This window comes from Moschus berezovskii, chromosome 6 (assembly GCF_049115385.1).
Source record: "Moschus berezovskii isolate FMDL1 chromosome 6, NW_MosBer_1.0, whole genome shotgun sequence".
Classification (NCBI taxonomy): Eukaryota; Metazoa; Chordata; class Mammalia; order Artiodactyla; family Moschidae; genus Moschus; species Moschus berezovskii.
In genome coordinates, this window is record NC_142465.1 from 85,367,404 (window position 1) to 85,511,582 (window position 144,179).

A 144,179-nucleotide genomic window follows, 5' to 3' on the forward strand; every position below is an offset into this window, starting at 1 on the left:
CATTGTCAAATATTCTCTTTTGTTGGTTCTTATTTCCCTTTTTGATAATTTGTTTTCTCATTTTAGTGAAGTATGTCCATGGAAGTCTCTTAAGAAAAAACAAGGTAAGTAATTTTTAAACTTGTCTGTCTGAAAATGATTTTTTTGTATTTATATATTGGATTTATAGCTGAAGAATTAATTATTTGAAATTGAAACTTATGATAAGGTTGTAACACAATTTCTAATGCATTGTCTCACTGTCTTCCATTTATATTTTGCTAGACTGGAAGCCATGCTTATTCGGTCTCTTTTCGTCACAACATAATTATTTCTCTGGAACTTTTAGGATCTTCTCTTATTCCAAATGCTCTGTAACTCATATTGTTATTGTACCTGGGTGTTGGTCTTTTTTATTCATTTAGCTGGACACTCACATCCTTTTGTTCTGGTAAATTTTCTAATATTACTTCACTGATAATTTGTGCCCCTCTATTTCCTCTGTTTTCTTTAAGGAGTCCTCCTCATAGTTGTTTGGCTGCTAGAAATGATCCTCTAATTTTCTTACATTTTTATCTCTAATTTTCCATCTCTACCTTTTTGCCCTACTTTCTTGATGATTTCTTCAAATTTATTTCTGCAAGTCTTCTATCAAGTTTTTGTTTATGCTATCATATTGTTTTTAATTTTTAAAAACTTTTTACTCCTTTTCATAGTATCTATTATTTGTGAAAACAGTATCATCTTTTATTTATCTCAGTGTGTTTATCAAAGTTTCATTTTAAAGTTATCTGATGTTCCTTGCATTATTACATTGGGATCCAACTGTTCCCAGCCACAGTTGGACTGGGAGGTCCGGAGGTCAGGCCCAAGATCTGACTCTTCCTTTAGGCTGGCACATAACTGGCTCCTAAAAATGCTGAATGAAATTTTCCTTTGTATAAAATGAACCTGGTCTAAGTTGATATTAATCAAGGTCTAGCTCAAGCTTGACAACAAGATAGGAGAATCTTGGAAGAGTCAGACTGATCAAACCAATGTTTGATTGCTCTGGGCAGGGCTCATCACACTTTTATTTTAAGATCTCATGAGAGGGGAGATTACATATCAAATGATGGGATAAGAGGGCCAGAGGTGGCTGTGTCCCAAACTCTCATATCCCACTTTGCAAAAAGCTTTACATTGAAGAGCTTTGCAGTTAATAAGAGCCCTCTGTAAATTATTTCTAACACCCTCAGTTGCATAAACACAATTGTTACAAGTGGAACAATACTGTTGGTGGTGGAGTTCTTATAGTTTATCTCGCATGACTCATATATTTTTGCCTAAAAGGAGTTCATGCATGCTAAGTCACTTCAGTCATGTCCAATTCTTTGTGACTCTATGGACTGTAGCCCGCCAGGCTCCTCTGTCCATGGAATTCTCCAGGCAAGAATACCAGAGTGTGTTTTCATGCCTGACTCCAAGGGAATCTTCCCGACTCAGGGATCAAACCTGAGTCTCTTATGTTTCCTGCATTAGCAGGCAGATTCTTATCCATTGCATCTCTCATGTTTCCTGCATTGGCAGGCAGGTTCTTTTCCACTTCCACCTGGGAAACCCCAAAAAGGAGTTCACATATGTTCAATCGTCTCTGTCTCACTGTCTTTCCAGTACCTCTTAGAAATTCATGTCTGAAATAATTGCTCAACAAATATTGCCCTTAACTGAACGTTAGTGAATATATATCTACTTTAATTTTTTTTTCTTTAAGCTGGAAAATTTGATATCGGAAAGAAAGAAAGAAAAAGGTGACTTTATGATCTTAACTGAGCTAATTAGTCATCCTAAACTTAAATCTTAGGATGTCCAAAGAGTTGGACATGACTGAACAACTGAGCACAAGCTTAAATCTGGGGTAGACCACATATACTGATTTCAAAGAATTGTTATGATTATATAATAAACTGAATCTAGTCTTACTAATCTGTAACTAAGTTTGCATAATAAGGTCTATTAACTAGGTTAAGTGTTTCTCAGACCTCATTGTATACCAAAATCAGCAGAAGCACTTAAAAATAAAGATATCTGAGCCTCAGTATTTCATGAACAGTGTGAAAAAGCAAAAAGATATCACACTGAAAGATGAACTCCCCAAGTCAGTAGGTGCCCAATATGTTACTGGAGAAGAGTGGAGAAATATCTTCAGAAAAAATGAAAAGGTTGAGCCAAAGCAAAAACAGTGCCCAGTTGTGGATGTGATTGGTGATAGAAATAAAGTCTGATGCTGCAAAGAGCAATATTGCATAGGAACCTGGAATATTAAGTCCATGAATCAAGGTAAATTGGGAGTGATCAAACAGGAAATGGCAAGAGTGAACATTGACATTTTAGGAATCAGTGAACTGAAAATTGATGCTTTTGAACTGTGGTGTTGGAGAAGACTCTTGAGTGTCCCTAGGACTACAAGGAGATCCAACCAGTTCTTTCTAAAGGAAGTCAGTCCTGAATATTCATTGGAAGGACTCATGCTGAAACTGAAACTCCAATACTTTGGCCACCTGAAGCAAAGAACTGACTCATTTGAAGAGACCCTAATGCTGGGAAAGATTGAAGGCGGGAGGAGAAGGGGATGACAGAGGATGACATGGTTGGATGGCATCACCAACTCAATGGATGTGAGTTTGAATAAGTCCAGGATTTGGAGTCGGATAGGGAGGCCTGGTGTGCTGAAGTCCATGGGGGTCACAAAGAGTCGTACACAGCTGGGAGACTGAACTTAGCTGAATTAAAATGGACTGGAATGGGTGAATTTAATTCAGAAGACCATTATATCTAATACTGTGGCAAGAATCCTTTAGAAGAAATGGAGCAGCCCTCATATAAATAAAAGAGACTGAAGTGCACTACTTAGGTGCAATCTCAAAAATGACAGAATGATCTCTGTTCATTTTCAAAGCAAACCACTCAATATCACAGTAATCCAAATCTACATCCCAACCACTAATGCCAAAAGCTGAAATTGAATGTTTCTATGAAGACCTATGAGACCTTCTAGAACTAACACCCCCAAAAGATGTCCTTTTCATCACAGGGGACTGGAATGCAAAAGTAGGAAATCAAGAGATACCTGGAGTAACAGGCTAGTTTGGCCTTGGAGTACAAAATGAAACAGGGCAAAGGCTAACAGAATTTTGCTAAGAGAACACACTGGTCATAGCAAGCACACTCTTCCAACAATACAAGAGATGGCTCTACACATAGATATCACCAGATGGACAATACCAAAACTAGATTGATTATATTCTTTGCAGCCAAAGATGGAGAAGCTCTATACAGTCAGCAAAAACAAGACTGGGAGCTGACTGTGACTCAGATTATGAACTCCTTATTTCAAAATTCAGGCTTAAATTTAAAAAAGTAGGCAAAACCATTAGACCTTTCAAGTATGACCTAAATCAAATCAGGTCATACAGTGGAAGTGACAAATAGATTCAAGGGATTAGATCTGTCAGATAGAGTGCCTGAAAAACTATGGATGGAGATTCGTGACTTTGTACAGGAGGTGGTGATCAAAATCATCCCCAAGAAAAAGAAATTCAAAAAGGAAAAATGGTTGTCTGAGGAGGCCTTACAAATAGCTGACAAATAAGAGAAGTGAAAGGCAAAAGAAAAGGAAAGATATATCTGTCTTAATGCAGAGTTCCAAAGAAGCAAGGAGAGATAAGAAAGCCTTCCTCAGTGATCAATGCAAAGAAATAGAGGAAAATAATGGGAAAAACTAGAGCTCTCTTCAAGAAAATTAGAGATACCAAGGGAACATTTCATGCAAAGATGGGCACAATAAAGGAACTATAGAACTAACAGAAGCAGAAGATACTAAGAAGAGGTGTCAAGAATACACAAAAGAACTATGAAAAAGGTCTTAATGACCCAGATAACCACAATGGTGTGATCACTCACCTAGAGCCAGACATCCTGGAATGTGAAGTCAAGTGGGCCTTAGAAAGCATCACTACAAACAAAGCTAGTGGAGGTGATGGAATTTCAGCTGAGCTATTTCAAATCCTGAAAGATGATGCTGTTAAAGTGCTGCACTCAATATGCCAGCAAATTCGGAAAATTTAGCAGTGGCCACAGGACTGGCAATGGTCAGTTTTCATTTCAATCCCAAAGAAAGGCAATGCCAAAGAGTGGTCAAACTACTGCACAATTGCACTCATCTCACACGCTAGAAAAATAATGCTCAAAATTTTCCAAGCTAGTAACAGTACATGAACTCAGAAATTCCAGATGTTCAAGCTGGATTTAGAAAAGGCAGAGGAAACAAAGATCAAATTGCCCACATCCATTGGATCATTGAAAAGCAAGAGAATTCCAGAAAACCATCTACTTCTGCTTCATTGACTACATTAAAGACTTGATACCGAGAATCACCACAAACTGTGTAAAATTCTTCAAGAGATGGGAATACCAGACCACCTTACCTAACTCCTGAGGAATCTGTATGTAGGTCAAGAAGTAACAATGAGAACCGGGCATGGAACAACAGCCTGGTTCAAAATTGGGAAAAGAGTACATCAAGGTTGTATATTATCACCTTGCTTATTTAACTTATATGCACAGTACATCATATAAAATGCCAGACTGTGTGAAGCACAAGCTGGACTCAAGATTGCCAGGAGAAATATCAATAACCTCAGATATGCAGATGACACCACCCTCATGATAGAAAGTGAAGAAAAACTAAAGAGCCTCTTGATGAAAGTGAAAGAGGAGAGTGAAAATGCTGGCTTAAAATTCAGCATTCAAAAAATGAAGATCATGGCATCCAGTCCCATCACTTCATGGCAAATAGATGGGGAAACAATGGAAACAGTGACAGATTTTATTTTCTTGGGATCCAAAATCACTGCAGATAGTGGGTGTAGCCATGAAATTAAAAGACACTTGCTCCTTTGAAGTAAAGCGATGACCAACTTAGACAGCATATTAAAAAGCAGAGACATTACTGTGCCAACAAAGTTTCGTCTATTCAAAGCTATGGTTTTTCCAGTAGTCTTGTATAGATGTGAGAGTTGGATCATAATGAAAGTTGAGCACTGAAGAATTGATACTTTTGGACTGGTGTTGGAGAAGACTCTTGAGAGTCTCTTGGACTTCAAGGAAATTGAACTAGTCAGTCCTAAATGAAATCAGTCCTGCATATTCATTGAAAGGACTGATGCTGAAGCTGATGCTCCAATACTTTGGTCACCTAGTGCAAAGAACTGACTCATTTGAAAAGACCCTGATGTTGGGAAAGATTGAAGACAGGAGGAGAAGGGGACACCAGAGGATGAGATGGTTGGATGGCATCACCGACTTGGTGGACACGAGTTTGAGCAAGCCATAGGAGTTGGTGATGGAGAGGAAAGCCTGGTGTGCTGCAGTCCACGGGGTCGCAAAGAGTCAAACAAGACTGAGCTGACTCAGTCAGACATGAACTGAACTGAGCCTCAGAGATTCTAATTCTACCAGGTGGGGTAAAACATGGATAGTGGCATTTTTAAAGCTCCACAGGTGATTCTAATGTGCAGCAAATGTTGAAAAACTATTGGATGAGAGCTCAGTGAATGTTAGTAATCATCTAGGATGATAATGAATAACTTGTTCTCAGCAAACTAAAGCATTAATTCTTCAAGCATCATGGAGAAGATAGAATCTTTGGACTAAAAAATAATCAGTTCATTCTAATATACCCTCATGGTTAGCAATGCTAGAGGAAAAATAGTCATATATGGCATTTCTTTTCTCTGCAGCTGCAAAATCCCTTGAATGTGTTAGGTTCTGTGGAGAAAGTGGAGACACAATATTCTAAGTATCAGCAAAATATTTTATAAAACAGAATTTGTAAGTAGATAATACTCACACAGGATCTCCTAATTTAACACATCACAAAATCTAATGTATTAAATTCAAAGAGCAATCCCTTAAAAGGAATCAAAGTAATTACTACATATAAGTTTACAGATATATTTTAAATGTTTGATTTTTTTTTTTAACAAAACTTCACATTGTAAACAGGTTATAAAAGCTTTAATATGTGTACTAAACGAAGTGTTAAGCTATTCTGACATAAATGTAAGTCTAAATTTCTCTATCATCTTCTTTGGAAGAAACTGCACAATGATGGATTTTGCTTTCAGTCTTAAAAATAAGACATAAATCTCATAGAAGAATGTTACTACTACTGGGGGATCTATAATTAAGTTATTTCATACTTAAAAGGTAACTTTAGAAAGTAAGTCAGAATAAACATTTTCACATGCTAAAAAAATCAGAAGGGGAAGGTCACCAGGGATGAATAAAAGTGGAATTCTTGTGTAGCTTGTCCAGAGATCTGACTACCTTGAGAATTAATATACAATACTATGTTGAAGGTAAATATATTATTATTATCAATAATAATAAATTTATTCACTGCACTGGAGAGACTATACAAACAACCAAAATTAATCACTTAAAGGAATTACTTCAGTGTTTGGAAAAGTAAAATAGAAAATTTGCAATGAGATATTTGATTCAGAACACCCATATGCATTCACACAAAAGTCACATAAAATGCCTCTGAGGGTTTTCCCATAAAATGCAGCTAATATATAAATTAAATATACTAATATACATATGAAAATACCTGTTATCAAGCACCTAACAGTTGCCAGGTACTGTGCTAAGTGCATCATCTTATCCAATCTTCACAACAGTCCAACCGTTATTGCTCCCATTTTACAGATGTGGAAACTGCAGCTCAAAGAGTTCAAATCCCCACTATGCAAAGGGTCATCCAAGAACAATAGCAACAGCAGTACCTGGGAGCCTATAAGAACTGCGTAACAATAGTCTCCTTGCCCAAACTATTAAATCAGCATCAACATTTTAACAAAATCTCCAGGTGATTTCTGGAAAGTCCCATGGCCAGAGAAGCCTGGCTCACTGCAGTCTGTAGGGTTACAGAGAATCGGACACGACTGAAGCAACTTAGCACACATGCACCCTGTGACTCCTATATGAGAGTAGCATTGCTTTATGTAAGTTACCCCAGCCATGTGTTTATATGCTACTTGAGTCAGGACTTAGCTTGGTCAGTGTTAGTATAAAGCAGGTTTTAAAATGTATATCCTAGGAAGTAAATGATAATATTATTTTATAAATTAAATTAAAAGAGGTAAGACTGTGAAAATAGGCATACATAGGTCACCCCAGATGAAGGAAGATAAGGAGGGTTGCAGAAACTTTAGGTATGCATGGGAGAAGAGTTCACACTCAGAGCAACATGACCCTCTGCCCTCTGACTGAGTCTGATATGACTCTAGGAGAAATCGGCATCAATTTCTCCCACAGTCCTACGTGCTAGCACCTCGCAGTGTCTGTCCCCTCACACTCCATATGCCGAAAGAGCCATTATCTTGCATGGGTCATCAGACAGACTGCTTCACACCCCTTGCTGTGGCTGTCATCACCGTTGCTGGGACCATTTCCTGAGCCAGGTGTGGGCTCATGCTCCTGTAATAGAACAGCATTACTTGCAGGTTTCCTTGGATATGGACCCCGCCTCTCACTGCAGTTTTCCAAACCCTGGCAAAGGCAGAGCCCACCTCATTCATGTCTGAGAACCTTCTTATCTTATGTGTGTTCTGTCAGCTGCCCCTTGGTGCCTGCTGTTTCTTTTCCCTCCTCTTGTTTTCCTATTTCCAAATCCCTTGACTTTGTCCACAGATTCTGCTCTTCAGCTAGTCACAGCTTATATACTCTGAGAACCTCTCTGTTCACAGTCAGCAGCCAACACAGTATTCCATGGAGCCCTTAGGAGCTAAAGGCAAGCTATGACTTGTGCATCCTGCAAGAAGAAAGACCCTGTCCCTCGGGGGTCCTTCTCTCCATATCCCTCTCCAAGTCCAAGTCACGTGACTGTGGGACAGCTCAGTCAGCCTTCAGCTAAGACTTCAATCCTGGCACAGCCTCCTCTGTCTGCTTTCTTCTTCCTACACAGCAATACCTGTTTACATCTCCATATGTAGAGCTCTGTTCAGCCCCGAGTGCATTAGAGACGCACAATCAGCATTGATGGTTGTGAATGGATCACCAATTCTCTCCATATACCTCTTCATGCAAATTCACCAGTCATGCTCAGACGTGTCTGAGCCACCTTAGTGGAGTCAGGTTAAGTGCCCAGTGGAATTCCCTTCCATTAATGCGGATGATGGATTCTACAAAGGTCGGTGTCATTAGAAATCAGATAGGAGCCACTGCTCTGTTCCTTCCTCTCTGCACACAGTGTTCCTTGCCTCTCTTCCGTGCAGACTTGTCACCAGCAGCTCCTAGAGGACCGTCTCAGCTCCTGAGACATTTCTACAATCCATCCTGCATCCACGTGTAATTCAGACCCACGCTTGGCTTCCCTGGCTCCCACGGGATGTGGTCAAATGGGGCTTATCAGGGCTGCCCAAACTTTCTCCTTGCTCTCGATGCACTCGACCCAGCTCCGAGGAGATGGGATTCCTTGCAGTGATACTCCACCTTTGACGAGAAATCTCTAACCCCGGGAGATGTGTAATCACCACACTGGGGAATTATTGTATGCTTGCGTTCATTTCTTGTTTTAGGGAAAACAGCATATAACCAGAAGACCGTGTTAGTCACTCAGTCATGTTCAACTCTTTTGTGATCCCATGGACTGTAGTCCTCTAGGCTCCTCTGTCCATGGAATTCTCTAGGCAAGGATACTGGAGTGGATTGCCATTTCCTTCTTCAGGGTCTCTTCCTGACCCAGGGATTGAACCCAGGTCTCCTGTGTTGCAGGCAGATTCTTTACCATCTGAGCCACCAGGGAAGACAAGCCAGAAACTAAACTGAATGCTATAAAATCATTGAATGAATTTAATTTAATCCTTATAGCGCCTTTTGTCAGAGAGATTTTTAGGAGAGGAAACAAAGCTCAGTTAGGCAAATTAACAAGTAAGGTAGCTAAGGAAGTTACACAGTTAATAAATGGTACAGGCTAGATTAAGATTCATGACTGGCCATCTCCCCACCTGATCTGAGTAGACACTGGCCCGAGTGACGGGTTCCTTCTGATGAGAAGGAACACCTTTGTGAAGATGTGTACTCGTGCCCAGCAGATAGAGAATTGGTGACTCTGCAGTTAAATAAGGGAAATGATATATGCAGTGTCATTTAAGACTGCACCTCATCACATCTGTAGAGGCTGTTCACAAGCTAGTTTATAGATGGGGTATAGTTCAGTTCAGTTCAGTTCAGTCGCTCAGACATGTCCGAATCTTAGCGACCCCATGAACCACAGCACGCCAGGCCTCCCTGTCCATCACCAACTCCCGGAGTTCACTCAAACTCATGTCCATCGAGTCGGTGATGCCATCCAGCCACCTCAATCTCTGTCTTCCCCGTCTCCTCCTACCCCCAATCGCTCCCAGCATCAGAGTCTTTTCCAGTGAGTCAACTCGTCACATGAGGTGGCCAAAGTATTGGAGCTTCAGCTTTAGCATAAGTCCTTCCAGTGAACACCCGGGATTGATCTCCTCTAGAATGGACTGGTTGGATCTCCTTGCAGTCCAAGGGACTCTCAAGAGTCTTCTCCAGCACCACAGTTCAAAAGCATCAATTCTTCGGCGATCAGCCTTCCTCACAGTCCAACTCTCACATCCATACATGACCACGGGAAAAACCATAGCCTTGACTAGACGGACCTTGGTTGGCAAGGTAATGTCCCTGCTCTTTAATATGCTATCTAGGCTGGTCATAACTTTCCTTCCAAGGAGCAAGCCTCTTTAAATTTCATGGCTGCAATCAGCATCCGCAGTGATTTTGGAGCCCAAAAAAATAAAGTCTGACACTGTTTCCACTGTTTCCCCATCTATTTCCCAAGAAGTGATGGGACCAGATGCCATGATCTTCATTTTCTGAATGGTGAGCTTCAAGCCAACCTTTTCACTCTCCTCTTTCACTTTCATCAAGAGGCCTTTGAGTTCCTCTTCACTTTCTGCCATAAGGGTGGTGTCATCTGCATATCTGAGGTTATTGATAATTTTCCCAGCAATCTTGATTCCAGCTTGTGCTTCTTCCAGCCCAGCGTTCCTCATGATGTACTCTGCATATAAATTAAATAAGCAGGGTGACAATATACAACCTTGACGTACTCCCTTTCCTATTTGGAACCAGTCTGCTGTTCCATGTCCAGTTCTAACTGTTGCTTCCTGACCTGCATACAGGTTTCTCAAGAGGCAGGTCAGGTGGTCTGGGATTCCCATCTCTTTCAGAATGTTCCACAGTTTGTTGTGATCCACACAGTCAAAGGCCTTGGCATAGTCAATGAAGCAGAAATAGATGTTTTTCTGGAACTCTCTTGCTTTCTCCATGATCCAGCGGATGTTGGCAATTTGATCTCTGGTGCCTCTGCCTTTTCTAAAACCTGCTTGAACATCTGGGAGTTCACGGTTCACATATTGCTGAAGCCTAGCTTGGAGAATTTTGAGCATGACTGTACTAGCGTGTGAGATGAGTGCAATTGTGCGGTAGTTTGAGCATTCTTTGGCATTCCCTTTCTTTGGGATTGGAATGAAGACTGACCTCTTCCAGTCCTGTGGCCACTGCTGAGTTTTCCAAATCTGCTGGCATATTGAGTGCAGCACTTTCACAGCATCATCTTTCAGGATTTGAAAGAGCTCAATTGGAATTCCATCACCTCCACTAGCTTTGTTCGTCGTGATGCTCTCTAAGGCCCACTTGACTTCACATTCCAAGATGTCTGGTTCCAGGTGAGTGATCACGCCATCGTGATTATCTTCATCGTGAAGATCTTTTTTGTACAGTTCTTCTGTGTATTCCTGCCACCTCTTCTTAATATCTTCTGCTTCTGTTAGGTCCATACCATTTCTGTCCTTTATCGAGCCCATCTTTGCATGAAATGTTCCCTTGACATCTCTAATTTTCTTGAAAAGATCTCTTGTTTTTCCTATTCTGTTGTTTTCCTCTATTTCTTTGCATTGATCCCTGAGGAAGGCTTTCTGATCTCTCCTTGCTATTCTTTGGAACTCTGCATTCAGATGCTTATATCTTTCCTTTCCTCCTTTGCTTTTCGCTTCTCTTCTTTTCACAGCTATTTGTAAGGCCTCCTCAGACAGCCATTTCGCTCTTTTGCATTTCTTTTCCATGGGGATGGTCTTGGTCCCTGTCTCCTGTACAATATCACGAACCTCCATCCAGAGTTCATCAGGCACTCTATCTATCAGATCTAGACCCGTAAATCTATTTCTTACTTCCACTGTGTAATCATAAGGGATTTGATTTAGGTCATATCTGAATGGTCTAGTGGTTTTCCCTACTTTCTTCAATTTCAGTCTGAATTTGGCAATAAGGAGTTCATGATCTGAGCCACAGTCAGCTCCTGGTCTTGTTTTTGCTAAGTGTATACAGCTTCTCCATCTTTGTCTGCAAAGAATATAATCAGATTTCGGTGTTGACCATCTGGTGATGTCCATGTGTAGAGTCTTCTCTTGTGTTGTTGGAAGAGGGTGTTTGCTATGATCAGTGCGTTCTCTTGGCAAAACTCTATTAGCCTTTGCCCTGCTTCATTTCGTGCTCCAAGGCCAAATTTGCCTGTTACTCCAGGTGTTTCTTGACTTTCTACTTTTGCATTCCAGTCCCCTATAATGAAAAGAACATCTTTTTGGGGTGTTAGTTCTAAAAGGTCTTGTAGGTCTTCATAGAACTGTTCAACTTCGGCTTCTTCAGCGTTATTGGTTGGGGCATAGACTTGGATTACTGTAATATTGAATGGTTTGCCTTGGAAACAAACAGAAATCATTCTGTCATTTTTAAGATTGCATCCAAGTACTGCATTTCGGACTCTTTTGTTGACCATGATGGCTACTCCATTTCTTCTAAGGGATTCCCGCCCACAGTAGTAGATATAATGGTCATCTGAGTTAAATTCACCCATTCCAGTCCATTTTAGTTCACTGATTCCTAGAATGTCGACGTTCACTCTTGCCATCTCCTGTTTGACCACTTCCAATTTGCCTTGATTCATGGACCTAACATTCCAGGTTCCTATGCAATATTGCTCTTTACTGCATTGGACTTGCTTCTAGCATCAGTCACATCCACAACTGGGTATTTGTTTTGCTTTGGCTCCATCCCTTCATTCTTTCTGGAGTTATTTCTCCACTGATCTCCAGTACCATATTGGGCACCCACCGACCTAGAGAATTCCTCATTCACTATCCTATCATTTTGCCTTTTGATACTGTTCATGGGGTTCTCAAGGCAAATATACTGAAGTGGTTTGCCATTCCCTTTTCCAGTGGACCACATTCTGTCAGACCTCTCCACCATGACCCGTCCATCTTGAGTGGCCCCACACGGCATGGCTTAGCTTCACTGAGTTAGATAAGACTGTGGTCCATATGATCAGATCAACTAGCTTTTTGTGATTATGATTTCAATGTGTTTGCCCTCTAATGCCCTCTCCCAATACCTACCCTCTTATTTGGGTTTCACTTACCTTGGTCGTGGAATACCTCTTCACAGCTGCTCCAGCAAAGTGCAGCTGCTGTACCTTACCTTGGACGAAGGGTATCTCCTTAAGGCCGCCCCTCCTGACCTTGAATGTGGAGTAGCTCCTCTCGGCCCTCCTGTGCCCTCGCAGCCACCGCCTCTTGGACGTGGGACAGCTCCTCTCGGCCACCGCCCTAACCTTGGGCGTGGGGTAGCTCCTCTTGGCCACGATTCTGCACGTGGTCGGTTGCGCCGTAGCCGGCGTCTCTTGCGTCTGCGCCGCCGGTGGGCGGCGTCTTTACTCCTACTGAAATGCTCAGCGAGAAATCAGAGGTGGTGCTAAACTGTCCCCCAGGTGGCGCTAATGGTAAAGAATCTGCTTGCCAATGCAGGAAACATGAGACACAGGTTCCACCCCTGGGTGGGGAAGATCCCCTGAAAGAGGACATGGCAATTCTCTATAGTATTCTTGCCTGGAGAATTCCATGGACAGAGGAGCCTGCTGGCTACGGTCCACAAGGTGGCAGAGAGTCGGACACGGCAGAAGCAACTTAGCACACATGCACTTGGGTGTCAGCAAGACCCTCAGGGCCCAAGGGTGGGCCCTGGAAATAGTGCTGACAGGAACATGTCAGCAAAAGGCTCTGCTGACAAGAGCCACCACCACTGTGCTATGGTGATGAGACATGCCCCAGAATCTTTGGCCAACAATAGCTGCCTCCACTGAGAACCAAATCCTCTCTGGAAGCTGTGCAGCAGCCGGGCACTGGCACCTCCCCTGGGAGGCAGGCCAAGGCCACCCTTGGGAGCCCAGTTAGCAAGTATCCTGGGGAGACCTGGCTCCGCTCACTATGCCCAACGTGAGTCACATTTGTGAGAATAGAGTGTGCTGATTTTTCAGGAAGCTCCTCACTGAGGATGAATAACAAATTCCCAAGTGAAAAACTGGGAGGATTAGACACTCTAAAACTTGAGGTTGGGGAGCCTTCTGCAGAGAGTTTCAGTTCTGACTGGGTTCCTTGGCTGAAGTGGGGGGACACCTACAGAAGAAGGGTACATGTTGTTATTTGCCATGTGCTTTGGGACATCTGGCCAGCAGCTGTTTACCAGAAGTCATCCCTTTTAAACTTCAGGGTTCACCATCATCACTGCACAAGGATATTTTTTCTCTTAGAGCTGATCTTATTCTTCTGGCACCTCCACCTTTCTGACATCTATTTTTGAAGTGTAACCTAATTCCCTCCTGAAATTTCTGGGTGTTCCTCTGAGGCTCTCGCCTTGCTCTTTATTTTAAACACTTTTCTGGGAGTTCTATTTACATGCCTTTCTTAAGGGTCCCCAGACTCCTCTCCATCACCCGGGCTGGGCTGCCAGTGCAAAGCCTCCTTTCATCATTTCACTCATGTTTGGGTCCTGTCTTGCAGCTCCTTCATGTTCCCACCACACAAACATTTCACTCTACACTCTCACACGAAAACACCCTCAGTGATGTTTACATATAATAAGCTACCTTTTTTGCAGGGCTTGAGAAATTCTCTAGGAAAAACTTAGTCATTTGTGGAGGCTTCTTTAAACTCTATCGTTCTGCTGAGTCTCTAGGTAATTACTGCTCATTGCAGTGCTAACGGCAGCCTCAGATTACCTCCTCCATGCCTGCTAAGGACTTTCCCGTGGCACTAGGCAGAGTTTCCAAGGGTGGGAGGTCACTGCCAATCCCTCCCTGGATGAAACATGCCACAAAGTGCTGGTTGTCCCACAGACTTGCCATGGAGACTGAATGTCATCATTGATTGATGCATTTATGTATATTAATAAACACAGCATAATGGATGGCCTCCTTAACATCTACATTATATGCGTTGATGCTAAATTTGTTTGAATTCCTTTTGAGTCATCATTTGTTATTCTCATATACTTTGACTCTTGTGATCAGGTGTCCCTACAGAGATGATTCTTATGAATGTAATAAATCTTTGCGAAGACTTTGCCTTATATCTAGAGAGAGACTATTTTTCCTATCAACTGGCACCTTTTAAATTTACCCTTTTCCTAATTTGTTTCTCCTTTTCTTACACAAAGATCACTAGAAATATGTAGCAAATTCTCATTAAAGGAAACACCCTCAAATATTCTCAGGTAAATATGTTTGAGAAATTTAATTACATTTTTTCCCAGTAAAACAATTTCAGTCATATTTTTAAATAAAAATATTTTCTCATTGCTTTGATGAAATGTTGCAAATGTCCTTTCTGATCTTATTCAGACTCACTTTTTTGGCTGAGAGTAAAAAGATTATATATTCTCACTTAATGCTGAAATACTTTACTGCAGATATTCCAGACCAAAAATGTTTTGACTATTCTTTTTAAAATCACATTTAATTTGAAAATAGGAAATATGGTTTTAAACCTAATCAGAAACTGAATATATGCCATAAAAGAATGCCAAAAATGTCACAAGAACCGGGAAGAAGTCTTTATTATTTGATTATTTTAATCATTTAGTTGCTTAATTATAGTAAATATGCATAAAACAATAAATTGCTGTACTTAGAAAGTAATTACTTTTTCCTAAATCAGGACTACTAATTTTGGTACAGTTTATTAAGACATAACTGATACATAAAAATTGAATGTATTTAAGATGTACAAGTGATGATTTAATACATGTATACATTGTGAAGTAATTATCACAATAGAGTTAATCAACACATCCATCACATTATATTGTTAGTGTTTTCACGTGTGTGTTGAGAACACTTAAGATCTGTTCTTGGAAAATTCCAAGTATACAATACATTATCATTCACTGTAGTTGTCTGGCTATACATTAGATTCCCAGAACTTAATCATCGTATAACTGAACATCTGTACCCTATGGCCAACATTTGCCTGTTTTCCCAATCCCCAGTTCCTGGCAATCATCACTCTACCTTCTGCTTCTAAGAGATTTAATGTTTTAGATTTCATATATGAGTGAGATCATGCAATATTTGTCTTTCTCTGTCTGGCTTATTTTATTTGGTGTAATGTCCTCCAAAATCACTGCAGATGCTGATTGCAGCCATGAAATTAAAAGACGCTTGCTCCTTGGAAGGAAAGTTATGACCAACCTTGATAGTATATTAAAAAGCAGAGACATTACTTTGCCGACCAAGGTCCGTCTAGTCAAGGCAATGGTTTTTCCCGTGGTCATGTATGGATGTGAGAGTTGGACTGTGAAGAAGGCTGATCGCCGAAGAATCGATGCTTTTGAACTGTGGTGTTGGAGAAGACTCTTGAGAGTCCCTTAGACTGCAAGGAGATCCAACCAGTCCATTCTAAAGGAGATCAATCCTGGATGTTCATTGGAGGGACTGATGCTAAAGCTGAAACTCCAATACTTTGGCCACCTCATGAGATGAGTTGACTCACTGGAAAAGACTCTGATGCTGGGAAAGGTTGGGGGCGGGAGGAGAAGGGGACGACAGAGAATGAGATGGCTGGATGGCATCACCGACTCTGTGGACATGAGTTTGAGTGTACTCCGGGAGTTGGTGATGGACAGGGAGGCCTGGCGTGCTGTGATTCATGGGGTCGCGGAGAGTCGGACACGACTGAGCGACTGAACTGAACTGAACTGAACTGAATGTCCTCCAGGTTCAGTCATGCTGTTGCCATGATAAGATTTCCTTCTTTTGTATGGCTGAATTAGATAGATAGATAGACATAGGTAGAGATATAGATGTAGAATTTGGCATTGTCCTTCTTTGGGATTGGAATGAAAACCAACTTTTTCCAGTCCTATATCCAATGCTGAGTTTTCCAAATTTGCTGACATATTGAGTGCAGTACTTTTCAGCATCATCTAGGCAGTGTATTAGAAAGCAGAGACATCATTTTACCGACAAAGGTCCATGTAGTCAAAGCTATGTTTTTTCCAGAAGTCATGTATAGATGTAAGAGTTGGATCATAAGGAAGGCTGAGCGCTGAAGAATTGATGCTTTCAAATCGTGGTTCTGGAGAAGACTCTTGAGAGTCCCTTGGACTGCAAGGAGATCAAACCCATTAACCTAAAGGAAGTCAACCCTGAATATACATTAGAAGGACCGATGCTAAAGCTGAAGCTCCAGTTTGGCCACCTGATGCAAACAGCCAACTCATTTTAAAAGACCCTGATGCTGGAAAACATTGAAGATTGAAGGAGAAGGGGGTGGCAGAGAATGAGATGGTTAGATGGCATCACCAATTCAATGGACAGGAATTCAAGCAAACTCTAGGAGATGGTGGAAGATGGAGGAGCCTGGCAAGCTCCATGAGCTTGAGATGGACTGTGTGGACATCTCTCGAAAAGAGATGGACATGACTTAGTGACTGAACAACACAACATAAATGTAGATATATGGATATATATATAGACTATATCTTCTTTATCCATTTAGCTGTCAACAGACACTAACTAGCTGTTTTCTTTTTGTCTAGTGTGAATAATGCTACAATGAACATGGGCGTGCAGATATGTCTTGGAGATCCTGGTATCATGTCCTTAGAATATAAATCCAGAATGAGGTTTCTGAATCATTCATATGATTGATTTTTTTGCTTTTAATTTAATAGAATTTTAAGGACTTTTCCATACTTCCTTATTTTCATACTTTCATAATAACTGTACACTGGTACACTCTCACCAACAGTCTACTAGGGTTCCCTTGTCAAGTCTTGCTATCTCTTGTCTTTTCATAAGAGTCATCATAACAGGTGTGAGGTTTTGATTTGTGTTTCCTTGATGATTAGTTATTTAGAACACCTTTTCAGGCAACCCCTGGCCACTTTGTTTTACAATTATCTGTATCTCTTCTCTGGAGAAATTTCTATTCAAGTTCTTTGCCTATTTTTAATTGGATTATTTGATTTTTTTTTCTATTGAGTTGCATATGTTTTTTATATTATTTAGATATTAACTCTTTATCACACTTGCAAATATTTTCTCCTATGCCATAGGTGGCCTTAACATTTTGTTAACGTTTTCCTCACTGTACAGAATACTTTTAGCTTGATATAGTCCCATTTGCCTCCAGGGTCACAGACGGATGTGTCTTCCCCCTATTCCTGAGCAGGCAGGGTTAACTCTGGACTGTGGCTGAGCAGAGTTAGAGCTGGGTCATGGGCTGCATAGTCTAGCTAAAAGCTTTGTCAATTTTTTTTTTTCTTTTCTTTAAATGAAAAATCAATTTCTACTTTCATTGATCCCTTCTATTATCTTTCTAGTCTCTTTTTCACTTATTTTCTCTAATCTTTATTATTTTCTTCCTTTTGCTAACTTTGAGCTGAGTTTGTTCTCCCTTTTCTAGTAGAAAGTTAGACTAAAACTATAAAGTTGTTTATTTGACATCTTTTCCCCCCTAAATTTAGGCATTTATCATAACAAGTTTTCCTCTTACAACTGTTTTTGCTGAATCCCATACATTTTAGTGTATTGTGTTTCCATTTTCATTTATCTCAAGGTACTTTTTGATTTACCATTTGAATTATTCTTTGATCTATTGGTTATTCAGTTCAGTTCAGTTCAGTTCAGTCGCTCAGTCGTGTCCGACTCTCTGCCACCCCATGAATCACAGCACGCCAGGCCTCCCTGTCCATCATCGACTCCTGGAGTTCACTCAAACTCATGTCCACAGAGGCGTCGATGCCATCCAGCCATCTCATTCTCTGTTGTCCCCTTCTCCTCCCGCCACCAACATTTCCCAGCATCAGAGTCTTTTCCAGTGAGTCAACTCGTCGCATGAGGTGGCCAAAGTATTGCAGTTTCAGCTTTAGCATCAGTCCTTCCAATGAACACCCAGGATCGATCTCCTTTAGAATGGACTGGTTGGATCTCCTTGCAGTCCAAGGGACTCTCAAGAGTCTTCTCCAACACCACAGTTCAAAAGCATCGATTCTTCGGTGATCAGCTTTCTTCATAGTCCAACTCTCACATCCATACATCACCAAGGGAAAAACCATAGCCTTGACTAGACGGACTTTGGTTGGCAAAGTAATGTCTCTGCTTTTTAATATATTATCAAGGTTGATCATAGCTTTCCTTCCAAGGAGTAAGCGTCTTTTAATTTCATGGCTGCAATCAGCATCTGCAGTGATTTTGGAGCCCAAAAAAATAAAGTCTGACACTGTTTCCACTGTTTTTCCATCTATTTCCCATGAAGTGATGGGACCAGATGCCATGATCTTAGTTTTCTGAATGTTGAGCTTCAAGCCAACCTTTTCACTCTCCTCTTTCACTTTCATCAAGAGGCTTTTGAGTTCCTCTTCACTTTCTGCCATAAAGGTAGTGTCATCAGCATATCTGAGATTATTGATATTTCTCCCAGCAATCTTGATTCCAGCTTGTGCTTCTTCCAGCCCAGCGTTCCTCATTGATGTACTCTGCATAGAAGTTAAATAAGCAAGGTGACAATATACAGCCTTGACACACTCCTTTTCCTATTTGGAACCAGTCGATTGTTTCGTGTACAGTTCTGACTGTTGCTTCCTGACCTGCATACAGGTTTCTCAAGAGGCAGGTCAGGTGGTCTGGGATTCCTATCTCTTTCAGAATTTTCCACAGTTTATTGTGATCCACACAGTCAAAGGCTTTGACATAGTCAATGAAGCAGAAATAGATGTTTTTCTGGAACTCTCTTGCTTTCTCCATGATCCAGCGGATGTTGGCAATTTGATCTCTGATGCCTCTGCCTTTTCTAAAACCTGCTTGTACATCTGGGAGTTCACGGTTCACATATTGCTGAAGCCTGGCTTGGAGAATTTTGAGCATGACTTTACTAGCGTGTGAGATGAGTGCAATTGTGCGGTAGTTTGAGCATTCTTTGGCATTCCCTGTCTTTGAGATTGGAATGAAGACTGGTTATTCAGGGGCATCTTAATTAACTTCCACATATGAATAAATGTTCCCATTTTCATCCTGTAATTGATTTCTAGTTTCATACCAGTATTGTCAGAAAAGATACTTTAAATTGAGTTCACAGACAGATCTGCTTATGAGAGCCTGCTGGAAGGTCTACAGATGGGCTTCTTCATGGTACATAGCTAGCATCAAAATCAGCATGTCCATTACCCAAGGCATGGGTAGGCACAGCTCTTCCCAGGTTGCTTGGGGGATGGTACTGTTGGCAGAACCAAGGCTAAATGGGACTGTAGACAAGTCTGCAGGGGAACTGGGCTGCTTTTGGATCTGTAGCTAGAACCATGGTCAACAAGCCTCCACCTGTGCTTGGTCTTGCCTAATCAAAATGGCCTTCCTTAGTCTTGGGCTCCAAGAGGGTGAATACTAAAGCTTCCATGAGTGGTACTTTTGCCCATGGATGGCTGCCAAATTACTGTTTCTGTGGGAGGAAACAAACAGGGCATCTCCTATTCTGTCATCTTGCTGACATCATCTCCAGGTGAATTATTTTTTTACTGGGAAATAGGAAACAGATTTATCTAATTCAGTGGATTTTTCTTCCTTCAGTAAATAACAAGTACAAATACTTTTTAAATCTTGATTTAAAAAAAAAATTTTTACCGAAGGTTAAAAATGAAAGGGCAGCCTGGGCCTCCTTTTATGGTTTTGTGATGAGATTGTTGTTCATCTCCCCACCTCCGTCCCATAAAATAAACCCTAACAGGACAAAATTTACAAAGCAACCATTTCTTGCTGATTACAGGTAGACAATAAATTGAGAAATATTTGTTTTTGAAAACTTCCAAAAATTTTTTTCATGTAAGAATGTGGGAGTCTGAGGCCTATTTGCTAGTGGTTCTTCCCATCCCAACCCTCCCCTTGCACAACTATAGTTATAGATAACAACTACAGTTTTATTACCTTGGGTCTGGCCTCAAAACTTGAAGCTTTGCTACCAAAGAAGGTAGGTTTGATTTGTAGCAGGGCATAAAAACTCACAGCTATGCCACATTGCTTTATTTGCCAGAATTAGTCAATAGTAACCTGAAGTGGATTGTGATGAGATTAGGACCAATTAAAGGTTTATCTTGTAATCCCCAGAATAAAGAAGTCTCATAAATATAGTTAATAAAAGGGAATTAAAATTGAATATATATATATGTTGCTCAGTTGTGTTCAATTTTTGCAACCCTTTGGAATGTGCCCATGCCGTCCATGGGATTTTCCAGGCAACAATGCTGGAGTGGGTTGCCATTTCCTCTTCTGGGGGATCTTCCCAACCCAGGGATCAAACCTGAGTCTCTTGCAGCTCCTGTATTGGCAGGTGGAAACGATACCACTGCACCACCTTGGAAGCTATATATATATTTAACCAAAATGAAGATAGTAAATGGGAGAGAGAGAAATCAAAAAGATGTAAGACATATGGAATACTGATTCCAAAATATAAATGGATTAAACATTTTAGTTAAAAGGTATGGAGTATCACACTGGATAAAAATGATACAACTGTATGCTTTCTACTAGACATATGCTTTAGATCCAAAGACACAAATGAGTTCAAAGTCAAAAGAAGATATACCATGAAAATAATAACACAAACAATAACTGTAGAAAAGCCATAGAATCTATCTTAACCACCTACACATGTATCATTTCAGATTTTCTTGATCAGGAGCCTGAGTACGTCAAGCAGAGATTCTCCTCTCCTCGTGGGATCAACCAGACAGTTCAGGGCTCTTATCAGCAAAGGGGAGTTAGAAATGCCTGAAGCTCTTTCCTTAGAAGCAACTTTTCAAACTTTTGTGACTCTATATTGAAACTAACAATGTTGAGGTACATGAAGAAATATTTTCTGGTAAAAGTCTACAACTGGTAGGTGGGACAACTGAACAGGAAGCACATGAGGCTGTTTGCAGCATCATAGCCTTGGAATCCAAGAATAAGGTGGGATAGTTGCCCAGGCAGAAAGAGTCCTTTGCCCACAACCATCCCACCCATCCCTTGGTTTTCATGTTGTTTTCCTTGATTCTATTTGACTCTTCCCAGTTCTGGAGTAGTGCCCTATTTTCTACCTCTGACAACCTGTCTCTAGCACCTCTGTCTGCTTGAGGTCTGGGGTGATTGCTTTTCTAAATGAATCGAACATTTTGCATGCCCACCAGCTATATGTGAGTGGTCTGATTTCTCTACATCTTCACTCACACTGGTTACTTTCTGTCTGTTATTTAGAGACAAGCTGCTGCTGCTGCTGCTGCTAAGTCACTTCAGTTGTGTCTGACTCTGTGTGACCCCATAGACGGCAGCCCACCAGGCTCTGCTGTCCCTGGGACTCTGCAGGCAAGAACACTGGAGTGGGTTGCTATTTCCTTCTCCAACAGAGACATGCTAATGATTGACTGTGTAGATCACAATAAACTGTGGAAAATTCTGAAGGAGACGGGAATACCAGAGTACATGACCTTCCTCTTGAGAAACCTGTATGCAGGTCAGGAAGCAACAGTCAGAACTGGGCATGGAACAACAGACTGGTTCCAAATAGGAAAAGGAGTATGTCAAGGTTGTATATTGTCACCCTGCTTATTTAACTTACATGCAGAGTACATACATCATGAGGAACGCTGGGCTGGAAGAAGCACAAGCTGGAATCAAGATTGCCAGGAGAAATATCAATAACCTCAGATATGCAGACGACACCACCCTTACGGCAGAAAGTGAAGAGGAACTAAAAAGCCTCTTGATGACAGTGAAAGAGGAGAGTGAAAAAGGTTGGCTTGAAGCTCAACATTCAGAAAACTAAGATCATGGCATCTGGTCCCATCACTTCATGGGAAATAGATGGAGAAACAGTGGAAACAGTGTCAGATTTCATTTTTGGGGGCTCCAAAATCACTGCGGATGCTGATTGCAGCCATGAAATTAAAAGACGCTTACTCCTTGGAAGGAAAGTTATGACCAACCTAGACAGCATATTAAAAAGCAGAGACATTACTTTGCCAACCAAGGTGCGTCTAGTCACGGCTATGGTTTTTCCTGTGGTCATGTATGGATGTGAGAGTTGGACTGTGAAGAAAGCTGATCGCTGAAGAATTGATGCTTTTGAACTGTGGTGTTGGAGAAGACTCTTGAGAGTCTCTTGGACTGCAAGGAGATCCAACCAGTCCATTCTAAAGGAGATCAGTCCTGAGTGTTCATTGGAAGGACTGATGCTAAAACTGAAACTCCAATACTTTGGCCACCTCATGTGAAGAATTGACTCACTGGAAAAGACTCTGATGCTGGGAGGGATTAGGGGCAGGAGGAGAAGGGGATGACAGAGAATGAGATGGCTGGATGGCATCACCGACTCGATGGACATGAGTTTGAGTGAACTCTGGGAGTTGGTGATGGACAGGGAGGCCTGGTGTGCTGTGATTCATGGGGTTGCAAAGAGTCGGACATGACTGAGTGACTGAACTGAACTGAACTGAACTGAATGGTTGTGAATTATTATCTTATTGTAGTTTTGATGTGCATTTCCTAAATGATGAATGATGTTATATATCTTTTCATGTGTTTTTTATCCATTTGTACATTTTATTTTGAGAACTGTTTATCTAGATCATTTGCCCATTTTTAATAAGTACTTTTTCTCCTTTTATCATTTTTAAGCTTTTTATTTTATATTGGGGTATTGCTGCTGCTTTGTCACTCAGTCATGTCTGACTCTCTGTGGCCGATGAACTGTAGCCCACCTGGCTCCTCTGACCATGGAATTTTCCAGGCAAGAATACTGGATCTGGTTACTATTTCCTACTCCAGTGCTTCTTCCTGACCTAGGGATTGAACCCATGTCTCTTGATGTCAAGTGGATTCTTTACTACTAACACCACCTGGGAAGCCTTATAGTCAAATAACAGTGTTGTGATAGTTTCAGGTGGACAGCAAAGGGATTCAGTCATAGGTATACATGTATCCGTTCTCCCCCAGACTCTCCTCTCATCCAGGCTGCCACATACTGTTAAGCAAAGTTCCCTGTACTATGCTGTAGGACTTTATTTGTTATCCATTTCAAATATAGCAGTGTGTACATGTTGATCCAAAACTCCCTATCTCTCATCCCCATTCTTCCCCCTGATAACCATAAGTTCATTCTCTAAGTCTGTCTATTTCTGTTTTGTAAATGAGCTCATCCATATCATTTCTTTTATAGATTCCACATATAATGGATGTCATATGATATTTCTCCTTCTCTGTCTGACTTGCTTGACTCAGCATGACAATATCTAGGTCTTCCGTGTTGCATGTTGCTGCTAATAGCATTATTTTGTTCCTTTTAATGACTAAATAATACTCCGTTGTATATATGTACCACATCTTCTTTATCTATTCCTCTGTTGATGGACATTTAGCTTGCTTCCATGTCTTGGCTATTGTGAGCAGTGCCACAATGAACATTGGGATGCATGTATCATTCCAGACCATATTTTTTCTCTAGGTATATGCCCAGGAGTAGGATTGCAGGGTCATATGGTAGCTCTATTTTTTTAGTTTTCCAAGGAACTTCCATAATGTTCTCCATAAAGGTGTATCAATTTACATTCCTCTCAACAGTGTAGGAGGGTTTCCTTTTCTCCACACCCTCTCTCTTTCTATTGTTTGTGGATTTTTTGATGGTAGTTATTCTGACTGGTGTGAGGTGATAATCTCATTATAGTTTGATTTATTTTGCTCTAGTCGTGAGTGATGTTGAGCATCTATTCATGTGCCTTCTGTCCATGCATGTCTTCTTTGGAGAAATGTCTGTTTAGGTCTTCTTCCCATTTTTTGATTGGGTTGTTTGCTTTGATGATGTTAAGCCTTGTGAGCTGTTTTGAAGACTAATCCCTTGTCTGTCACAGCATTTGCCATTTGCCCTTTTTTAAGTTGGATTATCCTATTTTTTAAATTATTGCGTTGTAATTCTTCCATGTGCATTTGTAAGAAATGTATAATGAATCTTTTCTACTGTTTGGTGGTGTGTTCTTTAATATCTGCTAGGTCTAGTTTTTTAATAGTGTTGATTAAGTATTCTATTTCTTTATTGATTATTTCTAATTTTTCTCTCCATTGTTGGAAATGGGATACTAAAGTCTTAACTATTAACACTGAATTATCTATTTCTTCTTTCAGTTTTGTTAGTCTATATTGCTTTTAATTTAAGGCTGTCTTGTTATGATTATAACTGATGTATATTCTTGATGTATTGCTCCATTTATCTTTATATAAAACCCTATTTTGTCTCTCATAACAATCTGTCTTTTAAAAAAACTTTTATTGGTGTATAGTTGACACCTTCATGGATCATTGCCCTGTCATGTGAAGGGGTTTGTGTAACTCACTGAATCTATAAGCCATGCAGCTATAAGCATGAAACTATAACTCAATCAAGCTATAAGTATGACACTAAAAGATGAGTCCTCCAAGCCAGAAGGTGTCCAACATGCTACTAGGGAAAAGAAGAGGACAACTACTAATAGCTCCAGAAAGAATGAAGCCACAAAGCAGAACCAATGCTCAGCAGTGGATGTGTCTGGAGATGAAAGTAAAATCTGATGCTGTAAAGAACAGTATTGCATAGGAACCTGGAATGTTAGGCCCTGAATCAAGGTAAACTTGACATGGTCAAGCAGGAAATGGCAAGGATAGACATCAATATCTTAGGAATCAGTGAATTAAAATGGAAAGGAATGGGTAAATTTTATTCAGATGACCCTTATACCTACTACTATGGGAAAGGGTCCCATAGAAGAAATGGAATAGCCCTCATAATCAGAAAAGAGTTCAAAATGCAGTAATTGGGTAAAACTTCAGAAACGACAGAAAAATCTTGGCTCGTCTCCAAGGCAAACCATTCAACATCACAGTAATACAAGGCTATGCTCCAACGACTGATGCTGAAGAAGACAAAGGTGATCAGTTCTGTGAAGACCTAGAGGACCTCCTAGAACTAACACCAAAAAAAAAAAGATGTCCTATTTATTGTAGGGGATTGGAATGCAAGAATAGGACGTCAAGAGATACCTGGAGTAACAGGCAAGTTTGGACTTAGAGCACAAAATGAAGCAGGGCAAAGGCTAACAGAATTCTGTCAAGAGAATTGACTGGTCATGGCAAACACCCCATTTCAACAACACAAGAGACAATTTCAGACATGGACATCACCAAATGGTCAATACTGAAATCAGATTGATAACATTCTCTGTAGCTGAAATGGAGAAGCTGTAGACAGTCAGCAAAAACAAGACCTGGAGCTGACTGTGGCTCAGAGCATCAGGTTATCATAGCAAAATTCAAACTTATACTAAAGAAAGCGGGGAAAACCACTAAGCCAGCCAGATACAACTTAAATCCCCTATAAATATACAGTGGAAGTGATGAATAGATTCAAGGATTAGATCTAGGAAACAGAATCCCTGAACTATAGACAGATTTCCATAATATTGTACAGCAGGCAGCAAAAAAAAAAACATCCCAAAGAAAAAGAAAAGCAAGAAGGCAAGGTTGTCTGAGGATGCTTTACAAATAGCTAAAGAAGGAAGATTAGTGATAAGCAAGGGAGAAAGCAAAAGGTACACCCAACTAAATGTAGAGTTCCAGGGAAAAGCAAGGAGATATGATAAGGCCTAATTCAATGAGCAATGCAAAGAAATAGAGGACAAAAACAGAAGGGGAAAGACTAGAGATCTATTCAGGAAAATTGGAAAAAGCAAAGGAATGTTCCACCCAATGATGGGCACAATAAAGGACAGAAATGGTAAAGATCTAATAGAAGCAGAAGAGATCAAGAAGACATGGTAAGAATACAGAAGAACTGTACAAAAAAGATCTTAATGACCCAGATAACCACTATGGTGTGGTCATTCACCCAGAGCCAGACATCCTGGATGTGAAGTCAAGTGGACCTTAGGAATCACCGCTGTTAATAAAGCTAGAGGAGGTGATGTAATTGCAGCAGAATTATTTAAAATCTTAAAAGATGATGTGATCAAAGTGCTGTACCAATTCAGTTCAGTCGCTCAGTCGTGTCTGACTTTTTGCGACCCCATGAACTGCAACACGTCAGGACTCCCTGTCCATAACCAACTTCTGGAGTTTACTCAAACTCATGCCCACTGAGTCAGTGATGCCATCCAACCATCTCATCCTCTGTTGTTCCCTTCACCTACTGTCCTCAGTCTTTCCCAGCATCAGGGTCTTTTCAAATGAGTTAGCTCTTCCTGTTAGGTAGCCAGAGTATTGGAGTTTCAGCTTTAAAATCAGTCCTTCCAATGAACACGCAGGACTGACCTCCTTTAGGATGGACTGGTTGGATCTCCTTTCTGTCCAAAGGACTATCAAGAGTCTTCTTCAACACCACAGTTCAAAAGAATCAATTCTTCAGTGCTCAGCTTTCTTTACAGTCCAACTCTCATACCCATACATGACTACTGGAAAAACCATAGCCTTGACTAGATATACCTTTGTTGGCAAAGTCAAGTCTCTGCTTTTTAACATGCCGTCTAGGTTGATCATAACTTTCCTTCCAAGGAGTAAGCATCCTTTAATTTCATGGCTGCAGTCACCATCTGCAGTGATTTTAGATCCCAAAAAAGTAAAGTCAGCCACTGTTTCCACTGTTTCCACATCTATTTGCTGTGAAGTGATGGGAACGGATGCAATGATCTTAGTTTTCTGAATGTTGAGCTTTAAGCCAACTTTTCACTCTCCTTTTTCACTTTCATCAAGAGGCTCTTTAGTTCTTCTTCACTTTCTGCTATAAGAGTGGTATCATCTGCATATCTGACGTTATTGATATTTCTCCCGGCAATCTTGATTCCAGCTTGTGCTTCCTCCAGTCCAGTGTTTCTCATGATGTACTCTGCATAGAAGTTAAATAAGCAGGGTGACAATATGCAGCCTTGATGTACTCTCTTTCCTATTTGGAACCAGTCTGTTGTTCCATGATAAGTTCTTTTTTTTTTAATTTATTTATTTTAATTGGAGGCTAATTACTTTACATTATTGTATTGGTTTTGCCATATATTGACATGAATCTGCCCCAGGTGTACATATGTTCCCCATCTTGAACCCCTCTCCCACCTCCCTCCCCATTCCATCCCTCTGGTTCATCCCAGTACACCAGCCCTGAGCATCCTGTATCATGCATCGAACTTGGACTGGCAATTCATTTCACATATGATAATATACATGATTCAATGCCATTCTCCCAAATCATCCCCCCCTTGCCCTCTCCCACAGAGTCCAAAAGACTGTTCTATACGTCTGGGTCTCTTTTGCTATCTCGTATACAGAGTTATCATTATCATCTTTCTAAATTCCATATAAATGCATTAGTATACTGTATTGGTGTTTTTCTTTCTGGCTTACTTCACTCTGTATTATTATACAGAGGCTTATTATATATAGGCTTCAGTTTCATCCACCTCATTAGAACTGATTCGAATGTATTCTTTTTAATTGCTGAATAATACTCCATTGCGTAAATGTACCACAACTTTCTTATCCATTCGTCTTCAGATGGACATCTAGTCCATGATCAGTTCTAACTGTTGCTTCCTGACCTGCATACAGATGTCTCAAGAGGCAGGTCAGGTGATCTGGTATTCCCATCTCCTTCAGAATTTTCCATGGTTTATTGTGATCCACACAGTCAAAGGCTTTGGCATAGTCAATAAAGCAGAAATAGATGTTTTTCTGGACCTCTCTTGCTTTTTCAATCTAATGGATGTTGGCAATTTGATCTCTGGTTCCTCTGCCTTTTCTAAAACCAGCTTGAACATCTGGAAGTTCATGGTTCATGTACTGCTGAAGCCTGGTTTGGAGAATTTTGAGCATCACTTTGCTAGCGTGTGAGATGAGTGCAATTGTGTGGTAGTTTGAGCATTCTTTGGTATTTCCTTTCTTTGGGATTGGAATGAAAACTGACATTTTCCAGTCCTGTGGCCCCTGATGAGTTTTCCAAATTTGCTGGCATATTGAGCGCAGCACTTTCACAGCATCGTCGTTTAGGATTTGAAATAGCTCAACTGGAATTCCATCACCACCACTAGCTTTATTTGTAGTGATGCTTCCTAAGGCCCACTTGATTTCACATTCCAGAACGTCTGGCTCTAGGTGAGTGATCACACCATTGTGATTATCAGGGTCATGAAGTATTTTATTTTTGTATAGTTCTTCTGTGTATTCTTGTCACCTCTTCTTAATATATTCTACTTCTGTTAGGTCCATACCGTTTCTGTCCTTTATTCAGCCCGTTTTAGCATGAAATGTTCCCTTGGTATCCTTAATTTTCCTGAAGAGATCTCTAGTTTTTCCCATTTTATTGTTTTCTTCTATTTCTTTTCATTGAACACTGAAGAAGGCTTTCTTATGTCTCCTTGTTATTCTTTGGAACTCTGTGTTCAAATCAGTATATCTTCCCTTTGTCCTTTGCATCTCACTTCTCTTCTTTTCACAGCTATTTGTAAGGCCTCCTCAGACAGCCGTTTTGCTTTTTTGCTTTTCTTTTTCTTGGGGATGGTCTTGGTCCCTATCTCCTGTACAATGTCATGAACCTCTGTCTATAGTTCAGCAGGCACTCTGTCTATCAGATCTAGTCCCTTAAATGTATTTGTCACTTCCACTATATAATCATAAGGGATTTGATTTACGTCATACCTGAATGGTCTGGTGGTTTTTTCTCCACTTTCTTGCATTTAAGTCTGAATTTGGCAATAAGGAGTTGATGATCTGAGCCACAGTCAGCTCCAGGTTTTGTTTTTGCTGACTGTATAGAGCGTCTCCATCTTTGGCAGCAAAGAATATAATCAATCTGATTTCAGTGTTGGCCATCTAGTGATGTCCATGCGTAGTCTTCTCTTGTGTTGTTGGAAGTGGGTGTTTGCTATGACCAGTGCGTTCTCTTGGCTAAACTCTATTAGGCAAGGGGTGTTAGTTCTAAAAGGTCTTGTAGATATTCATAGAACCATTCAACTTCAGCATCTTCAGTGTTACTGGTTGGGACATAGACTTGGATTACCATGATATTGAATGGTTTGCCTTGGAAATGAACAGAGATCATTCTGTCATTTTTGAGACTTTATCCAAGTACTTCATTTTTGTCTCTTTTATTTACTATGATGACTACTTCATTTCTTCTAAGGTATTCTTGCCCACAGTAGTAGATAGAATGGTCATCTGAATTAAATTCACCCTTTCCAGTCCATTTTAGTTTGCTGAGTCCTAAAATGTCGATGTTCACTCATGCCATCTCCTGTTTGACCACTTCTAATTTGCCTTGATTCATGGACCTAACATTCCAGGTTCCTGTCCAATATTGCTCTTATCGCGTCAGACCTTGCTTCTATCACCAGTCACATCCACAACTGGGAGTTTTTTTCTTTTGCTTTGGCTCCGTCCCTTCATAATTTCTGGAGTTATTTCTCCACTGATGTCCAGTACTATATTGGGCACCTACCGACCTGGGGAGTTCATCTTTAAGTGTCTTATGTTTTTGCCTTTTCATACTGTTCTCAAGGCAAGAATACTGAAGTGGTTTGCCATTTTTTTCTCCCTGGACCACATTTTGTCAGAACTCTTCACCATGACCCAGCCATCTTGGGTGGTCATACATGGCATGGCTTAGTTTCATTGAGTTAGACAAGGCTTTGGTGCATGTAATCAGATTGGCTAGTTTTCTGTGATCGTGGTTTCAGTGTGTCTGCCCTCTGATGTCCTCTCTCAGTGCCTACTGTCTTACTGGAGTGGCGAGCGATGGCTGCACCGCGCTGGAGCAGCAAGGATCCAAGAGGAGATACCCCACGTCCAAGGTCAGGAGTAGCGGCCAAGAGGAGATACCCCACGCACAAGGTCAGGAATGGTGGCTGTGAGGAGATACCCTACATCCAAGGTAAGAGAAATGCCAGTAAGACAGTAGGCAATGCACCAATATGCCAGCAAATTTGGAAAACCCAACAGCGGCCACAGAATTTGAAAAGGTCAATCCGCATTCCAATTCTCAAGAAGGGAAGTACTGAAGAGTGTTCAAACCACTGGACAATTGCTCTCACCTCCCATGCTAGTAAGTTTATGCTGAAGATCCTGTATGCTAGGCTTCAGCATTACAAGAACCAAGAACTTCTAGATGTCCAAGTTGGGTTCAGCAAAGGCAGAGGCACAAGACATCAAATTTCCAACATTTGCTGGATCATAGAGAAGGCAAGGGAATTCCAGAAAAAAAATCTATCTCTGTTTCATTGACTACACTAAAGCCTATAACTGTGTGGAACATAACAAACTGTGGAAAACAGTTAAGATATGGGAATACCAGATTATCTCACTGGTCTCCTGAGAAACCTGTATGCCTGTTAAAAAGCAACAATTAGAACCCTATATGGGACAACTGATTGGTTCAGGATTAAGAAAGGAGTGTGACAAGGCTGTTTAATGACACTCTGTCTATTTAACTTTTACAAGCTGGAATCAAGATTTCTGGGAGACACATCAAGAACCTCAGATATGCAGAGGATACCACCCTAATGGCAGAAAGAAAAAGAAGAACTAAAGAACCTCTTGATGAGGGTTAAGGAGAAGAGGGGAAATAACTGGCTTAAAACTCAATATTAAAAAAAGCTAAGATCATGGCATCTTGTCCCATCATTTCACGGCAAATATAAGGGAAAAAGGTGGAAGCAGTGACAGATTTTCTCTTCTTAGGCTCAAAATCACTGCAGATGGTGACTGCAGCCTTGAAATTAGAAGTTGATTGCTTCTTGGTAGGAAAGCTATGACAAACCTAGACAATGTGTTAAAAAAAGAAAGACATCTCTTTGCTAACAAAGGTCCATATTATCAAGGTTATGGTCTTTCCAATAGCCACATATGGTTGTGAAAGCTGAACCAAAAGAAGGCTGTGTTGAAAAATTGATGTTCTCAAACTGAGGTGCTTTAGAAGATTCCTGAGAGTCCCTTGGACAGTAAGGAGATCAAACCAGTCAATCTTGGGGGAAATCAACCCTAAATGCTCATTGGAAGGACTGTTGCTGAAGCTGAAGATCTGGTACTTTGGCCACTTGATGCAAATAGCTAACTCATTAGAAAAGTCTCTGATGCTGGGAAAGATTGAAGGCAGAAGGAGAATAGGTGATAGAGGATGAGATGGCTGGATGGCATCACCAATGCAATGGATGTGAACTTGGGCAAACTCCGAGAGATGGTAGGGAACAGGGAGGCCTGGAGTGCTGGAGTTTATGGGGTCACGAGGACTTGGACACGACTTGGTGACTGAACACATCAACAATCACATAGTTGAAATATAATGTTATAAAGAACATTGTGTGTATATATATATATATGTACATTCATTTTCATTTTCTTTTCCATTCTAGTTTATCACAGAATATTGAAAGTAGTTCCATGTGCTATACAGTAAGACCTTATTGTTTCAATTTGTCTTAAAATCTATTTTTAAAATATGTATTTGTATAGCCATTCCAATTCCCTTTAGGTTACTGTTTGCATGGTCTATAACTTTTTACATAATTTTACTTTCAGCCTATTTTTGTGTTTGTAGATAAAATGTCTCTTGTGGATGGCATGTAGTTGAAGCATGGAGTTGCAGAGGAGAAAATTGGAAAAGTTAAAATACCACAAATCTCACTGTTCTTAATGAGATTTAACCATTTTTCTTGGATGAGTGTTCCCTGGATTTCTGTAAGCCTTTGGTTAATTTACAGAGTTTAGAAAGGCTGATTCTGACAATTTTTACCAAGGTTCTCAATGTTTTACAGATGAGAATCTTTTTTGGAAGTTTTAACCTACCATTTTCAGAGATGTAACCATGTAATCTGATTTTTTTTAAATGGTGTATCAAACAAAGATACTGAGATACTCATAGATGACTATAAAAGAGAGTCATCAATATAATATTTGTTTAGCATGAATAACAATTCAAGTCCTGCATTAACGCCTTTTGAGGACTGCATTATATAATGATTGTTAGTTAGTGGTTCAAAATGGAATTATTTTTAGAGAAAGGAAAAAGAATGTTTGCCTAACTTGTGAGAAAATGTGGGATTGTTTCTATATCTTTATACTTTAGACATAAGATACTTTTAGTTCCTCTGAATAGACAGCTTTGTCTTCTTTCTAAGTCTCTGAATATACATTTCCCTGTACTTTCCTGTGTTTCCATAGAATGGAAGCATTCCTTGATATGTTTAACTATTTCCTCCTTGTTTTGGAGTACTTAAATTACACATTAATTTCTCTGGAATATAGTCCCTGACAACCAAGTCCAACAGCATCAAGAGAATGGTTTCAAAAAGGAAATGATGACAAAGAATAACTGGAGTTTCTGCCTGTACCTTACAAAATCAATACTTTTACTCAACTAGTTACAGTAATATAGGAGAGTTTGGTATATCAGGGGATGGCAAATAATGTTTCAGATTGAAAATATACATAGGACAGATCATGAAAATGAGTATATAGGTGATACTCAGGTTTGTCTTTTATTTATGTATTTATTTATTAACTTACCATTTCATTTTCTAATTTTATTTTATATTTGAGTAAAGTTTACTTATAATGTTGTGTTAGTTTCAGGTGTACAACAAAATGACTCAATTATACATACATATATATTAATATATATTATTAATTATTGCGAAGTTCAGACTTAAATTGAAGAAAGTAGGGAAAACCACTAGACCATTCAGATATGACCTCAATCAAATCCCTTATGATTATGCAGTGGAAGTGAGAAATAGATTTAAGGGACTAGATCTGATTGATAGAGTGCCTGATGAACTCTGGACGGAGGTTCGTGACATTGTACAGGAGACAGGGACCAAGACCATCCCCATGGAAAAGAAATGCAAAAGAGCGAAATGGCTGTCTGAGGAGGCCTTACAAATAGCTGTAAAAAGAAGAGAGGCGAAAAGCAAAGGAGAAAAGGAAAGATATAAGCATCTGAATGCAGAGTTCCAAAGAATAGCAAGGAGAGATAAGAAAGCCTTCCTCAGTGATCAATGTAAAGAAATAGAGGAAAACAACAGAATAGGAAAAACAAGAGACCTCTTCAAGAAAATTAGAGATTCCAAGGGAACTTTTCATGCAAAGATGGGCTCGATAAAGGACAGAAATGGTATGGACCTAACAGAAGCAGAAGATATTAAGAAGAGGTGGCAGGAATACACAGAAGAACTGTACAAAAAAGATCTTCCCGACCAAGATAGTCACGATAATGTGATCACTGACCTAGAGCCAGACATCTTGGAATGTGAAGTCAAGTGGGCCTTAGAAAGCATCACTACGAACAAAGCTAGTGGAGGTGATGGAATTCCAGTTGAGCTATTTCAAGTCTTGAAAGATGATGCTGTGAAAGTGCTGCACTCAATATGCCAGCAGATTTGGAAAACTCAGCAGTGGCCACAGGACTGGAAGAGGTCAGTCTTCATTCCAATCCCAAAGAAAGGCAATGCCAAAGAATGCTCAAACTACCGCACAATTGCACTCATCTCACACGCTAGTAAAGTCATGCTCAAAATTCTCCAAGCCAGGCTTCAGCAGTATGTAAACCGTGAACTCCCAGATGTTCAAGCAGGTTTTAGAAAAGGCAGAGGCACCAGAGATCAAATTGCCAACATCCGCTGGATCATGGAGAAAGCAAGAGAGTTCCAGAAAAACATCTATTTCTGCTTCATTGACTATGCCAAAGCCTTTGACTGTGTGGATCACAATAAACTGTGGAACATTCTGAAAGAGATGGGAATCCCAGACCACCTGACCTGCCTCTTGAGAAACCTGTATGCAGGTCAGGAAGCAACAGTTAGAACCGGTCATGGAACAACAGACTGGTTCCAAATAGGAAAAGGTGTACGTCAAGGTTGTATATTGTCACCTTGCTTATTTAACTTATATGCAGAGTACATCATGAGGAACGCTGGGCTGGAAGAAGCACAAGCTGGAATCAAGATTGCTGGGAGAAATATCAATAACCTTAGATATGCAGATGACACTACCCTTATGGCAGAAAGTGAAGAGGAACTCAAAAGCCTCTTGATGAAAGTGAAAGAGGAGAGTGAAAAGGTTGGCTTGAAGCTCAACATTCAGAAAACTAAGATCATGGCATCTGGTCCCATCACTTCATGGGAAATAGATGGAAAAACAATGGAAACAGTGTCAGACTTTGTTTTTTTGGGCTCCAAAATCACTGCAGATGCTGATTGCAGCCATGAAATTAAAAGACGCTTGCTCCTTGGCAGGAAAGTTATGACCAACCTTGATAGTATATTAAAAAGCAGAGACATTACTTTGCCGACCAAGGTCCGTCTAGTCAAGGCAATGGTTTTTCCCGTGGTCATGTATGGATGTGAGAGTTGGACTGTGAAGAAAGCTGATCGCCGAAGAATCGATGCTTTTGAACTGTGGTGTTGGAGAAGACTCTTGAGAGTCCCTTATACTGCAAGGAGATCCAACCAGTCCATTCTAAAGGAGATCAATCCTGGATGTTCATTGGAGGGACTGATGCTAAAGCTGAAACTCCAATACTTTGGCCACCTCATGAGACGAGTTGACTCACTGGAAAAGACTCTGATGCTGGGAAAGGTTGGGGGCGGGAGGAGAAGGGGACGACGGAGAATGAGATGGCTGGATGGCATCACCGACTCTGTGGACATGAGTTTGAGTGTACTCCGGGAGTTGGTGATGGACAGGGAGGCCTGGCGTGCTGTGATTCATGGGGTCGCGGAGAGTCGGACACGACTGAGCGACTGAACTGAACTGAACTGAACTGATATATTAATATATATTATTTTTGATATTCATTGCCCAATTAGGCTATTGCAGAATATTGAGCTTCCTGTGCTATACAATAGGTCCTTGCTGGTATTTAGAATATCACTTCTTTAATAATATAGCTCTGTGCTGTTAAACATTGAGGAGTTAAATATTAAGGTGGGATGACCATTCACTAGGCTATAGCAATCTTACAGGCAAAACCTATATGAGCCAAAAGTAAAGCAAGAAAAAATGAAATGGAAAGAGATATTTGGAGTCAGATTGTGTAAGACTTGACTATAAATAAATATAACTAGTACAAGTATACTACAAGTAAATAATCTCTTGGAATAAAATTCGAGCATCATACCAAGAATTCTGTCTTATTATGTCTACTGGAATGGAGAACATCTATACAGAGGAGCAATGGGAATAGAAGGAGAATTCAGTTTTGGACTGAATTCAGTAGGACAGAATTTGGTAGGGGACAAAAAGGACAGAAACAGTAGAGACCTAGTAGATGCTGAGGAGATCAAAAAAGATGGCAAGAATACATGGAAGAACTGTACAAAAATGAACTTAGTGAACTGGATAACTACCATGGTGTGGTCAGACACCCAAAGCCAGACATCCTGGCATGTGAAGTCAAATGAGCCTTAGGAAGCTTTGCTGTCAATAAAGCTAGTGATTGCGATGAAATTCAGTAGAGCTATTCAAAACTCTAAAGGACGATACTATCAAAGTTTTGCACTCAATATGTTACAATTCTGGAAGACCCAGCAGTGACCACAAGACTGGAAATAGTCAATTCTCATCCCAATTTCCAAGAAGGGTAGTACTAAAGAATGTTCTAACCTTCAGACGATTGTACTCATCTCCCATGCTAGTAAATTCATGCTAAAAATCTTGCATGCTACACTTCAGCATTACATGAATGAAGAAATTCCAGATGTCCAAGTTGGGTTTAGAAAAGGCAGAGGAACCAGAAATCAAATTGCCAACATTCGCTGGATCATAGAGAAAGTAAGGAAATTCCAGAAAAACATCTGCCTCTGTTTCCTTGACTATGCTAAAGCCTTTCACTGTGTGATGGTGGTGGTTCAGATGCTAAGTCGTGTCCGGCCCTTGCAACCCCATGAACTGTAGCCTACCAGGTTTCTCCATCCATGGGTATTCTCCAGGCAAGAATGCTGGAGCGGGTTGCCATTTCCTTCTCCAGATCTTTCCGATCCAGGGATTGACCTTGGGTCTCCCGCATTGTAGGCAGATGCTTTACCGTCTGAGCCACCAGGGAAGTCCATAACAAACTATGGAAAGCTCTTAAAGAGATGGGAACACCAGACCATCTTATCTGTCTCCTGAGAAGCCTGTATGCAGGTCAAGAAGCAATGGTTAGAAGCCTGTATGGAACAACTGATTGGTTCAGCATTGAGAAAGGCATACAATAGGTCTGTTAGCTGTCATCCTGTGTATTTAAACTATAAGCTGAGCACATCCTGAGAAATGCCAGGCTGGATGAGTTACAAGCTGGAATCAAGATAGGCGGGAGAAACATCAACAACCTCAGATATGTGGATAATACCACTCTAATGGTAGAAAGAAAAGAAGAACAAAAGAATCTCTTGATAAGGGTGATGGAAGGGAGTGAAAAAGCTGGCTTAAAACTAAATATTAAAAAAATTAAGATCACAGCATCCAGCCCCATTCAGTTCAGTTCAGTTCAGTTCAGTCGCTCAGTCGTGTCCGACTCTTTGCCACCCCATGAATCACAGCACGCCAGGCCTCCCTGTCCATCACCAACTCCCAGAGTTCACTCAAACTCATGTCCATCGAGTCGGTGATGCCATCCAGCCATCTCATTCTCTGTCATCCCTTTCTCCTCCCGCCCCCAATCCCTCCCAGCATCAGAGTCTTTTCCAGTGAATCAACTTTTCACATGAGGTGGCCAAAGTATTGGAGTTTCAGCTTTAGCATCAGTCCTTCCAATGAACAACCAGGACTGATCTCCTTTAGGATGGACTGGTTGGATCTCCTTGCAGTCCAAGGGACTCTCAAGAGTCTTCTCCAGCACCACAGTTCAAAAGCATCAATTCTTTGGTGCTCAACTTTCTTCACAGTCCAAATCTCACATCCATACATGACCACTGGAAAAACCACAGCCTTGACTAGATGGACCTTTGTTGGCAAAGTAATGTCTCTGCTTTTTAATATGCTATCTAGGTTGGTCATACTTCATGGCAAATAGAAGTTGAAAAAGTGGAAGTAGTGACAGATTTTCTCTTCGTAGGCTCTAAAATCTACGGATTTAAACTGCAGCCATGAAATCAAAAGATGATTGCTTTTCAGCAGTAAAGCTATGACAAACCTAGACAGTGTGTTGAAAATCAGAGACATTATTTTACTGACAAAAGTCTGTGTAGTCAAGGCTATGGTCTTTCCAGTGGTCATGTACGGTTGTGAGAGCTGGATTTTAAAGAAAGCAGAGCACCAAACAATTGATGTCTTTGAATTGTGGTGGTGGAGAAGACTCCTGAGAGTCCCTTGTATAGTGAGGAGGTAAAACCAGTAAATCCTAAGGGAAATCAACCCTGAATAATCATTGAAAGGACTATTGTTGAAGCTGAAGCTCCAGTATTTTGGTCACCTGATACAAATAGCTGAGTCATTAGAAAAGTCTCTGATGCCAGGAAGATTGAGGGCAGAAGGAGAAGAGGGCATCAGAGGATAAGATGGCTGGATGGCATCACTGATGCAATGGACATGAACTTGGGCAAACTTCAGGAGATGATGAGGGACAGGGGGCCTGGTGTGCTGCAGCCCAAGAGATTGAAGAGAGTTTGACACAACTGGGTGACTGAACAACAGCAGCAGTGTCTGAGGGAATGGAGAACATCTATGGAGGAGCAATGTGAGTAGAAGGAGAATTCAGTTGTGGATTGGATATGCAATGTGTGATCTGCCTCTCTAACATCTGGATGAAGCCAGATATGCATACAAGGAAGCCAAGGGAGAATTCAAGAGAAAAGTCAGAGTTGGAAATATAATTGAATTTTCTTTTATTTATTACAAGCCATGGATATCATGTCCATGAGACAGTCTGAATGAGATACAATTGGAAATTTGTTGGATGAGAAGTTCCATAAAACTTTGACTGCAAAAGATATACATACATACAACTTTGACTACCAAAGATATACCCTGGACATACATACAACTATGACTGCAACTTTGACATACAACTTTGACTGCAAAAGATATACCCTGGACTGAATACCCCTGTATTTTTCCTTAAATGAAATAAACCCATAAATATTTAATCTATTATTAACAAAAATTTTTATATTGTTAAGAATTAAATAGGGTCAGGAAGATCCCCTGGAGAAGGGAATGTCTACCCACTCCAGTATTCTTGCCTGGAGAATTCCATGAACAGAGGAGCCTGGTGGGCTATAGTCCATGGGGTTGCAAAGTCATATATGACTGCGTTATTAAGACTTTCACTTTTAAAAAAATGGATATAGGAGTTATTCACTCTTAGATGGTAGGTGAATAAGATCATGACTATAAATGCCCAAGGCACTCAACTGAGCATTCAGGCAATATTAGCTTGCATATGTTGAGTTGCCATGTAAGTCAAAAAGAGTTGTGTCACTAAGGAACAAGTGAACAATTGAAGCAAATAATGACCCAACAGGTCAAGTAAAATGGCCCTAGTATTTCAGTTGTTTACGAAATTCATTCTGTAAATGTGTGTCAGGTGCTCACAACTCAGTGAGTGGCCCCTTGTAGGGAAAGTGAAACTGGTAAACATTTTCCTGCATGAATTTTCTTGGTCATTGTAGTTGGTTATCTTGCTGAAATATATTCTTATTCACTACCTTTGTTTTCATTTCAGTTCCTAACTCCCTGTCTTTTGGATATCCCTAATTGAGAAACTGAATCTCGGTTGATATGTATGTTTCAAAATCACACAAACAGGGAGAGAACAAGATGGCAGAGGAGCAGGTGGATGTGGAGTACATCTCTCTCCACGGATATATCAGGAATACACTTTCAAACACAGAAGTGCTTCAAGATGCAGAACATCAGAAGAGAGCATACAGGAGTACCTGGCCAGTGGAAAAGAATATATACAACCATGCAAAACTTGGTATAACAAAGGAACTAGGGGAAAAAATAGGAGTGTTAGTAGGGCTTGACCTGCCCTCAGCAGGTGGGCGAAATGAAGCAGGGATCCGAACCCCACATCAGGGCAATTGTCTGAGTCAGAGGAGAAACATTTAAGGCTGAGAGTGAAACAGCTGATCTGTGGCAGCTTAAGTGGAATGAGAATCAGACAGTCCTTGCTGTAGCCATACATACCCTGGACAGGGACACAGGTGCCCTGGAAGGTGCAATGGCTGGAAGCTGGAGTTTAGGGATTGTGGAGCAATCCCAGGGCGAGTGCTGGTGTTGACTGCAGAGAGATGGATTGAAGGGATGTGAGGGAGGAGATCGTGATGGGAAACACCTGTGGAGGAAAGCCAGGCAGCCATGGAAGCAAGGTGATACTGGTGAATCACGCATAGGGGTTGGAACCATCACCATAGCCTCTCTCTCCCCACCACTAACATCCTCAGCTAAACAATAGAGAGGCTGGCCCATCAAACACATGATGCACTGAACTACAGTGTAGGACCCAACCCAGGATGCTCTTTTAAGTGACTGAAGCGCCGATCTACAGAGTAGGGCTCCAGCCAGGGGGCCCCTCTATGTGTCTGACACATCGAAAAACAGAGGAGGACCCCAGGCAAGGGAACCCTCTAAGTGCCTGAATGGGCAGAGCTATGGAGAAATACTGGCCAAAGAGGCCTTCTGATCACAAGGTACAAGAAGCTCAAAAAATGACTCTGATAGGGCCATAACTCCTGGGGTTGAGGCAGTTCATGTCCCTGCACACTTGGTGCTGCCAGGGTCCCCACAAGCCAAACACCTGTGCCACCTTCACCCTCAACTCTCACTGGGGCAGAGCAGCCACAGGCAAAAAAATCTTGCATCTATGTGCACAGGGTCACTTCAGTTATGTCCAACTCTGCAACGCTGTAGACTGTGGCCTGCCAGGCTGCTTTGTAAAGGGGGTTCTCCAGGGAAATATATTGGAGTGTATTGGCCAATACTGATTGCATACCCTTCTAGAACACTATATTTCCTGCTTCGCTAGCCACCAACTCCCCTGAATACGTGGTGCTGCCAGAAATCCTGAGACAAAAGCAGTTGTACCACCTCCAAACCTGGCCCTCTCAGGGGCAAACACAAGTCCTCCAGGGTGGCCTCAGGAACAAATCCCAGTGGACAACCCACATGCAAAGGTGGAAATAAAACCAGAATTGAAACCCAGGGGCAGTGCAGCTAAGGAAGAAGACCCAAAATCTTCCCACCAGCTGTACAAGCTGCAGATTAAATCCACATGATCAACTAGGCAGACTCTGTTTCTATTGAATATATAAAAGGACATTGAGAGCTCCCACAATAGAAAACACATTAGTTCTGATAGCTGTGGACATTGGAAGCAAGAACACACAGGAGCAGGACCAGATTAGAATCTGAGCTGCCTGCACAAGAGGTCCAGAGATCAGCACAGTGTTGGAGGGCCTCCTAGGGAGGTGAGGTGGATTGTGACTCCCAGAGAGGGAAAGGGCTCTGATGGCGTGATTCAAGAAAAACATTTGTTATTCTTATGTTTTGACTTGTTCTGTAGATTCTTTTGGATTTTTATTTTCCTTTTTATTCCCCTTTCGTTGTAGTTGTCAATTTTATTGGCACTATGAAATCTAATTAAGCTTTTAAGCTTTTTTATTTCCCTCAGTCACGGCATTTATTGTTGTTATAAACCTCTGCCTCTACATTCTGTATAGTTTTGTGGAGTTTTCCTTTTTTCTTTCTTCTGTTTTTTTTTTCTTTCTTTCTTTTCTTTTCTCTTTTTTGTAATTTTGATTTTTAATTTTTAAGCCTATTATAGATTTCTCTACATTTATTCCTTTGTTAGCCTTTCCTACTCTTCTTTTCCCCTTGCAGTTAACCTTTAATATATATAAATCTTCTTCATCTACCTCTATTTAAATTTGCATATCTATTCTTTCTTTCATTTCCTTCCTTTCCTCTCAGCATATTTGTAAGTTTTGTTTTCATTGCTTTATTCCCCACTTGGCACCTTGCTTTAGTTTTGTTTTCCAGTTTGTGCTTTAGTTAGTTTTTTTCTTAACTGGTAAATATAATTGTTGATATCTTTTGTTTTCGGGGTGAATCTCCTGTACTTTATTTTTGTTTGGACTGTTTTGACTTTGCTCATGAGTGTATATGCATATGTATATGTATATATTCCATTACTTTGATTATTATTTGCCTGATTCTGCAACTGTCATTTGTCTGAGGTTCATCTTTGGTTTCTTGTTTGGGGTATTTGTTTCAATCTCACTTAATACCATAACAAGCCACTTGTGAAATCTTCGTTCTTGACTGGAGATCAAGCCCTGAGCCTTTGGAGTGGGAGAACTGACTCCAAGACCCTAGACTACTAGAGCACTAACGCTCAGTTCAGTTCAGTCGCTCAGTTGTGTCCGACTCTTTGCGACCCCATGAATCTACATGGGGTCTCCCTGTCCATCACCAACTCCTGGAGTTCACTCAAACTCATGTCCATCGAGTCTGTGATGCCATCCAGCCATCTCATTCTCTGTCGTCCCCTTCTCCCCCTGCCCCCAACCTTTCCCAGCATCAGAGTCTTTTCCAGTGAGTCAACTCGTCGCATGAGGTGGCCAAAGTATTGCAGTTTCAGCTTCAGCATCAGTCCTTCCAATGAACACCCAGGATTGATCTCCTTTAGAATGGACTGGTTGGATCTCCTTGCAGTCCAAGGGACTCTCAAGAGTCTTCTCCAGCACCACAGTTCAAAAGCATCGATTCTTCGGTGATCAGCTTTCTTCACAGTCCAACTCTCACATCCATACATGACCATGGGAAAAACCATAGCCTTGACTAGACGGACCTTTGTTGGCAAAGTAATGTCTCTGCTTTTTAATATACTATCTAGGTTCATCATAACTTTCCTTCCAAGGAGTAAGCATCATTTAATTTCATGGCTGCAATCAGCATCCACAGTGATTTTGGAGCCCCCAAAAATAAAGTCTGACACTGTTTCCACTGTTTCCCCATCTATTTCCCAGGAAGTGATGGGACCAGATGCCATGATCTTTGTTTTCTGAATGTTGCGCTTCAAGACAGCCTTTTCACTCTCCTCTTTCACTAGTATCAAATAGTGAGAACTCACACAAGTGAAACCACTTGAATGCAAGACCCAGCACCACCCAACCACCAGAAGCACACAGTTCAGGATGCCTCATCTGAACAACAAAGAAAACAAAAATACAAACTGAATCATCAGCAGACATGATTACCACCTCACTCAGGCTTGCCCATCAGAGAAAAAACAAACAAGTAAACAAAAACTTAGCACAAATCTCACCCTATAGGAAGCTTACACAAACCACTGGACCAACCTTAGGTGGGAAGAAACGTAAAGGAAGAATTCAACTTTTCTTGAAGCCTTGGAAAAGGAGACCTCAAACACAATAAGTCAAAAAACAAAGAAAGAAAAGGCAGAGAAATACTACACAAATGAAGGAACAAACTAGAAACACAGAAGTCCAAATATATGAATAGAAATTAGGCAAACTACCTGAAAAAGAATTCAGAATAATGATAATAAAGATGATATAAAACCTTGAAAACAAAACAGAGAAAATGCAAGAATCAATCAAAAAAGACCTAGAAGATTAAAGAATAAATATGCAGAGACAAACAACACAATCACTAAAATTAGAAATGTTCTAGAAGGACTCCATAGCAGAATATCTGAAGCAAAAGAATGAAACAGTGAGCTGGAAGTTAAAATGGTGGAAATAACTTCTGAAAAGCAGAATAAAGTAAAAAGAATGAAAAGAACTGAGGATAGTCTCAGAGACCTCTGGGACAATATCAAATGCACCAACATTTGAATTATAGGGGTCCCAGAAGAAGAAGAGAAAAAGAAAAGGTATAAGAAAATGTTTGAAAAGATGATAGCTGAAAATTTCCCCAACATGGAAAAGGAAATAGTCAATCAAGTCCAAGAGGCATAAAAAGCCCCATACAGGGTAAACCCAAGGAGAAACATGTCAAGACACGTACTAATAAAACTAACAAAGACTAAACACAAAGAAAGAATATTAAAAGCAGCAAGGGAGAAGTAACAAAGAACATACAAAGGAAACCCCATATGCTTAACAGCTGATCTTCCAGCAGAAACTCTGCAGGCCAGAATGGAATGGTAGGATATATTTAAAATACTGAAAGGGAAAAATCTACAGCCAACATTACTGTACCCAGAAAGGATCTCATTCAAAATTGATGGAGAAATAAAAAGCTTTTCAGACAAGCAAAAGTTAAGAGAATTCAGTATCACCAAACCAATTTCACAACAAATGTTAAAGAGACTTAAATAGTCAAGAAATACAAGAGAAGGAAAAAGATCTACAAAATCAACCCCAAACAATTAAGAAAATGGCAATAGGAACATATATATCAATAATTACTTTAAATGTAAATAGATTAAATGCTCCAACCAAAAGACACAGACTGGCTGAAGGGACACACATATAGACTGAAAGTTAGAGGGTGGAAAAATACATCCCATGCAAATGGGAAGGAAAAGAAAGCTGGAGTAGCAATCCTCATATCAGACAAATAGACCTTAAAATAAAGAAGATTACAAGCAATAAGGAAAGACACTACATAATGATCAAGGCATCAATCCAAGAGGAAGACATACAATTGTAAATATCTATACACCCAACATAGGAGAACCTCAATACATAAGACAAAAGCCAACAGATATAAAAGGGGAAATTGACAGTAGCACAATAATAGTAGGAGACTGTAACACCTTACTCACACCATTGGACAGATCATCAAAACAGGAAATTAATAAGAAAACTCAAATCTTAAATGATACATTAAATGAGATGGATCTCATTGATATCTTCAGGACATTCCATCCAAATGCAGAAGAATACACCTTCTTCTCAAGGGCACATGGAACATTCTCCAGGATAGACCATATCTTATGTCAAAACTCAAACCTCAGTAAATTTAAGAAAGTTGAAATCATATCAAACATCTCCTGTGATCATAACACTATGAGACAAGATATCAATTACAGAAAAAAATCTGTAAGAAACACAAACACATGGAGATTAAACAATATGTTTCTAAATAACCAAAAGGTTACTGCATGTAGACGTTTGGATAGCAGCCATTCTGATTGGTGTGAAATGGTATTTCATTGTGGTTTTGATTTGCATTTCTCTGATTATGAGGGATGTTGAGCATTTCTTCATGTGTTTGTTAGCCATCTTTATGTCTTCTTTGGAGAAATGTCTGTTTAGTTCTTTGGCCCATTTTTTGATTGGGTCATTTATTTTTCTGGAATTGAGCTTCAGGAGCTGCTTGTATATTTTGGAGATTAATCCTTTATCAGTTGCTTCATTTGCTATTATTTTCTCCCACCCTGGGGTGGATTCATGTCAATGTATGGCAAAACCAACCAATATAATATTGTAAAATAATTAGCCTTCAATAAAAATTTAAAAAAAAGAAACATTAATGCTCTAAAAAAAATAAGGTACAATGTGGGATTTCAAAAAAAAAATGTAGTGTAGAACTTGATTATAAAGTTTCTACAGATCCCCCCCCAAAAAATAAATAAAATAAAACCATTTGCCTTGTCAAAAAAAAAAAAAAGTTTACTGCAGAAACCAAAAGGGAAGTAAAAAATTTTCTAGAAACAAATGACAATGAAAACATGACAACTCAAAATTTATGAGATGCAGCAAAAGCAGTTCTAAGAGGGAAGTTTATAGCAATACAATCCTACTTTAAGAAACAAGAAAAACATCGAATAGATAACCTAGCTTTACACCTAAAAAAACTGGAAAAAGAAGAAGAAGAATAACAAAATTAGCAAAAGGAAAGAAATCATGAGGATCTGAGCAGAAATAAATGAAAAAGAAATGAAAAACAACAATAAAGATTAATAAAACTAAATCTGGTTCTTGGAGAAGATAAACTAAATTCACAGACCTTTGGCCAAACTCATCAAGAGAAAAAGAGAAGAATCAAATCAAGAAAATTAGAAATGAAAAAGGAGAGGTTACAACAGACAATGCAGAAATACAAAGGATTATAAGAGACTATTATGAACAACTATATGGCAATAAAATGGATAACCTGGAAGAAATGAACAGATTCTTAGAAAAGTTCAACCTTCCAAGAGTGAACCAAGAAGATATACAAATTATGAACAACCTGATTACAAGCACTGAAATTGAAACTGTGATCAAAAATCTCCCCCAAAACAAAATCCCAGGACCAGATGGCTTCACAAAAGAATTCTATCAAACATTTAGAGAAGAGCTAATGCCTATCCTTCTAAAACTCTTTCAAAAAATTGCAGATGAAGGAACACTTCCAAATTCATTCTATGAGGTCACCATCACCCTAATACCAAAACCAGACAAAGACAACACAAAAAAAGAAAACTACAGGCCAATAACACTGATGAATATAAATGTAAAAATCCTCAACAAAATTATAGCAAACAGAATTCAGCAATACGTCAAAAAGCTCATATACCATGATCAAATTGGGTTTATTCCAGGGATGCAAGGATTCTTAAATATATGCAAATCAATCAATATGATACACCATATTAACAAATTGAAAGATAAAAACCATATGATGATCTCATTAGGTGCAGAAAAAGTCTTTGATAAAAGTCAGCACCCTTTTATGATTAAAACTCTTCAAAAAATCGGCATAGAAGGAACATATCTCAACATAGAAAAGGCTGTATATGATAAGCATACAGCAAACATTATTCTCAATGGTGAAAAACTGAAAGCATTCCCCCGAAGATCAGGAACAAGTAAAGGGTGTCCACTTTCACCACTATTATCCAACATAGTTTTGGAAGTCCAACTACAGCAATCAGTAAAGAAAAAGAAATAAAAGGAATCTGGATCAGAAAAGAAGTAAAGCTCTCACTGTTTGCAGATGACAAGAAACTGTACACAGAAAACCCTAAAGATAGAATCAGAAAATTACTAGAGCCAATCAGTGAATTTAGCAAAGTGGCAGGATACAAAATCAATACACAGAAATCACTTGCATTTCTATATATTGACAATGAAAAATCAGAAAGAGCAATTAAGGAATCAATCCTGTTCCCCATTGCAACAAAAGGAATTAGATATCTAGGAATAAACTTACCTAAGGGGACAAAAGAACTGTACACAGAAAATTATAAGACACTAAAGAGGTGCGGCCGTGAGGAACTACCCCACGCCTGAGGCCAGGGCCGGCGGCCGAGAGGAGCTACCCCACGTCCAACAGGCGGTGGCTGCGCGGGCGCAGGAGGGCCGAGAGGAGCTACTCCGCGTTCAAGGTCAGGAGGGGTGGCCTTGAGGAGATACCCCTCGTCCAAGGTAAGGTACAGCGGCTGCACTTTGCTGGAGCGGCTGTGAAGAGATTTTCCACGACCAAGGTAAGAGAAACCCAAATAAGACGGTAGGTATTGCTAGGGGGCACCAGAGGGCAGACAAACTGAAATCATAATCACAGGAAACTAGCTGATCTAATCACATGGACCACAGCCGAATGTGGTCCCCTGGAGAAGGGAATGGCAAACCACTTCAGTATACTTGCCTCGAGAACCCCATGAACAGTAACAAAGGGCAAAATGATAGGATACTGAATGAGGAATTCCCCAGGTCGGTAGGTGCCCAGTATGCTACTGGAGCTCAGTGGAGAAATAACGAGTTGACTCACTGGAAAAGACTCTGATGCTGGGAAAGGTTGGGGGCGGGAGGAGAAGGGGACGATGGAGAATGAGATGGCTGGATGGCATCACCGACTCTGTGGACATGAGTTTGAGTGTACTCCGGGAGTTGGTGATGGACAGGGAGGCCTGGCGTGCTGTGATTCATGGGGTCGCGGAGAGTCGGACACGACTGAGCGACTGAACTGAACTGAACTGAACTGAATGAAAGAAATCAAAGACAACATAAACAGACGGAGAGATATTCCATGTTGCTGGGTAGGAAGAGTCAATATTGTGAAAATAACTGTATTACCAAATGCAATCTACAGATTCAATGCAATCCCTATCAAATTACCAATGACATTTTTCACAGAACTAGAGCTAAAAATTTCACAATTCATATGGAAATTCAAAAGACCCCGATCAGCCAAAGCAATCTTGAGAAAGAAAAATGGAGCTGGAGGAATCAACCTTCCTGACTTCAGATTATACTACAAAGCTAAAGTCATCAAGACAGTATGGTACTGGCATAAAAACAGAAACATAGACCAGTGGAACAAGATAGAAAGCCAAGAAATAAACCCATGCACCTATGGGTACCTTATTTTTGACAAAGGAGGCAAGAATATACAACAGGACAAATACAGACTCTTCAATAGGTGGTGCTGGGAAAACTGGAGAGCTACATGTAAGAGAGAAAAATTAGAATACTTCCTAATACCAAACACAAAGATAAACTCAAAATGAATTAGAGACTTAAATTTAAGACCAGAAACTATAAAACTCTTAGAGGAAAACATAGGCAGAACACTCGATGACATAAATCAAAGCAAGATCCTCTATGACCCACCTCCTAGAGTAACAGAAATAAAAACAAAAGTAAATAAGTGGGACCTGATTAAACTTAAAAGGTTTTGCACAGCAAAGGAAACTATAAGCAAGGTGAAAAGACAACCCTCAGAATGGGAGAAAATAATGGCCAATGAAACAACTGACAAAGGATTAATTTCCAAAATATAAAAGCAGCTCATACAACTCAATACCAGAAAAACAAACAACCCAATCAAAAGGTGGGAAAAAGACCTAAACAGACATTTCTCCAAAGAAGACAAACAGATGGCTAACAAACACATGAAAAGATGCTCTACATCACTCATTATTAGAGAAATGCAAATCAAAACTACAAAACCACCTCACACCGGTCAGAATGACCATCATCAAAAAATCTACGAATAATAAATGCTGAAGTGGGTGTGGAGGAAAGGGAACACTTTTGCACTGTTGGTGTGAATGTAATTTGATACAGCCACTATGTATGTAAATTGATACATACATCTCCATACATTACGGAAATTCCTTAGAAAACTAGGAATAAAACCACCATATGACCCAGCAATCCCACTCCGATGCATATACCCTGAGGAAACCAAAATTGAAAAAGACTCGTATCCCATTATTTACTGCAGCAGTATTTACAATAGTTAGAACATGGAAGCAACCTAGATGTCCATCAATAGATGAATGGATAAAGAAGTTGTGGTACATATACACAACGGAATATTACTCAGCCATAAAAAGGAACATATTTGAGTCAATTCTAATGAGGTGGATTAACCTAGAACCTATTATACAGAGTGAAGTAAGTCAGAAAGAGGAAGATAAATATCATATTCTAACACATATATACGGAATAGAGAAAAATGGTGCTGAAGAATTGACTTACAGGGCAGCAGTGGAGAAACAGACATAGAGAATAGACTTGTGGACGTGGGGAGAGGGGAGGAATGGGAGAGATGTGTGGAAAGAGTAACATGGAAACTTACATTGCCATATGTAAAATAGATAGCCAATGGGAATTTGCTTTATGGCTAAGTAAACTCAAACAGGGGCTCTGTATCAACCTAGAGGGGTGGGATGGGAGGGAAGTTCAAAAGGGAAGGGATATATGTATACCTGTGGCTGATTCATGTTGGGGTTTTACAGAACACAACAAAATTCTATAAAGCAATTATCCTTCAAAAAATTAATTAATTTAAAAAATCACACCACCAACATGAACTCTCTCTGTATAATAAAAAAGGGCTTCTGTGGATTGCTTGCATGCCCCCAAATTCATATGTGGAAACTTTATGGCTGTATAATTAATTAAGATGAGATCATAGTGGAGTAGGAATTCAATACAGCTTAGCTATTACTGTTAATCACTCAGTCGTGTTCGACTCTTTGCGACTCCATGAACTGTAGCCCACCAGGTTCCTCTGTCCATGGGATTCTCCAGGCAAGAATACTGGAGTGGGTTGCCATTCCTTTTTCCAGGAGATCTTTCCTACCCAGAGATTGAACCCAGGTCTCCTGCTTTGCAGGCAGATTCTTTACCATCTGAGTCACCAGGGAATACAACTTAGGTGTCCTCATAAAAAGGGCAAATTTGAACCCAGACATGCACACAAGAAGAACACCATGTGAGAATAATGACAGAGATCAGGACTATGTTTGTATATGCCAAGGAATCTAGGTGGCAGTAGTGATAAAGAATCTGCCTGCCAATGCAGGAGACATAAGAGACATTGCTTCGATCCCTGGGTTGTGAAGATCCCCGGGAGAAGGGCATTGCAACCCACTCCAGTATTCTTGCCTGGAGAATCCCATGGACAGAGGAGCCTGGTGGGCTACAGTTCATAGGGTTGCACAGAGTCGGACACGACTGAAGCAATTTATCATGCATGCATGCCAAAGATGCCAGAAAACCACCTGGAGGCTAGAGGAAAGGACCGGAACAAATTCCTCTTCACAACCCCCAAAGGGAGCCAATCTGTTTATGTCTTGATCTCTGACTTCTGGCCTCCAAAACTGTGAGACAAGAAATTTCTGTTGTTTAAACCAATCAGTTTGTGGTGCTTTGTTACACAGTTCAAGCAAACTAATGCAGAGGCTTTAGTTTTTTTCCCTTGGTATATGCAGTAGAAAGAGTTTTCTCTCCTCTTTTTTTTGCTTTTTCCTTTCTCTTAAGACAGTCACTTCCAGGCTGTCTTTGGACCTCTCTTTCAAATAAATTTTTCAAGGAATATCTTCTATGATACATTCTTGAGGTAGTCCTTGTTGCATTTACATTTCAAAACTGAAAGATTATTAATTGTCTTCCTCCTGATGGTTGTGTTGAAAATGTTGATTGGATCCATTCTTTAAAGTGTGATTCAACATTCATTTATCTCCCTACTTATTCTCCTAAACTGGCAAAGAGCATGTGAAAATGAACTGCCATGAAGATTTTATGGCTTTGATGAAACATTTATATTAGGAATTAAAATTTAACATTCAGTTCCAGTGCCATCCCTTTCTATTTAGAGTGAGTAATAGTGTTTAGTTATCCTCAACTTCAACTGAAGAGAGGGTGTATTTGAAAGAGGAGTAGTAGAGGAATGTGGGAGAGAAAGTTTGTGTTACATTTCTGAGTTTATGATGAATGCTGTTTTAGATCATAGAAAGCTACTTGCAATTTGGAAGGAATGAGAAAAAGAAACTAAAAAGTAGAATATCACTGTGTTTTATTCCAAGAAAAGATATTCTGTCCTGTTTAGAGAGCAGCATGGTTGAAAGAGGGGGTCAGCCAATGGCCACCTGTATCAGAGCTATACCCCAAAGAGCCTGGGTTTCTGTACCCTGTGTAAGACCCTGCCAGGCCACAGAATCATTTTGACCTTTTTCACATGGATGCTTCAACCATGTGCACAGAGCTGAAATAAGGGTAAATGACAATCCATATGTTTTATAATTCAACCTAATTCAAGCCACAGTTATCAGATACTTCTGTAAGGTATAGAAGTACCTTATACTTATATAGTATAGTATACTTATAGTACACTTATATACTTATATAGTACCTTATATAGTACACCCTGTACTAACTGTGTAGTCATGAACCAGGTTTCAGCTATGCCTTGTTCAGTGCACAGTCTAGTCAGCGAAATAAAAAAATCTTCATGGAAGAGGTCAGATTTGTAATGTATCAAGAATAGTAATCAAGTCATATTCTCCAAATACAGTAGATTTTTGGTGAGAATTAAATTCTATAGATATCTGTAAGTTGGCCTTAGGGACACTCAATAAAGGAACAATTAATTCTACCAGGAGACATTAAGGAAAGCCTCAGAAAAGAAGTTATAATTGGGACTTAAAAGCTATCTAGAACTTCATTCACTTGGTTAAAATACATGTAGGAAAAAAGCATTTTTGGTTGAAGTTCTCAGTTTAGTAAAGGTTAAAAGGCAAGCAAGTATGACTTGATTAAAACAAAAGTAATAATAATATTAATTAGATACATAATTCATTCTGGATATTATACATGCAACATTTTATTTTTCAATATTACTGTAGGTAATATTATTAACCTAGTACAGGAATGAAAGCATGATTGTCACACAGTCATCTTGTATCAGCCAGGATCTGAACAATTAGTCCCTCACTTGGAAAAAAATAGGGAAGGGATTTGGATAATTTTTAATCAAAGAGATGATATGTTTTGAGTTATTTTCAGTTAAGAGGAACAAAGATTGGAGGGTGGAAACATTCTGCCAAGATGACCTAAATCAAATTCAATAATTTAGAAAACATACACCTCTGATGCTCTAATTCAAAAAACTGATTTGAAGGTAGGCACTCAGTTTCTAAGTTCTGAGCATGTATGCCTTCAGGATAATAATAATAATAATAAAATAATTTACAATAAATTTATTTATTTGAAAATATTTTAAATTAATGTAGGCCTCATGGACATACATTTGAAACAGGATGTTTAATATATCCTATCTTGCTCTGTGCCTTTATCCAATGCTGTGTTGTGTTAAGTCACTTCAGTCATGTTCATTTCTGTGATTCTAAGGAGTGCAGCTTCTGTCCATGGGATTCTGCAGGCAAGAAAACTGAAATGGGTTGCCATGCCCTCCTCCAAGTTATCTTCCGAACCCAGGGATCGAACCCTCATCTCTTGTATCTCCGACATTGGCAGGAAGGTTCTTTACCACCAGCCCGACCTCGGAAGCCCGTGCCTTTATCCAACAAGGGCTAATTTCTTTTTTTAAAAAAAAATTATTTTAATTGGAGGATAATTGCTTTGCAATATTGTGATAGTTTTTGCCGTATATCAACATGAATCGGCTACAGGTATACTTGAGTCTTCCCCAATCCTAAACCCCCCTCCTACCTCCCTCCCACTCTATTCCTCTGTGTTGTCCCAGAGCATCAGCTTTGGGTGCCCTTCTCCATGCATCAAACTTGCACTGGTCATCTATTTCACATGTGGTAATGTACACATTTCAATGCTATTCTCTCAAATCATCCCACCCTTGCCTTCTTCCACAGAGTCTGAAAGCCTGTTCTTTACATCTGTGTCTCCTTTGCTGCCCTGCATATAGGATCGTTGGTACTGTCTTTCTAAATTCCATGTATATACCTTAATATACAGTGTTTGTTTTTCTCTTTCTGACTTACTTCACTCCATATTATAGGCTCCAGATTCACCCACCTCATTAGAACTGACTCAAATGCGTTCCTTTTTATAGCTGAGTAATATTTCATTATGTATATGTACCACAACTTCCTTATCCATCCATCTGCTAATGGACATCTAAGTTGCTTTCATGTCCTGACAATTGTAAATAGTGCTTCAGTGAACATTGCGGTATATGTGTCTCTTTCAATTCTGGTTTCCTTGGGGTGTATGCCAAGAGTGGGTTTTCTGGGTCGGAAAAACCTACAACCAAGGCTTAATTTCAAAATCAGCCAACCAAATATATAAGGATTAAAGTGCCACTTTTTAAAATGGAAGGCCTAAGAAGGGGTAGACTTTTTAATTTCTGCATCCTCAAATATAGTAATTTAACTTCAAAAGAGTCCTAGACTTTATTGTCCCTAAGGCCACTTTGTAATAAATATTATATTTTATTACTTTAATTTTATTGATTTCATTCAAAGATCCAAATGCTAGTTTTTATAGTAGGAATTCTAGAGGACATCTAGAGGCTTCTAGATGTTATGAACTTCAGAAGGAAGATACAGGAGTGCTTTCAGAATTTTAGCAATGACTGAAATTTTAATTTACCTTCCTCTTACCATGAAGTCAATTTTACCAACTGAGCTATCATTCATTAATGATGAAACCCACCATTAATGAAACACCCTTAAAAATCACACCTGTATGCAGAATTTTGGAAAAGACAAAATGGCTCAGAAGTTCTAGGACTATGTGGTAAACAGTTGCAATTTCTAATCAGGTGATTGGTGGGTGAATGGAGAGACTTAGAACAAACTGAGATATCTGATATTTTTTCCCTTAGGGAAAAGAGGTAATCTAAGTCATGAAAATCATGGGCAGTTATATGTCATTATTTTGTGCCAGTTTAATAGTGTTTTGGCCAAGTAGGGAAAATTGTGGCCTCTTATGTTTCATTTCCACAAAGGGAAACACAACATTGCTTGTGGTATGATTTGAAGAAAAATATTTCCTTGAGAGCAAAAAATAGGTGTTATAAGGAAAAATAGGAAAATAGGTTTTTATGAAATTGTAACAAAGTTAAATGGGTCTCTTTGGAACAAGACTTCTCAGAGTTTTTAACATACTAATGTGCATTGTGATACTGAAAGAAGATAATTTGTTATGCAACATTTCTATAATGTTTCTTTTCCATTTTTGTGGAGGAAGTGTCAGGACCTAAAACACCTTAAAATTCCTAAAATACCTTAGAGTTCACAGCAAGCTATTTCACTTTAGTACAAATAAAACTACTTTATAAAATAAAGGTGTTACTCCCTAAGTTTAATTTAGATAAATTATTTTGGATATTAGCAAACAAATTATTTTCATTACTTCTTCAGAATTTTTAGTATCTAACATCTCATTCAAGGTCAGTGTGTGGATGATATGACAGATGGTTGCACTTTATTTTGCTGACTGCACCAAAAACTTTATTGTATCTACAAACATAGTTTATAAATATCTAAAAGGTTTCTGCTATTGTCTTTTGCTAACAATGATTCCTGAGGGAATGGCAAGAACTAATTAAAGCAGGAGGTTTAGGAAAAATCATTTTAAAAGGCAGATCAGTTTACTGAAAGGCCATGCGTACTCTGCCAGTGTGAAAGACATGCAGTTCAATTTAACTTGAGTAAGTTATTGAGATCTCACTTACACTATATTTTTAGATGGGAGTTTTATATTGGATGGTGTGCTTAACCAGAAAATATAGAATGAATGGCTACTGCTAAAAATCTGTGAGCAGGAAGACTGCTACCAATAAATTAAAACCTTAGTCATTCCAAAGATAGAAATCATTATGGCAAAACAAATGGGAGGACTCGTTATTTGATGGCCATTTCTCCTAGAATTCGGTAAAAAAAAAAAAAAAATTATTCTTTCAGCTTTCAAGGAGATGGTATGAATATTATCAAAATCATTATGATTGCAGAAGTTGGTTCATTCCCAAGTAATAACTGTATTTCCCAATGAAATACTCCCAGAGTAAACATCAATTGTGCTCAATGACTTCCACAAAGTATCTTTAGAGGCTTTTAAAAGTTTGTTTCAAGGTCCTTGATGAAATAGCCATATATAGTGTTGAAATCTGTTCAGTAGGGTGAAGGCCTAAAGAATAACCATATCTCTGAATCCAGAACTCTTGGTCTTAAGTGTTTCTATGATATAGTCATCTTTATTCAGCCATCGTACTTATTGCTTTTAACATATTTTAGAAAATATGTAAAGTATTGAAATCACTTCTACCGTATACAAATTTTCTCTCAAGCTACATATATTTGAGAAGAAAGACATTTGACATTCTTCTCTGCTTTTCTTGATATAAGGTTGATTTCAGAGGTGTTTTCAATCTTTACAGTCAACAGACAGACCTGTTCAATATCTTATATTCAGCAATTCATATTATACTCATTATCTACCCGATAATATTATACAGACACAGGCTCCCAATCTGTCACTGGCTTCCCAATATAGGTAGCATTAGTACACCATCATCAGCCAGACTTACTGGACCCCTGTTTTTGTGTCTGCTCAGTTTTTGTTCATACCTCTTCTTTGATGGCCAAGACAAACTATATGATCACAAACACACAAAAAAATATAACTCAATATGCTATTGTTATCAGATGTGTGAAAAACAATCCAGATATTTAAATAATCCTGTACTAAAGCATTCTTTCCAAGCATCAATGCAAGAAAATTACAGCACAACCTCATGGATGTATTGAATGGAATAGCAGTAGAACACAACAACAGAAAATCAGGCTTAGAGTTTTAGAATGTTAGAGCTAGAAAAGGAGGTTAGATATCACATAGTCCATATCCTTTTACAACAAGAAAACTGAGCCTTCCTGAGATTAGGTGACTCTTCAGTAAAAGTTGCAGAGTTAGTTGCAGAGGTCTCAACTTGATGGATTTTTGGTATATCATTTGACTTACTATGTTGTTCAGTTGCTAAGCCATGTCAAACTCTTTGCAACCTCATAGACTGCTGCACTCCAGGCTCCCCTGTCTTTCATTATTTCCCAGAGTTTTCTTAACCTCATGTCCATTGAGTTGGTGATGCCATTCAACAACCATTTCATCTTACATTGTCCCCTTCTCCTCTTGCCTTCAATCTTTCCCAGCATCAGGGTCTTAACCAGTGATTCAGCTCTTTGAATCAGGTAGCCAAAGTATTGGAGCTTTAGCTTCAACATCAGTCCTTCTAATGAATATTCAGGGTTGATCTCCTTTAGAATTGACTGGTTTGATCTTGCTTTCCAAGAGACTCTCAAGAATCTTCTCCAGAACTATAGTTCGAAAGCATCAATTCTTTGGCACTCAGCCTTCTTTATAATCCAACTCTCACATCCATAGATGACTAGTGGGAAAACTACAGCTTTGACTATACAGACCTTTGCTGGCAAAGTGGTGTCTCTGATTTTTAATATGCTGTATAGGTTTTTCATAGCTTTTCTTCCAAGGAGCAAGTGTCTTTTAATTTCATGGTTGTAATCACCATCCTCAGTGATTTTGGAGCCCAAGAAAATAAAGTCTGTCCCTATTTTCATTTTCCTGTCTATTTGCCATAAAGTGATGGCTTGCTATAGTATATTTATTAAAAGACTCTAGCTATGGTTCTCTAACTTGCTCTCAAATTCCCAAAAATACTCAATGAAACTCAATTATTCAATTGTTTCCACTAATATTATGCCATAGGGTCTTTTGGTATAGATATGTTCTGCTTATGTTATTCTTCTTAAACTTGAAGGCCTCAGGCTATACAAAATTGCACCAAACAAGAACAGGTGCCTTTTTATGAGTTGTCCTAAGTTCTTAACCTGCCTTTAAATTCTGGCCAGTAGAATCCCCAGAAAAGTGGGATTTGATTCTCAACTTCAGTGTGGTTAGACTTCAAGATTTTATGTGTATTGGAAAAAGACTAAAGTAACACTATAGAATAGTCTACTCTTAATCTAAACAGACATATATATTACATGCATATATATGTATGTAATACAGATAGATACTTTTAGAGTCATCGTTGACGTGGGCTTATCAATTACCATTAGTACCATCTTGCTAAAGAAGATGAAATACTTCACTAGGAATAGGAAAACAACTCTATAGGTTTGTGTCAGAGTTTTCTCCAATCTCCCTTATGCTGATTATCTATTATGTGCTGATTCATTTCTAAAAGCACATATTTTAATCCAAGACTCATAGTCATAGTGTTACATAACAGATCCTCTATCATTATTTAGCTCTATAAAGACTTAAGGGGTGACTAGAGAAGCTGAAATTAGACCAGTCAGTGGAGATCATGCATTGAACATGATTCTCACTCTAATAGTGCTCACATTTTAGTGACTGTATCCTTTTCAGACCTATAGACTGTGGAAAATTACTGGATTTTATGTTTATAGTTGCTCAGTTTGGTCATCATCCATTCTTTTGTGTTGTTTCAACTATTTTTATTCTTATTTTATACTGTTACAAGCAGTTGACTATTGAAATATTGGAGGCTTTTATGGTGATTGCAGCCATGAAATTAAAAGATGCTTACTCCTTGGAAGGAAAGTTATGACCAACCTAGATAACATATTAAAAAGCAGAGACATTACTTTGCCAACAAAGGTCCATTTAGTCAAGGCTGTGGTTTTTCCATAGTCATGTATGGATGTGAGAGTTGGACTATAAAGAAAGCTGAGCACCAAAGAATTGATGCTTTTGAACTGTGTTGTTGGAGAAGACTCTTGAGAGTCCCTTGGACTGCCAGGAGATCCAACCAGTCCATTCTAAAGGAGAACAATCCTGGGTGTTCATTGGAAGTTGAGTGTTCACTGATGTTGAAGCTGAATCTCCAATATTTTGGCCACCTGATGTGAAGACCTGACTCATTTGAAAAGACCCTGATGCTGGGCAAGATTGAGGGCAGGAGGAAAAGGGGATGACAGAGGATGAGATGTTTGGGTGGCATCACTGACTCAATGGATATAGGTTTGGGTGGACTCCGGCTGTTTGTGATGGACGGGGAGGCCTGGCATGCTGCGCTTCATGAGGTCACAAAGAGTCAGATACGACTGAGTGACTGAACTGAAATGAACTGACTCTCTCTTTTGAGGAATGTATTTATATAACTCTTATGATCAAATGTTTCCTATACTAGATTACTGAGATGAACAGGGTTTTACAGATTTTCCCAAATTGCAGGAAGAAGAGTAGAATCCAAATTGGATATTTTTGACTCATCTTCTCCTTATTCCATGTAAGTTCTTTATATTATGGTTATATTCTGTTTCCAAAGTTCTGTATCCCAGAATATTGGAAATAAAAGCAAAAATAAACAAATGGGACCTAATTAAAACTTCTGCATAGAAAAGGAAACTATAAGCAAGGTGAAAAGACAGCCATCAGAATGGGAGAAAATAATAGCAAATGAAGCAACTGACAAAGAATTAATCTCAAAAATATACAAACAACTCCTGCAGCTCAATCCCAGAAAAATAAACGACCCAATCAAAAAATGGGCCAAAGAACTAAACGGACCTTTCTCCAAAGAAGACATACAGATGGCTAACAAACACATGAAAAGATGCTCAACATCACTCATAATCAGAGAAATGCAAATCAAAACCACAACGAGGTACCATTTCATGCCAGTCAGAATGGCTGCTATCCAAACGTCTACAAGCAATAAATGCTGGAGAGCGTGTGGAGAAAAGGGAACCCTCTTACACTGTTGGTGGGAATGAAAACTAGTACAGCCACTATGGAAAACAGTGTGGAGATTCCTTTAAAAACTGGAGATAGAACTGCCATACGAATCAGCAATCCCACTGCTGGGCATGCACACCAAGGAAACCAGAATTGAAAGAGACACATGTACTCCAATGTTCATCGCAGCACTGTTTATAATAGCCAGGGCATGGAAGCAACCTAGATGTCCATCTGCAGACGAATGGATAAGAAAGCTTTGGTACATATACACAATGGAGTATTACTCAGCAATTAAAAAGAATATATTTGAATCAGTTCTAATGAGGTGGATGAAACTGAAGCCTATTATACAGAGTGAAGTAAGCCAGAAAGAACAATACCAATACAGTATACTAACGTATATATATGGAATTTAGAAAGATGATAATGATAACCCTGTATAGGAGACAGCAAAAGAGACACAGATGTATAGAACAGTCTTTTGGACTCTGTGGGAGAGGGCGAGGGTGGGATGATTTGGGAGAATGGCATTGAATCATGTATATTATCATATGTGAAATGAATCACCAGTCCAGGTTTGATGCATGATACAGGATGCTCTGGGCTGGTGCACTGGGATGAACCAGAGAGATGGTCTGGGGAGGGAGGTGGGAAGGGGGTTCAAGATGGGGAACACATGTACAGCTGGGGCAGATTCATGTCAAAGTATGTCAAACCAATACAATATTGTAAAGTAATTAGCCTCCAATTTAAATAAACTAAAAAAAAATAGTTGAGTATTTGCTCAACTCATTCAATAAAGTTGTGTCTTTGAGAGGCTTTGGTTTCAGAATAACATCAAAACAAACTGAAAGTCTGTGTTTGTACTTGGAAGAGAATCACAGTTTTCTGAATAGAACCTGCTATGATTGTTATATTAATATTTGGTTTCTGGGGGTGTCTCATTAATATTATCTATGAAGCATATTTTATGTTAACAGGGCAATAAACACAGCAATAAGAAGGCCCTAGCTTAGAACCAGTATAGTTATTTTAAAACAATGACCATGAATTCCAGATCTGCCATTTTTGCATAATAGTGATCTATTATGAACAAACATAATATAAAGAACAAACATCTATTTGTTCTTAGAGAACAAAGCTTATCCATCTTGCAGTTTTCATAAGTGATGAAAACAAGCAAAACATTAACCTGTAAACAAGTGCTAAGCTTGTGCATGCATGTTCAAAATTTAAAAATTTTTATAAATTTCTGTGCAAATTAAGCATTGCCCTCAAGCTCCTGGCAAATTGCCACTGTAGTCCTTGGAATATAGAACTTGGGCAGCTCCAAATTTATAGCTATTTCCACTGAGATCTGTTTCATTGATTTCTGCTTTTTTTGTGGTCCTCTGGGAACTTGATGCCTGATTCTAAAACATGCATTCATGATATTATTTCTATACTAGAGAGACCTAATGAATGAAATGACAAAAACAAGTAAATTGAAATATTTAAGTTTGAAGGAAATATGAGCTCACTTTCCCCATATCAAGACTCTCTGTTAAGCTCCTTGAAAACTTTCATTTGTTAATAATTTTATAGGCAAAACAGTAAAAGGGTGGATAAATTCTCTTGCTTTTAGGTATCTTCTATAAAAACTTAACTTTCCAAATGATTGATCTTGTGAACACTAAATTGACCCTGAATTATTTAAAGGTCATTTACCCAGAAAGCTTTGCTAACTGATTTTAAAGTACCTGGATGAATTCCTACAAAAACAGTCAAAATTGATTCCGCGGTCTGTGCCAACGGTCAAGTACACACCCATAAAGAGACTTTCTGACAATCAATGAAAGCTCATTGTATTCATACTTTGTTCTTAAAATCTAACATACTCAATTAGCTTGTTTCCTGGTCCACATTATTTGGATACAAAAAATCAGAAGTGGTTTTGCCGCCAGGCTCCCTGACTCCAAGAAGCAATGACACTTGACAATCTGATAATACAATGGAACAGGGAAAACCAAAACAAACTAAAACAAACAAACAAAAAAAACTGGCTTAAAAGTGTCGATCTGAGGACATTTGCTATATGCTTAAAAGCTCTATTCACTCCTGCAGACCATGAGGTTATCGTGGCCTTACTACACAATAGAGAGAGATGGATTATTTCATTTAATACCCATTTATTAAGAATTTAACACATGTCTGGGGTTCGGGAAGCAGAGACAAGTAAAACGCAACTCATGCCCTTGAGATTTACAGTTCAGCTGGGAAAGCACAAATATAGGCAGTTATAAGAGAAAAAGAAAGTGCAGTAAGAACTTAGAGAAGGGAAAACTGATTTGTCTTGAAGGCTTAATGGAAAAGTAAGGTCTGCAGTTGCTGTTAAAAGGCATCAAGGGCTTTCCAAATTGATAATAAAGAAATGTAATGAAGAATATAGTAGAAAGAAAGGATAGACTATGAAGCACGAAAAGTAATGAAAGAGCATGCTATGTACAGCCGGCAGAATTCTAAGATACCCCCAGGGTTCCCATCCCTGCTGAATATGCCCTGTATAATCCCTTCCCCTTGAGTGTGAGCAGGACATGCCTGTGAATATGATGGACTATCACTCAATGATTATATTACATTATATGTCAAAAGGATTTTACAGATTAAATGAAGGTCTCTAATCAGTTGACTCTCAGTTAATCAAGATGGAGATGATCTTGGGTGAATCTGATCTAATTAGATGAGCTCTTCAAAGACGTTAAAAGATTTAAGAGAGGGATTCTCCTATTGACCATGAAGAAGCACACTGCCGCAGAGTAGACACCTGTGATGGAGAACGGAGAGTCACCTGTAAGAAGCTGAGAGTGATTCCTAGTTACAGTGGCCCCTACAGCAACTAGTAATAAAATGACTACTTCAGTCATACTGCAAGGAAATAAATGCTACAAACAACCTGAAGGGATATGGAACCGGCTCTCTCCCTAGTTAAGCTTCCATGTACAGACACAGATGGGTGACACCTTGATTTCACTTTAGTGAGATTCTGGGTGGAAGACACAGCTAAAGTGTACCAGCATCCTGATTCACAGAACCTATAAGATAATAAATGTATGTCATTTTAAGCTTTTAAATTTCTAGTAACTTGTTACATACCAATAAAAAGATGAATACAGCAATTTGAAGGAAGAGAAGATTAAAAATTCTGGATCATGGACAAGATAGGAGAAACATAGACAAGGGAAAAACTAATTAAGGGATTTGATATATAATGAAAAACGTCATCTGAATTTATCTTATGGGTTGCAGGAAGTCAACTGGTTAACATAAAGGCTGCTAATGCAAAGGGGATTTTAGAAAGTTAATGCTGACCAAAGTAAGAAAGATGGATTGAACAGGAGACATGATGGAAGAAGGAAATTAGACTATACTAAAATAATCCTAATAAGTGGTTTTGAAAGTTTTTGGAAAGGCAATGACAGTAGTGAGGAAACAAAAGGAAAAGATTATAAAAGCATGTGGTAGATAAAATCAACATGATGACCAATGTGAGACCAACATAAAAGTAAAAGATTAATGGAGAAAGATTCCAAGCTTCCTTGCCCCAATGTTATGAGAATAAGAGAAGATAAACAATGAGAAAAAAAATGTATTTGGTATTTTGAAAACATTTAGCTGCCTGAAGGATCTCTAAGTGATTAAGAGGTAGCTACTCATACTTAATAAAAAATGTAGTTCTGAACTTTAAAACAAGGTGGAGGTTGGAACTTTATTTGGGGAGTTATCAATAGAAGTTGAAGGCATGGAAATAAATGAGATCATTTAAGAAGAATATATAATCTGAAACGATGATGTTGGATTAAACTCGGGAACATCAACATTGAGGTGTAAATAGAATTAAAGGACCAGAGAAAGAAAATAAGGAATTGTTAACATAATAAGAGTAAAATCTGGAGAAAATGGTAGCATAGAAGTGAAGGAGGAGACACTTTAAAAGAAAAGATTGACCATTGCCAAGAGTCAAAAGGCAAGTAGAATGAGCTTTAAGAAAATGCTTTTGGATTTAACAATAAAAAAGGCCTCTTTGGCCCTAATAAGAAAAATTTGGCGTTGATAAGAGGGTTTCAAAGGAGTAGTGGGTGTTGACACCACAGTACAGTAGATTTTAGCAATGAACGAGAAGTGAGATATAGCAGACCATAAGGACCAAGGGATTTCTTTCAAGTAGCTGGGCAACAAGAGCAGAAGGAAATTAAGGGAAAAGGACACCATCACAAAAAAGCACAAAAACCCACAGGGTGGGAGAAAATATTTGCAAATCACATATCTGATAATGAACTTTATGTGTATATGAAAAACACTTACAAGCCAATAGTAAAAGGACAAACCAATTAAAAGCGGGCAAAGGATCTGTATAGACAATTCTACAAAGATACACAAATGGTCCCCTGTAGAAGGAAATGGCAACCCACTCCAGTACTCTTGCTGAGAAAATCCCATTGACAGAGGAGCTTGGTGAGCTTCATACAGTCAATGGGATTGCAAAGAACTGGACATGACCAAGCACATGCACACACACATGCACACACACACACACAAACACAAATGGCCAAAATGCTTGACATCATTAGTGACCAGGAAAATAAAAATCAAGATCATAATGAAATACCATTTCATACCCACTAGAATGTGTGTGTGTGTGTGTGTGTGTGTGTGTGTGTGTACACACAGGATGTTCAGTCATGTCTGACTCTTTGTGACCCCACAGAATGGCTAGAAACAAAAAGTCAAAAAACAGATATTGTCAAGGATGTGGAGAAATTGGAAGCCTTGTATGCTGTTGGGGTTTGAAGGAGAGGGTGTAAAATGGTACGGCCACTTTGGAAAACCACTTAGCAGTTACTTAATTAAATACAGAATAGACAAATGATCCAGGAATAACATTCCTAGGTATATGTTCAAGAGAAACAAAGACATACACCCACACAGAAACTTGTACATGAATGTTTATAGAAGCATTATTCAAAAAAGTCAAAGGTAGAAACAACCCAAATGTCCATCAACAGAGAAATGTGTTTTTTTTTAAATCTGCTACTCCTCACAATGGAGTATTATTTTGTGATAAAGAGGAATGAAGTACTGATGTATGGACGAATCTTGAAAATATTATGCCAAGTGAAAGAAGTCAGTCACTTAAGACTTTGTACTATATGATTCCACTGATATAAAGTCCAGGATAGGGAAATCTAGGGACAGAAAGTAGATTAATACTGCATGGGGCTGGAAGGGGTGAGAGGTGAGGAGGATGATAGCTAAAGGGTATGAGTTTCTTTTTGAAGGTGTTCTAAAATTGAGTATGGTGATGGTTACAGATCCATAAATATACATACCCCATTAAATTGTACACTTTGAATGAGTGAATTGTATGGTATATGAACTATATCTCAATAAAGTTATTTTTTAAAAGGACATAAAGGGAGTAATTCAAGGTAGATAAGATCAAAATGAATATTTCTTTCAGCTTGAGAGAGATTCCAGTGTGTGTGTTTTGAGAAAAGGAGTTTGTGGCAATTCACAGTGATTGATGCTCATGATGATATCTCTGGATCATCAGGAAAGGTCAAATCCTGTTCAATATGTAATATCCCTTAGAAAGAGTTCCAGAAAAAATATCTAAATGAAATTTATTCCTTTGAACACGAAACTTGCTTTCTTTTATAGGAAAATTAATTTACAAAGAATAAGTGTTCCCTCACTGGTGATGGACAAATGAGGTGTTACACTAACTAGAGAAATAAAGGTTACCAAAAAAGTGTCTTGTTAAAACATATTTTTTATTTCTGAAGTTTTGAGACAGTTTTTGGGCTATGAATAAAAGAAAAGGAAAAACATACCAAATTCCATGATTCCAATACAATTGTTAATAAGATCTGTATTAACCCTTAGCTGTCTGGCTCATAGGGCTTCCCTGGTGGCTCAGATGGTAAACAATCTGCCTGCAATGTAGGAGACCTGGGTTTGATCCTTGAGTCAGGAGAATTCCCTGGAGAAGGGAATGGCAACCCATTCCAGTATTCTTGCCTGGAGAATCCCATGGACAGAGGAGCCTGGCAGGTTACAGTCCATGGGGTCACAAAGAGTCAGACATGACTAAGCACGCACATCTGACTCACACAGAGGAAGTTGTAGTCAGGCTACATCCCTTCACATTGCTCTGGATTAAGAATGGAAGCTGTCATACTCAGCCATCCAGTTGATAGATATTATTTAATCCATGTAATATCTGGTACTCCATGTGGTTCAGCCAAAATGTTTGCTGTCACTGTTTTGTTTCTTTTTTGAAACTGTGTTGAGCATTATTCTTGCTTTTATTTGTTATTTACAAAGTATTTTCATTATTCTTCAATGCCTGCTGCTGTAGTATATTGTCTGGTTATTAAAAACAGATAGTTAGAGACTTACTGGCAAAACCCCAGAGAATCTATGTGGAATTATTTGTTTGAAATCTTATTATTAAAATTCTCTGGATGCAGATTAATTTTGCTTGCTCAATATTTTTACTGTTTCACCTGCTATTGAGTAGAAACTGCAGTGGGGAAGATATCTGTTTTGTTACCAAGTTCTATCAGAATTGTCTGAAAGTGCCTAAACATTTTTTACTGAAGTAATCTGCTTTCAAACAACCCACCACCCTCAGGAGAGGGTTACTCACACAGGTATCCAGATGTTTTGGGTAAAAAGTAAATATTCTACATCCTTAAGGAAGGGCGAGAACACTTTGGAACTTGGAAAAAGTGCAGCTGTTAAGAGAAGACTCCCCATTTCTCTGTTGAGACCAAGGAAAACGGTCTGCTGGATTGTGAGTGTGAGAAAAGGGAGCTGAGCCTTCTATTGATGGGATAAGCCAGGCAAAACAATCCGCCTGGTGCTGAGAGGGAGAGCCAGATCAGAGTGTCCTGTGAAAGAAAGTCCGAGAGGGACAGGGATTCATTTCTGGGAAGAACATAATGTGAGCAAACTGCGTAATAAATAAGAGCTGTTTTTCTCTTGATTTGGATTTGGGCTTCATCACAGGAATCAAGTGCTTTTACAGAAAGAAAAGAAGTAGATCTCTAGTTTAAATAAAAGTGACAAGTTTTCACTTTGTACCTGTTTGGTGAAGAAGACTTCAGAGAGGAGAAAAGAGTATTTTATGACTTTAGTGTAGTTTCCTCCTGTCAAGTATGAAAATGGACTTAATCTGCTTTGCTTCCAAAACTTACCACACATATTCTCCTGCCTTTTTATCCTGACAACAGAAACTTCAAATGTGCTCCGTCAGAGGTCATAACAGTTGATGAAGAATAAAGGCCTGAATTCTAGGGAAAAAAGTTTTTATTCAAAGGCACACATCCATTGATCTGCATCTATGCTGCCAATATACTAAAGAAAATGGGAAAGACACAGACTTTGACCCCCAAAAACCTTAGTTTGAATCCCTGTTCCAAGCCTCAATTGCCTTATCTTCACAACTCTGTTACCCAATCTGTAAATCAGGCATTGTAATACCATCTAATCCTGTTTGACAATCAACTGAGATATATGTGAAAATTCTTTGAATGATATAAAATATAATGCTTATAAATTGGAAAATATTACTGAATATTTTTTATCTAACTTTACAAAGCCAGGATTTGAACGTAGGGCTATAGTACTCTAAAGCTGTGTCTTTTCCTAAATTTGCCCTGTTAGTGACTATTAATAAATATATTTCTATGAATAATGCTAAATATTTATAAATGAATATTTTCAACATGGAAGGCATTTTTCTTTGTGGGATACCAAACAGAATCAGACTTATTGTTTTCAAGAAGCTAATAGTTTATTATGAAAGACAAGACATGGATACAAATATCTACCCTCATGAATTAAAAAATTATGGATCTTAAGATATGTTGATTCAGCTACTTGTTTGCTAACTACCTACTGAGCATCTACAATGTGACAGATACTGTGTCAGACCCTGTAACAGAATGAACACATAAATAGGTATGGTTCTTGCCCTTTTAGAGATTATTGTCTAGAAGGAGAAGAAAGATATTGATAAATAAACAAAAAATCATAACATTTATAAGGGCTGCAAAGTAGAGATACTTATAAAGTGTTCAATGATTCAGAGAGAAATACTACTTCAAGTGCATAGTATGGAGAAGTTTTTTAAGGGGCTCATTGGAGCTCAACTCTTGTGACAAGATTTAATTTAATTTAACAAATAAGATTTAATTTAAATAAGATTCCCTCCTACTGAATAGGAGGGAAAGTTGTCTCAGACAGAGGATGCAGACAGCATGAGCCAAGGAATAAGGTTAATGAAAGAGTGAGCATTTAAAACTGCTCAAGGGAATTCAAGGTAAACTCATTTGCATAATTTAAGATAAAATGATTAGAAAAATAAAAATTGAAATATGTTGAAACCATATTGTAAGAGTTTTGAGTATAAGGTTAAAAATTTTTTATACTATTCTGTGATTCATACAGAATCTCTGGAGGTTTGTGAATAAAATAACAGGACAGAACTGTGAAGGAGGAAGAGATGGAGGAAGGTGGAAGAGATACCATGTAAGAAGCTACTTCAGCAATGAACTACTTGAAGACAAGGAAGGTCCAAATCAGGCAGTTAGCAATGAGAATGAAGAAGAGGAAAATGTGCCAAGGGTACTGTTGTCAAAATATTGACTGATCTTGGTTATGGAAAACAAGAACAATAAGGAACCATTAATAAATAATGTTGAAGAGAATAATCAATCAGCTCTAAATTGGCATAATGCATTTTTTTCTGAATGCAATCCTTATACTGGTATTGTATACATATTAACACAAAACTTTTGGACTTCAATGTCTTTATCTATAAATAAAATAAGGTGAATAATAATCTGTTAGTTGAAACAGTAATAATAAATGTTTTATTTGATAAAGCAAATAGATGCTGTCTTTGTGGAAAATGTATGACCTAGATTCACCTATTAGAGTGGAGAATACCAGGGCTGCATAGAAACTTAGTGACCAGAGTGAGCAGTGGGTTTTCCAAACTAGGAGGCTGAAGTCCAGAGAGATTAAAGGACTCAAGTGAGGCCAAAAACTAATAAAAGGCAAAGTCCAGATGTCTTGCTTCCGAGGCCAGGGCTTTTTCACCACTTCATGGAACCTCTTATTTTTAATGCTGATGTTTATTTAGGAAAATGATAGTCTCATTGCAGCTGGGTTTGTCCATCCCATAATGGCTGTACACTGTTTAACAGTCAGTGAAGGAGCAATTCCTTCTCACTTTGGATGAGAACAGCTGGGTGTAGGCTGTTACAGTCAGGGCTCTAGACAGATTCTCTGTGTCCATCCTGGGATTCTGACCTGTGTCTGAGAAAATCAAATAAATGATGGGAAAAGTCACAGAGGACTGAGAAGCCACTCAGGAAAGACCTCATTCCAAGGGAAAAAGAAGCTGAGATGTGCTCACTTGGATCAAGTTCCATAAACCACGTCAGGGAGAGAGAAGATTGCCTGTGGCCTTGTCACTGTTGTCTTCCATTTGAGTCACTGGATGAAGGGGTTGTACTAAAAAGCAAATACGAATTAAAAATTGCTTTTTTTCTCTACCATCTCTGTCAGATATTGAGAATACAAAGTAAAAATGGCAGCAATGGCTGCAGACCTGGCATTGGCAGCCTCCATTGCAGTGGGTGGCAGCAGTGATGGTGGCAGCATGTGTTGTGATGGACAGAGCACCAACACCTAGTCTATAACATCAGCTCTCTGTTATCAGCAGCATCAACATCACCTCATATGCCTTTACTTGGCATCTGGTAGCTAAGTTGCACTTTTACTTTGGCACCATGGTGGGAAAAAGTGGATGCAGATGATGAAGGACCAAGAGGATCTGTATAGAGGACTCCCAGAATTCCTAGTATGAAAATTCAGGAGGATGAATTTCCTGCAGAACAAAGTAGGGGTGAGCAGGTAAATTCTATTACCTAATGCTTCTTCTATGGGTAAAAAACAAACTTGACCTGCTTTTTATTATTATGTTTGTTTGAAATAGTCTTAATATCTGCAACACTATTTGGGGCTTGGTCAGCTAGTTGGTTTAAAAATCTGAGTAATCAGTTTCTGTCAGATCTTTGAAGAGTTGACCCTTTGTGTCATGAGATCTACTGGTGAGTTCTATGGAAAAAAAATTCAAAATTGTTTGAATTGATTATTTTTCTTTTGCTAGATCTCAAGCAACCTCTCATTCCACATGTTGATCTGTAGAAAGGGCAGAAGACTGTGTTAAAGATCTTTTAGATTTATTCTTCAGTGTGACTTCAGGGAAGTTATTTATTAATACTTTCTCAGTCTGAAAGTTTTATCTTCAAAATGAGATAGTCATCTCTACTTTAACTGATCTTTATGAAATTCTGGTTAAACTCTTTTCAGTACAATTTGTTTTAAACTGCATTTGACAATAGGAAATCTATCTTTCTATACATGTTTGGAATTATTTCATAGCCTTTGCAGTATTTTCCAAACTCTGCTCATCATAATATTAATTCCATGAGATATTCCTTCATTAAATCAGTTAGGCAAATATTGGATTAAACAAAGTTATGTAAGTCTAATTACTGAAGGTCTTCTCTGAATCTTCAAAATATACTTTGTTCATATCCAAGAAAGAGCATATTATATAGGTTTTCTCATCTAATGCAAGTGTTTCACAGAATACAAGTGTGTGAAAATCTGTTTATAGTATTATATGGATTTTTGGAAACATGTTATTGGAAAAATTTACTTGGGCTCTTTTAACTTTTTGTTGAAAAAGCAAGCATTTATTAGTCTGAGTCAGGCCTACTGATGAATGTATTTTAATAATGAGAATTTCAGTGCCTTTGCTTATAATAGTGAATTGGGATATATGGATTTTTTAAATTGTCATTAATTTTTCAAGAGTTGACTCATGAATTCAAGAGCACTAAAAGGAAGAGAAGTGGCTCTTCTACCAATTTTGGCTAAACTTGGTTTGAAATGTAAGATAAAACAAAAATTAGATAAAGGACTTCTACTTACATTCCTCAATTTTGAACATTTGGATTCCACAGGTAAAGTATTTTGAGCATTTTAAATACTAAGTGACTTATTACCATCCACAGCTATGTTCTCAACTCTTGTTTAGTCACTAAGTTATGTTGGACTCTTGTAATTCCAAGGGCTATAGCCCACCACTATAGCCCATCCTCTGTCCATGGGATTTCCCAGGCAAGAATACTGGAATGGGTTGACATTTCCTTCTCCAAGGGATCTTTTTGACTCAGGGATCAAACTGATGTCTCTTGGATAATCCTACATTGTCAAGCAGATTCTTTTTCACTGAGCATCAGGAAAGCTTTCTCAACTCTTAAGAGAGATGTAATAAATGTTATTGCTTCCCAGGTGGTGTAGTGGTAAAGAATGTCTGCGAATGTAGGAGACCCAAAAGACATAAGTTTGATCCCTGGGTCAGGAAGATCCCCTGGAGTAAGAAATGGCAACAGGCTCCAGTATTCTTGCCTGAAAAGTTCCATGGACTGAGGAACCTGGTGGGCTACAGTCCATGGGGTCACAAAGAATTGGATGTGACTGATCAACTAAACACAACACAATACCAGTGGGAACATCCACTAATAGAAATGTAATATGCAGCTGGTAAAGAAACCGTCTGCAATGCAGGAGACGCAGTTCAATTCCTGGGTGCAGAAGATCCCCTAAAGAAGGGATAGGCTACCCACTCCAGTATCATGGGCTTTCCTGGTGACTCAGATGGTAAAGAATCCACCTGCAATGTGGGGGACCTGGGTTTGATCCCTGAGTCGGGAAGATCCCCTGGAGGAGGAAATGGCAACCCACTCCAGGATTCACGCCTGGAAAATCCCCATGAATCGAGATGCCTGGCAGGCTACAGTCCATGGGATCGTAAAAGAGTTGGACATAACTTAGTGAATAACAACAACTGCAAGACGGCTCATATTCCATCATCTCTATCTCAAAATAACTTGAATTTCTATTTTTCCAAACAACAGGTGAATAGTATTGCTCAATACAAAACAATACAAAGTGAATGATACTGTTCCAAATACTGGAAGTACAGTTAGTAAAATGAAGGGTCAAGTTGAGACAAAGATGCATAGCTTTGGGTGACAGACACAACTGAGGTTGAATCCTGGTTTTTCCAGTTGCAGGAACCTATGGATAGTGGACAGTATCACCTTCTCTGAGCCTCAGTTTCCTTACCTATAAAATGGATGTAATAGAAATACCTGCTTCAAAGAGCATGGGTGAAAATTCAATGAGATAATGTGTAAGATGCACATAGCACATGATGAGAATTCAATAAACCTTACAACCATTATTATTTATTCTCTCAAGTTTAATAAATTTAATCAGCTTATTTTCATAATTGTTGAGTATCAGATTCTTAATAATGGAGTTGTCGTTTTTGTTTTTTGTGTGTTTTTTGTCTTTGAGGTTTGTGTCTCTGAATGGCGGTGGGCAAGCTGGGACCCTACAGGGGACTCTAGGTAGCCCAAAGACAGCCCGAAGCCACAGATGTCCGGGAATGTGGTAAACTAGGCCATGCAAGTATGAAAGGAACCCAGAGGAACCCATTGAAAGAAGGGAGGAAAATCGTCAAGACCAATCCTGGGGAGCTATGCTAAATATCCCTGGAAATCACTTCAGTGTCCTTCTCACTCAGAGTACTTTACTACAAGCACCGCCTGGGAAGCCCTTCCACACATTTACACTGAGTCAAACAGTGCCTTTCACTTCATTCTCCACCATAATTAATTCTCTCTAAAGGATTATTTGCATGACCATCCATTCCTTCTTCACAAGAACAATATGCCTATACATTACATTGGACCCTCGGGAACAGACTGCCCTTCTACAGACAAGAATCCCCACAGCTTATGAAGAGGGCAAGAAAAGCCTCAGGTTCTCTTCTACGTACTCGCTGTCCTGGCCATGGAACCTGCTCAGGTCACATCCTCTAACGTCCAGGCTTCCTCTCTCCTGACCAATAATATTCTGTGATCCTCTCCTTTCCTTGCTCCACCAGATATTTGGAAGCAAAGAAACACTGTTGACATGATTGTAAAGAATACAATCATATATTTTTTTTTACTTTTTTTCTTACAGGCAAATAGACTGTTGTCAACATATGCCTTTCTTTCTTATTGGTCATTTTCAATGAGTTTGTCTCTGCATCTTTTTTCATAGTGCTGTTTTGCTTTTAGGATTGGGATTAGATAATTTGTCAGCAAAGATAATTATTTAGATGGAAATATTTCTATTTCTGCAAGGGAAAAAAAAAGACAAGTGAACCTGTTGAGGGCAGTGCATAAACTGGAGAACATTCTCGAGATTAAAACAAAATGACAAGTAGAGCATCAGTACTGTGTGGACCATGGAGATGAGGTTGCCTGGAATCCAGGGTATCATCACCAACAAGGCACACTGAAGGGTAGTCATGACTGTCATGCAGTACAGTGAGTAACAGATGGCTAGGTAGCAGTCGTAAGCCATGACCGAGAGAAAGATCCCAAAGGTGATGAGGAAATACATCTGGGCCAAGTAAGCTGAGAAAGAGATGATGGTGATCCCACACAGAGGGTTCTTTAGCATATTGGGGGTGGTTAAGAAGATGTCAAGAAGAGACAAGTTGCTGAGCAAGAAGTACATGAGGCTGTGTAGATAAGGGTCTGAGATAATGAGCAAGATGGTGAGCTGATTTCCCATGTGCTCAAACAGATACAGGCTAAAGGACAGACTGATGGACATCTGCCTCTGAAGGGACTGCTCAGAGAGGCTGAAAAGGATGAATTCAGAAACTTGGGTCTCATGGTTCATGTCCAGGCAGTACTAATGCCAGAAACAGTGGCATCAATGGCTGATGGACTCCCGGGGAGAAAACAGGCTACCTCATTGCTCTTTAAAATCCATCTTTCAAGATACTTATCATTTAACCACCTGAGCCTCAGTTTCCTCATCTATTACATGAGATTAATAATTCTAACCTTTCAGGGCTTCCCTGATAGCTCAGTTGGTAAAGAACCCGCCTGCAACGCAGGAGACTCCAGTTCAATTCCTGGGTCTGGAAGATCTGCTGGAGAAGGGATAGGCTACCCACTCCATTATTCTGGCCTGGAGAATTCCATGGACTGTTTAGCCTATGGGGTCGCAAAGAGGTGGACACAACTGAGCGACTTTCACTATCACTTTCATAAGGACTAAGTGAGAAAAATATGTATAGGGACTTAAATCCATAGCAAATATATAATATGGATGACTATTTCTCTTAGTTGGAACTCTTAATGATGCTACCAAAATAATATGTTAAAAAAAAATGAAAGGGAGGAAATGAAAACCAGTGATGGCTCAACTTTGAGTAAAGCCCAGGGGGCTTGACTCAGAGTCTGAGGGAGGGAATCCTGTAGACTGACTTGAGGAGGCCCATGTCTTTCACTATGGCATCTGGTCAATTATGCAGCGTGGAATATTCTTTCACTGAATTCTGCTGTTTCTGTGTTGGCACAAAAAATATGTCTCCTGGCTACCAAGACATGACTTATTTTCTATAGGATATACAGAGACTACTTCTAAAAGACAGATGCCACAGGTTACATTCCCTGGCTGGATATTATTTCCTATCATAAATAAAAATATGCCCCAATTCCTGGTTAATAGCATAAATTGCTTTTTTAATGATGTTCTTTAATGCAATCTCTCATTCTTTTTGGGTCGTTCTCTAAATGTACACATCAGTCTCAGGAAATTTCCTTGTTGTAACTTCCTCTTACCTTTGCTTTCATCAGTTAATTAGATTTGCTAGGATTTTTCTTTTAATTCCTGAGACACTCTAAGGATGCTAATTCAGACTTATTTTATGTAGGATATACAAAGACTATTAGAGAGAGACTGGTCAATATTTCAATTTAGGATCTTTTAAATTACTTTCTCTCCTCTGCAATTTAGAGCCAAATAGACTCCAGCACTCATTAGCTCTTCTTGTTCTGTCACTGAGTTATGTCTAACTCTTTACAATCCCATGGACTGCAGTACATCAGGCTTCCCTGTCCTCCACTATCTTCAGAGTATGCTCAAATTCGTGTTTATTGAGTCAGTGATGCTGTCTAAGCATCCCATCCTCTGCTGCTCTATTGAGTAAGTTCCGTTCCATTCAGTCGCTCAGTCGTCTCCGACTCTTTGTGACCCCGTGGACTGTAGCCTACCAGGCTTCTCCGTCCATGGGATTCTCCAGGCAAGAATACTGGAGTGGGTTACCGTTTCCTTCTCCAGGGGATCTTCCCGACCCAGGGATCGAACCCAGGTCTCCCGCATTGGAGGCAGACGCTTTAACCTCTGAGCCACCTAAGTACAATGCTCTTATTCACTCTCTAAATAAAGCCAAATAAATAGATTATATAAAAGTACCACAAGGTGGTCATTTGCATAATTAAAAAAGAAAAAAGCCACTTGAGAAATCATTCTCAAAGGGAAATAATAAAGATCTATGAATTGGAACACTAGAAGTGTCTTGGGTTTTTTAAAAACATGAGTCTAACCAAAGATTATAGTGCTGCACTTCTATAGAAGGCATTCATTCATTCATTCATTCAATCCAGAGACTCACCAACTCCCAAATGGCAGACAAGGTGGTAAATGCTGGAGGTATAAAAAAAATCATACACATGCTCTGATTTCAGGGATTTCATGATCTTAGCCAGAGGACTTACATGTACACAGTTTAAATATAATAATCATACTGTGAAAATTGGTAATAATAGTATAGAAAATTGCAATGGAATTTCAAAGGAAGCCACTCCTAGTTCATTCAGCTCAGAGGCGTCAGTTCACAGAGGTGCCAACAGTTGAGTTATAGTTCAAGAAATGAGCCGGAGTTCATCAGGTGGAAAGGGAATGTCGTCTTTCTGATGACAAGAAGGCAAGCACATGAATGAATTTAATGTGATATGGCAATGGAGTGGCTGAAGCATGGTGTGTGTGGAAGACGGTCAGATGGAGTGGAAATATAAGCAGGCACCAAACTGAGGATTTGGGGCTTTATGTTTTATGCATTAGGATGTATTGTCTACTTTTCATTTTGTACACCACTTTTTTTGTAGTTGAGAAATATGAAAAATATGACTTAAAGGGCTACCTCCATACAGAATGGATTAGAAAGAGGTTTGGCAGTAATAGAAAAAGGCCAATTCACTGTATTCATCGTAAGTGAGAAATACTTAGACTTTGAACTAATGTAGCAGAACAGATAGAGAAAAGATTCAAGATTCAAGATACATTGAGTGAAAGTCAGTGAAAATCACTCAGTTGTGTTCAACTCTTTGAGGCCCCATGGACTACACAGTCCATGGAATTCTCCAGGCCAGAATACTGGAGTGGGTAGTCTTTCCCTTTTCCAGGGGATCTTCCCAACCCAGGGATCGAACCCAGATCTCCCGCATTGTGGGCAGACTCTTTACCAGCTGAGTCACAAGGGAAACCCAGGTCTCCCACACTGCGGGTGAATTCTTTACCAGCTGAGCCACAAGGGAAGCCCAAGAATACTGGAGTGGGTAGCCTACCCCTTCTCCAGCGGATATTCCTGACCCAGGAATCAAACTGGGGTCTCCTGCATTGCAGGTGGATTCTTTACCAACTGAGCTATCAGGGAAGCTCCCTCAAGATACATTGATGTGGTGTAATTAATAAGATATGTCACTGGTGAATTTGAATGTAGTAGGTGAAAAAAATTCGTAAGCAACCAAAGATTTCTAGCCTAAGCAACTGACGGGCTTCCCAGGTGGTGCTAGTGGCCTAGTGGTAAAGAACACACCTGCCAATGCAGAAGATGTAGCAGATGCGGGTTTGATCACTGAGTTGGGAAGATCCCCTGGAGAAGGGCATAGCAACCCACTCCAGTATTCTTGCCTGGAGAATCCCATGGATGGAAAAGCCTGGTGGACTACCGTACATAGGGTTGCACAGAGTCAGACACTACTGAAGTGACTTAGGATGCAAGCAACTGGATGTTGCTGTCTATTGACCTGAGATACGGTTAGAACCATCAGAAACACAGTCAATTCAGTATTAAACAATTGATTTGGAGGTTCATGGAGTAGGGTAACCAGGATAACTTGTCTTTTAGGCAACTAGAAATATGAGACTAGAGGTGATGCAAGCTAATAGGACTAGGAATATCGTTTTGGTGGTCATAGAATATAGGGGAAAATTGAAGATACAGGTGTGGATCTGATCACCCAGCAAGGCATAGAGAGGAGGAAATATACTCTGCAAGTGTGTGAAGGAAGCCAGGAAAGATGGAACAAGAGGGGTCATGGGAAAGAAGGACCAAGAAAAAGTAGAGCAGTTTCAAGTAGGAAGGAGTGATCAACAGTATAAAATTACTCAGAGACATCATGTAAATAAAGACAGACTGTCTCTTTTGAACTTGGTAATTACTAGTGATTTTGGAAATTCAGTTTCATGATTGTAGTGGGGCAAAAACCAGACTATGAGAGGTTGAACAGTGAATGGAGGGTGGGAAAAGCCAAAACTCAGTGATTTGGAGATTATGGAAAGAAGTAGAGCAGGGTCAATGAAAGGCTGTATTTAAAAGAAGAAAGCCCAGGGAAGAGAGGACCATTGTAGATTCAGGCTGCTGCTGCTGCTAAGTCACTTCAGTCATGTCTGACTCTGTGCAACTCCACCAGGCTCCTCTGACCCTGGGATTCTCCAGGCAAGAATACTGGAGTGGGTTGCCATTTCCTTCTCCAATGCTTGCGTGCTAAGTTGCTTCAGTTGTGTTCAACTCTGTGCGACCCTATAGACAGCAGCCCAACAGGCTCCTTTGTCCACAGGATTCTCTAGGCAAGAACACTGGAGTGGGTTGCCATTTCTTTCTCCGGTAGATTCAGGAGACAGTAGTAATAATCAAGAGTCCCCCTATATGTGCACATGCTTTAAAATATCTTCCAGCCCAAACTGCAGCTTTGTGAGGAACTGAATAGTAACCAATTAAAAGTGAAATTAATCTATAGCAAGATCTACCTGGGTGGGGATAGTGCATTTTGTTTTTAAAACCAAAACAAAAATAATTGCGAACTTATGAACCATTTATAGTTCTTTCTTCCCCTCCACAAACTATTCAAGTTAACAGGGGAAAAATAAAGTTTCTAAATAAAGTCTTCCCCTAGGATTGCATTTTTGAATGGCCAAGCCAAACGAACCAAATCTTTTGTTTCTCTAGCAATCTTGCTTCCCAAGAAAAATACACCTGCAAGTATCAGGGGCCAGGTTTTTCCCACCCTCAGTCAATTTTTTGTCTCTAAAGTAACGTTAGAGGGCACTTCTACATTGTGCTATGCTATCCTTCAGCCAAGAAGGTTAAGCAAGTGTAAGTTAAAGCAATCAAATCACTCTCTGTATTTGGGAGGTGAAGTAATTGGCCCCTCATTTGCTCATGCAGATGCTCAGGCTATGAAGTGATGCTTTCAGTGTATTCCAGGATATGTAGTTTGAGGATTCTTGACAGTTCTGGCACGGTGGCATGCAAGTTACCATGTGTTAGTGCTTGCGATAATAGCTATTGTCTGTACCATCTAATTATCTTGTCTGGCATTCTACAATCAGTCATTCTTTCATGGCTTGATGAGAAGCAAACTCTTCACATTTTATGTGCATCATGGAGACACTGATTCCCTAAGTGCAAGATCCAGACACTTTATGTGAAGTTCTGGCATGTAGGCAGGCTTTGTAAAATTCCAAACTCTGGAAACTTTACCTAGTGTATTTTATTTTGGAAGTTAGGGTGTTTTTTTTTTCTTTTAAGAACTAAAAGAGGATAATTCTTGAGATTATTCTGGATTCTAGAAGTTCTCATATACCTAGATGTGGTTAATGAGTGGCTGGTTTCTCTACTTACTAAAGGGAAAAAGGGGGAGTTAAAATTTTTGAATACTTACTATATGTTAGGCACCATGAAAAATGCACCATTTGCCCTATTTCTTTCTTTATTATGATAATCCTAAGATATATATATATATATATACATATATAGTTGTTGTTTAGTTTCTAAGTTTTGTCTGACTCTTTGTGGCCCCATGGACTGCAGCATAGCAGGACTCCCTGTCCTTCAACATCTCCCAGAGTTTGCTCAAACTCATGTTCATTGAGTCAGTGATACTATCCTACCATCTCATCCTGTCATCCCCTTCTCCTCCTGCCTTCAACGTTTGCCAGCATCGGGGTCTTTTCCAATGAATTGACTCTTCACATCAGGTGGCCAAAGTACTAGAGCTTCAGCATTAGTCCTTCCAATGAATATTCAGGATTTATTTCCTTTAGGATTGACTCTCCCTATCATGTATCTGAGAAGGAAATGGCAACCTACTCCAGTATTCTTGCCATGGATGGAGGAGCCTGGTGGGCTACAGTCCATGGGGTCGCTAAGAGTTGGACACAACTGAGCAACTTCACTTTTACTTTCATGCATTGGAGAAGGAAATGGCAACCTAATCCAGTATTCTTGCCTGGAGGATCCCATGGATGGAGGAGACTGGTGGGTTACTGTCCATGGGGTCGGTAAGAGTTGGACACAACTGAGCAACTTCACTTTCACTTTTCACTTTCCACTTTCATGCATTGGAGAAGGAAATGGCAACCCAATCCAGTATTCTTGCCTGGAGGATCCCAGGGACAGAGGAGCCTATTGGGCTGCCATCTATGCAGTCACACAGAGTTGGATATGACTGAAGCGACTTAGCAGCAGCAGCATGTATCTAGACATTAAGATATGGTTAAGTAGTTTATTTCAGGTATCACATCTAGTGAAAGGCAGAGATGACAGCTAATTTCATGTCTACCTGGAATTTCTCAATACCCTCTTTTAGTATTATTTTAATGTATTTCTAAATTCCAAAATTAAGGAACCAAAATAATGGTTGAATTATCTACTTCTAGAAGTAGAAGGTAGTAACAGGAGAGAAACATCACTAGGTCCTGTTACTCACTGCATGGAGCATAAATGCTTCAAGAAATTCTGTAGATCATCTCTAATACAATTCCTTCCCTTTTTCAGCTCCAATAAGGTAGATTCTTCACTGCCTCTGACCTGGGCCATATACATAAACATATTTGCAATATCTTCTCCTCTTTCCCTCTAACCAAATCTTTCCTTCTGAACCCAGGTCATATTGATACCTCTCTTTTCCAATAATTATTTGTGCATGCACAAGCCTTCAATGGATCTTTGCTCCTCTGCTCTCCCAATTCACTTATAGAGAGTTCCAGACAGTTTGACTTATTTAAATGAATGCTGCTGTGCATTTTTACCCAGCTTCTTTTTACTTGCTTTGCCTCCTTACTAACCTTTTTTCTTTAACATTGTCTAGTACTTAACACAACTTGTAGCTTCCAACAAGGAGGAAATTGCTCAATAATACTTTTACATGAGTAGAAATTCATTTGATTTTATTGAAGCTTGGGGTGGAGGGAGGCAGACAGGTTATGTAGGGAAAATTTCTAAATTTTTGAGTTGTGAAATCAAAGCAAGCCCCCATGAGTGTGCCACTTACTATGAATGCAAACATGCATTTTTGACAAGCTACAGTTCCTTTTCTCTTGACTGCAGGAGACGGTTGAGTCTCATCTGCTTCATCAGCTTGTGTGGAATCCCAACATAGGTCAAGGCATGAGCAGCTGTGAACAATGAAGTAGCAGGCAAACATCCCAGAGGAGAGCTTGTTGGATATCATCCACAGGCCAGTACCCATTTCCACCCTGTTTTATATCCTCTCTTACATCACAGGGACCATAAGCCTTAGGAATGTATTCCCCAGACTCCTTCACCCACAGATTTATTACCATTACGTAGTAACAAACCTTTGAACAGATTAAGAGAAGTTTTTATACCAGTGGCCATTTCTTGCAGTCTCCAGACCTATGGGTGAAGCAGTATTTTCCTGACACTGAACCAGAGAGGAAGGGATATGAGTGAACCCTTTCTAATCTTTCGTCTCTTCCACCAGGTTTCTAAGCCCACATTTCCCTTTATTATATCTATTTTCACATTGAAAGACTAAGAATGGTTTCCATTTCTTGAGCTCAAACCAGAACCCCAACTCCAACCTCTATCAGTTCAGTTCAGTTCAGTCGCTAAGTTGTGTCCAACTCTTTGTGACCCCATGGACTGCAGCACACCAGGCTTCCCTGTCCTTTACTATCTCCCTGAGTTTGCTCAAACTTAACTCCATTGAGTCAGTGACGCCATCCAACCATCTCGTCCTCTGTCATTCCCTTCTCCTCCTGCCTTCAATCTTTCCCAGCACTGGAGTATTTTCCAATGAGTTGGCTCTTCACATTAGGAGGCCAAAGTATTGGAGCTTCAGCATCAGCATCATTCCTCTAAGAAGCCAGATTCTTCTCTCCTCTCCCTCTTCATGCTGAGTCTTCTCTGTTACATAAATACCATTCATTTTTCAGTTGCTCAGTCATGTCCAACTCTTTGTGACCCCGTGGACTGAAGCCTGCCAGGCTTCTCTGTTCATGGAATTTTCCAGGCGAGAATACTGGAATGGGTTGCTATTTCCTTCTCCAGAGGAGCTTCTCCATCTGGGGACTGAACCCACCTCTCCTGTATTGGCAGACAGACGGATTCTTTACCACTGAACCACCAGGGAAGCAATGCTATGGACTACATTTTGCTCTTCTCCATTCATATGTTGATGCCTCAACCCCCAATGAAGATAAGGCCTTTGGGAGATAATTAGGCTTATATGAGTTCTTGAGGATGGGGCCCTCATGAGAGGATTAGTTAGTGGCTTTATAATTAGAAGAAGAGAGAGAGAGATCTCTGTTTACCATGTGAGGATACAGCAAGAAGACAGCTCTCCATAATCCAGGAAGAGACAGAAAGAGAGCTCTTACTGATGACTGAATTGGCCAGAACCCTGATCTTGGAGTTTTAGCCTCTAGAACTGTAAGGAAAGATATGTATACTGTTTAAGCCCCCAGTCTATGCAATTGCTATAACAACCTGAGCAGATTAATATAACAAGGGTTGGTTAACAAGGGTTACAATTTGGAATGTACTAAACCTATTTTCCTTCTCTCTCTCCATCTCTTTCTATTACAATGAAGCTGCTGACACCTACTCTTTATTACTCCTTAGCTAGATGCTTCCATGGCACATGGATTTGAGCCATGTTGTGACATGCTTGAGTGACCCCAGAGTCTGACCCAGGCTGGTCTGCTACACCATTTATAGACAGAAAATTGCTGGGAACTTGACCTGACACTGGGAACAACCAAAAACCCAACCTCAAGTGATTTTTATTCTGCCCCATTCTCTGCTTCTTCTAGAACTTATCCTAACAGTGGACATCATTCCTGAAGAGATGGTGGGTAGCAGTGACTCCTGCAAATGCCTCCTTTTCCTCTGGAGAAGAAGTACATCACTCAAACTGGAGTGGTATCTCCTGTGCCCCAGAAATGGAGCAAACTGGGACTCCCAACCTTCCTAGAGATTAGTTGAAATCAAAATTGGATTTTACCAGGATGGCCAAAGCCCTGAAGTAATCCTGTTTTTCAACCCAGACTCCTTCTTCCTACCCCCTACCGCCACTGTATAAGGAGAAACACTGCATTGACTTACTTCTTGCCACCATCCTTTAACTTGAAGGATTGACATTCCTTCACCCTCATGTGCTAAAATTTCTCTGCAGAAGAAAAGTAGAATTTTTCTTTGGAAACATTGGGAAAGCTAGTTGATAGAATGTTGGAACAAAATTCATGAATGTTATACTCATCTGTAGTTCTGAAAATAGAAATCCTCCTTTCTGTAGGGGATAAGTTTGTGGTCATTCCTGGCACGTAACTGACATTAAAAATTGAAGGAATCAATCAATGGGATGGAGACAACTAAAGAAGACAGGAGACCACGCTGTACTGTGATTCTTCTGGAAGTAAAAACTATAGAAAACATGAACAATTGGAGTAGGACTCCACAGATTCTGTTGTGGGAGTTTCTGTTTCATATTTGCTTTAATGACCTGGTAGTTCAGATGGTAAAGAACCGGTCTACCAATGCAAGAGATGAAGAGATGCCTGTTCAATCCCTGGCTCAGGAAGAGTTCAATACTGGCTCACTCCAATATTCCTGCCTGGAGAATTCCATGCCATAGACAGAGAAGCCTAGCAGGCTACAGTTTGTGGGTCTCAGAGCCAGATACTTTTGAGCACCTAACACACACACACACACACACACACACACACACACACACAGAGAGAGAGAGAGAGAGAGATGTGATAGAATGCAGAATTACTTGGACAGAGCCCAGAATTGTGGAGCAGACTCAAACAATACATCCCTATGTGGTCTATGCTGCTGCATGTGGCTTTGGCCATCGATCCCTTGCTGGTGAACTGTGATACACACAGGTGCAGCACTAGCCCTCACACTCCCTTTCAATGGAATAGTTTGGGGAGAAGAGTGAGGGTTGGGAGCCATATGGTGATATATAGGACATATTTTCAGAAATGCTTTTCTAGAGAAAAGACAGGGGAGACAGTATTCAAAACTCTGGATAGCAACTCAGCCTTGCCAGTAGGGGTAGCTGCTGAGCTGCCAAAAGACGACAAGGCAGTAGAGAGGTTCTCTCAGGCCTGGTGGGAGATTCAAGACCTGGTCCAGATTTTCCAGTTTGCTTCTGACCACTCCGCCTATTTTTTTTTTTTTTTTTTTAATCTTTAAGTCATACAGAACTGCTTATCACTGCTATACCACACCTACATTTGCTTTTGTTCATGTTTTTCTCTCTCAGCCAGGAATACTATCCTTCCCATTCTTCAAAGCCAGATCAGTTATGACCTTTTCTGACCAACCATCTCAGGGACTCTAGATAGAAAACTCCTCCCTTAGATAAAGTGTCTCATCTATCTCAATATCTATCATCTATCATTTATCATTTGTAATTGTGTTGTTATTGTTTCTTTATCTATACATTCTCCATTGGCAATATGAGGTTTCTAAGTGCAAATCCACATGATGTCCACCTGCTTTAGAACGTGCTACAGTTTATGGTACATGGATGCTTCTCTGGACAAGGAAGAGGACACCATCCATCAATAAATCATATCAGGATTTCTCAGAGTCTATATTCCAAAAGATACCGTGGTTATTTCAGAGATTTGAAATTTGAAAGGATTTTTATTTATAACTATCCATCCAACACTTCTCACTGGACTCCATAGGCAACAATATTGGTAAAGGTGAGATGGGTAATTCCTATTTGCATCAGTGTCCTCACTTTGAGGAGATGCATTGTTTACAGAATAATATTGGCAGAGGAAATTGAATAGTTAACATTATTAGAAACATGTGGAAGAAAAGAACTTGTGGTGCCCAAGATATGCACTGGACAGACTGTGTGTGAATGAATGGAGCCAATAGGAACTGTCATCCCAGGCAGAGGAAGCTTGGGCCTGTCTTCTGAGACATCACTCCAACAAGAGAGTTGATTTCACTTGCAGGCTAACTTTCATGTTACTTAGTGAATTATTCCCTAATGACTTCTTTCACTACCAGGTAGTTTTAGGGGATGAGAGAGAGGAAAAGAGATATTTTCAGAATCAAAATTCTTATAACAAGAAGGAATTTCCACATCAAATCCTAGATCTGCTTGTGCCAAGTGTGAAAAGGCATGAAAGAGCTAGGCATGAGCTATTCCCCAAAGACTTGTGTTTTGCTAGAAAGAACTTTGTAAATGTTATTAGATACTAGACTAGCTGGAAGTGGCTTCACTCTGGGCCCAGAGACATAAAATAATCTCACTTTGTCTGATTCTAAATGGGCTTTGCATTGATTTGCATTATAAGAATTCTAAATTCCCACTACTGTGGGAAAGTAATCCAAACCCACTACTTTTCATTCCTGGTTGTTTTTTGCACATGAAACTTCTCTGAAATTCTGCATCAAGTGTGGAGAAGAATACACGTGAGAGAAAGCCTGACTAAATGTTACATCTGTTCCCCTTGCATGGTTCCACCCCAAACACTTGAGGGTGGGTTCCATTTCAGCTGGTTCTCAAGGGTGTGGCAGGACACACAAAGGGAAGAGTTGAAATTAGTAATAGTCCCAAGAAAACTTGAGAGCATACACCATGGGGCTTACTTCTACCGCATGGGATTTAGGAACATACGTTAATACTACACTGCATGTCACAAAACATTGTGTTAGTTGCTTAGTCGTGTCTGACTCTTTGCAACCCCATAGACTGTAGCCCACCAGGCCCCTCTGTCCATGGGATTCCCCAGGCAAGAACACTGGAGTGGGTTGCCATTTCCTTCTCCAAAAGGAACTATAGAAAGAAAGAAAGTGAAGTCGCTCAGTCGTGTCTGACTCTTTGTGACCCCATGGACTGTAGCCTACCAGGCTCCTCCATCCATGGAATTTTCCAGGCAAGAGTACTGGAGTGGGTTGCCATTTCCTTCTCCCTCAAAATATTTCATTTAGAATTTTTGAGTGAAGGGGAGTCGAGTGGTTAATCTCCCTATGTCACAGTTAGCACACAGTGAGTTAGCATTGCTGAGACTAGAAACCCCATTCCTGACTTTCACGGCCATGTTTCTTCCTCTCTGCTGCCAACTCTCTCCAATATAGAACATTCTAACTTGTAATTCTTTTATATGCATAAAATGAACTTGAGTTTATACAGCATGTCTGTTCATTCACTCATGAGTTCAACAAGTAATAACAGTCTACCATGTGTCAGGACTGTTCTAGATGCTGCTTGACTCCTTTCAGTGAACACACAGACTCAAGTCTCTATACTTCAGGGTTTAAATATTCTAGTATGATACTTCTAGCATGCATACTAATGTCCATCTGAGAGATCAGAAAACAGAACCTCAAAAAAAAATAAAAGCACCTTGAGATGGATCTTGCCCCAGATCTTCCATAGAATGTATGAAAACCCATGGTTTGATTTCAAAATGTATTCAGATTCTCAAGAGGTGGAAAATTATGTTCACACACATAGTGTGCTTAGTCACTCAGTCGTGTCCGACTATTGTGACCCCATGGACTGTAGCCCGCCAGGCTCCTCTGTCCATGGGGATTCTCCAGGCATGAATACTGGAGTGAGTTGCTGTGCCCTCCTCCCAGGGATCTTCCCAACCCAGGGATTGAACTCAGGTCTCCCTCATTGCAGGTGGATTCTTTACTGTCTGAGCCTCCAGGGAAGGAATAGTTCTTATTTAAGTCAGGAAGAAATTCTGTATGAGGAAGAAGAGTCAGAAGGGTTTTACTTAAAGATTGAAGATTCACTAAGTTCACTTTTTTCTTCTTTTTTAATTGGAGGATAATTGCTTTGCAATGTTGATTTGGTTTCTGCTAAACAATATGATCAGTCATAACTTTGTATATATATCGTGCATGCATGCTAAGTCACATGAGTCATGTCTAATGCTTTGTGACCCTATGGGCCGTAGCCCACCATGCTTCTCTGTCCATGGGATTCTTCAAGCAAAAATACTAGAGTAGATTACCATATCCTCCTCCAGGAGATCTTCCCGATCCAAGGGTCGAACCAGCGTTTTTTATGTCTCCTGCACTGGCAGGCAGGTTCTTTACTACTCGTGCCACCTGGGAAACCTGTATATATCTCTCCTCTCTCTTGTTCATCCCTCCTCCCTCTCATTCCATCCTTCTGCTGCTGCTGCTGCTGCTGCTAAGTCACTTCAGTCGTGTCCGACTCTGTGCGACCCCATAGACGGCAGCCCACCAGGCTTCCCCATCCCTGGGATTCTCCAGGCTAGGTCATCACAAAACACCAGGCTGGGCTCTCTATGTTATACAGCAGCTTCCCGCTAGTTATCTGTTTTACACAGCATAGTGTATATATATCAATGCTGCTTTCTCAATTTGTCCTACCCACTCCTTCCCCCACCATGTCCACAAGTCTGTTCTGTATGTCTTCGTCTCCATTTCTTCCCTGTAAATAGGTTCATCAGTACTATTTTTCTAGATTCTATATATATGCATTAATACATTTGTTTTTCTTTCTGACTTACTTCATTTTGTATAACAGGTTCTAGGTTTATCCTCCTCACTACAACTGACTCAAATTCATTCCTGTTTATGGCCAAGTAATATTCCATTGTATATATGTACCAAAACTTTATCCATTCATCTGTCAATGGACATCTAAGTTGCTTCCATGTACTGGCTATTGTAAACAGTGTTGCAGTTAACACTGGGATTCATGTGTCATTTTGAATTGTGGTTTTCTTCTGGTATATGCCCAATAGTGGGATCGCTTAGTTATATGGTAGTTTTATTCCAGTTTTTTCAGGCATCTCCATACTGTTCTCCATAGTGGCTGTGTCAATTTACACTGCCATCAACAGTGAAGCAGGATTCCCTTTTCTCCACACCTTCTCAGCATTTATTGTTTATAGTTTTTTTTGGTGATGGCCATTCTGAATGGTTAGTGTGAGGTGATACCTCTTTGTAGTTTTGATTTGTGTTTCTATTGTAATGAGCGATGCTGAGCATCGTTTCATGTGTTTATTGACCATCTGATTGCCTTCTTTGGAAGGTTTATTTTTAAGTCTGTACATCATTTTGTTTTCTTGGTGAGCATTATGAGTTGAATTGTCTCCTCCCCCGCACACACAAAAAAGATATACTGCAAGCCCAGTTACTTTATAAGACCTTTTTCAGAAACACAGACTTCACAGAGGTAATCAAGTTAAAATGAAATCTGTAGGGTGAACTCTAATCTTGTAAGACCCGTATCCTTATATGAAGTGGGAAACTTGGCCACAGAGACAGATACTCATAGAGGAAGATGATGTGAAGACAGGGAGAATGTGGTCTGCAAGCCAAGGAATGCCTGCTGCTATCAGAATCCAGGAGAGAATCATAGTACAGATCTTTCCTTAAAACTTCAGGATGAGCTAACCTTCTGACACCTTGATTCTGGAATTCTAGACACCAGAACTGAGGCAATAACCTTCTGTTGTTTGAGCAGCTTAGTCTGTGGTACATTGTTATAGCAGCCCTAGAAAATTCATGCATTAATCCAAGCATGTCCATTTACTTCATGTTCTTATAAAATCAACTCATTTTTTATTTTTTCATGGAAAAATATTTCCACATCCCCATGAATTCTCCCACATCTCTCAGGTCCGGAGACAGATTTGCTGAGGTTAAATGTAGAAGATAAACAGGCTCAGACAAGTGTTGTCCTGAGAGACTGAGTGTCTGCCCCACCTACCTCCCCAGTCCATCACTCACTTGCTCCACATCTCATAGCTCCGGGCAACTGTCTGAAAAACATGGGAGACCCAGCCCCAGAGATAAAGGAGGTCTGTTCTCTTACTGTTTATTAAATCAGAAATTTTCAGAAGTTTCAACCATATGACTCATGCAATTAATAAACCCACACAATGTGAGAAGACATAAGGGAAGGAAATATTCTGATTTCATTTGTACCACAAAAAAAAAAAAATCTCCAAATTGATGATGAATCACAGAAGAAAAATAGATGAACTTTCTAGTGCACCACCTTTGCAATTCACAGAAAAAAAAATGGATTTTATTATATGCTCTTCCATATTACCAGTCAAAACAAAGTATTTTATTTATGTTGATAGTTTTAAATCAGTATCAAATTTAGAAATAACTGAGTTTGATCACTAAAAGGATAAAAATATAACCTGTTGAGTAAGCTTCTTTTTTATATTTACTTACTTATTTGGTCTTGTGGGATCAGCTTCATCACATCATGTGGATTGCAGTGTACAGGCTTAGTTGCTACATGGTATATAGGATCTTAGCTCTCCAATCAGGGATTGAACCTGAGTCCCCTGCATTGTAAGACAGATTCTTAACCACCGGACCACCAGGGAAGCCCTTCTGAATAAGCTTCTGATGACAGGAAATCCTGATACAGAGTGGACGCTCATGATGGAGTAAAACAGAGACCTCTTTACTATAAATCAGAAAGGTGTGGAGGGGTAAGAGGGCAAATGAAAGAGATGCAATGCAATACAGTCACAACACCTATATTATAATAAATAAAGTCTACATTATCATGTGTTTTACTGCACAGGGTTGTTCACAATCATCTTGATGCACATGATTGTTTACATTGACCTTGCTGAGAAGTCCTCAGGAGAGCACTTGAAAATGTCCAGTTACATGATGGTATCTGCCAGAGGTTTAGTTAGATTTTTTTTTTTTTTACATTTAAATCTTCATTCATTTTCCAAGTTATCTTCATGTCAGTGTTTTTGTTTTTTTCTTTCAAAGTGACTGTATTTTAACTATCACATTCCACTCCCCTATGAACCTCAGAATTACCACAAAACTGTCATTGATACCTGAAGTTGTTGGGCTGTCCTACCAGTCCACCCACTGTAACACTTAAAGTTAACTTAAAGATCCAAAGCAGTTGCTGAGTGCATAGCAATTCTGTAGCTGTTACAAGATCACAACAAAAATTAAAGAAATAAATAATTTTTATTGGAACCTAGTTGTCCCTGGTGTACTCTCCCAGGAACAGTTGACCCAGCAGTCTATTCAGAAGCTTCCTGTGTCTCGGTGTCATCACTGTGGCACCATCAGTTTTCTCAGTTTTCATCTTTTCCTTTCTCAGAAGAACATGATGAAAACTTCGGAGACTGAACTCCCAAATTCAGATCCTTTGCCAGTCCTTAGCTTTGCCAATCATTCAGTTCAGTTCAGTCGCTCAGTCATGTCCGACTCTCTGCGACCCCATGAATCACAGCACGCCAGGCCTCCCTGTCCATCACCAACTCCCGGAGTTCACTCAAACTCATGTCCACAGAGTCGGTGATGCCATCCAGCCATCTCATTCTCAGTCGTCCCCTTCTCCTCCCGCCCCCAACCTTTCCTAGCATCAGAGTCTTTTCCAGTGAGTCAACTCCTGGGAAAAAGCATTTCATCTCTCTATATTTGATTCCTTGTGTGTTAAATGGGTTTCCCAGGTGGCACTGGTGATAAAGAATATGCCTGCCAATGCTGGAGAAATAAGAGATGTGGGTTTGATCTCTGGATCAGGAAGATCCCTGGAGAGCATGGCAAGAATTCTCCAGTATTCTTGCTTGGAGAATCCCATGGACAGAGGAGCCCGGCAGGTTACAGTCCATAGGGTTGTAAAGAGACAGACACAACTGAAGCAACTTGGCACATTGTATGTTAAATAAGAGATAGTAAAAATACCAAGACATAAGGTTGTTGTACGCATTAAATGTGTTAATATACACAAAGTCCTCAGAGCTGTTTCCTCTAAATAGCATACACATATAAACATTTGCAATAGTTATTACTCTATTGGGTCACCAGCAAATGTACAAAAGGTATAAGGAGGAGATCAGTAACACAGAGATATAAAAGTGTTCCTATCATTAATTAAAAAGAAAGTTAGTCGACACATCCGTTTTCACATTTGAAACTTCTAAAAAGGAGGTGTTCTGTGGCAAAGCACCTTGGTCTTTAGCAAGAAAAGGGGGCAGAGTATTTGCATTATCTTAAATAGCAGGCTCTTGCTGAATTTGGTTCTACAGCTCAGCACTCGGGGCAGATGGTAACAACCACATGCTTGTGGATTTTCCCACTCTTTCCACACTTGTAGGCTCACAACCACTTTTGATGCCCGTGGTTTAACCTCTGTTTCTCTAAGTCCTGTTTATGAGTCAAGCGGTTTCATGTCATCAGATTGATGGGGAAAGTGTGAGCAGGGGATAAGGAGGTGGAAGCCATTTCCACACTGGGCAGGACCAGAGTGTGCCAAAGCTGAAGAGGAAAAAACATTCAAGGCCCTGTGCTTTGAAGGCTTGAATGCAATCAAAGAAGCTTACTGAGTATCTAAAAGACATTATTTATTGGAGTATAAAGGTCTCAGTGTTGAAGGTGATGATGATAGCCAAGCAGGGTGACTGGGATCAGAGACAGACAACCAGTTTCTCGATAATTTCTCTCTTTCCACTTGGAAAGGGCAGAGATCAAAGTTCACCAGTGATGGCAGCATTCTGTCCAGCCATGACAAAACTCAATAGTGTTGGCAGTGAGGACACCATGCAATCTACAAAACTGTTTGTTTCAGAAGGCAAACTGGCACAGCAATTTTCTGAATAGAGTAGCTAGAAAAAAACTATATTCCTTATTCTTTGCTCCTGCTTGACTCTAGGAATGTCAAGTCCCAGAATTCCATGGAATCATAGCTGATCAGAACTCCTAAAGCCCTCAGAGATTTATCCCCATGTACACCTAATTTTAGACATGAAGAAACAAAGTGTAAAGAGGTTAAGTGACTAATCACTAGCTAATGAAAGAGCTCAGACCAGAACCTAGTTTTCCTGGTGCTTAAAGGAGGGGTCTCGCATCTTTTCCACTGTCCCATCCACACCTCACTGAATTCTGTGGGCATCTCCTGCAGAATTCTTGGAAGGATAAAATACTTCTAATCTCTAAATCACCAACAAAGATAGTTGGCAGTAATTCCAGGGTCAAAGACACAGTTCCTGCCCAGGGATGTGGGTGTATCCTTTCTCTATGCCCCATTACTTGCATTATTACTAAAGAAAATTGACCAAAGTTTCTTTGTCGAGGAGACCAAAGAACTGAACAGTACTGAGAGGAACCTCCATTTAGAAACTTTTTCTTAAACTCTTAAGTATTCTCAATATTTAAGTAAAATAACAGATCTTTCAAAAAAAATGCAATCTAGAATAGGACACAATTGAGCAACTAAGCACAGCACAGCTTTGCTACAGTTAAAAATGACTTCCTTGTAATTTTGTCTTCTTCCTAACCTAGCACTATTTCTCTTTTTGCTGAATAAGTCTAATATTTCTTTCCATTTTCCTTTACAAACCATGATTTCTAGAATGCCCATCATTTTAAGTAGTTTCCATTGTAACCTCTCCAGTATATTCACATCCTTCTTAAACTGTATTACTCCTAACCAGACATAAATTCCATTTGAAGAGTTCCCAGGAAGGAAGTGAAATGTTAAGAATATAGCAGTTATTCACATACATTACATGTGTTCAGTTGCTCAGTTGTTTCCGACTTATTGCAACCCCGTGGACTTTAGCCTGCCAGGTTCCTCTATCCATGGGCTTTTCTAGACAAGAATACTGGAGTGGGTTATCACTTCCTACTACAGGGAATCTTCCCCACGCAGGGACTGAACTCTCATCTCTTTCATTTCCTGTACTGGCAGGCAGATTCTTTACCAACATGCCACCTTGGAAGCTCACACATATACCTAATATACAAACACATTTAACAATTTCCTGTTTATGAGGGAGGAGGGAGTGTTGATCTCAGTTTTCAATCAGTTCTATAGCTTTTCCCCTCACAGCTCCAATACTGTTAATTCATTTTTTTCAGTTCACTCACTAATATCTTAATTCCAAAAATAATTTAAGAGAACTATGTAATTGAAATAACATTTGAAAAAAAGGATTCAAAATTCAACAGATGGAAGATGAAGATAATTTTCAAATCTTAGATAATAATACAATTAAACATAAAATTTAGCTTTGAATTTCCTGGAAGTAAGGCATAAAGAGAAAAATTTCCATTTTCAGTAATTTTTAAGATTATTTTGCTCCAGAAGAATAAACAAGATAAAAGTGTCCTGCTCATAGCTTTTTGCTTAATTTCTCAGCCCGTGAGCCAAAACTTCAGTAAGTTTTTCCTCTTCAAAGGCTGTAGCTTTTTGTCTAAGGCTCTTTTCTTATAGTTTTTGCTTAACTAATACTTATCAAATAAATGAAAGTCACCTTCTCTTCTTTCCCAGAAATCTATCATCAGGTCCTAAAATTTCCCTAAAGTATCAACTAATTACATTAATGTTTATACTGTTTATATTTCTTATAATTGAAAGTTAGACATTCTTGGTTCATCAGGTTTTGACTATATTTGTATTTTAAAGTTTCATCCATTTAAAAGGATTGATAAAGATACTTGCTTTGTGTGGTTTATTTGCAGGTTGTGGGTAACCCTACCTGATCCATACCACACTTTCTCTAGTAGGTAAGGATTGGGATGGAATGGAACCAAGGCCACTGATATAACTCCACAGCTGAAGTGATGGCAATGATCTTGCATATTATTTGGTCATTTAAAAATATCCTGCTGTTTAATGGCTTTGTGTTTTAGGTCAGATAAACATACCCTGTATCAAAAGCTTTACTATCAAAGTGGCTTCTTTAAACATGCTTGGTAGTCCTAACATGAAGAAACACTTAAAATCAGCATGCTCAATGTACATAATGTCTTAAAGTCTCATTTTATTTTCATTATAGGTTGACCCCAAGTCTACTAACAAGTTTTTTTTCTCCTCTAATCCATATAACAAAACTAATTAAAATGTTTTAAAAGCAATAACTAAAAAGACATAGCATATTCTAAGACAAAATGAACATTTTAGTAAACTAAAAACAGAATTGACATGCAAATCTGTAAGCATGATTGAAGGCATAGTCTTGCTAGTTTCCATGCCCAGCAGTGGTCATGGTAACCAAGACTTGCCTCTTCAAGGGAAACCTATCCTAGAAGGTCTACATGCACAGTAGAGGTATTGATTGTTTGCAACTGATACCTGAAGAGAGGTTCCCCTATATCAAGGTAGGTTTCAAAAACATCAGTCAACCTGCTATTCTGTCTAAGAGACAAAAATGCTAAGAAATACTAAGACACAGCTTTATGACCAGGAATTAAGCCAAACTGCTAACTAGCCTTATGACTGCATGTAGAATAGTCAATGTCACTGCAGGACAGGAACACAATCTTAGGACCTGATTCTAAAAGGCTTGGCAGACTTAGATACAAAACAGGAAAACTGCTAAAGTTAGAGAAGAGAAAGGAAATTTAACAAAGATAAAGCAAAGGAAAAGGAAAGGACAAATATTTTTTTTCTCATTGAAATTCATTCTGCAAATCCAGATTCTAATAAAATCAGTGAGAGAATGGAGGGAGTCAGTAAAGATAATGATTAAGAATTTAAGAATTATTCTCCATTGAAATGTTAGTTTTCTTTTAATTGATGCATAACTGATTTACAATATTATCTTAGTTTTAGGCTTACAGCATAGTAATTCAGTAATTTTATAAGTGCTACTCCTTTAAAAGTTATTAAAAATTAATGACTATAATTCATTTTGCTGTACAATTAAATGTTTTTTGCTTATTTAGTTTATGCATATTAATTTGTATCTCTTAATCCCATACTCCTATCTTACCCTTCCCCACTTCCCTCTCCCCTCTAGTAACCACTAGTTTGTTGTCTCTTGAGTTTGTTTCTGTTTTGCATATAATTTGTTTTATTTTTTAGATTCCATATATAAATGATATCACACAATATTTGTCGTTCTCTTTCTGACTTATTTCACTGACTTTATTTCTCTAGGTTCACCACACTGCTGCAAATGGCAGGATTTTATTCTTTTCTATGGATGAGTAATTGAAGGAGCATTCCAATACTGAAAGGAAATATTTAAAACAAATAAGCACAAACCAACACAGAGTTTTGTGAAATTAAGGAATACAAATAGTAAAGAAAACAAAAAGCTATCAGAGAGAGGAGACATTGACTAAAGAAAAAAAAATACTGAGGAAGGGAAACTTCCAAACTCATTCTATGAGGCCACCATCACACTAATCCCAAAACCTGGTAAAGATCCCACAAAAAAAGAAAACTACAGGCCAATATCACTGATGAACATAGATGCAAAAATCCTTAACAAAATTCTAGCAATCAGAATCCAACAACACATTAAGAAGATCATACATCATGACCAAGTGGGCTTTATCCCAGGAATGCAAGGATTCTTCAATATCCGCAAATCAATCAACGTAATACACCACATTAACAAACTGAAAAATAAAAATCATATGATTATCTCAATAGATGCAGAGAAAGCCTTCGACAAAATTCAACATCCATTTATGATAAAAACCCTTTAGAAAGTGGGAATAGAAGGGACATATCTCAACATAATAAAAGCTATATAAGACAAACCCACAGCAAACATTATTGTCAATGGTGAAAAACTGAAAGCATTTCCCCTAAAGTCAGGGACAAGACAAGGGTGCCCACTCTCACCACTACTATTCAACATAGTTCTGCAAGTTTTGGCTACAGCAATCAGAGCAGAAAAAGACATAAAGGAATACAAATTGGAAAAGAAGTAAAACTTTCACTGTTCGCTGATGACATGATCCTCTACACAGAAAACCCTAAAGACTCTACTAGAAAACTACTAGAGCTAATCAATGAATACAGTAAAGTTGCAGGATATAAAATCAACACACAGAAATCCCTTGCATTCCCTTACACTAATAATGAGAAAATAGAAAGAGAAATTAAGGAAACTATTCCATTCACTGTTGCAACGAAAAGAATTAAATACTTAGGAATATATCTACCTAAGGAAACAAAAGACTTGTACATAGAAAACTATAAAACACTAGTGAAAGTAATCAAAGAGGACACTAATAGATGGAGAAATATACCATGTTCATGGATTGGAAGAATAAATATTATAAAAATGAGTATACTACCCAAAGTAATTTATACATTCAATGCAATCCCTTTCAAGCTACCAACGATATTTTTTACAGAACTAGAACAAATAATCTCACAATTTGTATGGAAATACAAAAAACCTCTAATAGCCAAAGCAATCTTGAGGAAGAAAAATGGAACTGGGGGAATTAACCTGCCGGACTTCAGGCTCTACTACAAAGCCACAGTCATCAAGACAGTATGGTACTGGCATAAAGACAGAAATATAGATCAATGGAACAAAATAGAAAGCCCAGAGATAAATCCACACACCTATGGACACCTTATCTTTGACAAAGGAGGCAAGAATATAAAATGGAGAAAAGACAGTCTCTTTAACAAGTGGTGCTGGGAAAACTGGTCATCCACTTGTAAAAGAATGAAACTAGAACACTTCCTAACACCATACACCAAAATAAACTCAAAATGGATTAGAGAGCTAAATGTAAGACCAGATTCTATAAAACTCCTAGAGGAGAACATAGGCAAAACATTCTTTGACATAAATCACAGCAGGATCCTCCAAGACCCACCTCCCAGAATACTGGAAATAAAAGCAAAAATAAACAAATGGGACCTAATTAAAATCCAAAGCTTCTGCACAGCAAAGGAAACTATAAGCAAGGTGAAAAGACAGCCTTCAGAATGGGAGAAAATAGTAGCAAATGAAGCAACTGATAAAGGATTAATCTCCAAAATATACAAGCAGCTCCTGCAGCTCAATTCCAGAAAAATAAATGACCCCATCAAAAAATGGGCCAAAGAACTAAACAGACATTTCTCCAAAGAAGACATAAAGATGGCTAACAAACACATGAAAAAATGCTCAACATCCCTCATAATCAGAGAGATGCAAATCAAAACCACAATGAGATACCATTTCACACCTGTCAGAATGGCTGCTATCCAAAAGTCTACATGCAATAAATGCTGGAGAGGGTGTGGAGAGAAGGGAACCCTCTTACACTGTTGGTGGGAATGCAAACTAGTACAGCCACTATGGAGAACAGTGTGGAGATTCCTCAAAAAACTGGAAATAGAACTGCCATATGATCCAGCAATCGCACTCCTGGGCATACACACTGAGGAAACCAGAATTGAAAGAGACACATGTACTCTAATGTTCATGGCAGCACTGTTTATAATAGCCAGGACATGGAAGCAACCTAGATGTCCATCTGCAGACGAATGGATAAGTAAGCTTTGGTACATATACACAATGGAGTATTCAGTTCAGTTCAGTTCAGTCGCTCAGTCGTGTCCGACTCTCCGCGACTCAGCCATTAAAAAGAATGCATTTGAACCAGTTCTAATAAGGTGGATGAAACTAGAGCCTATTATACAGAGTGAAGTAAGTCATAAAGAAAAACACCAATACAATATACTCACACATATATATGGAATTTAGAAAGATGCAAATGATAACCCTGTATACGAGACAGCAAAATGTATAACACAGATGTATAAAACAGTCTTTGGGACTCTGTGGGAGAGGGTGACTGTGGGATGGTTTGGGAGAATGGCATTGAAACATGTATATTATCATATGTGAAACGAATCGCCAGTTCAGGGTCGATGCATGTTACAGGATGCTCGGGGCTGGTATGCGGGGATGACCCAAAGGGAGGATAAGGGGAGGAGGGAGGTGGGAGGGGGGTTCGGGAGGGGGAACTCATGTACACCCGGGGCAGATTCATGTCAATGTATGGCAAAACCAACCAATATAATGTTGTAAAATAATTAGCCTCCAAGAAAAATTAAAAAAGAAAAAAGAAAAAAATTACTGAGAAACTGAGGTCAATTTCCTTAAAAAATCTTTAAAAAGTCCGAAAAAATAAATAAGTGCTCAAATCAAGAATTTGAAAAGAAATACAGTACACCTAAGAAAATTAGATGGAAGGCAATTATAAAGGCAGACATGAATGAGAACTCAAAGTCACAGTGAAAATCAATGAAAATGAAATGAAAATCAACAGGTGGTTATTTAAAAAATGATGAATTAGGCAAAACTTAGTAAGGCAGATTAAAAAAGAAGCAAATCATAAAACAGTAATACTAGGATCAGAAAGGGATAACTAAAGATAAATTGAGATTTTTAAAATAACAAGAAAATAATATTGGAAATGTCCAGAAATTTACAGCACAGTTTATATGAGTACCATTGAATTAGTCATTAAATAAATTGAATTGATCCTCAAAAGTCTCCTCACAAAAGAGACAAAAGGCTCAGATAGTTTTAAAGATGAATTTTCACAAATATCATTAGATAAATATTTTCTATCATGTACAAACTCTTCCAAGTACAGAAATAAAGAGATACATACAGCAATTTATGTACAGCAATTTATGGCTTATATAATTTTGATACCAAAACTAGAAAAAGGAACTAAAAGAAAGCAAAACCATAGATCTATTTCACTTCCAGTATACCTGCAAAAATCCCCAATAAAATATTGATAAGTAGAATTCATCAGTGAATATTAAAATATTATATCACATCCAAATAGCATTATTCTCAGAAATCAAATTGTGTTCCTACATTAAAAATCTATTAAAGTAATAAATCACAATTAAAAAATAAAAGAAAAAATATGATTCTTTTAATAAATGCAAACATTTGATAATTCAACTTACATGTGTGATACAGCCCTGAGCATGTTTAATATAGAAAGGAAATTTATTCAACTGATAAAGGTATTCATTGAAGACTTGCAATGAAATCTAAATTTAATGGTGAAATTTTAGAAGTATTTCATGCAAAGTTAGGAACAAAATGGGATTTTTATGTAGCTACATCTATTCAACATTCTACTGCAGTTTCTATCTAATGCATAAAGACAAAATGTGCCATAAAATGAGTAAAAATTAGAAATGAAAGGTCAAAGCATCTTCATTTGTAACTAATATGATTGTCTATGTAGTATAACCAAGAGAAACTGTCAATACATTTTTAAGAACTAAGAGAATTCCACATTACTATTCATTAAAAGATCAATGTGAAAAAAATCATTATTCAAAAATATAATGGAAAAATAATTTCCATTCACAGTTCCAACAAAAACTTAAGGTATCTAAAAATAAATAACAAGAGATATACAACACCTTTATAAAGAAAATTACAAAACATTACTGAAAAAAGTAAAAAAAAAAGAAGTAGATATAATATTTTCATGGTAAAAATTCATGATTATAAAGATGTAATTTTGACAATTTTAATAAAGAACAGAGTGAGAGGATTTGTCATATCTAAAGTAAATACTTTGTGTAAAGCAATAGTATGATAACTTACCCTTGCAGGACATCTGGTCCTACCCAAAACATCCATAGACAGTTGGGCCACAAGACATTTGGTCCCTGCCAAAAGGCACTTGATATTTGATTCTGTCCAAAACCATCTGTCCATGAGCAATACAGTCAGGGACATTCTGGACAGCACCAAATTTAAGGGACCTTCTGGCATAGACCAAAAGTCTTATGGACATTTTGGACAGGACCAAATGCTTGCCAACCTAACCTGCTGTCAGTTCAGGAATAGACAAATAGACAGTTGGATCAGAATAAAAATCTTAAAAAGAGACTCATACATAAAAGTTTTTTTAAAAAAAGAAAAAACAATGCTCCAATGTCCTAAATCCAAGATCCTGTATAATGCGATTGCAATGCCAAAATTCATGGTTTCACGTACAGGAAAAATTTAACTTCTTTTTGAAACCTCAGAAAAATAATGGCCTCTTTTAGTCTGCCTCAAGCTCACCTCTCTGAACTATTTTGGCACTGCTAAGAACTGCTTGAAACTTTCTCTTCTTTTACTAACACAACACTGTACTTCCCAGGTCTTAGTTTCCTCATGATACGTTTACTTGCTACTTTTCATCATTCGACTCTTCAGATAAATGTTTATCGGGATTCTAAAACCTTTTTCTCTTTGACTAAGATTTTTAATCCTGGAGCAGTTCCCTGGTGGCTCAGACTGTAAAAGCGTCTGCTTGCAATGCGGGAGAGCTGGGTTTGATCCCTGAGTCAGGAAGATCCCCTGGAGAAGCAAATGATATCCTACTCCAGTATTCTTGCCTGGAAAATTCCATGAATGGAGGAGCCTCCTAGGCTACAGTTCTTGGGGTTGTAAAGAGGCGGACATGACCGCATGACTTCACTTTTCTCTTTCAGCACTTCAGTGTCAATGAATCAAATTGTTGTTCAGCCTCTAAGTTATGTCCGACTCTTTGCGACCAGGCTCCCCTGTCTTTCAGTATCTCCCATAGTTTGCTCAAATTCATGTCTATCGAGTTGGCGATGCTAACCATCTCATCCTCTGCTGCCCTCTTCTTTTGCCTTCAATCGTTCCCAGCATCAGGGTCTTTTGCAATGAGTCAGCTATGTGAGTCAGGTGACCAAAGTGTTGGAGCTTCAGCATCCATTCTTCCAAAGAATATTCGGGATTGATTTCCTTTAGGACTGATTGGTTTGATCTCCTTGCAGTCCAAGGGACCCTCAAATCTTCTCCAGTACCACAATTTGAAAGCATCAATTCTTTGGTACTCAGCCTTCAGATGGTTATCAAAAAGTATTTCTGTGATATATCACCATGTGATATTTGGCATTAAATCCATGAGTTTAAAATGAATGATGCTGCTGTACTAAATTATTTTATTTTCTGTTCTATGAGAACAACTTTTCCCAGCACTTAAAGCAGCTATAACAATAAAAAGGAAGGAATAGAAGAGATGCTGAACATTGCTCATTTTAATAGTACATAATAGCACACATAAACTTATTGGAAAAACAAAAAACCCTATCCATTTCAAATAGAAATGCATTTTCAATAAAATTTTAACATTCAACAATTTTTCCAAAATTTATAATATATTTGTAGTTTGCTCAATTTTGTAATAAAAGTAATTATAGTAACTCAGTCCAAAAGAAAGTATTTTGAATTTAGAATTTTATGTCAAAGTAGATTTTTAAAAATAGATTTATATACTTTTTGGTTGCAAAGGCATATGATAGAGTGACCAATAAAATTATATTAAGTCTAAAAACATTACATTAGAAAACAAAGACTGTGAGAAACATGGAATAGAAATACAAATTCAAGGAGAGAAAATTTCCACTACTGAAAAGCCACTTGTTCATTAGAAAAGAGAAAAAAACTTAATATAGTATTTATCAACCAACTATGCTTTTTAGATTCCATTTGATTAATTTAAACATCATCTAAAAGATCAATGTGAAAAGCATCATAAATTACATTCTTGGAAACTATTAAAACTTATGTTGAAATTTTTTAGATGTCAACTTGAAAATGTGTCAGAGGGTACATGGTTTTTCCAAGTATTTTTAGGGAATAAATAGGAAAAATGGATTGAGAACCGCTGCTTCACTTCACAGGCCCAATTTACTATGGGTTTCCCTAGTCTTTCACTGCAGCCTTGGTAGTTTTAAATCTATAACATAAAATTTTGTTAAATTAAAATTTTAAATTCTTTGCACTGTAGATTTAAACTGTTCTCTTTAAGCCTTCCCCTTTTATGTGAATATTCATATTTAAAATTGCAGATGGCAAATTCATAGAAAATCGGTATCCCCATCAAAGCACACACACACTTTTAACCTCTGTCTATATGGCGATTCATAATGAGTGTATGCTTGTCCATCAACTACAATATTCTGGCTTCTGGTTTCTACAGCCTCAACTAGTTTTTCAAGGATGAGTGCAAATGCGGTTCCTCTATGAAACCTTCTCCTGAGCTCTCAGGCAAAGTCAATCATTTTTACTAAGGAGCTTCCATAGTATGTAATCCCCTCATCCATCATGCTCTGGTCTAGAAAAGTAAATATACAGTCGATCAAAGTTACTGTGGCTGTGAGTTCAAAGTCAATGGGAAACCTAAACTGGAGGAAACAGCCTGCAAGGCAAAGACCACAGTCCTGGACACAACTTGACAAAGAATGGTTGTTGATGCAGGCTCAGTTTGGCAGGTCTTGGCATTGTCATGTCAGAAAACTTTTCCCACGGTGATCATATCTCAAGAGAAGCTCAAGCAAAAAGAAAAGAGTAATGATGCAAAAGGAATAGGAATTGAACCGTTTTCCATTCAGGGCAATCCCACAGATGCTGGAGCAGTCATTAGCATACTTCATCTTGTAAAGCCGTGTTTGTTTAGACAGAACTGGCAGCTTTGCATTCTTGCCTAAGCAGGGTTTAGAGATGCAAAGCCATGGAGAAACTTTCCATCTTGTTACACATCCCATCATAAGGCTGACATTTTCTGTTCTGTTTGCTATGGGCTGGTGTGTGGCTTTAATTTGGTTTTCCCTCCAGTCCCCAATCGCCAACCCTTGCCAAATCAAAAAGCAGACAGGGAGGGGATGAAGGAAAAAAAATATGCACTTGCATTCACCAAGTGATCTCAGAAGTAAGTTAATACTGCTTCAGGTCATCCATGTCTTAGAAATCAGTTTCATTCTGTGGATTGTTTACACACCACTTCTTGTGTGTCTCTAATAAATTAAAATCTGCTGAAATGGTAAAATATACTGAAGATATAGTGAATGGTCTCCAGGCTACACAGAGGGGCCATTATTCTAAGAGGAAGTAGGAAAAGCAATCATAAAATTTTGAAAAATTATGCAATAACTTTGTACTTATTGCCCATCTGTATTCATTACAATGATCTACTTCATAGACATATAAATAGAATGGGAAAGTAACAGATCTGCAGTGTGCTCTAGACATGGCTCTCAAATGCAGTCAAAGAAATTCAATTAAAGTCTTTAATAAAGAAAGCTCTAAAAATGCCAAGCATCTGTCTGCATATTTCTTTATGCTGTCCTGAAGTTACTCACTTAACTTCCTTCCAGTCTGTCCCTTTCTCTTCTCAGAAAGTCCCTTTTGTAGAGAGATAAGAAGGCAAGTTATAATGGGTTTACTGGGGGACATGGGTGTGTGTATGGCATCATTCTCAAAGGATTTTGAGCTCACCACATCACATCTTCCGTAAGCACTTACTTGAGCTCCAGCAAGACAGCATTGTGCTAGATGTTCAAAGCCATTTAGGACTGAAGCAAAGGACAACACAGATAAGATCATAAAATTGCCAGGAACTCTGAACAGATTTTGCAACAGGCACAGTGATCAAAATGGCCTAACAAGATGTGTTTTAATCATCTTTGGGCGTGGGAGAATTCTCAGGTTCAAAGAAATGGTTCTGTGTTTTGTTCAGTTTTGGCAAAAACTCTTTTCTTCAATTATCTCTGAAAAACAAAGCCCTGCCTGGTTTTGTTTTAATGTTAATGCAAAATATGTCACCTTGAGGAGGTCTTTTTCTTACAACCAGATCTGTATATTTTAAAGCATATTTTGAATCAGACCATGCTTATTTGAACATCTACCCTTTTGAAACCGAACCACTTTAAATTGTGCTGGGAATCATACAAATTGATCATTGTGAAAAAAAAAAAAAAAGTTGTAGCTCTGTCTTTTTTTTTTTCAAAGCTCGGTGTCTAAATATTTAGCATCACTGTTGCTTTAAAATTCAAAATAAAAAGTAATAGAGATAATGTGAAACAAAACTGTGGCTGAGAGCAAGATGGGAAATTAGCCACCCTTCCAACCCAGGAGCCAACATGTGAAGGAAGACATTTGATTAACTCAGACTCATTAAATACACAAATGCTTCCTGGTCACCTCCTCCTTTTTTCCTTCTCTTTATCTTTCTTTTTCTTGCTCTCGTTTCTCATTTCCTTCTCCTCTTCCTCCCTCTCCTTTTCCCCTCATATTTTTCAGTCAGTAAAATTTGGAAATTCTGTTTCATTCCCTGGTACAGTGAGTATAGGATAATTTACAATGGAAAGATAGTTTCCCTTTGATAACTTACAGTGGTACTGGTCTCTTGGAAAAAAATCCCATCAAGAACTTTCAAGATTTTGTCAAATCTTCACAAAGAAGAAAAGAAAGGGAAGAACAAATCTCTATCTGCTTTTCAAATACCACTTTTTCTCTTTCTGCAGAAAAAAAAAAAAGAATGTACATAAATAGTGAAAATATGTTAGCCAGTTGGAGTTGCAAGAACATTATTCAGCGCATCACTTAATCACAGAAACCACAATGCAGGGGAAAAACTGAACCCAAATATGCTATTTAATAATCACTGAGGGTCAGAGAGAACCCACAAGCATCCCAGAATCTGTGTCCTTAATTTACCTCCAATCTGGAAGGGGTGGAGAGATAATGAGAGAGGAAGCACAGTATGTATTCCCAAATGCTGCTTACAGGTCTCTGTTCAGCATTTAGCCATGAAGCCAATTAAAGACAGAGCTGCAGTGTGGGCCCTTTCCCTCATTTGAAAGACTTACAGATGGCTGATCTTTTTTAACTTTGTTTTGCTTCACTTTACCAAACATTCTGAGAGTTAGTCTCAGAAAGAGGTAAGTCTTGAGAGAATTTCTGAATGAAGAGTAAAAGAGGGACATTTCAAAATATGTTTGTAGAACATAACCTTGGAGATGACGCGGCAGCCTGGGAATGGGGTGGGGGAGCACAAGGAGGGGGTGAAGTGAAGAAGCTGCAAGGAAGCTGGTCAAAAGCCAGGACACAGTTCATCAAGCCCCAAAGGAACCCTTGAAAAAGAATCTGGGAGAAGAACCCCCATGCAGGAAGGCTCAGAGGACATTGGAAAATCGGGGGTGGGGGGTGGGGGTGAGGGAGGGGCAAACCTGGCAAACGAAAACCAAGAAGAGGAGTTGGCGGGGTGTGGATGGGCTCAAGAATGTGAAGCTTGCATGGCAGTGAGACACTCACGTGGAGGTGGTTATAGCCTTCTTGCCATAGTATATGTTTCATGTACTCAAGTCAAAATTCGGAAGTCTCTAGGACTTATCATGTAAAAGAACATGAGGAAAACATAATAACATCTATGTATGTGAGAGTTGGACTGTGAAGAAAGCTGATCGCCGAAGAATCGATGCTTTTGAACTGTGGTGTTGGAGAAGACTCTTGAGAGTCCCTTATACTGCAAGGAGATCCAACCAGTCCATTCTAAAGGAGATCAATCCTGGATGTTCATTGGAGGGACTGATGCTAAAGCTGAAACTCCAATACTTTGGCCACCTCATGCGACGAGTTGACTCACTGGAAAAGACTCTGATGCTGGGAAAGGTTGGGGGCGGGAGGAGAAGGGGACGACGGAGAATGAGATGGCTGGATGGCATCACCGACTCTGTGGACATGAGTTTGAATGTACTCCGGGAGTTGGTGATGGACAGGGAGGCCTGGCGTGCTGTGATTCATGGGGTCGCGGAGAGTCGGACACGACTGAGCGACTGAACTGAACTGAACTGAACTGATTATATAGATGCTTGACTTTATTGAGGTTGCTTTAACTAGCAGTGGTCTGTTCTCTTCCTTTAAGTATCCCGCAGAGTAACTCAGATGACCTCATTCAAGCTAATAAGCATCATTTTCTTCATCTCTTAAATCCACATCCCTTTGCTTCTTAAACATCATGGAAGGGGAATGTGACATTTTAGAAGGTGTTGTGCTGACAGCCCCACAAACTGAGGCTCCATCTAACCAAAAAGGAAAGTCTATGCTAGAGCTGTTAAATGTTCTCTCTCCCACGTCCTCCACAATGTACTCAACCCAGCCAGGTTGAGATTATGGAATAATTCAAATGCATTGAGTATCAGTAATTGTAGGTTGCACTGCAAACATTGTTTCTTCTTTAAATATCTGTCCATGAAATTCTTGAGGACAAGGGCACTGTCTTACTCACCTTTGAGAAGATAATTCTGACACTAAAGGACAGTATCTGGCACAGTGCCTTAGAACATAATAACTTCTCATGATGTGCTTATTGGATGCATGGAAATTATTTGACTCCTGAAACTAAGTGTCAGGAAACAAACAAAGGTATATCATCAGAAAACTTCAGAGTATAAATATTTGAAAAGGCTCATGTATTTTCCTTTTTCTGAAAGAGTGTGATGGAGGAGTCTAATCTCTCTGCTTCTTCATAGTTTCTAGAGTTCTTTGGGCAAAGCAGTTACCCATTTAGGGGTGCTCAATTAGTAGTCTCAAAAATCAAGTAATCAAATAGATCCTCAGGCTTTTCTCCTGACAGACTTTGAAACAGGCCAAAGACAAAATGGTACAACAAAAGTGCATATGTCATATTAATCCTGGACCCTTATGTTGCAACAATTTTTCTATTGCTGTATTTTTGTGATAAACATATTTTCAATCCTATGTAGTCTAGTTCATTGCTTTTTATTTACTTTCTTCGATGCTTTGCTTAGAAAGGTTTAAATGCCAGCAAATTATATATATATTGACCACTGATTATTCTATTGTTTTTATTATTTTACATTTACATTCAGTTTATTTGGAACTGAATTTGGTGAGTAGGGCATAGGGAAAATATAACTTTACCTATGTTTTTCCTAAATGTCTAGTCAGTTGTTCTAGAGCTACAATGTTATCATTTACTAAACTCATCTATATTTGGGGCTTTCCTAGTGGCTCAGACAGTAAAGAATCTGCCCGCAATGCAGGAGATGCAGGATTGACCCCTGAATCAGGAAGATCCCTTGGAGAAAGGAACAGCTACCCACTCTAGTATTCTTGCCTGAAGAATTCCATGGACAGAGGAACCTGGCAGGCTAAAGTCCACAGGGTCGCAAAGAGTCAGACACAGCAGAGTGACTAACACTTTCACTTTCATACTTCATTATCTATATTTGAGTTTACTTCTGAACTTTGTATTGTATTATGTTGATTTTCTACAAGAGCAGGAACATTGTCCTATAACTTTTTTGTATTTCTATGAAGTATAACAACTCTTTAGTTCAGTTCAGTTCAGTCACTTGGTTGTGTCCGACTCTTTGAGACCCCATGGACTGCAGCACACTAGGCCTCCCTGTCCATCACCAACTCCTGGAGCTTACTCAAGCTCATGTCCATAGAGTCAGTGATGCCATCCAGCCATCTCATCCTCTGTTGCTCCCTTCTCCTCCCGACTTCAAATTTTCCCAGCATAAGGGTCTTTTCCAATAAGTCAGTTCTTCGCATCAGAGGGCCAAAATATTGACGTTTCAGCTTCAGCATCCGTCCTTCCAATGAATATTCAGGGATGATTTCCTTTAGGATGGATTGGTTGGATCTCCTTGCAGTCCAAGGGACTCTCAAGAATCTTCTCCAATCTTCAAAAGCATCAATTCTTCAGCACTCAGCTTGCTTTATAGTCCAACTCTCACATTCATACATTACTACTGGAAAAACCATAGTCTTGACTAGACAGACCTTTGTTGGTAAAGTAATGTCTGCTTTTTAATATGCTGTCTCAAGAAAAACACCAATACAATATACTAATGCATATATATGGAATTTAGGAAGATGATAACGATAACCCTGTATACGAGACAGCAAAAGAGACACAGATGTATAGAACAGTCTTTTGGACTCTGTGGGAGAGGGCAAGGGTGGGATGATTTGGGAGAATGGCATTGAAACATGTATATTATCATATGTGAAACGAATTGCCAGTCCAGGTTCAATGCATGACACAGGATGCTCGGGGCTGGTGTACTGGGATGAACCAGAGGGATGGGATGGGGAGGGAGGCGGGAGGGGGGTTCAAGATGGGGAACACATATACACCCGGGGCAGATTCATGTCAATATATGGCAAAACCTATACAGTGGTGTAAAGTAGTTAGCCTCCAATTGAAATAAATAAATTAAAAAAAATAACCTGCTGTCTCGGTTGGTCATAGCTTTTCTTCCAGGAAGTAAGCATCTTTTAATTTCATGGCTGCAATCATCATCTGCAATGATTTTGGAGCCCCCCAAAATAAAGTCTGTCATTGTTTTCATTGTTTCCCCATCTATTTGCATAAAATGATGGGACCAGATTCCATGATCTTCATTTTTTGAATGTTGAGTTTTAAGCCAACTTTTTCACTCTCCTCTTTCACTTTCATCAAGAGGGTCTTTAGTTCCCCTTTACTTTCTGCTATAAGGGTGTTGTCATCTGCACATCTTAGGTTATTGATATTTCTCCCGGTGATCTTGATTCCAGCTTGTGCTTCATCCAGCCCATCATTTTGCATGATGTGCTCTGCATAGAAGTTAAATAAGCAGGATGACAATATACAGCCTTTACATACTCCTTTCCCTATTTGGAAACAGTCTGTTGTTCCATGTCCAGTTCAAACTGTTGCTTCTTGATCTGCATACAGATTTCTCAGGAAGCAGGAAAGGTGGTCTGGTATTTCCATCTCTTGAAGAATTTCCTTAGTGGTCAACAATTATTGATTCAATAGATAAATTGTCTACTTCAGTTAATCAATATATCAGACTTGCTAATTATACTACATAAGTATCTCTGGAATGATTTCTTTTTCTTTTCTTCAACCACATTGCCTGGTCTCATTCAGGCTCTAAAAATTATGCCCTTTTTGTAATGCATCTTACAGATAACTGGAATAATGATTTTAAAATGCAAGTCTGACAAATTAACTTCCCTAATAAAAATCTGTAAATGACTACCCATTTCATTTTGTGTTCCATACCTTCAAGGTCTGCCAAGAACCTGAATTCAATCAAGTGAAACTATTCATGGTCTTTCAGACATGCCTTATTGCTTTTGTTGTTGTTGTTTGATCTGTTTTAATACTTGCACTTGTAAAAGTTGTACAGCTTGGTAAGTGCTATGATGCAGGTATGGACAAAGTGGATTAAAATGCAAAGAAGAATTCTTGGGAATAGAAAGGTGAGTTTGCGCAGAATAAACAAAGGCACAGAAGTATGGAAGAGCAGTTTTGCTGTTCCAGTACCACAAGTCATTGAATATGACAAGGGTGTGGGTGAAGGTGGAGACATGAATGGGGTTGGAATCACGCATGCTCTTGCAGATCATGCTATGGACTTTAAGTTTTTCCTATAGGATTATGGTGTCAGTAGCTTGATTATAATTTGGGGAGTGGGGCAGAAAGTAAATTTGGCATTAGTCTGCTGGATGGATCAACAGAGCATAAGCCTAAAAGCCAGAAGCCAGATTAATAATAGATGGTTCAATAATACAGGTAATATACAATAAGGGTTTGAGCCTATGTCATATTCTTAAGAACCAGAGGAAGAGACATATATAACGTTAATAAAGAAATATAAGATTTTGGGACTGACAGAACATGACGGTGAATAAAAGGAACACCTAGTGAGTGATCTCCCCAATCCCTCAAATCTCCTACTTTCCAGTATTCCTGGCTTGACCAGTTGGGTACCTGGTACTGTTCTTTACTAAGATAGGAAATACAGGAAGAAGATCTGTTCAGAAGGTTGCTGGGCAATGAGGATGAAAGGAGAGACAGTACACTCATTATTAGACACATAGAGGGTTTCCAGAAGGGAGTTGTCAAGAACATCAAATGCTACAGAGAGGAAAGTTAGAGGCAGACTGAAAAGTGCCCATTTTTAACTTAACAGTTAGGTTTGGGTGTTCCTCCCAGAAGCTGAGAAGAAGAAAGCAGTGGCTGTTAGTATAACATGAACTTCCTTGAAAGTAAGGTTAGCTGTGAAAGAAAGTGGACAGGCTGATTGGGCTACAAGAGGCACCTGTACTGCACCTTTTATTTTGCCGTGGCATTCATGGGAGTCAATATTGTCTCTCACAGTGAAGTGTAACATCTTTGAGGCCAGATACTGTGTCGTGGTTTCCTGGATGACCACTTGGTTCTTGAAGCCCTAAAATTTTACAAGTTTCTAATCCTCCACAGTGTCTATAATTATCCTGGTACTGAGGCAGTAGCATTCAATTAAATAGTTGTTGAATACTGTGGATAGGTGACTCACAACACTGAACTGGATTATTCAAAATGTCAGTGCCTCCATTTCCTGCTCATCAGCAGCAATTACTATTTGAGTTCTTTTAATAGTAAATTGAACATGGAAACATTGTCCTTGCTGTCAAAAATTTTCACATTCATCTCTTTAATGAAAAGACCAGTCCTCCTTCCTCCCTTAAAATGTTATGGGGGTAGTGAAAACACAGGGCTAGCACACACATAGGGCACGAGCACTCAGCCAATACATAAACTCTCCCTTCATATATTATGTGCTCTGGGTAGGTACAACCACGAGGCAGCCAACCACACGAGATGTTTTTAGGTCTGGCAAGTGAGACGGAAAGCTCGCTGCATCAGTGTCCTCTGTGAGTGCCTGCACGCTTTCTGGTTTCAGGCTGGAAACGTCCTGTGGTGTGTCTGGCCTGGCCAAACCCAGGAAGTACTGAACTTATTAAAATTGAAAAACAAACCAAAGATATTTGGAACCTCCCAAAACACTCACGTTGTGTCTGAGGGTGAAGGTTTGGATTCATTTCTGATTTGACGCGAGCACCATACATCAGGAAAACACAAACAGTGCCAGATAATTTTACAAAAGGGCTACACCCTTGCCTTCAGTCTCAGGACAGTCAGCAAAGCAGTCCCTGTCCAGGGCCTAGAGGAATTTCATGAAACCTCTTTTCTTTTGATCCTTTTTTGCTCGGTTGCCATAGCAATTTGTGTTTTTGTGGACAATTTTTAGACAGTTTGACATGAACATGCTGAAGCAGGACTGGGAGTACCTTGTCCCAGGAGCCTGTGGAGGCTGCCTTATTTCTATCTCGGTATTTAGATGAATCTGGCCTACAGTGGGCCCTGGGGCAGCCCCCAATCTAACCTATTGCTTGTAAAGACCCAGACCACCCATGGATAATCCACTAGCGTCTGTGGATGGGTAAGCAGGAGTTGGCTCAATCAAACTGATGACCAAACATGAACCTAATGGTTAGGAATGAGGCTTCTGTAACAACACACAAGGGTGTGTTTGCCTACAAATTATGTTTAGATCATTGCAAAGAATTATAGAATTATCTAGAGCTGGAAGTAACCAGAGCAGCTATGAAGTTCCACTCCTCCATTTTTTTTTTTTTTTTCATGAGAGAAGTAAGGCACAGAGACTTTTAGGGTGAGTTATCCAAAGTCAGCAGCTGTTAGTGATGCAGCACAACTAGGAACCCTGTGCTGACCTCTCTCCTTTTCTGTGCTAACACACATACCACACACACACACACACACACACACACAAGCCAGGCAAGCTATTTTTAAAATAACTACACTTCATTAGAGATTTACAGAAAATAGTTCTTCAGTCTATAAAAAGGCATTTAGTGTGTGGATAGCCACTTTAATCCTGATACAGCCACTTATATATAGGATTTTCAATTTCTGAGAGATAGATAAATTAATTTATAGAAGATTATCGAGACAATCTGTGGAGGAAAAGTACTGAGACCCTTTTCATTAAAATCCAAAGTAATTAAAACATACAGGTTCAGCTGAAGTGACCTTGTTTAAGGTCAAGCAGAAAGGGAGATGAGGTCACTGAGACAGAATTCACCTGAGAAACAGTCTACCATGATGGTGCAGCAACAGATAAGGCTGACATCCAAGGCCTGGAAAGAAGACAGTTGCACAGACCAGCATCTCTGGCCCAGCCATTCTTGAGTCAACTTGTACTGGGTAAGTGGCCGGGCTGTGGAACCCATGGAATCCAGGACAGTTTTGATCCAGAATGTTCCTAGCTTAGTGTACCACAGAGAAAAGGAGCCGGCTTCTCAACACTGTAGGGAACAACTACACACTAAGCAGAGTTCTTTTTCAATGGCAGTGACCTGAGTGCTGGACTGCTATGGAACCACATTTCTGAGGGCAGCCAAGGTTAGTGGAAGCACCACACAAAGCTGTGGCTTTAGCTTTCACAACCGCAGCAAGTGGGTGCCAGGGACTCTCTGAACTTGTGGTTGCAGACCCAGGAATGCTAGAATTGTAGGAGGCAACAAAAAGCTTTGACCTTATCAGTGGTGCCAGCAACAAGTGGGAAGGGGGCATCTCTTTAGACCATGAATTTCAGTGGTGCCCCCTGGCCTCTGATTTAACTGACAGCAATTATACTTGAACAGGGCATATGGATCACCTAGTGTGGGTGGTAAAGATGGATTCTTCCAGTCTCAAAGAAGCCATCATCATTTCATTTCCTGTAATTAGGTGTCAGCAGTCTGAGCTAGCTCTTTAGACATGAGTAAGAATCTAGGGAGATTCTTGGGTGTGTTGGAGAAAGCAGGTGGGAGAGAGGCATGGTCTTCTTGGGATGTCACTGCCCAATGACATTGTAAGTACTCTAGACTATTGAAGCAGGTTGTGTCAGTCAGTATAACTATTTTACTTAAGGATATGACATATAAATTCAATAGATTCTTATTTCTTTTCATTTAAAATCTGAATAATATATCTGAACTCACTCTGAAATACAGTTCTCTGTACACCTTTAAGAAGTTTCTTCCATTCTCATAAATGATTTCCCTACATTGCGTTATGTGACAGGTTTCCAACCCTCCAAAGGCTTTCTTCTTTCTGCACTTAGCACCCTCTCTAGAATAAAGGGAACTCTTTAAACAAATTTAAATATTCAGTACAGCTCCTAGCTCCTTGAATTCCCAGATGAAGCATAATAAGAAAGAGAATATCCAAAGAATGGTCTGTGATAGATGTTAAGCAAATTCACCTCGGGATGAAGGAAGGAGACCTTTAGCTACTTTCCCTGATAAGTAGTAAAATCATTTTCCTTCATTAGAATTTGTTTTCATACAAGTTTTTCCTGTCTTAGTGAAGGAAAATAGTATACTTTATTGCCTGTGACATCCCTCTTAGTCTCAAATGTCCACATCAAATGTCATCTCCCTGTAAAGCTTTCTACAATGACCTCATGACCCAATCAAGATTATGTATTTCCCCCAACATTCCCCACTTTTCTTTTTTTTTTTCCATTAGATGCAGTAACAGTGCATATGCATCTCTTTCTCTTCTACACAGCTAGTTTCTGGAAGACAAGGACCGTATCTTATCCATCTTTATAATGCCAGTATTTCCCATAGGTTGCTGCTGCTGCTGCTGCTAAGTTGCTTCAGTCATGTCCCATAGGTTAGGTGTCTACTAAAAATCTTGTTGGATATAACTGAGCCTATAAATATTTCAAGAATATAGAATTAATTTAAAATTTTAAGGAACACTCAGTTGGCTTGGAGTACCTGCCTCAGAGAGCCAGTAAATTATTTAGAATGTATAGATTTGGGGAGTGTGGAATCAGATGTAGCAACTCAATGGTTTATTACTCAGGAAATTAGAAAAAATCACCATTGTCACACTGATCCTGTTTACCAACTGAGGATAGTATCTACACTACCTACCACAGAAGTACCCGTGTGGATTAAAAACACATTCTGGTATAGACGACAGCATTTTGTAAATAGTAACATGTCACTTAAAATTATTAGAATTATTTTTATTTTTCTCATATATTTTTATAAGTCTGCATATGATCATTTTATTTGTCTTTAAAATACACAAAGGCTGAAAACTAAAAGAGAGATGTAAATTATATTATTTATTTTTACCGACTAGATGATGATTTTATCCTCCTATGTAAAAAAGTGTTTAATTTAAAAAGAAATATCAAAAATTTTAATAAGATGGGTTGCAATCTATTGGCAGTATTTCATAACTTTAGTCATGGCTCAGCTGTTGCCTGAAAGTTTCTACATGGGAATTTAGTCTTTGCAACTGGCAATGTTACAGAATAATAAAATCAGCGTCTTCAGGAGGTCATCCAAATCCAGCTTTATCCTTCTGCATAGGGCTGCATGGCGGATATGGTAGCCTGTTCTGTAAAAATCTCCAAAGAATGGACTTCTATGATCTTACTTAAAGAAACTAGTATATTCTCCATTGCTTAGAATGAGAAAGCTCTTTACTTGCAGCCCAAATCCCCTAGTATGAGATTCATTTCTCCTTGTTCTAACCTCAGGGTTAGACACCAGAGAGCTGCTGCTTTAAGTTGCCCATATACTAGAAGAGTGTTAAACAATTAACCCAAACTTTATAATCAAAAATACAAAAGAAATAATTTGATCATTTTCAAATCAAATTAAAATTTGATTAAAAAATATGTATTTTTAGAAACTCATTTTTAAACTAATTTTTTTGGAACTCCCACTATTTCTTCTGGAGCTATTATAAAGTATGAAATTTGAAATGAAACATCATACAATTAAAATTATTCTACTATGTATAGTGAAGTGAACATAGCAATGGAGAAGGATATTGGCCATCCAGTCTCAGCTTTGCTCCAGACTTACTGTTTTATCCCAAAGCCATGCTACCTGTTCAGATCTCAATTTTTCTAAATGTTGAAGGTGGTGACTATACTGGATTCCTTTCATTGCTATTGTTCAAATGGCAGCCCAAAAGTAGATAGGTGGACATTTAACAAAATTCCAAGATGACATTCTTCTTGGGACACCCAGAACATTTCTAAGTTAATTCTTTCCTCTGTGAATGAATGGGTGTGTAGATAAACAGGTGGGTAGATAGATGATAGATAGACAGATACAAAGATAGATGAACAGAAAACAAGATATTTTGAGGTTTGTTTAAATACACAGGAAAGAAGAAAAAAATCCATTCAGTTAGAGTTTAGTGACTATATAAACATTATTTACAAAATTATGCATAAGTTCATGTTTAGTAGTCAAGCACAAACTTTTTGATGATAACTTTGAGATTATGGAATAAGATGTGATTTCATCAAGAACCACTGACAATGGAGTTTTAAAAGTATATGCATATGTAGAGGAATTGGTATCTAGAAAGAGAAGAAAGGCAAATGTGCTTGACTTCACATTTACTTCAGATTTACAAGGTTCAGTTAACAACAAGCAGTGATATCTAGCTCTATCACAATTGAAATAGCTTAGTTTTAGAATAGATATCCTCTGTTTCAGGACTTTTATGATTAGCAAGTTTTGGTTGTTATACTGTGCAAATAATAGCTTTTAAAGAAAGTTTTAATGATTTGAGTATAAGATGGATGGAACTCCTCTAGGACATGCCCTGGAGGACCTGGGTAAGTCTCAGATACAATTCCTTGAATTATGTCTCCACTGCCTTTAGAATAAAGTTGAAAGCTTTCAATATGGTGCAGAAGACCTTGTTTTGTTAGGTCACTTTCTGTCATTAATTTTCTAAACTTGTGGTTCCTGCAATCCTCCATATGATTTCATGGCTCTGAGATCTTGCACACTCCGTTCTCTCAGTTTGAATGTCTTCCTTCCAAACATTTTGAAATCCTGATCCACAACTTGCTAGTCTGACAGCACTGGGATCTATCAATATTGCACTCACTGACATATTCATTCATTCAACAAATATGTTTCAAACATTTGTTATTCCCAAATAAGAATGCAGTCACCATCAGCAGTAATCAACAGATCAAACCAGTCAATTTTTAAGAAAATCAACTCTGACCATTGTTTGGAAGGACTGATGCTGAAGCTGAAGCTCCAATACTGTGGCAACCTGATGCAAAGAACCTACTCATTGGAAAAGACCCTGATGCTGGGAAAGATTGAAGACAAAAGGAGAAGGGGGATACAGAGGATGAGATGTTTGAATAGCATCCCCAACTCACTGGACATGAGTTTGAACAAATTCTGGGAGATAGTGAGGAACAGGGAAACATGGCATGCTGCAGTCCATGTGGGTCACAGAGTTGGACATGACTTAGTGACGGGAAAACAAGAATGGAGAGGTGAATTAGATCCTATCCCCTGAGTATCTTACATTATAGGAGAGAGACAAATAAATGTAATTCAATACATTCAGTAAAGCATTATAAATATTGAAATGAGGCTGGGATAAAATGTGGGCTGAAAGGAAGTAGTGATGAACACTCTTTGGTGGATTGGAAAGAGAAAAATCAGGTGATGCTTCCAAAAAATGAGTGTGCTTACCAAATGGACCTTGGGGAAGATAAAAGGAGAGAATTCCAGGCAGAAAAGACTTTAGGAGTATTAAGAGAGATATAAGGAAGTACTATTATTAGATTTTGGTGATTGGGTTATATGAGAAATTATGTGAAATTTAAAGGCCTTTATCTTAGGTGCTAGGCTTGATGGTCCTATCATTAACTGAATCACATAACACAGATCAAGTTTAGTGTGAGGAGAATTAGATACCTTTACTTCTAGATATTTTGGGGTGACTTTAGCACCTTAAGGTAAATATTCTAGTTATAAACATTGTCTACAACTCAGAAGAAAGATTTCCTCTGGTAATAAAGCCTTGAGAACTGTTAGCATAGGTAATAATTTACACCATGGCAGTAGAAGATACTGAGTAGAAAAAGCTTTGTAAAATAAGAATAGAAGAAAGTCTCATCAGAGTCCTGAAGAACACCAATATTTAAGAAACAGAAAGAAAAGAGAAGTTATATAGAAACATAAAAGAAATAAATATAAATAGAATTAAGTAGAAAGGTGTCTCATAAACCATGGGAGAAAAATCATAAGTGAAAGAAGGGAGATTACCACTCAGTTCAGTTCAGTTGCTCAGTCATGTCCAATTCTTTGCGACCCCATGAATCAGAGCACACCAGGCCTCCCTGTCCATCACCAACTCCCAGAGTTCACTCAAACTCATGTCCATCAAGTCGGTGATGCCATCTAGCCATCTCATTCTCTGTCGCCCCCTTCTCCTCCTGCCCCCAATACCTCCCAGCATCAGAGTCCTTTCCAGTGAGTCAACTCTTCGCATGAGGTGGCCAAAGTATTGGAGCTTCAGCTTCAGCATCAGTCCTTACAATGAACACCCAGGACTGATCTCCCTCTAGAATGGATTGGTTGGATCTCCTTGCGGTCCAAGGGACTCTCAACAGTCTTCTCCAACACCACAGTTCAAAAGCATCAATTCTTCGGCGATCAGCTTTCTTCACAGTCCAACTCTCACATCCATACATGACCACGGGAAAAACCATAGCCTTGACTAGACGGACTTTGGTTGGCAAAGTAATGTCTCTGCGTTTTAATATGCTATCTAGGTTGGTCATAACTTTCCTTCCAAGGAGTAAGCGTCTTTTAATTTCATGGCTGCAATCAGCATCTGCAGTGATTTTGGAGACCCTCAAAATAAAGTCTGACACTGTTTCCACTGTTTCCCCATCTATTTCCCATGAAGTGATGGGACCAGATGCCATGATCTTAGTTTTCTGAATGTTGAGCTTCAAGCCAACTTTTTCACTCTTCTCTTACACTTTCATCAAGAGGCTTTTGAGTTCCTCTTCACTTTCTGCCATAAGGGTGGTGTCATCTGCATATCTGAGGTTATTGATATTTCTCCCAGCAATCTTGATTCCAGCTTGTGCTTCTACCACTGACCTCACAAAAATATGGAATATGTTGAACAATTATATGCCAAGAAATTAGATAGTCTAGATAAAATGGCCAAACTTGTAGGAAGACATAAACTACTTAAAATTTTTAGTAGTTTACTTAAAAGATAGAAAATTTGAGTAAATTTATAACCGATTGAGTTAATAATTACAAAATTTCCCACAAAGAAAAACCCAAGAAGAGACTACTTTACTGGTGATTTCTACTGAATGCTTTAAGAAGAATTATTGCCAGTTCTTCACAAAATCTTCCAAAAAGAGGAGTGGGTAACACTTCCTAACTTATTCCATGAAGTCAATACTACTTTGAGACTTAAAACAAAGACATCACATAAAAACTATAGACTAATATCCTTTATAAATTTAAAAAATTCTCAACAAAGTACAAGCAAATTGAATTCAATAACATATAGAAAGGATTATATACCATGACCAAGTGGGCTTCATCCCTGGAATGCAAGGTTGGTTCAACATATGAAAATAAATTAATGTAATTCTTCATATTAACATAAAAGTCAAACAATATACAATCAACTCAATAGGTACAGGAAAAGCATTTGACAAAATCCAAATTTCATGACAAAATTACACAACAAACCAGAAATAGAATAGTGAACTTCCTTAACCCAACAATGGACATCTAGAGAAAAACCCACAGCTAACACAATACATAATAATGGGAATTGAAACTTTACCCTGCAGAACACAAACAAAACAAGGATTCTGCTCTTCCCACTTCTTTTCAACATGGTACTGGAGGTTCTAGCTAAGGCAATTAGGCAGTAAAAAAGCACATAAATAAAAGGCAATAAGATTGAAAAGGAAATAGTGAGACCATCTTTATTTGAGGATAAAATTATCATATACATGTTATATATACATAAAATAATTTGTATATCTACACACTAGCAATAAACAGACTGAAATAAAATTAAGAAAGTAATTCCACTTACAATAACACTGAAACAAAACAGTACTTAGAAATTAATTTAAATAAGATGTGCAAGACAAGTACACTGAAAGCTAAAAAATGTGCTGGAGGTTCTGAGTGCCAAGCGCCAAGTCCCTTCAGTCATGTCTGACTCTTTGTGACCCTATGGGCTGTAGTCTGCCAGGTTCCTCTGTCCATGGGATTCTCCAGGCAAGAATGCTGGACTGAGTTGCCCTCCCCTCCTCCAGGGGATCTTTCTGACCAAGAGACAGAACCTGCATCTCTATGTCTCATGCATTGGCAGATGGGTTCTTTACCACCTGGGAAGTTTCTAGTAGACTATGTTTGAGAGAAATTTTAAAAGCTAGGTAAAATTTTCTTACATTTACCCACTTATTTACTATTTTCTTTGCTCTTCTGTTTTCTATAGATTATAAATTTTTAATGGGTGGGTAAGCAGTTTCAATACTTTGGCCACCTCACGCGACAAGTTGATTCACTGGAAAAGACTCTGATGCTGGGAAAGGTTGGGGGCAGGAGGAGAAGGGGATGACAGAGAATGAGATGGCTGGATGGCATCACCGACTCTGTGGACATGAGTTTGAGTGAACTCCGGGAGTTGGTGATGGACAGGGAGGCCTGGCGTGCTGTGATTCATGGGGTCGCAGAGAGTCGGACACGACTGAGCGACTGAACTGAACTGAACTGACTGAAGCGGTAAAGAATCTGCTTGCCAAGCAGGAGACACAAGTTTGATTCCTGGGTCCGGAAGATCTCCTGGAGAAGGAAATGGCAATCCATTCCAGTATTCTTGCCTGGGAAATCCCATGGACAGAGGAGACTGGTGGGCTTCAGTCTATAGCGTCACAAAATAGATGCAATTTAGCAAATCAACAACAACAAATCTCCAACTAATACCGTTTTCCTTCTAAGTATTTTAATATTTTTATAGTACATGTTTACTGAAGCTGATTTTCCCAACTTTTATGAATCTGGAAAACTTTTCAGTTTTATTTTTAATTTCTAAAATACATAATTGCTGGCTGTGGATCCTAGGTTAACTTTATCATTTAAAAATTTCTGTTATTTTCTGTCCTGCATGATTTCAGGCAAGAAATGTGCCCTAATTTTTAACCTTATTTTTTTGTGTATAATGTAGCTTTTATTCTGACTGGTAGCTTTTAATTATTTTTCCTTTTTAGTAGCTTTCAAAACTATGTGTTTATCCTACTTGAGTCCGTTGAGAGTACTGAATCTGTACGTGCTTAGTTTACAGTAAATCTGAGAAATTTTAAGCTATTGTTTCTTCAAATATTTTTTCTCTCTTCTTTTGGATTTCCAATTATATATATTACCTCTTACAGGTTACAGATGCTCTGCTAAAGCTTTTAATCTTTTTTTCCTCTTCGCTCTATTTTGGATAGTTACTACAGTTATATTTTCAAGTTCACTGATCATTTCTTTTTTTTTTTTTTTTTGATGCTTTTTTTTTTTTTTTGGTAATTAATTTATTTTTTACTGGAGGCAAATTATTTTACAATATTATATTGGTTGGTTTTGCCATACATTGACATGAATTCGCCCCAGGTTTATGTAAGTTCCCCCTCCTGAACCCCCCTCCCACCTCCCTCCTCCCTTTATCCTCCCTCTGGGTCATCCCCGTATGCCAGCCCTGAGCATCCTATAACATGCATCGACCCTGAACTAGTGATTCGTTTCACATACGACAACATACGTGTTTCAATGCCATTCTCCCAAATCATCCCACCCTCACCCTCTCCCACAGAGTCCCAAAGACTGTTCTATACATCTGTGTCTCTTTTGCTGTCTCGTATACAGGGTTATCATTTGCATCTTTCTAAATTCCATATATATGCGTTAGTATACTGTATTGGTGTTTTTCTTTCTGGCTTACTTCACTCTGTATAATAGGCTCCAGTTTCATCCACCTCATTAGAACTGATTCAAATGTATTCTTTTTAATGGCTGAATAATACTCCATTGTGTATATGTACCAAAGCTTTCAAAATGGATTAGAGAGCTAAATGTAAGACCAGAAACTATAAAACTCCTAGAGGAGAATGTAGGCAAAACACTCTCTGACATAAATCACAGCAGGATCCTCCATGACCCACCTCCCAGAATATTGGAAATAAAAGCAAAAATAAACAAATGGGACCTAATTAAAATCAAAAGCTTCTGCACAGCAAAGGAAACTATATGTAAGGTGAAAAGACAGCCTTCAGAATGGGAGAAAATAATAGCAAATGAAGCAACTGATAAAGAATTAATCTCCAAAATATACAAGCAGCTCCTGCAGCTCAATTCCAGAAAAATAAATGACCCAATCAAAAAATGGGCCAAAGAACTAAACAAACATTTCTCCAAAGAAGACATAAAGATGGCTAACAAACACATGAAAAAATGCTCAACATCCCTCATAATCAGAGAGATGCACATCAAAACCACAATGAAATACCATTTCACACTGATCATTTCTTTCACAGTTTCTAGCTTACTTTTAGTCCTTTAAAGTGAAATTTTAATTTGAGATATTATATTTTTCATCTCTAACTAGAAGTTTCATTTGGAACTTTTAAAAAATTTTCATTTTTCTATTTAAGCTTGTGCTTTCTTTTAAAATCTTGAACATTTAAAAATAGATTTTTTAAAGTTATTTTCATTTAATTCGATCATCTCTGTCATTTCTGGATATATTTATATTGATTAGTAATATGTTACTAATATTGTTTATATTAGTATATTGTTTCTATATTTTTCCTGTTAATATGTCACATTCTCCTGCTTCTTTGTACATGAGGTAAATTTTTTTTCAAGTGTGATTTTTATGTTTTCAAGTACTAGATTTTATTTATTAAAAATATTGGCTTTTGTTTCAGCAAAGAGTAAATTTCTGTGATCAGTTTATCCTTTAGAGGCTTATTTTCAAGTTTTTAAGAGAACATCTAGAGTAGCTTTGATCTAATGATAGTTTCAGGTCAGTTCAGTTCAGTCACTCAGTCGTGTCCAACTATTTGCGACCCCATGAATCACAGCACGCCAGGCTTCCCGGTCCATCACCAACTCCCGGAGTTCACTCAAACTCATGTCCATCGAGTCAGTGACGCCATCCAGCCATCTCATTCTCTGTCATCCCCTTCTCCTCCTGCCCCCAATCCCTCCCAGCATCAGAGTCTTTTTCAGTGAGTCAACTCGTCGCATGAGGTGGCCAAAGTATTGGAGTTTCAGCGCGCCACTAATAGAGCATAGCTTTTCTTGTATCTCTACCTATGGCTCGGGTATTTAACAAGGATTCTGTCTTTTGGGTAGTTAGACTTGAATATCTCCCATATCTGTGTAAATTCTAGGACCTATATATATTAGATCTTTTCAATATTTTTTTTTTACCTAGTCTTACAGGGTTTGCATTATTCAAATGCATAATATTCAGACAACATCTAAAAGGGACGCATGCAGATTTTGGGAGCTTTCTCTTTATCTATCTCCCATTTTTTTGGACAGTCTCTGCTAGAAATGCCAGATGCTTCAGCTTCTCTGAACTTTTTTATTTATCACCCTAACTCAGCAAGTCTATCACGTTTTGCTTAGAATCTCCCCAGCTGCACTCAGGTCCAGAAAAAGCCCCTAAGCAGAAAGCCGGGGCCATTTCAGAGCTCTCCCTTCATTCACTTTTCTTCTTTCAGGAACGAGAGGCTTTTATTGTCTGTTGTCCAGTGTGTCAAAACCATTTCCATATTTCTAGTTGTTTACTATAGGGAAATAAGCCCAATCCCAATTATTCTATCATAGCTAAAAATCACTAATTAAACCTTAAAACTGTCTTTTGATTCTATCCCACAATTTATATTCTTGGAAGACAATTTTCCATAAGTCCCTGATATTTCTTGTATGTCCCCGTGAGCAGGTGTTGATTGCTCTTTGTTCTCAGCTGTATTTTTAAGGCTTCCCTGATAGCTCAGTTGGTAAAGAATCTGCCTGCAATGCAGGAGACCCCGGCTAGATTGCTGGGTCAATTCTTAGGTTGAGAAGATCCACTGGAAAAGGGATAGGCTACCCACTCCAGTATTCTTGGGCTTCCCTTGTGGATCAACTGATAAAGAATCTGTCTGCAATGTGGGAGACCTGGGTTTGATCCCTGGATTGGGAAGATCCCCTGGAGAAGGGAAAGGCTACATACTTCAGTATTCTGGCCTGGAGAATTCAATAGACTGCATAGTCCATAGGGTCACAGACAGACTGAGGACTTTCACTTTCACTTTTCCCCTGGAACAAATGGCAAATACTTTACCTACCTTTAAAAAAAAAACCTGAGTTCCTTAAGTTCAGGGCCTGTGTCTTGTAAAGCAGCTAACTACGTTTACAGGCATCTTCTTGCCCTTTCACTATAGGAACTGTAGCTTGAAGAACTAGTGCTAAAATGCCCATGTCTTGTCTATGGTCATTGCTATCAATAATAAATTGTCTTTTGTCTCTGACCCAAGAGTATAATGTCTTCTATTAGCATCCATGAAATTGTGATAGAATAAATAGTTTGCAAGTACGGTAAAATCTTAAACCTTTCATGATTTTTAATACATATTTCTGAATGTAACCATTTACATTTATATTGGAGGATATAAAAAATAAAACATTGGTAACTTATAATAACAGTTAATATTTATTTAGGGAATACTTTGCTAAAGGTGGGCTTCCTTTGTAGCTCAGTTGGTAAAGAATCTGCCTGCAGTGCAAGAAACCTAGGTTCAATCCCTGGGTTAGGAAGGTCCCCTGGAGAAGGAAATGGCAACCCACTCCAGTATCCTTGCCTGGAAAAATCTCAAGGACAGAGAAGCCTGGTGGGCTGCAGTCCATGGGGTTGCAAAGAGTCGGGCATGACTGAGTGACTAATACTTACTTATTTGCTAAAGGTGCATTTGCACACAACCATTCCCCAAATTCAGCAAAGTAAGCATCTTTTCCCATTTTTCACATGAGAAACAAAGTTTCAAAGATGATGTGATTTGGGAAAATTTAAATGCATAGTAAATAGTAATTCAACATTCAAATTTAAGCTTTTCTGTTCTCTTTCCAATGTCATGAAAACCCCTAGCACTACACAGTTATAACAATATTAACACAAAAAGCATATAATTGAGGTTTAAATCATGTGGTAGACTAAAATAACTATACAAATTCAGAAGAAAGGGAATCTAGTGCCAGCTAAATTCTTCAGAAAAGACTGAAAGATTGACTGGAAGAAGAACCAAGTAACCCAAACTAGTGTCGAAGACTGACACTTAAAGTCTTTCCTGTGAAGGTCGCTATAAATCCCAAAGTCTGGAGCAAAGCTGTGCTATTTTCTGCTTCAAAATTAAAGATCTAAAGAGAGCATATCCATGAAACATTGAGTTATAATTCCTTTTTCTTTATATATACAACTCCTAAGAATTCATGTGCTGTTCGTAATTGGATTGCAGACTGACAGAGGTGTTTCTTTCATTGATTATGAGCAAATGGGACACACTTCAGTCTCCAAAGGTACCATGGGAATGTGTGTGTGTGTTGTGGCAAGAGGGAGGTAGTTCTTGGTAAGGGATTGGACAAAATAATTTCTTCTTTCAATTCTTACCTGGAAAAGTAAATAAATAAGAAAAACCCATTACCTATTAAATATTTGATTTTAATAACCTTTTAAGGTTATTAAATCTTTATTAAGATTAATAAAATATTAATAATTTTAAAGTTCCTACATATACCAGAATGCTGAAAAAAAATCTGCCCTCTAAAATTCTTTGTCCTCCAAAATCAAACATGATAGAACTCGAGAAAGAACTCAGGAGTGATATGGTCCTATAGACCACTGGGGTCTGGGAGGGTAAAAGAAAGAAACTGACCAATTTTTTGAACATGTTAAAAAATCATCCTTAACATTCTATCCTAAATCTGACCTCTTCCTCTAGATGGCCAAGTGAAAAAGAGAATGAATATAAAATAAATCTCTCAAGTTCTAATGAGAGTAACAGAAACATATTTGCTGTTCAGTCACTCAGTAGTGTCCAACTCTTTGCGACCCCATGGACAGCGACTCCCTGTCCTTTACCATCTTCCAAAGCTTGCTCAGACTCAGGTCCATTGAGTCGGTGATAATATCCAATCATCTCATCTTCTGTTGTCCCCTTTTCCTCCTGCTTTCAATCTTTCCCAGCATCAGGGTCTTTTCTAATAAGTTGGCTCTTCGCATTTTTGTACAAGTACCTAAATTTCACCTACCTCCTGAGAAATCTGCATGCAGGTCAGGAAGCAACAGTTAGAACTGGACATGGAACAACAGACTGTTTCCAATCAGGAAAAGAGTAACTCAAGGCTGTGTATTGTCACTCTACTTATTTAACTTAGATGCAGACTACATCTAAGAAATGCTGGGCTGGAAGAAGCACAAGCTGTAATCAAGATTGCCAGGAGAAATATCAATAACCTCAGATATGCAGATGACACCACCCTTATGGCAGAAAGCGAAGAAGAACTAAAGAGTCTCTTGAAGAAAGTGAAAGAGGAGAGTGAAAATGTTGGCTTAAAGCTCAACATTCAGAAAACAAAGATCATGGCATCCAGTCCCATCACTTCATGGCAAACAAATGGAGAAACAGTGGAAACAGTGGCTAACTTTATTTTTGAGGGCTCCAAAATCACTGCAGATGGTGACTGCAGCCATGAAATTAAAAGACGCTTCCTCCTTGAAAGAAAAGTTATGACCAACCTAGACAGCATATTAAAAAGCAGAGACATTACTTTGCCAACAAAGGTCCATCTAGTCAAGGCTATGGTTTTTCCAGGAGTGATGTATGGATATGAGAATTGGACTATAAAGAAAGCAGAGCGCCGAAGAATTGATGCTTCTGAACTGTGGTGTTGGAGAAGATTCTTGAGAGTCCTCTGGACTGCAAAAAGATCCATCCAGTCATCCTAAAGGAAATCAGTCCTGAATATTCATTGAAAGTACTGATGTTGAAGCTGAAACTCCAATACTTTGGCCACCTGATGCAAAGAGCTGACTCATTTGAAAAGACCCTGATGCTGGGAAAGATTAAAGGTGGGAGAATGGGATGACAGAGGACGAGATGGTTGGAAGGCATCACCTACTCAATGGGCATGAGTTTGAGTAAATTCCAGGAGTTTTTGATGAACAGGGAGGCCAGGCATGCTGCAGCCCATGGGGTTGCAAAGAGTCGGACACGACAGAGCAACTGAAATGAACTGAACTGAACTGAAATTTGGCGAAGAGAGAAATAGATTTTACACTGAATGGTACTCTATAGCCAGAAACTCTCTGATCTGGCCTTAAATTATCTGGGGATCTGCTAGGGAGGGAAAAAAATTACATTCTTCCACAAGTTAAAAACTGATTCTAAAAGGGAACCCTCTTACACTGTTGGTGGGAATGCAGACTGGTACAGCCACTATGGAGAATAGTGTGGAGATTCCTTAAAAAAACTGTAAATAGAAGTGCCATACGACCCAGCAATCCCACTCCTGGTCATACACACCCAGGAAACCAGAATTGAAAGAGACACATGTACCCCAATGTTCATCACAGCACTGTTTATAATAGCAAGTACATGGAAGCAACCTAGATGTTCACCTGCAGACGAATGGATAAGAAAGCTGTGGTACATTTACACAATGGAGTACTACTCAGCGATTAAAAAGAATACATTTGAATTAGTTCTAATAAGGTGGACGAAACTGGAGCTTATTATACAAAGTGAAGTAAGCCAGAAACAAAACACCAATATAGTATATTAACACATATATATGGAATATAGCAAGAGGATAACGATAACCCTGTATACAAGACAACAGCAGAGACCTGGATGCATGGAGCAAGTCTTTTGGACTCTGTGGGAGAGGGCGAGGGTGGGATAATTTGAGAGAATGGATTGAAACATGCATACTATCATATGTGAAATGAATCTGACGTGGTTGGGGGCTCTCCACCTCAACACTCTGTGGATTTAAGAGGCCGTTCCTTCCGGAAGTGTATAAATTAGCCTGGGATAGAAACTGCACACTGAATTTACTAATTAAGAAATGAGAAACCAAAACTATAAAGGTGGCATAGAAATACAAGAAACTATTCTTAAGTGATCTTTTAAAACTTTGAACAGCGTTACAGATTTTGTCATTTGTTATAAACTGGTATATGTAACTTAACCAGAACCATGAGAAAGTTGGTATTGTGTGAATTCTGAGGCATTTTCGACATGTTGTAGGAGTGATGTGGACTTTTTTGAATTTTACACATTCATAAGTGAATGGTCTGTGTCTCGTGCCTTTGTTGGTTTTCTGTGAGCTGTAGTTTCTAGGAAGTGAGCAGCTCTCATTCCTGTAACTCTTGTAACCCAGTCATTCGTGTACCTCCTTTATGAGGATTCAGTGCGGCTGTGGTGCTGTTATCCCTCTGATAGGAACTCTAACTCAGTGTAAAGCTCCAAAGATCTGTTACTTATTTTTATTTTATATTGTACTATATTTTATTTACAGTGTTGTGTTTGTTTCAGGTGTATAGCAAAGTGATACAGTCATGTATATTATATATATATGTGAGTTAACAAAAGCAGTTCCCGTCTTTTGACAGGGATCTCGTGGTTTATAATATAAATGGCATTATTTTGAGAGAGGGATAACTTAGGTATGGCATTCGGTTTTTTTCTTTTCGCAGCTTGAGGCAGTTGTAAAATAACTTAATGTAGCTTTTTGCAACTGTGTATTCTATAGTATTTTTTTCATTTGGTGAAATTTTAACTGTTAATGTTTATGGCATTGTGCTTTGTACCATTTATTAAATAAAAATTAAAAAAAAACACACACAAAAAAACCCTGATTCTTAAAGTATTTTCTAGCACTGAAAGAAATGCTTTTTATATATCTTTTAATATAACAAATATTTATTGAAGGATATTTTGTACTAGACACTACTACAGGAGACATGGGAGGCAATAAACAGAATAGGTTTCTAGTGTTTTAAGGAGCAGGAAATTTTGAGGTTGTACTAAGTGCATTTCAATAAATGTATGGAGTTAAGGCTTGATAAAGAGGTGAACAAAGTGGACATAATGGAATGGAAAAGGAGAGCTAGTGGTTAGTTACAGATGAGGTACACAGCAATATCCCTGGAACATGAGCGATGTAGGAAATCTAAGCCTGAGGCTACAGGGGAGCACTCAATGTTAAGATCTTGAAGACCTTCTATCACTCATAAAAGTGATCCTTCAGAGAATGCAGGCAGCAGGAGGAGTTGACAAGCATGATTGTACATGAAAGAAAAGCGAAAATATTAAGACAGTGCAATAGCAGTTTGAGACTTCAATATACTTCACTGGGATCTATTCTAATTTTTAAAAGAATCTAGAACATTATAGAATTTTCCTAAAATAAAGCTATGAAGTCACAGACACCCCCCCCCCCAAAAAAAAACTATCTAACCACAAAATAAGGTTGATTTAATTTCATGTCCCCCATGAGAATAGCTAGGCTTCCCAGGTGGCACTATTAGGAGAGAACCAAGAACCTACCTGTCAATGCAGGAGATGTAAGAAACAGAGGTTTGATCCCTGAGTTGGGAAAATCCCCTGGAGGAAGGCATGGCAACCGACTCTATCATTCTTGTCTGGAGAATCCCAGAGGAGCCTGGTGGGCTATAGTCCATGGGGTCACAAAGAACCAGACATGACTGAAGCTACTGAGCATGTACGCATGAGAAGAGCTGATGGGTCCAAATGCTGTCAGTAGGCACCAAAGCTCATTTTAGGGAAAGAGTACTCATTTAAGGAAAATACTGTGATGAAACATTTAGATAATGAAAGATGACCCTGAGAATAGGGATTATATACTCCTGACAATGAGAAAACTAAACCAATCTGTCCAAGAAGTCATCTGTAAGTTAAGTTGGGTAAAAGCATAAGAGAGAATGAAGTAAAGTCCAGATAAAATGCTATCTGGCTGGAATGTAAGTTAGGACGAATGGCCAGAAGGTTTTGAAGAACAGGGTGGTCTAATACAGTTTGAAATTAACAGCTAGATTGTTCTATATCCTTTGACCATTGTCACTTTATCTCTAGGTGACACATACAGCTTTACTTATGAGTTGTATTTGGGAGGGAGGAAATCCAGCGAAAGGGGTTGTACAGGGACGAGATAATGACCTAGCAGCAAGATACAGATTGGAAAACCCTGGTAGATGCCAGAAACCAGAGCCAGATGTAACTGACACCAGGCACCTTACAGACTGAACAAATCTTGGAAGGGTGTCATACTTCTTAAGGGCAAGGTGACCCACCCTGACATCTGGGTAACGTGGATAAGAAAGAACCCTTTTGAAGCATTGCTTCAATTTGTATCTTAAACCACAAGGCAGTAATTTCCCTGAGGAATAAGTTTAGATATATGCACTTTGGCAAACTTTAAAGCAAAATGCAACATTTAGCTGGACTTTGAGTTTTGCTTGATGGAGATTTGAAGGAACATTAAACAAAAATACATATCTTCAATCGGAAATTAATGTCATTCTTGTTTTATGTATTATTAGGCAAGAGTAGGTGCTGACTGTGCTCTTGCCTGGAGAACCCCAGGGAAGGGGGAGCCTGGTGGGCTGCCGTCTATGGGGTCGCACAGAGTAGGACACGACTGAAGCGACTTAGCAGCAGCAGCAGCAGTATTTTAAAACAACAATAATACTTTGTGCTTACTATGTTCCAGTTCCTTTTCTAGTGATAGATTTGAATATGTGAGTCCTTGGATTTGGTGGAGCAAGGATACAAAGAAACATAGAAGAATGGAGATGAGAGTTTCTCTTTCACATATAAATTCAAACTGATAAGGAATCTCTGCTCTATGATGCTGTGAAGACCCAGGCTTGTTCTGACTGTTTCTCCACCATTGCTTGAGTCTTTTCCTCTCTGCCTGGTCCAATGGTTTGCCCTCAAATCTTCATTATTCCAAAGGCAAGTAGGGAAATGAAAAAAAGTGGGGAGGCAACAAATAGAACTTAAGTGCAAGGCCACAACCAGCTGGTATAAAAGAAAATTTAATAGAATTGTTGGGGACAAGGCGAAGGGGGCTCAGAGGGACTTTCTTTTAGCACAAAGAACATTCCTAGGGCTTTTATTTGGGCTTTGAATATGTGTGTATGTTTATTTGCTTTTTGTTTCTAAAAGATAGAACTCATTGCTCAGGCCGTACAGACTTTAATTTCACCGAATGCCAGAAAGGGGCATTCCTTCCTCCTGCACACAATAAGGGTTGCTAAGGTTAGTGCTTAAAGACATTAAATCATACTGGGTGGGAGGATGGGACGAGAAATTCATGACACAAATGGCTCATTATGTAGACTATGCAAGGGAGCAAAAACATCCGCCCCCAAACTGGATCATGCATGATCTTTTGAGGTTAACAAAAGGAATGTCATGGTAGAAATGATGGAAATCTGCAAGAATGAAGTCCTCAGAGCCAATCCTGTCATTCTCCCTGCTTTCATCTCCCCTAAAATTGGCTCATTATACTACTAGAAAAATACACCACAGAATGAAGTTATGTTCCAAAAAAGAAAGAAAAAAGTATTGCCTAGAGCATTCTCCATACAAGAATATTATTTCCTTTTATATTGAACATGTATGTACTTAAGTCAGCCTAGCAATTAGTTGTATTGAGGCAAGTGTCTGCTCTGTCCTTATTAAAATATGACTGTGATTTGGTTTAAATGTGTCCATGTAAAAATATATTTTCATCTTTAACTATTTATATCTATTTGGAGAGGCTGCTGTAAGCATTTACTGCACTCTATGACTTCAATTAGGATGATGTTTATTACTGCATATTATGCAACCAGCAGGTGATGATAACAGGCTTAAAGAACACCCATATTCTCATGGCAACAGTTTGCAATAGTGCTGTAGGGATAAACAAGGGAGCCAAGAAGAGGTTTTCTGTTAACATTCAGGTTTGCACTTTGCACACCTGTATTAATGACATCCACCTACCCGGTGGAAAAAAAAAAAAAAACAAAGGACATACTCTGGGCTCTTGGAAATATTTAAACATGAGAAAACACCTGCTTATTGAGACCCTTCTGTGTACATGTGTTCAAAACAATACATCAGATTCTGTCAGAAGGCTAAAGAGATGATTTGATATCTGTTACAGTCAACATCTGCTATTTTTACCCAGCATTCTGCCTTCCTTTTCCTGAATACAACATTCTGATTTTATTTAGGGAAATCTCCCACTGTCGTGGCATGGATTTAGCTGCTAGAACCTCTACCTCCAGGTTTGGTTTCTTGACCCAAGGTTGGCCAATGTGAGTCACAGTGATTGGTTCAGAGTTAACATGTGAATAAGTGCTGGGCCAATGAAGATGTGTGTGTGTGTGTGTGTGTGTGCGCGCGCGCGCGTGCATGTGTGTGTTAGTCACTCAGTCATGTCCAACTCTTTGTGACCGCATGGACTGCAGCCAGCCAGGCTCCTCTCTCCATGGAATTCTCTAGGCAAGATACTTGAGTGGGTTGCCATTTCCTCTTCCAAATGAAGAGCCATACTTAGGATATTTGTAGAAACAGGGAGTGTCATTTAATTTGACAGAAATTTGCAAAACTGGTAGGATTTACACCTGGACATCTCACTACAGCGTGGAAAGCTCCTGCCTGAGAATAAAGCCAACAGAAAGAGGAAACAGAACTGAGGGAGAGAGAAACTTGTTTTCTTTTTTGAAAACCATTTTAATTACTTTATAAAGTTGTGTTAGTTTCAAGTGTACAGCAAAGTGATTCAGTTATTCTTTTTAAGATTCTTTTCTATTAAATACTATTACAAGATATTGAGTATAGTTCCCTGTGCTATACAGTAGGTCCTTCTTTACCTATTTTATATGTAGCAGTGTGAAATTGTTAATCTGAAATTCCTAATTTATCTCCCCTCCAACTCACCCTTCTCACCATTATTCCCCTTGGTAACTATAAGTTCGTTTTCTATGTTTATGATTCTGTTGATGTTTTGTAAATAAGTTCATTTGTGTCATTTCTTTTTTTAGATTCCACATATAAGTGATATCATATGATGTTTATCTTTTACTATCTGATGGTGGCTCAGGGTAAAGTGTCTGTCTGCAATGCAGGAGACCCGGGTTCTATTCCTGAGTCGGGAAGATCCCCTGGAGAAGGAAATGGCAACCCACTCCAGTACCCTTGCCTGGAAAATCCCATGGATGGAGAAGCCTGGTAGGCTACATACAGTACACGGGGTTGCAAAGAGTCAGACAGGACTGAGCGCTTTCACTTCACTTTACATAATACAATAATCTCTAGGTCCATCCATGTTGTGACTAATGTTGTTATATAAAAGTCTAGATCCATCCACACTTGAAGTTTAGCCCCTGTAGGCATACAGTTAAGCTGAAACTCCAATACTGTGGTCACATGATGTGAGGGTCCGACTCATTGGAAAAGAGCCTGGGAAAGATTGAGGACAGGAGAAGGGACCAACAGAGGATGAGATGGTTGGATGGCAACATCCACTCAATGGACTTGAGCTTGAGCAAACTCCAGGAGGTAGTGAAGGATAGTGAAGCATGGCATGCTGCAGTTCATGGGGTCACAAAGTGTCGGATACGACTGACTGACTGAGCAACTACAACAAATTTCCAATTTACACATAAGTAGTGCTCTGCTCGGAGAAGGCAATGGCAAGCCACTCCAGTATTCTTGCCTAGAAAATCCCATGGACGGAGGAGCCTGGTAGGCTGCAGTCCGTGGGGTCACTAAGGGTCGGACATGACTGAGCGACTTCACTTTCACTTTTCACTTTCACACATTGGAGAAGGAAATGGCAACCCACTCCAATGTTCTTGCCTGGAGAATCCCGGGGACGGGGGAGCCTGGTGGGCTTCCGTCTATGGGGTCACACAGAGTCGGACACGACTGAAGTGACTTAGCAGCAGCAGCAGCAGCGCTCTGCTGGGTAGTTGCACTGTAATTCAGTTCAGTTCAGTTCAGTCGCTCAGTCGTGTCCAACTCTTTGTCACCCCATGAACCGCAGCATGCCAGGCCTCCCTGTCCATCACCAACTCCAAGAGTCCACCCAAACCCATGTCCATCAAGTCGGTGATGCAATCCAACCATCTCATCCTCTGTCGTCCCCTTCTCCTCCTGCCCTCAATCTTTCCCAGCATCAGGGTCTTTTCAAATAAGTCAGCTCTTTGCATCAAGTTGCCAAATTGTTGGAGTTTCAGCTTCAACATCAGTCCTTCCATTGAACACCCAGGACTTATCTCCTTTAGGATGGACTGGTTGGATCTCCTTCCGGTCCAAGGGACTCTCAATAGTCTTCTCCAACACCACAGTTCAAAAGTATCAATTCTTCATAGTCACACAGTTTTAGACATTTAGATTGCTTCTAAGTTTTGGCTGTAATAAATTGTGGGAAAATGATATTTAATTGTTCCTTACAGCATTTTTTTTCAACTTGAAAACCTTTAGATATAACTGTTTTCTACAGTCTCTACTACTTGCTACTTGCTATTGTCAAGTGATCTGTCTTCTTTAGTTACTTCTGAGTATCAATTCCTAGAAATGGTATTACTAGAATAAAAAGTTTGCATTTTTTCAGGATTTTGTCATTTAGCTTTAGTCTGCCTTCTAGATAATTGTATCAATTTCTTCAGCAGTAAAGTTTGTACCTTTTTTGGTTGCCCTCACATGGACACTGAGGATTATCATTCCTTTCCAACTTTGCCAATCTGATTGGTAAAATTATTATATCCTTGGCATTTCTCTGCTATTAATTGAGTATACACATATGCAGGGTATTTATATATTTTTTCCCTTTTTAAAGAACTGATTATTCATATATTCATTCCTCAGATAGAATTTTGATAGACCCATAGAAACTGCAGCCAGTGGTGGAGTGTGATTGAAGGGAAAAGTAAAGGAAAAGGAAGGAGAAAGCTACCATCCTGTCCTATAAGCCCATATGCTTCTCTTCCTATAAACTTCTCTTCCTGCTTTTATGGAGTAGGTCCTTAAAAGAATGAATGAAGCAGGCTGAACTTCAAGAACCTAAGGAAAGGCAAAACGTCAGCTGCTGTATCAAACTGACTAATAACCTGTGGGACTGTTTAAATGTGGTTTATGGTGTTGATCCTTTTACTTTATGTGAAAAGAACCTCTTTGAAATTGATAGCCATCCTTTAGCCTTTCTAAAACATAGTTTACATCAAATCTGGCCAGGTTTTATGGGTGCCTTTGTTCTCTCGGACTCAGTCCTGAAGGCATCCCCCCTTGTAATGTTTTACTTTTTGCCATGGAACATTCATTTTGTGAATGCCTTTTAAAAATCTAGGCTCCTTTATTTCCTGGAATTATTTTAAGATTTTATCAAAACAACCCTGATTCATCTAAATTAATCTGTCTTTTCTTTTAACATTTTGTCTCAAGAAATCCTCCTTAGTAATTCTTAAAGTTGAAAGGTTGAATGATTCTCATTTAAAAAAAAAAAGAAAAGATATAGCATTCAATTATATGAGGGTTCTGTCATGAACATAGTTAGATATCAGTTTACTGTGCAAACCAGATCAATAAATAGTTATGGACTATCTTGTGTCACTATTTCTACTGTAGACTGTGACTATTCTTATGAATGAAATAAATGGGTCTATAAGATTAATTTGTGTGTTTGTATCTTTAACCCATACCATAAGATTTGAGGATGCTTATGAAATGACTACAATAAAATAATTACCCATCTCAGAAAGCTTTTGCAAGTACATGAGAGATAAGCATTTAGCACAGTATATGGCATACAGTAAACACACAAATATTGGCTATAACACAGTAACATAAAATAAAAAAAAGGAAATCAAAGCAAAAGTAAAATAAAAAGTAGGAAGTTAACACAAAGAATTACATGTCCTAAGATAACATATAAATATTACCATGTGACCACCCCCCCTCAATTTTCACTAAAATCACCAAATCAATGGACCTCAAATACAATGCTAAAATAAATGCCTATTCATATAGGCATTTTCAAACAGAAATAATGTCATTTGCAAAAAGAAATAATTTTGCTTCTTCCTTTCTGATTTTGATGGCTTTTATTTCTTTTTCTTATCTGATTGCTCTTGCTAGTACTTCCAGTATTATGTTGAATAAAAATGGCAAGAGTGGATGTCTTTGCCTTGTAACAAATCCTTGTATTAAAGGAAAAACTTTCAATTTTCCCTATTGATCACAATGCTAGATATGGGATTCTCATTAACAGCTTTTATGTGTTAAGGAAAGAATGTCCTTTGATACTTATTTTGTTGAGAGTTTTTATCATGAATGGACACTTGACCTTGTTAGCTGCTTTTTCTGTGTCTATTTCAATAATCATGTGGTTTTATCTTTCACTTTGTTAATGCAGTATATTACATTAATTGATTTGCAAATGTTAAATCAACCTTGCATCCCACGGATGAATCCTACTTGATCCTAGTGTATAACCTTTTGATGCTAATATTGTGAAAATGTCCATACTATTCAAAGCAATATACAGATTCAATACCACCTCTATAAAAATTCCAAAGTTTTTCTTCACAGAAATAGAAAAAAAGGCAGCTCTAAAATCTATATGGAGCTACAAAAAATTCTGAATAGCTAAAGCAATCTTGAGAAAGAAAACCAGAGTTCAAGGCTCCATATTTTCTGACTTCAAATAAATTACAAAGATATAGCAATCAAAGCAGTATGGTACTGGCATATATATATACACACACACCAATGGAACAAAAAGAGAGCCCAAAAATCCAAACACATATGGTCAACTAATTTTTATCAAGCATTCAAAGAATACACAATGGAGAAAGGACTGCCTTTTCAAAAAACAGTGGTGGGAAAAACAAAGATACACATATAAAACAATGAAATTGAACTCATTTATCATAGACCAAAATTGACTCAAAATAGATTAAAGACTTAACTATAAAACTTCAAGTCATAAAACTCCCAGGGAGAAAAGTCCTAGATATTAGTTTTAGCAATAACATTTTGGAATGACATCAAAGCTCAGACAAAAAAGCAAAAATAAACAAGTGAGACAACATAATACTAGAAAAAATTATACACAGCAAACAACCAACAAAATAGAAAGACAATGTGGTAGTAGTAAATATTTGCAATCTACGTGTCTCATAAGAGATTAATATAAAAAAATATGTAAGGAACTCACACAACTTGGTAGCGATAAGACAAATAACCCAATTAAAAAATGGGCAAAGACCTGATTAGACACGTTTTCCAAATAAAACATATAAATGACCAACAAATACAAGAAAAAGTGTTCAACATCACTAATCATCAAGATTGTGCAGCTTAAAATCACAATGAGATAGCATTTCACACCTGTTAGATTGGCTATTATTTTAAAATATTAAAATAAAAGGTAAATGTTGGTGATATTGTAGAGAAAATGGAACCCTCATACACTACTTAGTTCAGCCATTATGGAAAACTGTATGGAGATTCCTTAAAAAACTGAAAAACTCTGTATGATTCAACAATCTCTCTCCTGGTATATAACCAAAAGAAATGAATCTCTTTGAGTCCCTCAAATAGATATCTGTGCTCCCATGTTCATTGCATCATTATTCACAATAGTCAAGATATGGATGTGTACGTGAATGTTTAAATGGATAAAGAAACACAATGGAAAATTATTCAGCCCTAAAATAAGAGATCTTGCCATTTGTAACAACATGAGTGAAACTAGAGGACATTATGCTAAGTGAAATATGACAGATACAGAAAAAAGACACATGATCTTACTTATATGTGAAATCTAAAAAAGCTGAATACTTAGAAGCAGAGAGTAGAACAGTGGCCTGGAGAATTCCATGAACAGAGGAGCCTGGCAGGCTACAGTCCATGGGGTCCCAAAGAGTCAGACATGACTGAGCAACTTTCATTTTTCCAAGTGTGAGGAGGTGGGGGAAATGGAGATATGTTGGTCAAAGGATACAAAGTTGCAGTTATGTAGGAAGGATAAGTCTAGAGAACTAAGGTACAATATGATGGCTACAGTTAAAAATATTGTATTGTATACCGGGAATTTACTAAGACAGTAAAACTCAGGTGCTCTGATCACCAACATATGGTAAATATGTGAAATTATATGCTAATTAGCTTGACATACAACAAGGTAACCAGGATTAACAAGGATTACTACATTAATCCTTTCACTGTGGATGTGTACATCAAATCATGTTGTACATCTTAAATACATACAAACATTATTTTAAAAATAAAATTAAGAAAACTTTCCCAAAATGTATTTTAACATATATAATACATGAGATTTTTGCTTTAAAAGATAAATGACTATGCAGTTGTAAGAAGGCAAATCTCATGGGATGACAAAATAATGGTGTGTTTTTAGGCATCAAGGCAAATATTTGCCCGTGGTTTGCAATTGTTTGAGGTATGTTTGAAATTAATGGTAAGCTTTTATTTTAGTGACAAAATAAGTGCTAAGGGAAATTTAAGTGTATTATATTTTTATTACTTTACTTGAAGGGAAGTTGATTTACAATATTGTCTTAGTTTCTGGTGGACAGGACAGTGACTCAGGTTATATAAATATATATATACAAGCATATATATTCTTTTTTATATTACCTAACTGAGCCTATAAAAAATCTACTTTTAAAAAGAAATGTAACAGCCCCCAGGTAACACTGACATTCAATTAAAAGTAAACAGTACCTTATGCTTGAAAACTATTTAGAATTTACAAGCAAAGCAACAGTTAGTACTGGACATGGAACAACAGACTGGTTCCAAATAGGAAAAGGGGTACATCAGGGCTGTATATTGTCACCCTGTTTATTTAACTTATATGTAGAGTATATCATGAGGAACACTGGGCTGAAAGAAGCCCAAGCTGGAATCAAGATTGCTGGGAGAAATATCAATAATCTCAGATATGCAGATGACAACGCCCTTACGGAAGAAAATGAAGAAGAACTATAAAGCCTCTTGATGAAAGTGAAAGAGGAGAGTGAAAAAGTTGACTTAAAGCTCAACATTCAGAAAACTAAGATCATGGCATCTGGTCCCATCACTTAATGGCAAAAGGATGGGGAAACAGTGGAAACAGTGTCAGACTTTATTTTCTGGGCTCAAAACTACTGCAGATGGTGATTAGAGCCAAGAAATTAAAAGACGCTTACTCATCGGTAGGAAAGTTATGACCAACCTAGATAGCATATTAAAAAGCAGAGACATTACTTTGCCAACAAAGGTCCGTCTAGTCAAGGCTATGGTTTTTCCAGTGATCATGTATGGATGTGAGAGCTGGACTGTGAAGAAAGCTGATCGCTGAAGAATTGATGCTTTTGAACTGTGGTGTTGGAGAAGACTCTTGAGAGTTGCTTGGACTGCAAGGAGATCGAACCAGTCCATTCTAAAGGAGATCAGTCCTGGGTGTTCATTGGAAAGACTGATGCTAAAGCTGAAACTCCAATACTTTGGCCATCTCACCCAAAGAGTTGACTCACTGGAAAAGACTCTGATGCTGGGAGGAATTGGGGCAGGAGGAGAAGGGGACGACAGAGAATGAGATGGCTAGATGGCATCACTGATTCGGTGGACATGAGTTTGAGTGAACTCCGGGAGTTGGTGATGGACAGGGAGGCCTGGCGTGCTGTGATTCATGGGGTGGCAAAGAGTCGGACACGACTGAGTGACTGAACTGAACTGAGCACATATGATATGCTACAAATATTTGCTCAGTTTCAGTTCTCCTGACTGATTCACTGAGGATAATTAGATTAAAATTGAAGTTGTGGCAAAGAAAACCAAAGTTGCATATCTTGCCAGTAAGCCTGCTTACAATTTCATGTCTACAGATTGACCCACAAGCAAATTTTCACTTTGAGAATTTTACTTTACTCAAACAAAAATTGAAATAATGGCTCATGATGTTAAGTTCAGTTCAGTCACTCAGTCTTGTCCAATTCTTTGTGACCCCATGAATGGCAGCACCCAGGCCTCCCCATACATCACCAACTCCAGGAGTTTACCCAAACTCATATCCACTGAGCCAGTGATGCCATCCAGGTATCTCATCCTCTATCGTCCCCTTATCTTCCTGCCCCCAGTAGCTCCCAGCATCAGGGTCTTTTCCAATGAGTCAACTCTTATGTGAGGTGGCCAAAGTATTGGAATTATAGCTTCAGCATCAGTCCTTCCAAAGAACACACAGGACTGATTTCCTTTAGAATAAACTGGTTGGATCTCCTTGCAGTCCAAGGGACTCTCAAGAGTCTTCTCCAACACCACAGTTCAAAAGCATCAATTCTTTAGTGATCAGCTTTCTTCACAGTCCAACTCTCACATCCATACATGACCACTGGAAAAACCGTAGCCTTGACTAGACGGACCTTGGTTGGCAAGGTTGGTAATAACTTTCCTTCCAAGGAGTAAGCGTCTTTTAATTTCATGGCTGTAATCAGCATCCGTAGTGATTTTGGAGCCCAAAAAAATAAAGTCTGACACTGTTTCCACTGTTTCCCCATCTATTTCCCATGAAGTGATGGGACCAGATGCCATGATCATAGTTTTCTGAATGTTGAGCTTCAAGCCAACTTTTTCACTCTCATCTTGCACTTTCATCAAAAGGCTTTTTAGTTCCTCTTCACTTTCTGCCATAAGGGTGGTGTCATCTGCATATCTGAGGTTATTGATATTTCTCCCACCAATCTTGATTCCAGTTAGTGCTTCTTCCAGCCCAGCATTCCTCATGATGTACTCTGCATATAAGTTAAATAAGCAGGGGGACAATATACAGCCTTGACATACTCCTTTCCTGATTTGGAACCAGGCTGTTGTTCGATGTCCAGTTCTAACTGTTGCTTCCTGACCTGCATACAGTTTTCTCAAGAGGCAGGTCAGGTGGTCTGGGATTCCCATCTCTTTCAGAATGTTCCACAGTTTATTGTGACCCACACAGTCAAAGGCTTTGGCATAGTCAATGAAGCAGAAATAGATGTTTTTCTGGAACTCTCTTGCTTTCTCCATGATCCAACGGATGTTGGCAATTTGATCTCTGGTTCCTCTGCCTTTTCTAAAACCAGCTTGAACATCCAGAAGTTCACGGTTCACATATTGCTGAAGCCTGGTTTGGAGAATTTTGGGCATGACTTTACTAGCGTGTGAGATGAGTGCAATTGTGAGGTAGTTTGAGCATTCTTTGGCATTGCCTTTCTTTGGGATTGGAATGAAGACTGACCTTTTCCAGTCCTGTGGCCACTGCTGAGTTTTCCAAATTTGCTGGCATATCGAGTGCAGCACTTTCGCAGCATCATCTTTCAGGATTTGAAATAGCTCAACTGGAATTCCATCACTTCCACTAGCTTTGTTTATAGTGATGCTTTCTAAGGCCCACTTGACTTCACATTCCAAGATGTCTGGCTCTAGGTCAGTGATCACACCATCGTGATTATTTTGGTCATTAAGATCTTTTTTGTACAGTTCTTCTGTGTATTCTTGCCACCTCTTCTTAATATCTTCTGCTTTTTTTATGTGCATACCATTTCTGTCCTTTATCGAGCCCATCTTTGCATGAAATGTTCCCTTGGTATCTCTAGTTTTCTTTAAGATATCTCTTGTCTTTCTTTTTCTGTTGTTTTCCTCTATTTCTTTGCACTGATCGCTGAGGAAGGCTTTTTTTTATCTCTCCTTGCTATACATTGGAACTCTGCATTCAGATGCTTATACCTTTCCTTTCCTCCTTTGTAGGTCTTCATAGAACCGTTCAGTTTCAGCTTCTTCAGCGTTACTGGTTGGGGCATAGGCTTGGACCATGATATTGAATGGCTTGCCTTGGACATGAACAGAGATCTTTCTGTTGTTTTTGAGATTGCATCCAAATATTGCATTTCGGACTCTTTTGTTGACCATGATGGCTACTCCATTTCTTCTAAGAGATTCCTGCCCACATTAGTAGATATAGTGGTCACCTGAGTTAAATTCATCCATTCCAGTCCATTTTAGTTCACTGATTCCTAGAATGTCGACATTCACTCTTGCCATCTCCTGTTTGACCACTTCCAATTTGCCTTGATTCATTCCAGGTTCCTATGCAATATTGCTCTCTACAGCATCAATCCTTTCTTCTATCACCAGTCACATTCACAACTGGGTGTTTTTCTTGCTTTGGCTCCATCCCTTCATTCTTTCTGGAGTTATTTCTCCACTGATCTCCAGTAGCGTATTGGGCACTTACCGATCTGGGGAGTTCCTCTTTCAGTATCTTATCATTTGCCTTTTCATACTGTTCATGGGGCTCTCAAGGCAAGAATACTGAAGTGGTTTTCCATTCCCTTCTCCAGTGGACCACATTCTGTCAGACCTCTCCACCATGACCCATCCTTCTTGGGTGGCCCCACATGGCATGACTTAGTTTCATTGAGTTAGACAAGGCTGTGGTCCATGTGATCAGACTGGCTAGTTTTCTGTTATTATGGTTTCAGTGTGTCTGCCCTCCGATGCCCTCTCACAACACCTACCATCTTACTTGGATTTCTCTTACTCTGGATGTGAGATATCTCTTCACGGCTGCTCAAGCAAAGCCCAGCCGCTGCTGCTTACCTTGGACAAGGTCGCCCCTCCTGACCTTGAATGTGGAATAGGTCCTCTCAACCCTCCTGCACCTGAGCAGCCACCACTCCTTGGACATGAGGTTGCTCTTTTCGGCCGCCGCCCCTGACCTCGGACGTGGGGTAGCTCCTCTCGGCGCTCCTGCACTATTGCATGATGTTATAGAAGCCCAAACAGTTTGGCAACAAGGATTGGGAAAAAACTCTGGTGGTGGTGGTTTTGTCACTAGCCGTGTCTGACTTGCGACACCATGGACGATAGTCTTCTGGGCTCCTATGTCCATGGGATTCTCCAGGCAAGAATATTGGAGTGGGTTGCCGTTCCTTCTCCAGGGAATTTTTCTGACTTGGGGATTAAACTCAGGTCTCCTGCATTGCAGGCAGACTCTTTATCAACTGAGCTACACAGGAAGCCCCTTAGGGAAAAAATTCTTAAGTTTTACTATTTTATCATATTCATTTGCCACAGATATAAAATGGTGGTTTTTTCTTATTTTGCTGAGATATTTCAATAAAAGTTCTGGAATTAATTCAATGCCCTGCAAGGTTAAAATTTTTGCTTTCTGGAATTCTAAGAAATAATAGACTTAATTATATAATTATTAGTATGCCCACTAATAATGAAGAGCTCAAGAAAACAAAATAAAGTTTCTGAGGCTCTTTTATAAAAACTATTAATTGTGATTGTACTTTAATGGAAACTAGATGATTTATACAAAAAAATTGTGTTAATCTAATTGTATTTATTCTTCTACTAAATGTGAAATATATATATAGTTATATTAAAAGAAATACATAAATCATTTTTTAAATTTTTATTCAAGCAAAATACAGGCAACATTATCCATAAACATATGGTTTCTGAGAAACTTGACCACATTTGACAGGAAACTAATAATGATCAAATCCTTTCATGTTTTTTTTTCTTTTTTGGGAGTTGAAACACCCTCATTATTAAGAGTTATTGAAGATTATATTTTAGAATTTTCCTTCCAGTTCTTAAAATGATACCAATCACTTCCATGGGGTTATTTTCAAAGTGTAATATAATATCAAAATGAAAAGTCTATGCAAAATAAGAATTCTCATACAAAAATTTAGAAGAAAGAAAAAATTCTAAAACTTTTCAACTCTGAGTAAATGCTTTTAGGGTAAATATGGCTAATAATGTGTGTACAGCTATTTGAGCCTGTTATAACCTTTAGATTATTGCTGTGTAAACTGTCTACTCTTTCCAATTAAAAATCTCTGGAAAAATAATCTTACTTGTATCATGTATTTTAAAATTTATAAAGAAATAAAGATTAAATGGGATACTCTTAAAAAGGGAAATATTTTAAGTGAAATTTTCCTTTTTCCTTCAGTCATTTTGGAAATAAACTTGTATTCACAGTTTTAGTTTAATAACTACTTGCTGAAAAATGATCAAAGAGGAAATGTTTATTATTCAGAGTGTTTACATGCATTTTAATGTTTTCTAGTGTGCACAAAAGCATAAAAAATAATTTCTTCTACTGTTTGTGTTTAACAACATGAATACTTATTCACTTCAGTCGCTCAGTTGTGTCCAACCCTTTGTGACCCCATGAACCACAACACGCTAGGCCTCCCTGTCCATCGCCAACTCTCAGAGTTTACCCAAACTCATGTCCATTGAGTCGGTGATGCCATCCAACCATATCATCCTCTGTCGTCCCCTTCTTCTCCTGCCCTCAATCTTGCCCTGCATCAGGGTCTTTTCCAGTGAGTCAAATCTTTGTATCAGGTGGCCAAAGTATTGGAGCTTCAGCTTTAGCATCAGTCCTTCCAATGAACACCCAGGACTGATCTCCTTTAGGATGGACTGGTTGGATCTCCTTGCAGTCCAAGCAACTCTCAAGAGTCTTCTCCAACACCACAGTTCAAAAGCATCAATTCTTCAGTGATCAGCTTTCTTCACAGTCCAACTCTCACATCCATACATGACCACAGGAAAAACCATAGTCTTGACTAGATGGACTTTGGTTGGCAAAGTAATGTCTCTGCTTTTTAATATGCTGTCTAGGTTGGTCATGGCTTTCCTTCCTAGGAGTAAGTGTCTTTTAATTTCTTGGCTGCAATCATTTTGGAGCCCAAAAAAATAAAGTCTGACACTGTTTCCACTGTTTCCCCATCTATTTCCCATGAAGTGATAGGACCAGATGCCATGATCTTAGTTTTCTGAATGTTGAGCTTCAAGCCAACTTTTTCACTCTCCTCTTTCACTTTCATCAAGAGGCTTTTTAGTTCCTCTTCACTTTCTGCCATAAGGGTGGTGTCATCTGCATATCTGAGGTGGACTTGCTATTGACATTCAAGGGGGGAAAAGGCAAAAACTAAAACAATAATAAATAAAAAAACAAAAACATCCACACAAAAATCTGTTACCCAACAAAGCTGTTTTGTTTGTGATTTAGGGTTTTATTTGCCTTGACAAAAGATAATTATAAGCAATAAAGAAACACTGATTAGTGCTGATGGTTAGTAAGTAACGACATTGTTCTTGTGAGCTTCCCAGGGTCTCAGAGGTAAAGAATCTGCCTTCCAATGCAAGAGATGCGGGTTCAATTCCTGTGTCAGGAAAATCCCCTGGGTGATGAAATGGCAACCCATTCCAGTATTCTTGCCTGAAAAATCCCATGGACAGAGGAGCCTGGAGGGCTACAGTCCATGGGGTGGCAAGGAGTCAAACCCAACTGAGTGAATTAGCACACACACGCATACATTGCTCTTCTAGGAAGGGAAGATGTAATCAGAGCTTGATTTTGCTCAGTAATTATAGCTTTTACTTGTTATATACTTGTGGTTTATAAAAAAACTTCATTCAAATCCCTGCATGAAAAAAAGATTTATTGTGAATCTGAAACTCTCTAGGTTCTAGGTTGCACTTCACTGAAACTTTTTTTTTAACCGAAGTTTATTAGGATATTAAATGGTTGAGTTAGAACAGACTGTATTTAAAACTGAAGAAATAAATCAAGTTCTTGTTGCCAGTATTATAATTTCCAATGATTTAAAATTTATGTGGATGAGAAAAGTCATTTGATAACTTGTTTAATATCTTATTAATCCAAAAGAATTAGAAAGTTGCTCTGAGATATTTGAAGAAAAAAATGAAGCAAAACTATTCTTGAGTTTGTTAAGTTCTTCAAACAAGTCTAAGGGGAACAATATCCTATCAACATCAGCAGTAGATGAGTGAGGAAATCAAGTTAAGTATTGAGTGAACATTTGAGAGGTGACATGAGTCATGGCAGAGCTCCCACTTCACAGCCAGCCACCTGGAAAGAGTCCCAGCCCTGCTGTCACCATCATGTAATTTTGGGGAGGTTCCTTACCTTCCCAAGCTTCAATTTCCTCATTTTCCTTCAGCAACAGAATTGTTATGAGAATGAATATAATGTGGGAATCCCTGAGAACCTTTCAGTGGAGTCCCCGACACTGAAACTATTTTCATAATAATGCTAAAACATCATTTGCTTTGTTCTCATTCTCTCTTGAGAGTTCAGCAGAGTTTTTCAGAGCCTAGATCATGTGAGATGTCAAAACAGATTGAATGCCAAGCAGAGATGAGAATCCAGCTGTCTGTTATTAAGTCAGACTTTTAAAAGATTTACAAAATAAAAGAGTGCCTCTCCTCTCATGAAATTGTTTTGTTTTTGAAAACATAGTTATTATTTATAAAACTATGCTCTTGGGGGTAGCATGTAATGGGTTTGTTAATGTTATTTTAAAATAAATTAATGCAAAGTATATTTAAATTTTCTCAGTTTTAATTTATAAAACAGTGATATAGTAAATATCCATGGATATAACACACATAGAAGTTCTTTGGATCCTCAATAATGTATAAAAGTGTAAAGGGTCCTAAACAAAATGGTTTGAAACTTATTGATTTAAATTAATTGTTTGACAAATTTTTTTTCTGTATAACAAGTTCATATTAGAAAATAATTCTATTACTCTATGTAGCCCAAATTTGCTTGCAGAATATGTAATAACTGAGGTGCCTCTTGAGAAATCTGTCTGCAGGTCAGAAAGAAACAGTTAGAACTGGACATGGAAAAACAGACTGGTTCCAAATCAGGAAAGGAGTATGTCAACGCTGTATATTGTCACCCTGCTTATTCAACTTATACACAGAGTACATCACGAGAAATGCTGGACTGGAAGAAGCACAAGCTGGAATCAAGATTCCCGGGAGAAATATCAATAACCTCAGATATGCAGATGACAACACCCTTATGGCAGAAAGTGAAGAAGAACTAAAGAGCCTCTTGATGAAAGTGATAGAGGAGAGAGAAGAAGTTTGCTTAAAGCTCAACATTTATAAAACTAAGATCATGGCATCCAGTCCCATCACTTCATGGCAAAAATATGGGGAAACAGTGGCTGACTTTACTTTTGGGGGGCTCCAAAGTCACTGCAGATGGTGATTGCAGCCATGACATTAAAAGACGCTTACTCCTTAGAAGGAAAGTTATGACCAACCTAGACAACATATTAAAAAGAAGAGACATTATTTTGTCAACAAAGGTCCATCTAGTCAGGCTATGGTTTTCCCAGTAGTCATGTATGGATGTGAGGGTTGGACTATAAAGGAAGCCAAGCACCAAAAAATTGATGCTTTTGAACTGTGGTGTTGGATAAGACTCTTGAGAGTCCCTTGGACTGCAAGGAGATCCAACCACTCCATGCTAAAGGAGATCAGTCCTGAGTGTTCATTGGAAAGACTGATGTTGAGGCTGAAACTCCAATACTTTGGCCACCTGATGCAAAGAGCAGACTCAGTTGAAAAGACCCTGATTCAGGGCAAGATTGAGGGCAGGAGGAGAAGGGGATAACAGAGGATGAGATGGTTGGATGTCATCAGCAACTCAATGGACATGAGTTTGGGTAAACTCTGGGAGTTGGTGATGGACAGGGAGGCCTGGCATGCTGCGGTACATAGGGTCGCAGAGTCAGACATGACTGAGCGACTGAACTGAACTGAAATGATAGCCGTATTATTTCTCTACTTTTTAATAAATCAACTAACTTTGACTATACATTAGAATCGTCTGTGAAATTTTTTTTTCTTTACATTATTGTGTTGGTTTTGCCATACATTGACATGAATCTGCCCTGGATGTACATATGCTCCCCATCTTGAACCCCCCTCACACCTCCCTCTCCTTCCCATCCCTCTGGTTCATCCCAGTACACCAGCCCCAAGCATCTTGTATCATGTATTGAACCTGGACTGGTGATTCATTTCAAATGATAA